Source organism: Lynx rufus, unplaced genomic scaffold, assembly GCF_022079265.1.
Source record: "Lynx rufus isolate CCGP_SWC_20201006 ecotype Redwood Valley unplaced genomic scaffold, mLynRuf1.p SCAF_10, whole genome shotgun sequence".
Classification (NCBI taxonomy): domain Eukaryota; kingdom Metazoa; phylum Chordata; class Mammalia; order Carnivora; family Felidae; genus Lynx; species Lynx rufus.
Window position 1 is genome coordinate 3,779,544 of NW_025814824.1, and position 125,076 is coordinate 3,904,619.

The 125,076-nt window shown below is 52.7% G+C and overlaps 1 protein-coding gene and 2 long non-coding RNA genes across 6 annotated transcripts; 1 reads left to right on the top strand and 2 right to left on the bottom strand.

Annotated features, from left to right (window-relative positions):
* Positions 1-16,067: 16,067 nt before the first annotated feature.
* Positions 16,068-17,898, bottom strand: LOC124524888 (uncharacterized). 2 transcript variants are annotated; one of them, XR_006965338.1, is made up of 5 exons: positions 17,686-17,898; positions 17,332-17,405; positions 17,036-17,218; positions 16,679-16,818; positions 16,068-16,237 (listed from the first exon to the last, which is right to left on the bottom strand). It is a non-coding gene; the product is annotated as an uncharacterized LOC124524888 (long non-coding RNA). The 2 variants fall into 2 exon arrangements; XR_006965336.1 differs by having other exon boundaries at positions 17,332-17,898.
* Positions 17,899-24,343: 6,445 nt separating this feature from the next.
* On the top strand, positions 24,344-112,017 carry SYK (spleen associated tyrosine kinase). Of its 3 annotated transcripts, XM_047100975.1 has the most exons (16): positions 24,344-24,449; positions 57,929-58,391; positions 60,445-60,605; positions 72,468-72,606; positions 76,277-76,358; positions 76,709-76,758; positions 78,367-78,435; positions 78,782-78,932; positions 79,643-79,917; positions 87,347-87,434; positions 88,714-88,891; positions 92,084-92,293; positions 93,428-93,617; positions 100,297-100,437; positions 101,356-101,468; positions 110,176-112,017. In XM_047100975.1, the coding sequence occupies exons 2-16, from the start codon at positions 57,975-57,977 to the stop codon at positions 110,246-110,248; spliced, it is 2,337 nt and encodes a 778-aa protein (XP_046956931.1). In that variant the 5' UTR covers positions 24,344-24,449; positions 57,929-57,974; the 3' UTR covers positions 110,249-112,017. The 3 variants fall into 3 exon arrangements, with proteins under 3 accessions (XP_046956931.1, XP_046956941.1, XP_046956950.1); XM_047100985.1 differs by lacking the exons at positions 78,782-78,932; positions 79,643-79,917 and having other exon boundaries at positions 24,347-24,449; XM_047100994.1 differs by lacking the exons at positions 78,367-78,435; positions 78,782-78,932; positions 79,643-79,917 and having other exon boundaries at positions 24,347-24,449.
* On the bottom strand, positions 102,855-104,000 carry LOC124527779 (uncharacterized). The gene is made up of 2 exons (XR_006965979.1): positions 103,770-104,000; positions 102,855-103,382 (listed from the first exon to the last, which is right to left on the bottom strand). It is a non-coding gene; the product is annotated as an uncharacterized LOC124527779 (long non-coding RNA).
* Positions 112,018-125,076: the final 13,059 nt, after the last annotated feature.

Sequence of the window (125,076 nt, forward strand, 5' to 3'; positions counted from 1 at the left end):
AAGTAAAATGCAAGTGTCCTGGGTCTTGATAAAGTGGAAGAAAGGAGTAGTTGGGAGGAAACGGCACGGGATTGAAGGAGCAGGGCTCGGTGCTGCGTGAGGGCAGGGGGGACGTGTGCGGGGCACCTGGGCTACATCTAAACGGACCAAACAAGACCTCTACTGGAACCAGTAGAGGAACTGAAGGATTTCTGTCAAAATGGGAAGGCAGTGAGAACAAGCAAATAACAGGTTAAAAAAAAGGGGGGTGGGGAGCTGAGCCACGATTAGGACTGGGCAGTCCGTGGGGTCTGAAGGAACAAAGTGGGAGATTCGAGAAAGAGGGCAAAACGTGTTCAAAGCTATGGAAATAACCACTCGCAGGTTTTTTTTTAACTATTTATTTATTTTGAGAGAGAGAGAGAAAACAAAACCATGAGTTGGGGAGGGGCAGACAGAGAGAGACAGAGAGAGAGAGGGAGAATCCCAAGCAGGCTCTACACTGTTAGTACTGAGCACGACGTGGGGGCTCAAACCCACAATACGTGAGATCATGCCCCGCACCGAAACCGAGAGCCGGATGCTCAACGGACTGAGGCACCCAGACGGCCCAACCACTGGCAGAATTAAAAATAACCCTCCTGTATCACAAATCCCTCCCGCCTCCCTTCCTCCCATCCTGTTTGCGTGTTGGCTTGCTCGCACTTTCCTTCTGCTGGAGGAAAACATCCAGAGACAGGAGGCATCTTTTCGGGCCACTGCTCCTTGGTTATTACTTTTCTTTGTCTCTCCCAGAGCCAGGCTGCATCTGTTGGAGACCAGAGAAGCTCCGCTGTGCGGATGACGCTGTCCCGGGGTCCCTGCCGAGCTGTTGGGGGTCCGCCCTTCCCGTCCCCGTCCCCGTCAGCAGGGTCTCTGCCCGGAGGGCATTAGGCACTCGTGCTCAGACACCTGCACTGAACCAGAGGTTCTGGGGGCGCCCCTGTGCACGCCTGCTCGGCTGTCCCGAAACCGAGGGCGTGAACTTTGCGACAGCAGCTGCTGCGGTCACCTCCACGCCCCATACTCTTGGGGAGCGCTCGAGGGCCAGCTCGAGGAAGCAGCCCCTGAGGCTACGCTTTTAAAAAAAATGGTCACCGTATGCATCGATTTGCTTTTCTAAAACTGTGAGGCACAGGTGTCTTAGTGGAGAAAAAACATGTAAAGGACACCGTCGGCGGTGTTACTGGAAAGGGGTCAAGCGTGAACAAGAAAAGAGGAAGTGGGAGTCTCTTCGGCCTTCTGTAATACTCCAGTCATCGGATGCTGTGACAGAGCAGGTGGCCTGGGAGCCGTCGCGCGCCCCGCGTCCGTGCGTGCGGCCCAGTGGGCACGACACGTGCGGTAATCAGCGGTGAGCAAAGCACTTAGGATGATGCCCAGCGTGGGGAAGACAGCCAGTGCCCCCTGGCAGAGGGACGGCGGCTCAGACTCGATGAAGGAACTGTCACCTAAACAGCTGTGCGGCCCCGGGGCAGAAAAGTCATCCTGAAGGGAACACGCTTTTCAGTTCTGAATCCAAGCGGGAGGGGTTCTTCCCCCCAAACTGTGGAACCGTCCCCACACGTCCCCACATCTGGGAAATGTGTCCGGGGTCGGGAAGAGGGGGCCACAGTGGTGAGAACGGGGACACGTGTGGGAGCAGGATGGCGACGCCACGGCCAGGGCAGACAAAAGTGGTTCCAGGATCCAGAATCAGGCGCTGACCTTGAAGGTGGGCAAGCCAGGCCGATGACCACAAGGTCCCTAGGGTCTGAGGGACAGGGTCCCGAGTGAAGTGACCCGGATCCCCACCCCTATCCACTGCAACAGGGGACGAAGCACCAGCTTCCCGCCAGCGGCTCCGGAGATGCTGTTTACCCTCTTGGGACTGTTATTTCTACTAGTGCGTATTTAACTGATGCTAGCTCTCCTTCCAGAAGGTGAATTAAGCATTCCCGACGAGTCCTCTGCCGTCTTCAGAAAGTCCCACGTTACCGTGAGATGTGGAGACGCTCTGTTTGCCGTCCTCCTTCCAAAGCACATCCAGAGACGAGACCCCGGGGGAGGGGGTCGTCACCAGGCCGTTGATTCCCGGGCGTTCAGACCTCATGGACGTGGACAGGGAGGCCCTCCCTCCTGAGGTTTACGACCTGATTCTCGGGCAACGAGGAAAATGCAGGTAGAATCAGGGCAGAGCCCAGAGGCCAGACGGCTGTGTTGGTGACTCTCCAACAGCTTCCGCCACGTTGACATTTCGGGAGCAGCTTCTGGAACCCACCAAAGGCAGGTCCAGGTACAGACCGTCCCTCCCGGTAGGCGGCCTCGACAAAGCAAGCCTCCGAGGGCTCGCTGTCGCTGACACCGCGGGCAGTGGGAGCAAGGACCTAGAGCCAGGCCCTGCCGGCAGACGGTCTGGGCCTGAGTCCCTGCTCTGCCGCCTACGAGCTCTGTGATCTCCAGCAAGTCACTTAGCATCGCTGGGCCTCACTTTTCCCCTCCGTAAAATGGGGATGACGCTAACACTTCCCTAGGAAAGCTGTTGTGAGTGTCTCACATGTTCACATAGAGAAAGCACTTAGCGAGCACGCAGACATCTCCTATTCTCACCTTTTGCGAGTTGCTTTGGTTTATAAAGGCTCTGACAGCGTGGGTGCTCAAAGGTGTTAACGATAACGTATTCACTATAACCAACCAACCGTGGACGGAGGTGTTAGGGTGGGAATGAAAACGGGGCACTCAGGAGCTTGTCTCCGGAGAACCAGGGATGCGCGTGCATGTGTGTGCGTGTACGTGTGTGGGGGGCCCATGAGCTGACCGTGCAAGCCACTGGTCGCCCAGAGAGCCCCCTCTGACTTTATTCTGATCTCTGACCTTCAGTTCTGAATCCTAGTAGCCTGTAGATACAAATGAAAATAATCTGCACACACACAAAAAAATAATAATAAGGTTTGAGAAAACAGCCCGTGACACGCATAAATTCTTTACATTGGATTCCGAGACATTTGGCCATGTCTAATGCCTGTGCTCTGTCACTGTGCTGTCCTCCGCTCCTGTGACAGCGACCCCGCTTGTATGGCCGGCATGTTAATAACCTCTGTAAACAGAGGTGAAGGGAAGAACAAAACCTTGGCCTTTTCTCATGCATGGAATAAAACAAGAACTCTGGGGTTTTGTTTTTGTGTGGTTTTTTTTTTTTTTTTTTTTATGTCTTTCTAACGCCTTCTAAGGAACAATGTTCAAATTGTGCCTCCCTCCTAACAAGATGGGATTTCATCTGAATCCACTGCCGGGCACACTTCCGTATCCTCTCCAGACTCAGCCCTTTGCAGCTGATGACTGGTTTTTTCTGGAAGCCGTTGGGTTGGATGCTCGCTGTTAAGCGCGGGCGTGAGCCTGCACTGCCCTCTGCTGGACGACAGAGGCCAGGTCAGGCAGGGAAATTCCTCATTCTCCGGGAGTCCGTGAAAAGTATCCAGGAGATTTGCGTGCAGAGCAAAGTGAGGCTGTTACGAAGTCTCATACTCTTAAAGGGCAAATGTAGGAGGGCACTGGTGCATTTGGAGCCGGAGGGGCCGGAGGGGCTGCAAAGACAGCAAGGTTCCAGCTAGACCAGTCCCAGCTGGGGCACATTGGTCAACCCTTCTAAGTCTCAGGTTCCTCATCTTGGGAAATGGGATAATCCATAAGGATGCCCCAGGATTGCAGAAGAAAATGCGTGCAGGGTCGTCCGTTACCAGAGTGTTTTTCACTAAACGTTGGTTATCACTCAACCTCCTCCGTAAACAGAAACTTGGAGGACTTGACTGAGGGTCCCAAGGCCCTTTGTCTGCTTAGGGACAGAGGAGGGCGTAATCCAGGCCAGAACCTCCACCTTCCCCCTGATCTCCAGGCCTGGGCTCCAGTGACCTCCTTTTGTTCCCCAGTTGCTGCCTCGGTGGACAGCTGGCCTCGACTCTCTGCCTGAGCAACCCCATCTCCCCAACAAGGAAATGTGGCCTCTCCTCGGCGGAGCAGTGTGCTCGTGGGTGCTACAGGCTACGCAGGGGCCAGTGTGAGGTTAGCACAGCTCTCAAGGGACGGACACAATCCCACGGCCGAGAGCCATCGGGTTGGGGCAGCGGGGTCCGAGAGCAGGGACTGAACTTACCGAACCGTACAGAAGTTCGTGTATTCACTGTATATTCATTTATTTGCCAGTATTTATATTAACACTCGCCGAGCAAATCTCGGCACTCACGTTGATGGGGCGCCAGATGGCCTCTGGCACGCCCTCGTGCACCTGGGGGGTGGACCGCTTCCCCTTTCGTGTGGTTTGTCACGCCCCCAGGACTGTGTCTGAAACCCCCGCCCCGACATGCTCAGAAGATCTGCAAAGGGAACAGCCCCTCTGTGAATGTGAGCAGGTGTGGGGGTCACGGTGACGTGACGGTAGGCCACCCGAGCTGCATATGTGCTGGCGGGGGCCATCCGTGCATCGTCCCAACCCCAGGGACATGCTTTCAGCAGATCTCACGGGCACAGCCCCCCATGCCCATCAGGACCCCACGACACCCGACGCTTAAACAAGGATGGCTCAAAATCACCACCACTCATGGTTTGGGTTGGAATTTCAGAAATAATCCCAACTGGGCCACCTTCGGTGGAGTTTAGTCTTCCTTGTCTCTGACTTCTCATTGGATCACAAGAACGATAATTTCTATCTTGCCAACTGGTTGAAAGATCTAGAGACAGTAAACTGCAAACTCTTGGCTCCTACCCAGAATGGGCACTAAGCCAAAGGTAGCCATTGTTTTATTTTCACACCTAAACAAAATACACGTAGGCACCGTGTGCACATAAGGTTACACGCACACACTGGCATGGATAAAAATATACGTGTTGATTTCTGATTTTTTTAATAAAATATTTTACTGACACCAGAGAAGAGGAAAGAGAATGCACTCCTGAAATTATAAGGGGTGGCTAAGTTGACTTAGCCAAATGAAAAAACTTAAAAGACCCTGCTTTGGGTCGTGAAGTCAGCCGCTTTCTCATCTCTGGAGGGAAGGGAAACATATTTTATGGAAAGAGCTAAGGAGAGAGCCACTAAATAAAAATGAGATTTAAACTCGTTCTAAGGAATGAAATCAGTGTTACTCCTCATTTGCCTTCTTTTTTTTTTTATTTATTTATTTTTTTTAATTTTTTTTTTCAACGTTTATTTATTTTTGGGACAGAGAGAGACAGAGCATGAACGGGGGAGGGGCAAAGAGAGAGGGAGACACAGAATCGGAAGCAGGCTCCAGGCTCTGGGCCATCATCAGCCCAGAGCCCGACGTGGGGCTCGAACTCACGGACCGCGAGATCGTGACCTGGTTGAAGTCGGACGCTTAACCGACTGCGCCACCCAGGCGCCCCTCCTCATTTGCCTTCTTAAGTATCTTGAAGAAATAAAAGAGAAATCTCACCTCTGGGTACGTATTCTAGGCTGACTTACTCACATTTTTGCAATGCAGGAAGTTATAATCGTGCTGTAGAAATGTACTGTTCCCGACGCACTTAGCAGTCCTTGCTCCCCTCCCCCCAAAGAAGGTTCTGTGCAGGCACATCAGCTATTTTCGGACCCACAAGTGAAGGGAGAGAGTCACAGTGAACCACAACTCCATGCATGAGGTCCCAGGGGCAGCCAGCCTATGGTCTCCAGAGCCAGACTGTATGGTTCTAGCATTTCCTAGCTGTCTGACCTTGGGAAAACTGCCCCCCAACCTGTTGCCTCAGTTTCATCTACTGTAAAATGGATGGAGACAATAACACCCCAACCGTATTTCTTCCTTTATTTATTTTTAAATATTTTTAAAAGTTCATTTATTTTGAGAGAGAGAGAGAGAGAGAGAGAGAGAGAATCCTAAGCAGGGTCCCCGCTGTCACCACAGAGCCTGATGTGGGGCTTGAACTCACAAACCGCAAGATCATGACCTGAGCAAAAATCAAAAGTTAGATGCTTAACCCACTGAGCCATCCAGGTTCCCCACACCAACCGTATTTCAAAATTAAATCTGTCAATACCTAGAGAATAGCACATCAATACTGCTGTTTGTGAAATAATGCTTTTGACTTTACTGGTATTTTAAAACCCCTTCAACTCAAAATAGTTGCCAGCGCCTCTTGGAGAAGTTACTCCTGGCAATAATAAGGAAACTATCTCCATCAAGAACATCTATGGAAAACGTAGCTAACATCATACTTCATGGTAACATAAGGAATGTTTTTCCCCTAACACTAGGAAGGAAACAGGAATGTTCACACTCACCAATTCTATTCACTGTTATATTAGAGGTCGTAAGCATTGCAATAAAGTAGAAAGAAAGGAATAAAATGTATTTTTAAAAAGCATAAAGAAAGAGAAAAATAAAATTGCCTCCGTTTGCACGTGATATAATTGTTTACATCAAAAATCTTAAGGACTCTACAATGAAACTACCATAGCACACAAGTGAATTCACTAAGGTTTCAGGACTCAAAGTAAATGTACAAATTTCAATCATATACCTATATACCATTAACAAAACCCGGGCAATAAAACTTAGAAAACTTATACCATTTTACAATACTATAAAATGCTTAGAAACATATAAAGTTGTGCAAGACCCGTTCATTGAAAACTACATACGCTGCTGAAAGAAATTAAAGAGGAGTAAATTAATAGAAAGATATACCATGTTAATGGATTGGGAGGTTCAATATTGTTAAGGTGTCATTTTTTCCCCATATTGTTCTACAGAGTCATTTCAATACCAATCAAAATCCATGGGGGAAAAACAAGGAAATTTTTTATATTTCTATGGAAATGAAAACAACCTAGAGTAAACCAAACAATCTCAAAAAAAGAAAAGAAAAGAAAATCCAAGTGAAGAAATCACAGTACATGCTTTTTCCTACTGTTATACAGTAAATGTGTAGCATGGTATTTATTTAAGGATAACTAGATCATTAAAACAAAATAGAAAGTCTAGATACATACAGTTAAGTAATTTTTGATGAAGGCATTAAAGCAACTCAAAGGGGAAGAAGAAAGTTCTTTCCAGAATGATACTGAAACAACTGAATATTTGCACAGGGGGAAAAAAACTACCTCAACTGCTATTTTATAGCATACACAAAAATTATTTCCAGATGGATCAGAGTTTCATTAAATCCAAAGCTATAAAGTTTCCATCAAAAAATCTAAGAGAATATCTCATGAGGTCACAGAGTTCTTATACCAAAGAAAGCACTAACCTTAAAATAAGAAAGTTGCCCAATTTGACTTAAAACTAACAGTCTGCTCTTTTAAAAGACAACAATAAGAAGATAAAAGGGGAGAATTTTTGCCACATGTATATACGACAGCAGACTTGAATCCAGAATATATTTAAAAAAACTCTCACAAGTCAATAATTTCAAGCTTTAAAAAAATTAAAAATAAAGATGAATATTCTAATGTTTTTAATGGGCAAAATATTGAACAAGCACCTTATAAAAAATAATGGAAGCATCAATAAGCACCTAAAAGTGTGTTCAACAACCATTGGTGGTCAAAGTGACTAAAATCACAGTGAGATACGCCCACGCCCCCACAGGAATAGTTAAAAGGTAGGCAGATAACATCAACTGTCGGCAAGGATAGGAGGCAAATGGAACGTTGCACAAATCTTGTGCATGAAATGGAACCATCTTGAACCTTTATTGGAAGTTTCCCTTAAATTTCAACAGATTCTGATCTGGCAATTTCACTCTAGATCCTAGAAATTTACCCATAATGAATAAAAATGTAAGTCCACAAAAAAGACTACAAGAATGCTCGTGGCAGCTTTATTCAGCACAACCCCAAACTGGAAACAACTCAAACATCCATCAGTAAAAAGTGGACAAACAAATATGTAGCTAATAAAGTAAATGGAAAAACAGCAGGGGCCCAATTTTAAGAATCTGACAGGCACTAGGGAAGCAAAGCCAGACGCACATGAATATATAAATGTACGATTTTATTTCAATAAAGATCAAAATCAGAATTTTAGTGGACTCTGGGAGAGCGGAGGCTTGCCACAATGGGGCAATTTCTTGGTGACGGAAATTCTCTATGTCCTTATTGTGGTGGCCATTTCCTAACTATACACATTTTCATATGTTTGTCAAAACCAATCAAACCATACACATCATGTCTGTGTATTTATTACATGTGAATTATGCCTTGATTTTTAAAAATTGTCATTATGGACATATAGCTGATAGAATATTATATTTATCTCAGGGGCACGGCATAGTGATTTACAACTCTACACATTATTCAAAGCTCACCATGGTAAGTGTGCTCACCATCTGTTGCCATATGACATTAAAACAATATTATGGGCTATATTCCCCACACTGTACTTTCCAGCTCTGTGACTTACTTATTTTATAACTAGAAGTTTATACCTCTTAATCCCCCTCACCTGTTTGGGGTCTTTTGTGACTCCATACAAATTTTAGCATGATTTTTTTCCAGTTCTGTGAAAAATGCTATTGGTATTTTGGTAGGGATCACATTGGATCTCTGGATGGGTTTAGACAGTAGCATCTTCTTTTCACAATACACCACGAGCATGGTAGGTCTTTCCATTTGCTTGTGTCCTCTTTAACTTCGTTCATCAATGTCTTAATGCTTTCCAAAGTATAGGTCTTCACCTACTCCGTTAAATTTTTTCCTAGGAACTTTATTCTCTCTTGGTGCAGTTGCGAATGGGATTTTTTTCCCCTTAATTTCTCATTCTGCTATTTAGTGTACAGAATGCAAAAAAATTCATATATTAATTTTGCATCTTATAACTTTATTAAATTCCTCTTTAGCTCTTATAGATTTTGGTGGAGTCTCTGGGGTTTTCTATATATAGTATCATGTCATCTGCAAACAGTGACAGTTTTATTTCTTCCTTCCCAATTTGGATGTCTTTTATTTTTTTCTTGTCTGATTGCTGTGGCTAAGACTTCCAGTTGAATTAACTATGTTAAATAAAAGTGGGGAGAGTAGACACGCTTGTTTCGTTCCTCATCTTAGAGAAGCTCTTAGTTTTTTACCTTTGAGTAGGATGTTGGCTGTGGGTTCATATGTGGGCTTTATCATGTTGAGGGGTATTCCCTCTAACCCAGATTTGTTGAGAGTTTTTAGCGTGAGCAGATGTTGTATCTGTCAAATGCTTTTTCTGCACCTATTGAGATAATCATATGATTTTATCCTTTCTCTGCTAATGTGATATATATCACATTGATTGATTTGTGAATATGAAACCACTGTCCTCACCATCCCTGTAATAAATCCCAGCTTGATTGTGGTGAAAGATCCTTTGAAAGTATTGTTCAATTCAGTTTGCTAACACCTTGTTGCGGGTTTTCGCGTCAATATTCATCATGGATATTGTGTGTTTGTTTGTTTTTATAGTATCTGTGTCTGGTGTTGATATCAGGGTAATGCTGGCCTTGTGGAATACATCGGAAAGACACTGGCCTAGGCTGGAGCTGCTTTGGAGAGGCAGAAGGGCCCCAAGTCAGGCAGATCAGACAGGGCGGGCCTGCTGGGGAACACAGGGTGGGCACAGGGCCCAAGTGGGTCAGCACTGGCTCCAGCCATCCAGGCTGGCGTCCAGCTATCCAGGCTGGCAGAGGGCAAGAAAAACGACGCCCGCCAGTGACTTTGCTCCTGGAGAAATCTCCCGCAGATACCCGCCCCTCCATCACACATGCTAAGATTAGTCAATAAATCTGCGTCGTGTTCCCCATGTGCTTCTCAAACTGCTGCTTCCGCGCTGCGGCTCAGGCCGAGGTATTTAGTGTGCCGGCCTGTTAAGGGCGGCGACTCAGCTCCTACCACCCTCTGGCTCTCCCCATGCTAAGCGCAGCTGGTTTTGAAAGCTCCCAGGGTTAAGTTTCCCGGGTTTGCAAAGGCAGACATTATGAGGATTCCTCTTCCCGGTGAGGGTCCCCAGGGTTGGGGCACCTGGTGTGGGGTCTGACCTCGCTGTTATTCTGTGCTCGTGACGTCCCCTCTGCTCGTGGTTAGTGGGACTGGAGGGTTGGTTCCTGACCACATCCCCGCCCTCCCACCTTGCCCAGGAGGCCTCCTCTCTACCAGCAGCTGTGAAAGGCCGGCTCTGCCAGGACGGCTGCAGAGTGTTGTGTCCGTGGGTCAGGTGAGGTCAGGATCCTCCTACTCTGCCCCCTTCGCTCTCCTCCAAAGATGTCAATTTTACAAGGGGATCAAGGCCAGCCCCGTTGAGATCAGAATTTTATAAGGCTTCCTGGGTCCGACGGTTTAAAAATTAACCAGACGAAGCCCCTCCCCTTATCTAAATCTTCCTATGCTTTCTCCTTGGCTTTACAGCAAAATCGTGTTCGCTGTGACTTACACGGTGGGCCCGATCTGGCGTCTGGCCCCTCTACACTCATCGCCTGCCCCTCACCCTCCCGCTCCCTCTCCATCCTGGACAGCCTGGCTTCGATGTCCCAGGTGCTTGCACGCACACACCCCCAACACACACTTGCCCCACACCGTCCCCCAGATCAGTACCTCACCAGTCTCTTCGGCCGTTCACACCGCAGACGTCTTTGCTTCCAAGATACCTCCCCTTTGCCGCGGTCTATCATTCCCAGAGCCCGAATCCTACCCGAAGTTCAACACTGTGTTTATCAGCTCACTGGCCGAGCGCCCACCTGCCCACGGAACCGTTAGCTTCCGGAGACAGAGACCTTGCTGTCTCGCGCCCCCAGAGCTTAGAACCCGGTAGACGTGGCCTAGACACACGGAACCGTAGATGCCGAGCGTCCGTTCATCTGGGTGGCTGGCGAGGTGCCCCGGAGGCCAGTCGGTGAGCTCATCAAGCGTGCATCAGTAGTAACGCCCCTTGTCGGCAACACCCAGGACGGTCCCAAGGCCGACATTCTCAGATTTCACAAAGAGCAGTGGTGCTTTCCAATCACAGTCCCAGTGCTTGGTAAGTGGATCCGAAAATGTAATTCCCAGGCGCGAGTCTGAACAGCTGTGTGAAAACAGCCGTGGACTTCCAAGTGTGAACATGAGCGTTATTCTAATCTGGGTGCGTCTTTGGTCCCACAAGAGGGAGGACAGTGGCCCCACTCGCCTAGACCACCCTGCGCCCCAGGGAGCACTTCTGGTTTGGGACCAGGGGGGTCACCAGCCCTGGACCGGGGCGGCCTTCCCCAGGTGAGAACGGCACCTGCCTGCGGGAGTGACCGCACGGGGGAGGAGCCATCACAGGGGACACTTACCTTTCCTCCCGTGTCTGGGGTTGCAATAGCATCCCTATCACTTGTGGAACTGACACGAAGGGATTCATCTGTGTTTTGAACCGTAAGGACACGTGACAGGTGTACCGGGATGATCGACCGCTCGCTCCGAACGCCGTCCTCCGGGTTGGCATGAGCACACTCGCGGGCCCCAGGACATTAAGTAACAAAATCGGGAGCAGGGGCTCTGGGTTCGGATCCCGGTCCTCCAACCTCCCGCCTGCGCGGCCTTGGGCACCCCACCCCGCCTCTCCTCCGCGGCGTCTTGACCTATAAAACGTTGATAATAACGGTGTCCGCCTCAGCAGGCAGTGTGGAAGGAAGGATCACATACCGTATGCCAAGATTTTACCGAAACGCCCAGACCTTTGAACAATATTTATTTGGTGTCTTTTGGAAGCAAAGGGCCATGGCCATGCTCCAAGTTCAGCGAGAAGGGGGATGTGCCCTGTCTTGAGTCAAAGAAGCTATAGATGTTGTTACGTACGCTAGAAAATAAGGAACTGGGGGGTATCGACAGAGTTAATATTCATGGATGTCAGGGGCTTACGCACACTATCTCCCTCAGCTTTCACAACAGTGCGACAACAGCATACGGCTCAGGACAGACACTGCCAGGCTACAAGGGATGTCAACCTAGCTCAAAAGGAAGAAAGGGCAGGGAGGGAGAAAGTGAGAGAGAGAGAGACGGAAAGGAGGAAGAGAGAGAGAGGGCGAGAGAGAGAGGGGGAGGGAGAGACAGAGGGAGAGAGGAAGAGGGAGAAAGGGAGGGGAGGTTTGGAATGAGGGGGGAAGGGGGGAGGAGGGAGGGAAAGAGAAGGAGGGGGAGAGGGAGAGGTGGAAGGAGGGGGAGGTTTGGAGGGAGAAGGAGGAAGGGAGGGAGAGACACGGCGGGGCAAGGGGCGGGGGGGGGGGGGATGAGGTGTTGGCTTCCACAACTGGAGCAGCTGCAATTCCCCCAACCTCAGCGCCTGTGAGGGGCCCCCCTCTTCCTCGTGCACCCCAGCTGTATTCTCCCCTCTCCCTCCTGTTTGCTGGCCTCCTTCCCTCCTTCTTCAGCCGGGCTTTCTCTGTGAGCCAGGGAACGGGGTTCTGGAAGCCCAGGGCCGAGTGCGCCCCAGCAGCCCCCGTGGGAGGCGGGGCCCCCGGGTCCGGTCTCCAGGAAGTGCACGGGGGGGGGGGAGGCCTGAGTTATATGCCCACCAGGGGCCCCGCCACCGCACAGGGTGCCCCCGACCAGCCCCAGACAAAGAACAAAAGAGACAAAACAAGTAAACGAAAGAAGAGGTATTCATTGCCACTGAAGCCAAAGGCACAGAGCCAGCAGTGGTGACGCCTCCAGGCCCCGTGTTGCGACAGGGGAGGGTTAGGTCTCAGCCCCAGCAGGGCCCCGGAGGAGAGAAGTCTTAGGAAGTGAAAGCGTTCATCAGTGGAAGAAAGAACTCTATACAAATTGGAGTTCCCCCAAACCGGAACAGGGTTCTAGAGCTTCTCAGATTCTGGAAAGTGCTGGATGCACTTCTGCCTGCGTGTGAACCGGCCCCACACAGACACAGGGGGGAGGGTGTCCCCAGAGAGCCCGGGCCCGCCCGGGGGAGCCCTTTGAAGGCAGAGCCGGGGCGGTGTGGGGCTCCCCCCAGGGGCACACTGGCATCTCCCCGGACCCTGCGGGGCTGGCTGCCCCCAAGGTCACGGACAGAGTGATGCTTTCCGGAAACTGCATGTGCTGTCTTCAAACCCAGCTTCCCCCCACTGATACGAAAAGGGAAACAATTTTAAATATAAAAGCACATGTTCAACGTGAAGGTTTAGCGGGCACAAGGAAGCTGATGTGTTCTCTGCGGTGTAACGGCCACTTTTTCTGAGAGGTCTTTTTTGGGGGATTTTTTGACAAGTTTTTAGGTTCTGGGATCCTGACTTCAATTTCCAGGCATCTGTGGCTAAACCAGGTCCAATGTTATCCACACTGCGTGAGGCTGATCTGAGCAGAGACGCCACCAGCCTCAGGCCTCCCTCCGACTCGCACAGCGAACAGAAGGGGTGTCCTGGAGAAGCCAGCCCCCCCACCACCCCAGACCTCACCGTCTCTCCTGCTACAGCTGGAGACCACCCGCCTGTGGTCCTCGCCCTCTCCCCCGATGGCCACCAAGCTCCCCGCCAGGTCCCTGACCCTCAGGACAGGTCAAGCCACACCCACGATTACATTTTTAATTTTTACCACGGCCACAGAAAGGACTTAATTTGGAATACAGGAAGAACTTTCCAGTTACAGGAATTTTGCGTCTCTAAGAAAGATAGCTAAGGGTTTCCTTCTGTCGGTACGGGCTGGACGTCCGGCGATCCCTGGTTACTTAAAAGCTCTTTAACATAAGCAGGGGGAATTTTCGTCTCTTTCTCTCATGTAGTCTTTCTGTATTAGAATCAAAGAAAATCAGATTGGAAAGGGAGCTTCAAACGCAGGAGGTCAGTCTTGCTGCTTCAAACCCCAAGCGTGCGGGGCGCCTGGGTGGCGCAGTCGGTTAAGCGTCCGACTTCAGCCAGGTCACGATCTCGCGGTCCGTGAGTTCGAGCCCCGCGTCGGGCTCTGGGCTGATGGCTCGGAGCCTGGAGCCTGTTTCCGATTCTGTGTCTCCCTCTCTCTCTCTGCCCCTCCCCCGTTCATGCTCTGTCTCTCTCTGTCCCAAAAATAAATAAACGTTGAAAAAAAATTAAAAAAAAAAAAAAAAAACCCAAGCGTGAAGATGCTATTGTCATTGGTGCAGTTGAATACGAAGGGGACTCTGAGTGACCATGGGGTCCTGCACTGGACGCTGGGACAGGAGAAGAGCATCTGTGGAGAAGCCGGGGACGTCTGAACAAAGGCCGTAGAGTAGTTCACAGAGCTGTGACCACGACAACGTTCGGGGATCGAGGCCCCGCGGTTATAAGGGGCTAATGTCAGGGAAAGCCGGGACAAGGAGGCACGGCCATGGTCCAAACCATCTTTGCAACTTTTCCATCAATAAAATTATTCCAAAAGGAAAAGTTTATTATTAATGAAGTACAGATGGGCACCTGGCTGGCTCAGCCGGTGGAGCATGTGACTCTTGATCTCTGGGTCGTGAGTTTGAGCCCCACGTTGGGTGCAGAGATTACTTAAAAATAAAATCTTGGGGCGCCTGGGTGGCTTAGTCGGTTAGGCATCCAACTCTTGGTTTTGGCTCACGTCATGATCTCACGATTTGTGAGTCTGAGCCCCACATCAGGCTTTGTGCTAACAGTGCAGAGCCTCCTTGGGATTCTCTCTCTCCCTCTCTCGCTCTCTGCCCCTCCCCTGCTCACACGCATTGGGCGCGTGCACGCTCTCTCTCGGAATAAATACGTAAACGTTTAAAATGAATAAATGCATAAATGAATAAAATCTTTAAAATAAATAAAGGACGGATTTCCATTTATTTCTGTATTTCTGAGTCAAATTTGTTTTGTGTACTGAGTAACAATGCATTTTTAATCCCTTCGTGTGTACTCAAATCCAGATCCCCATTCGAGATGCCCAAAGATGAAACAAATCAACAAACCTCCTTCTCATTGCCATCCGTGAGAGAAAATGGACAATTTCAAAACCATTAAAACCTTAATATAATTTTGAGAACTTAAAGTGAGCACCACACATTGAAACTAAGGGTTTGGATGTTTGAACCGAATACTGCTAGGTAAGCACGTAACGTTTTTGAATAGACTCATCCTTTTACAAAGTTCATGTAGTAGCATTCCTTCCAGTGAGAGAAAAATAGAACTGTTTGCCTTTTATGGTTGTCGTTTCCCTCCTCTCATTATTCTATAGAAAAGAGGAAGAGTGGGCAAGCTTATGACAAATAGCTCATATTTAACCTGAGATTTAATTTTTTTAACGTTTATTCACCTTTGAGAGACAGAGAGAGACAGAGCATGAGCGGGGAGGGGGCAGAGAGAGGGGGAGACACAGAATCCGAACCGGGGTCCAGGTTCTGAGCTGTCAGCACAGAGCCTGACGCGGGGCTCAAACTCACGAACTGCGAGATCATGACCTGAGCCGGAGTCGGACGCTCAACTGACTGAGCCACCCAGGTGTCCTGAACCTGAGATTTAATATAAGCCCAGACCTAATCGCTGGCTGCCCGGAGGAGGTGTGGATGGCAGAAGGTAGCAGGCGTCTGACCGCAGGCAGCCTCAGTGGGCTGAGGGTCTGGAGACCCGTATTTCTTTTCCCTAAGACCTGGGTAGCTCAGCTCCCCATAGCTGCTCAGTCCTATGACTCCACCATGCTTTCCAACTTCCGATTACATCGTTTCTATCATTTTCCTTAATGAGGAAGGCTGCACTCTCGTCCTGCTCTGACTTGGCAAGGAATTCAGGTAGAGGACGATGCACGATGCTGGCACTCTTACTTGGTAAGCTCCTTGAATAATGTAGACTTTCTACGACACAGACCGGCACACTTTTTCTGCATGGAAACAGATGTAAAACTGGGAGGTTTGGGGGGCCATGTCGAATTTCTGGAGCACGGCCTACTTTGTTCAGTGTGTGTGTGTGTGTGTGTGTGTGTGTGTGTGTTTAACAACCCTTTGAAAATGTAAAAACAGGGCACCTGGGTGGCTCAGTCAGTTGAGCGTCCGACTTCGGCTCAGGTCATGACCTCACGGTTCGTGGGTTCGAGCCCCGCATCCGGTTCTGTGCTGACAGCTCGGAGCCTGGAACCTGCTTCGGATTCTGTGTCTCCCTCTCTTTCTGCCCCTCCCCTGCTCGCGTTCTCTTTGTCTCTCTCTCAAAAATAAACTTCAAAAAATGTATAAACTGATAATAATAAAAATGTAAAAGCCATTCTTGCCACGAGAGGTTGGGTAAGGGAGGCCACCGGCCAGATCTGACCTGCACCTGTCCTTTGCCAATCCCGGATGCCGTTGACAGTGTCTTTAAATGTCTAAGAGGAAAAAATAAATAAGCAAAAGCTCCTGTTAAAAACCTTTCCCTGAGACGACAAAACATTTCTAGATGTGGGGGCCACCTCACGGGGCCGGGCTTGTTCTGACCCAGGCCTCTGAGTTCCGGGGCGGGGAGGCGGAGGGTTTGTGGGGTTGGTACAGACAGCCGGAGGCTCACGCAACCTCTGGTCAAGGCCCAGAGGGAGATGAGCGCCCTCCGGGCTTTGGGGCTGGAGGACCCACCACCTCCTATCTCAGCTGCTGCTATGAGTCTGCAGGTGCCCATCTGATGCCGGCTCCCCTGAGCCCAACAGCCGGCCGGCCGCCTCCTCGTCTCCCTGCCTTTCTCACCAACCCCCCTCTGACCCCCTCCACTCCCGCAGCTGCACACCCAGGAACGGCCTTGGAGCTCTCATTGCCGCTTGTCCGCTGAGACCCACCTGGAGAGCAGAGATGCCGAGGCCGGTGGACAGCAGGGGACCGTCCAGTCCGATGGAAACGTGGCTCTTCTCCTTGATCTCTGATGCTGAGGTATTCTCGTGCTCGGATGCTCAGGACATCTTCAGCCTTCCATGCAGCTCTGACAAGTAGGGAGAGTGCAGAATGAGGGACGCCTTTGGGATGTCCCAAACCACACCCTCCTGGTCACCAGGACTGATGCCCCGGGCAGCTCCCAGGAGCAGGGCGGGAACACAGGACACAGATGCACCCTCTGTGTCCTGCTGCCCCAAGCTGCCTGTCCTCTGGGTGCGATCCCGTCTAAATCCTCAAGGGTCCAAGCACGCTGCAAAACGTACCTTCTCTAATACAGAAGGTCAGAGCAGAGAACGTGTTTATACGTTGCCTCGCAAGCCGCGGTCCTCATAACAGCGGGCAACGTAAACAGAATCGGTTCCGTGTGGTCGGTGCATCTGTTTCGTTTCACAGAAACGTCGCTCCGATGTACAGTTCCTATCAAAGGGTCTCTAGAACGTCAAACACTGAAAGGAGGAAAGCGAGTGAAATCCGTTACTCAAACGACAACACCCACTGGCCACTGACATAAACACATCCTACGTCACAAATTACGGTTTAACACACTTCTAATACGTACGCGTGCCCAGCAAGGTCTATACAAAGACGCAGAGTGTAGAGCGGTCTGTCCTCGTTGTTCAGCCACACGCCCTCCTGTAGGTCACCAGAAACATCAGAAAAACACAACACTCGAAGCAGATCTCCATCAGAGAATGGCAGGGTGTCCACACTGGCCCCACTTCTCTGCTCGACAGCCGTGAACTGGAGGACAACGTCCCTCCCTCACCCTCCTTCGTGTCCTCCACGCCGAACCAGAGAATCTGAGACCTGAGAATCCACGAAGGAAACTGGACAGAAAGGCCAGAAATAGACCCCAGTGTTAATGCAGTGTGATGTTCGATCAACAAGGTATCTTTTTCTCTGTCTGACTTACTTCATTCAACATGACGCCCCCGAGGTCCATCCATGCCATTGCAAATGGCAAGGTTCCATTATTTTTTATGGCGGAGTAATATTCCTTTCTCTATACTATCTTGGCCATAGTAAAGCATGCTGCAATAAACAGGGGGTGCACCTATCTTTTCGAGATGGTGTTTTCATGTGCTTTGGATAGATACCCAGAAGCAGAATTGCAGGATCATAGGGTAGTTCTCTTTTTCATTTTTTGAGGAACCTCTCCAATGTTTTCCACAGTGGCTGCACCAGTTTGCATTCCCACCAACAGTGCACGAGGGTTCCCCTTTCTCCACCTCCTCGCCGACATCTGTTGTTTCCTGAGTTGTTAATTTTAGCCATTCTGACAGGTGTGAGGTGGTATCTCATCGTGGTTCAATTGACATTTCCCTGGTGACGAGTGATGTTGAGCATCTCTCTGTGTGTCTGTTGGCCATCTGCATAAATGAAAAGCACGAAAAGTTTTCATTCGTAACTGAGTTTCAGTGTAGCGACCTCAACCCCAGGTGAGATCTGAAAATACACATCTGTCAAGTTTTCAAACACTACCAATCAATAGGCTAGACGCACGAGCAAGCAGGGAATGCCCATTCGTGGAGCTGAAACATATTTTGAACTAGAAAATGTCATTTCTGTTGTTTGTTTCTAGGCATATTATTTTCTATTTTCATTAAAATAGATTATGATTCCCAGAGCAATAATATTTAATAGGATTACATGCCAACACACTTAATGCTTTGCATTGGAAGACTATCCTAAAATAATGTCATATTGCTTCAGTTAGTTGCTTTATACTTAACTAAATTGACTTGCAGTTGAGTTCCAATTAAGTAATTATATTTTTAAAGGGTAACCTTTTAGGCAAATACATTGTCACCTGTTGAGATATTTGATCTTTTTTATTTTTTTATTATTTTTAAAGGGTTTACTTAGTTTTGAGAGAGAGAGAGAGAGAGAGAGAAAGAGAGAGAGAAGGAGCAGGGAGGGGCAGAGAGAGAGGGAGACACAGAATCCGAAGCAGGCTCCAGGCTCTGAGCTGTCAGCACAGAGCCCGACGCGGGGCTCGAACTCGCAGACCTCGAGATCATGACCTGAGCCGAAGTCAGTGGCTTAACCGACTGAGCCACCCAGGAGCCCCAAGATATTGATCCTGTTTAATCTCCAGTGCTTAGCATCATGCCTGGCAAAAAGAGGCACACAGTAATTGTTTGTTGATTTGAATGTCACTAAAAATAAGAAGTCAGAGGTGCCCAGAGGAGCCACACATATGCCCGGGAAAGCCTCGGAACGATGCCTGTGCTTTCTCGCCCCCACCGGTGTTATCACCACTGTGTATAAACCCACGCAATCCAAGTTCAAGTGCTATCCTTAGTCCTTAAGTTACTTTTCTCTTTTTTTTAATTATCGTATTATTTATTTATTTATTTCATTATTATTTTGTTGTTGTTGTTCGAAACCTCACTGACAACAGAATAAAGGAGGAAGCCCGCCATTTGCAGGTCAAAGGTCACTTTCCCACCCTGGTTGAATCGGTGGAGGAAATCCGGCAGAAGGAGGCTTTTTCTCCATGTTCCCTGGTATTCTCGCTGATAGAGGTGACCAGTGGGGGGCATCCCTGAGATTCAGCAGCGCCGGCCTGTCAAAATTAGCTTGCTTCAAAGGACAAATAGGGTCGAGTTGTTCCCTTTGAAAAAGGTATCCCTACCCCTTAAAACAGTTAAAATGGTGAATTTCGCGTTTTGTGACTTCTATTCCAAGTCAAAATAGTTTGTATCAAAATGCACTAAATGCTGTCCTACCTCTGGAGTTTACTCCTTCCTGTGCCAATAAAATTTTACCATGTCAATAGGTGCAGTTGAATAGTCTTTTTGTTTGCAAAGCTAAAGCATCCTGATAGATGGATCACGTGTAACTTGTGTTTTTTAACTTGAAAGAGATGAAAAATGTGAAGCCTGCGTTCTAAATATTAAAACGTACGGTGTATATTCTACACATTCAATACATCTACCTGAAGTTGAAAAATGTGTGTCATTAGGGGCCCCCCGGGGGGGCTCAGTCAGTTAAGCGTCCGACTTCAGCTCAGGTCACGATCTCACGGTCCGTGAGTTCGAGCCCCGCGTCGGGCTCTGTGCTGACGGCTCAGAGCCTGGAGCCTGCTTCCGATTCTGTGTCTCCCTCTCTCTCTGCCCCTCCTTAGCTCACGCTCGCTCTCTGTGTCAAAAATAAATAAACTTAAAAAAAAAATGTGTGTCATTAAATTCCGGATAAAGGTGGTGAAATCTTCAGGGCCCCACTATCTAGAAAAAGGAAAAAGAAACTTCCCTCTCCCTCTCACGTCTCCCCCTCTCACGTCTCCCCAAGAAAAAGAGGGAGCGGCGGAAAACAAAAATGTAAAAGTTACTAACAGCAACCAAACAAGAAAAGGAGAACCACTCAACGAAATGAACTTGGAAAAGTGCTAGCTCATAAGAAAAACAGAAGTTGGAGAGGATCACGGTGAGGTCAGGCCTCCAGCTCCCAGAAACCGCATCTGGTGAGTCTACAAAATCCTGGCAGTTGTCGCTCAAATCTTGAGAGGATAAAAGGGAGTAATTGCGTGTTTCTTAGTGTTGACCGTGGGGCGGTGAAAAGGGCTGAGGTGGGGATGAGGGGTCACAGGGAACCGTCAGCATCTGGGCATGGCTTCGTGTCACCAGTGGGAAGCCTCGGGGCCCATGCTGATTGGGGAACGGAGCTGACACCCAATGGTGCTCCAAGGAGTGGGGAAGCCTTTCCCTTTCCCTCTGCCGGGGAGGAGCGGGGCCTCCTGCCTCCGACCCGGGGTCCTGCGGGACAGAGGAGCCCGGCCGGTGCCCCTGACCTTCAGCTAAGCCCACCCCCTGCACCGTGCTCAAAGACGATAGCAAATTAGGGATCAAAGGAATATGAGGCCGGGGAGAAAGGACCTGCGGTAGGAATCCAGGAGCTGTCACCCGCAGAAGAGCAGAGCGAAACAGAAGTTCCGGAGAAACGCTGCCAAATTAGCGCAAGGTGACGGCACTGAAGCAGTCACCCTGCTAAAGACCATAGAGAATCGGAATAAGAAGAGAAAGGGTGAAGGACAAAGGATCAGGATGGCTTGGATTTCTCGACATGAGACTGAAAGAAAGCAAGAAAGCGACAGAACGATGACTTCAAAATTGTAAACAGAGGTCATTTCCGAACCAGAATTCTTTACAGTTCAAACCATCAAACTTGACGGTAGAAACTTTGTGGCTACAGAAGTTCTTTATAACACCTACTTCCGGGGCGCCTGGGGGGCTCGGTCAGTTAAGCGTCCGACCTCGGCTCAGGTCATGATCTCGTAGTCTGTGAGTTCGAGCCACTTGTCTGGCTCTGTGCTGATGGCTTGGAGCCTGGAACCTGCCTCAGATTGTGTCCCCCTCTCTCTCTCTCTGCACCTCCCCCACTCTCCCTCCCTCCTTCTCAAAAGAAATAAATAAACACTTAAAAATCTTTCAGAAAAAAACACATACTTCCACATATCTAGGGAAACAAACGGACAGCTGGTTCCACCAAAGCGACGGAATAAACTCCTAAGGAAGGGAAAGCCACGAAATACTAGAAACACCGACTTCAGGATAGAAAAGAAACAAAAAGAAGCATGGAGCAGAAGGAGAAGATGTGAAGCCTCGAAAACCTGTAAGCAAACAGGGCCCAAATTTCCAGCCCAAATTCCTGTCGCCTAGGTGGTCCAGAAGAACCATAAGCTGAGAACTGACCCTAAGTTGTCCAGACCCTAGTTTTACCCTGGGCTTCTGACAGAAACAAAAGCAAATTGTCTCTGAAAGAAAATGTCTTCCTCAACGAATCTCCACAAATCATTTTTTTTTTTTAATTTTTTTTTTCAACGTTTATTCATTTTTGGGACAGAGAGAGACAGAGCATGAACGGGGGAGGGGCAGAGAGAGAGGGAGACACAGCATCGGAAACAGGCTCCAGGCTCCGAGCCATCAGCCCAGAGCCCGACGCGGGGCTCCAACTCACGGACCGCGAGATCGTGACCTGGCTGAAGTCGGACGCTTAACCGACTGCGCCACCCAGGCGCCCCACAAATCATTTTTTAAAGACAGTAAGTGGCTGGAGCACCTGGGTGGTTCAGTCAGTTAAGCATCTGGCTCAGGTCATGATCTCACGGTTCGTGGGTTCGAGCCCCGCGTCGGGCTCTGTGCTGATGGCTCAGAGCCTGGAGCCTGCTTCCGATTCTGTGTCTCCCTCTCTTTCTGCCCCTCCCCCACTCACGCTGTCTCTCCTCTCTCTCTCTCTCTCTCACTTTCTCAAAAATAAATAAACGTTACAAAAATTAAAAAAATAATAAAGATAGTAAGTGGTTCACAGAGATTGCAGCCAAGTGCACTAGGAAGCCTGGTCATGAGCAAGAACAGGTGGAAATATACAAGACGAACAGCTATGGAGACCTCAGATGTCCATTAACACAGCAACACCAGAAAAGGAACACATTTGCTATTCTTAAATTAAAAAAAGAAAGAAAGAAAGAATCTGCAGGGGACAGGAGCCTTTAAACAGTGACTGTGTGGGGAATCCCCGAGACCAACATGGTGAAAAGTTTCACTGGGAGGGCCTCCTGGACCCGGAATATAGTCACAGCTAAGATTTACTACCGTGAAGGGTTAACAGCCAAGCGAGCAAAGGGAGAAGACACTGGGGAAGAGAGAAGAAAGTTCTGGCAGAAATGTGTTGACTTTTATTTATTTAGTCATTTTTAAAGATTTTAAAGATTTTATACATATATGTGTGTGTGTGTGTGTGTATTTTTTAGTGTTTATTTTTGAGAGAGAGAGAGAGAGAGAGAGAGAGAGAGAGAGAGAACGCTAGCGGGGGAGGGACAGAGAGAGCGGGAGACACAGAATCCGAAGCAGGCTCCAGGCCCCGGGCTGTCAGCACAGAGCCTGACGTGGGGCTCGAACTTACCAACTGTGAGATTGGGCCCTGATCCGAAGTCTGAGGCTTAACCAAATGAGCAAGCCCCTAAAGATTCTATTTTTAAATTGTCTTTTAGATAGGTTTTTTTCCCTGGAGATTTGTGTGATGATTTTAACATTTTTTTCCAACATCCCTAGAAGCATGCTAATTAACTTTAAAATGACTCAAAGTTGCAGACGACCACAGCAGTGCCAAAGGGAGGCGTGTGGGGACAGACCTAGAAGCTCATCTCCACTAACGGCCCCTGAGGACACAGAATCTTAGGAAGCTCGGCGTTTGCTCTCACATACAGATTCAAAGCTGGTCCTCATTGTCCACGTCCAACAACAGCCTGTGCGCTCCGGAAACCTCCTGTCGGCAAGCTGTGCAGCCTGTGTTTGGAGAGTGCGACTATTTCATCTGCTGTTGGAAGCAAAACTAATGCGTGACAAATATAGCAAATACAGTAAAAATCCTTCACTTGAGTTACACGTTTAATGACAAAAATGTACGGAAGAGAACGTCCAAGTGGGAGAGACTGGGTTCCGGTGAGCGTCCGTGCTCCTATCACCTTGTGTTTTTCCATGGCAATTATAATCTAACGCACTGTACACTTTATTTTGATTTTATTTATTTTTTTTGGCTCGGGGCACAGCCTTTTAAAACACGTACTGCCAACTGTTCTTACCAAGAAGATGAGGACCTGGGAACTGTTTCACAGCAAGGTTTTCAAAGGGGCTGTGCAATAGAAAAAGTGGGGAGAGGGGATGGCGGAGGGAGCTTAGGCAGGTGTTTTTAAAACATGTATTTAAACTACAGCAGATGTTAGACTTAATTTCCTTGGGTCGAGGCCCGAGAGTCGGTCGTGGGTAGAAAGAAGCAAGTTAAACTCACGGTCAAGAACCTTCCAACAATGAGAGCCTTCAGAAAGCGGCCGCGTTGGACGCGCTGGGCCCGTCCAGAGGGGCGCGGTGAACTCGGCCTCTCATCTACAGACAGCACAAGGCCACCTGGCCGGATGGCGGAGGCCTTGTGCTCTCAGATCAGCAGGAGCGCCCTGGCTTGGTGACCAGGAATGCCTGGTCACTCTTTTTCCCACGCAACGACAAGGCGAACTGGGCGCGCCCCTGAGTGCGGCCGCTGCTTCAAACAGCCAGGTGGCAGGTCAGGCCGGCCAGGTGGCCTGCTGTTGGTAGCGCCCCTGGTCTGCTTAGGAAGGCCCCTAGCGCGGGCCCTTAGTGCCTGGAAGGCAGGCGCAGGGGCGCCGGGGGCACTTGGGGCGCGACCTGGGCCTGGGGGCTCTGGGGCGGGACCGGGCCTGGGGGCCCCAGGGCTCACGGGCGGCGGGGGCGCGGGGGGCGCTCGGGGCGGGACCCAGCCATGGGGGCACCGGGGCGCGCAGGCGGCCGGGGAAGGGCCGGGGGACGCAGGGGGCGCTCGGGGCGAGACCCGGGCACGGGGGCGCACAGGCGACGGGGAGGGGTCGGGGAAGGGTCGGGGAGCGCGGGGTCGGTCGGGGCGGACTCTCGGGGCGGGCCCCGGGCGCGAAGGCACAGGGCGCACGGGCTGCTGGGCGGGCCCGGGGCGCTGGGGCGCGGCGGCCGGGAGGAAGTGCGGGGCCTGCCCGGGCGCGTTAAGGAAGTTGCCGAAAATGAGGAAGCGCCTCGCGCTGGGCGGCTGAGGCGACTCCAGCGGCCGGAGGAGCGAGGAGGAGCGGGCGGCCCCGCGCTGCGCCCCGAGCCGCCCCGGCCCCGCGCCCCGCCCTCGGCTCACCTGGCACAGGTAGGCGTGCGGCGCGCTCTGGGCCCGGCAGCGTGGACGCGGCGCCCGCGGGCACCGGCGCGCCAGGGGGGATGCGCTCCTTGCCCCCCCCCCACCCCGGCCCGGGGTCTGCGCCCCGGCACCCGGCGGGGCAGGTGCGCGCGGGGGGCCCTCGGCCTTTGAAAATCGAGAGCAGTCCGAATGTTCGGAGTTAAAACGGGCGGGTGCTGAATCCCTACCTCCCCCCGCTCAACCGGGTGCGTCGGGGGCCGGGCGACCGGGGTGCGGAAGCCGCGGGCGCGGGGGACCTGGGCGGGACGCGCACGCTTTCGTTTGGCCGGCTCCGCAGTCACTGGAAAATTCCACCGTGTGTATGTATCCCAGTGCGGATGCTCATATGCCCGCGGGGGGCGGGGGGGGGGCTTAACGCATTCGCGGCTTTTCCTACGGAAAGAAAGGGCAGTTGCGTAAAAGCATGAAACTTTCTGAGCCACCGCTGAAATTCGGCGGGATCGCGCCTTTCGACACATTTTCATGGTGAAGTAGCTTCCTTAGCCAGTGACTCGGAGAAGGAAAGGAGGTTCTCTGTAGGACAGCGTAGGTTTGCGTTAAACAGGGTCTTGGCAACGTGGCTCCAAAGCCTTAAGCCCTCCGTGACTGCAAAGGGGATTCGGTTCTGGGTGTTTTCGAATGTTGGAGAACCGGGAAGACGGTCATCGGAGAAGGGGCAGTGGGAATCTTTTTCCGTTGCAGGCTGGTGCAAGTTGTGTTTCTGAGTTTGCCTGAATCACCAAAGGTTCCACTGATCCCCCGCAAAACTTCAGAAGTTAGCTGTTCGTTTCCTTGCGCCCTGAAAGCCTGCCCCTGAGTAGGAAGGAGTGGGAAATGTCCATTCCTGAATCTTCTAGGGAAAATGGAGCTCATCTTGTGAGGACTTGGAATTCCTGGAAGAAATGGAGATGGTTCTAGCCTCTGAAGTCTTTGTTTTAGTAAGAACAGATCCATTGCTGTTACACAGGCAGCTGTCAGTGAAATGCGATTAAATTCATTGATGTGCCGCCACCCCCACTCCCACCCCTCCCCCCCAAAAAAGTCCAGTGCGTGAATACATTTGTCCTAGAGCTAAAACGTTTAAAAACTTGTAGAGTTATGGGGTGCCCGGGTGGCACCGTTGGTTAAAGATGGGACTTCGGCTCAGGTCATGATCTCACGGTTCATGGGTTACAGCCCTGCGTCCGGCTCTGGGCTGACAGCTCAGAACCTGGAGCCTGCTTGGGATTCTGTGTCTCCCTCTCTCTCTCTCTGCCCCTCCTCTGTTCGTGCTCTGTCTCACTCTGTCTCTCAAAAATAAATAAACGTTCAAAAATTTTTTTTTTAACTTATAGAGTTATTAGGTGTTTTAAATGAGAAATCTTGGCTGTTAAAATTACTTTATCAAGTCATGTTCCATCTACATCATACCTTGGGTGTATTTAGAGAAATGTTGCAGCGAAATAGAAATTGATTTGTATTCTCTGTATGTGGTGTACTTCCATAGGGAGGATTTTATAAGCAGTCTTAATAAGTAGAAAGTTTTTCATGTTGGAAGCTAGGATAAACAATGAGGTGTATATTTTAGGTGTTTACCTTTCCTGAAACGGAATGACGGAAAGACAATTTTATTGCTAGATCTTTGTCTCAGAGACAACTCACGTTAGCCTTCTCCAGGCTCATATTGAAAAATCTAAGTGCAGGTCTGATTTCTCTGTTTTTTTATTTTATATTTTTTTAAAAAAAAATTTTTAACGTTTATTTATTTTTCAGACAGAGAGAGACAGAGCATGAACGGGGGAGGGGCAGAGAGAGAGGGAGACACAGAATCGGAAGCAGGCTCCAGGCTCTGAGCCATCAGCCCAGAGCCCGATGCGGGGCTCGAACTCACGGACCGCGAGATTGTGACCTGAGCTGAAGTCGGATGCTTAACCGACTGAGCCACCCAGGCGCCCCTATTTTATATGTTTTTAATGTTATTTTTTTTTGAGAGATAGAGACAGAGCATAAGCAGGGAGGGGCAGGCAGGGAGGGAGACACAGAATCCGAAACAGGGCTCCAGGCTCCAAGCTGTCGGCCCACAGCCCAACACAGGGCTGGAGACCCATGAGATCATGACCCGAGGTGAAGTCAGATGCTTAGCCGACTAGCTACCCAGGTGCCCCCGATTTCTCTGTTGTTGTTGTTGTTGTTGGTTTTTTTTTTTTTAATATGTATTTATTTATTTTGAGAGGGAGAGAGCACAAGCAGGGGAGGGGCAGAGACAGAGCCAGAGACAGAGAATGAGAATCTCAAGCAGGCCCCCTACTCAGTGTGAAGTCCAATGCGGGGCTCAAACTCACAAACTGCGAGATCATGACCTGAGCCGAAGTCAAGAGTCAGACACTTAAGCAACTGAGCCACCCAGGCACCTCTGATTTCCTCTGTTTTCACACCAAAGACTTCTTTGTAGGGTGTCACTCATGCAGCACACAGCATGTCCGTAATTATTCTCCAAAACCCTTGTGCTAAGGTATGTTTTGGAATCCTGGATTTTCCACAGTTTAGAATTCAACTTTGGAATCTCACGGTCAGCACTGAGCAAAAGGTTTCTCCGAATCCAGAAAGGTCTGTGTGCACGCTGCCGCCATGTTGGCGACTCGGCTGGACAGCACCTTGTGATCTTACCCGTTCGGCTGTCTGCACCAACAGACTGACTCGTCTGCCCCAGTGGAATACACAGGCTATAAATAGCCGTGTGTCCGTCTAGGGCAGATGTTGTCACTAAGCGAGCTTCCCTAAAACTTACCTCAAGACCGTGTTTTTCAGAGCGTTTTCGCGTTAGGACTCAGGGACCCTACGAGACTCCTTGGTGCTACTGTTTACTTTTGAAAATAAATTGCATTTCTACTGTCCAGTAACTCACACCTCCTGCAATTCAATGGGCCGTTTCCCCTTTTCGGGAAGTCTGAAACAGCAAGACCGAGCTGAAGTTTCAGCAATAGCACTCACGGTGTAGGTCCAAGGGACAAGAGGACGTTTCAGCCTTGCTGATAAACCGTTCTCCAACAGCAAGTGTTCCGGCAGCCGATGATGTTAGAGCGAGAATACACAGACCGTGTGGCCACCCTGTGTCGCTGAAGTGTGTTTCCTGTTCTCTTCACAGCTGGCTCTCTGTCCCTTATCTGCGCCTGAAGGATGGCAGGGCGCTTTTACAATCCAAGCTAATTTTTGCTTTCTCAACTGTCACTGTATAGATTTTTTTTTCCAACGGCCCCGGATCCTCACCTCCTTTCCCCTCACCTCCCTCCCCCGATCGCAAGTTTCGACATTTTATTCCATTTCTGTTTTGTTTTTTTTTTTTAATGTTTATTTTTGAGAGAGAGAGAGACAGAGCGTGAGCGGGGGAGGGGCAGGGAGAGAGGGAGACACAGAATCCGAAGCGGGCTCCAGGCTCTGAGCTGTCAGCACAGAGCCCGACTCGGGGCTTGAACCCACGGGCTGAGAGATCATGACCTGAGCTGAAGTCGGATGCTTAACCGACTGAGCCACCCAGGCGCCCTGAGAATTTTTTTTTTTTAATGGTCACATGCTGAACTTTTTTTTTTCGCCTTGGACTTGACATTGTCTCAAGTTGATCTTTGTCACTTGGAAAATAGATTTTTGTTTTGTCTTGCTTTTGACCGAGGCATTGTGGGAAGATTAATACAAAACTAGAGAGCGGATATTCAAGGAAAACTTCATTCACTTATTTCGATGACCTAATAGCAGGGACACGTTCTGTGAGCTTGAAGTTTTGCCTGACAAAGTGTTAGCTTGCTTCCATTGGAAAATCGCTGCCTTTGACCTTTAATTATGTAAGTTTTGTCCGATGAATCTTGAAAGGTGGTTGGATTGGAATCACAGTCACAATTAGCCAAGGCCAAAGATACCAGTAGGAAAAAGACTATTTGGGGTCATATTACAGTGGGTTTAACAAATCAACAATGACTCCATCTTGATTCTTCCATTTCTGGAAACCACCAGAAATGGTTTCTGGAGGCTACCAAGGGCTGCTGGTGGGAGGAAGAGGTAAGTAGTGAGGGGAGAGCAGTGACGCCCCAGTTACTAAGGAGGGTGGGCAACAGCTTCTGTGACAGATGGTATCTGGTGAGTAGCGTCCACTGGCCTGGGGTACCTGCTCTGACACTGGGGTCCTGGCTCCTGAAGCCAGAGAAGGCACCACTACTCCGTGCTGTGCTGGAGCCCTGGCGGGGGCCTGGGACAGAAGGGCCCGGAGCTCCCTGCTTGGCCCGCTGGATGAGAGAGGCTTCGTCTGGACTCAGGCTGAGCCAGCAACAGTGCCCCAAGGCTGGTGTCAGGGTAAGTGAGGCCCAGGCCCAGGCGTGGTCAGGACAGTCAGTGGGGAGAGTGGGGAGGGATGGCCGAGGGCCCAGAGCCTAGTTTTGGGAAGAGCCACCATTTAGATATTAGCTTGTTTGTCTATGCTGTGCGTGGGCTGCAAAAGGCATCCGAATGTCCAACGTGTGACCTTCACTGTCCCACTACAGCTGTTTGTCAGAACTGGGAAATCTTCATTCTGCTCTGGTCCGTCTGATAATTTGTTAACGCTGTTTCTGCCGACTTGTCACAGTTTAGGTGTGACTAGAGTTGAGTTTGGTTTTTATTAAATTCTCGTTTGTAGCAGTACGTTCCCATCCTCTAGTGCTGTTCCCCAAAGCAATCCTTTTCATCTTTTTGGCTATTTCTTCTAGAACTTTCCACCGCGTTTCCTGACAATAGGCTCATTTGTTCTTTGGTTTTGATGTATCAGTTCTAGACTGTGTCTGCCAACTTCCTGCTGTGAGAAGGGAGCCCTGGGCCTTCCCAGACCACCACCCATGACAGTCGTGCAGTCATTTGGGGTGAAGAAGCCTATTTGGTATTTATTGTGATGATACTTAACTGCTAAAGCAAGGTGTGCAATATAGTTCCAGTTTCTTGCCCTTGGTTGTTTTTCCTGGGCGAACTATTGCTTTTGTGTTCTCCCGGTTGGCTCTGTGCCTGTTACAATGGTCTCCCCAGCTCTCCGACACAAAACTCACCGCCCCCCCCTCGCTTTCTCACTGTGTCAGATATACCAAGCAATCGATCAGTTCCATTTTTCTTTTCTCCTGGAGCCTTTCTCGTTCTCGCCAGAGTCTGATGGTTTTTCTTCAGCCCCGCCACACGCGTATCAGAAGCCTGCAGTGGGAAGGTGGTTGACTAAATACATTTTCCGCAAAGTGTCAGACCTTTGCTCTACCGTTTGGGGTCTTAACACACCTCTTATCAGTTTACCCATTATAAATCCCTTGTCATAATTGTGGAAAACATTTCCTTGGAAATTTTATTTGTATTATGTATTTCATATGTATATATGATATGTGTTATATATTACATGTATGCATATATAATATATAATAAATATGTATATACGATGAGATAATATATGTCGTAACTCCAATGTGATAGTTGTCGTCTACATTTTAGGTCAGTCTCCACACCACCTCTGTATTTGCTCTGACACTGATGTTTTATTATCCAGTTGATGAGCATATATATATTTTCCTGGGAATGGGGAGCCCACGGCACTTTTTTCAGATGCCTCGTCTGGATCCCTTGGTCCCGAAGCAGGTGCCATGTGACCTTAAATGGTGTTCCCAAGGAAGCTTTCTTTGCCCAAGTCGTGCTGTGTCAGATGGGATATGGTCGAGCAGGCAGGTCGCTGTTATGGGTGCGGAGCCGTGGTACAGGGGGTGTGTGCGGGGAGGGCACCTGCCGGCACTCTCACACCTCCGTGGCCGTGGGATGCGTTGGTTCCTTGAGCATCCTGGGGGTCGGGGCTCCTGGGTCCCCTTTGTGAAATGACTGGCGGCCTCCTGCCGCCCCTTTACAAGATCTCAGGTTTTGCATGGGTGGAGGCAGAATGCTGTGGTTATTTTAACCTCAAGTGCTGAGAATGTTTGGATCACTTGATTGCTATGATGCCTCAGAGTCATGGCCACTGAGTATTTTTATCAGCAGCGGTTGAGGGTAGGTAGGGGTCCAAAGTTCCTCTCGGTTCAAGTCTCATTGTTTTTAAGCTTTTGTTTCGATCTCTGTGAATAGAACGACCACAAGGGGGTTCACTGAGATGTACCACGGAGCCACGTGGGTAGCCCCCATACCTGGCCCGCGGTTGGGACTGAGATGACCACCACGGCCACTCCCACGAGGCCGGCTCTAGGAATGTGTTCCTGCAGTCTGGGGCAAGGCTAATAATAGCACTCCCAAATGGGTCACGGGTGAATAAGCACGATTTCGTTAGTAATTTATTTTTTTATTTGAGAGAGAGAGAGCAAGAGAGCAGAGGAGCAGCAGAGGGAGAGAGAGAGAATCCTAAGCAGGCTCCACGCTCAGCATGGAACCCGGTGTGGGGCTGGATCCCGCCACCCCGGGATCATGACCTGAGCCGAAATCAAGAGTCAGACGCTTAACTGACCGAGTCACCCAGGTGCGCCTCCAAATACTATTTCTGAAGTTAGTTTCTCTGACCTCCAAGTTGGGAGAACCTTCTGGCATTTTTAAGTTTCTCTGACCTCCAAGTTGGGAGAACCTTCTAGCATTTTCTAAGGTGGTAAATGCAGAACGTGCACCGGTATGTGTCCATCAGGGAGAAATTCAGAAAAGACCGGGACCAGTAACCCCTGTGTGACCAGCACCCTCTGTGGGAGGGCAGCCTAGTGTGTTTGCCTCCAGCCTTCGGTCCTCTGCGCGTGTGTGTGCGCGTGCGCGTGCGCGTGCGTGTGTTTCTTAACACCAGTATCATTCTGCAACTTTCTTGTTTTAATCGACAACGTGCCGAGGAGTGAAGAGGTCTTCCTATCCGTGATTATTGTGTTTTATTCCACAGATTGGAAAATATGATCATTTACTGATAGACATTTAGGGATTCCCCCCCCCCCGCTAATTTTTGATATTTGATTATTAGCACATCGCCCCTAACCAACCGAGCTAGCCGGCCACCTAATTGTTGACATTATAAACAAAGCTGCAGTGACCGCACGTTTTCATTCGTGTTTCCCCCCTCTTTTGCCCTTTGAATTGTGTTTCACAGAACCATCGAGTGGCTCGAGAAAGATCTTCGCCCTGTCCATCCAGTTATCAAATCCATCTATCGAAGCTGTTATATTGCAGCAAGCCGGTGGTTAGTTTCCAAGGAATATAGTTAATCCTTTATTTTTTTAATGATACCTTCAGTGTTTGTGGTGTTTCTTACGGGTTCCAGTGTGGACATTCTCTTCTTGCTGTGTGGCCTCTGTCTTCCTTTGGCATGGGCTCATCTGTTGGCTCATTTTGGTGCCTCTCCTTTATGCAGGGCGAGCTTTCCTGCTGTGCTTGGTGATCCTAGGATGTGGTTGGTCTTTTTTTTTTTTTTTTTCCTCCAAGGTGGCCTAGGAGTTCGTCTTCTGAGTCTGCATTTGTTCTGTGGCTCTTTCCTAGCCTGTCCCCGTGAGATAGGAGGGGTGAGGTATGCACGGGGCAGGGGGAGGCAGGAACCAGCGTGTGGGGTGCAGGGGCGCTCTGTCCTTCTCGGATGTGGTCGTGCCCTGCCTCTCTGAACGCGTGTCTTTCCTGCAGAGACTGCTCAGCAGGGAAGAGGGGCTGGAGGGGGCTGGGCCGCCTGGTTGCTCCGCTCCCCCCCCCCCCACCCAAGGCTCTGGCATTCCCGGACACCACGCCCTTGGGCCTTCTCCCAGCTCCCAGCCTGCCCCTGCTCCCTGCCTGCACGTGGACTGTGGTTTCCGCCTTCGGGCTCGGCCCATCTTGCTCCGTCTCTTGGCCATGGCGGGGGCTTGCCTTTACTCCTATCACGGTCATGGACTCAGAGTCTGTGTGACAGTTTTAATGGTGTTTCTTTCCTTTCTCTGCCTTTGTAGCTGCTGCGTACGCTCAAAGAGGAACTCACCACTTCCTTTTTTTGTTGTTAGCCACCCCAATCAGCTGATGGTCATAGCTGTGTGAGGACGTGACAGCGAGGAGGAGGAAGGAGAGGAGGTCGCCAGGGCAGGGCTGGATGACAGGCCTGGGGCTCCTTCGGTGTGGCCTGTGGCCCTGGGAGCGGGGCCAGGCAGCCTGGAGCTCAGGCAGGGAGTGTGTCCCAGCAGAGGGCTGCGCTGTGGCATCCATGCTGATTACTGGAATGTGGCCAGCCCGGAAGCGTAACTTTCACAGACGCACGTTTAAGGATGCACGGGGTGTTAAAATGGAAGGGACCTGGGGGACCATCGGATTCACCTGCTGGGAAGCAGTCAGGCCCAGAGAGCTGACGTGACTTGTCCAGCTGCTCAGGGGTGTTCCTGCATTGCAAAGCCTCAAACGGGTGTGTTGGGAATCCAGAACTGCGACTGTCACCTGCTGCTCCGACAAGGGATCTGCTGCCGTGCATAGTGAGGGGACGTGGGGTCCTGTCCTGGACACGAGGGGACCCAAGAAGGCAGAGGGAGAGCATGAGCGCAGGGGGCCATGCTGTTTCTATCTTTATAGCTTTGTGTTGGGAAATTAAGCTCACTCAGTAGGAGTTGGACCAAAAAGTCCTGAATCAATGAGGGGTTAATATGCAAACATCTGATGATTTTACGTTTTGTCTCTTTTCGACACACGGTAAACTCACTTCCAAGTTCACCGTCAGCGTGAACTGGAGCCACGTGGAAGCGTGTCTGTAGGGGCCCGCCAAGCCGCGGTCTATGCCTCAGGCTGCCCCACAAGGGGAGGAATCGCCACGAGCGTGGGGAGGGAAAGTGCGAGGTGTCCTGACGGATGGAACAGAGCAGGCGAGAAAGGACGTTTTCCGGCTCCGTGTTGTCCGATGGTGGCCACATTTGTGACACAGTCGTCTGCCATGAGAGCGTGCACCCTAGAAAAGAGGCAGAACGTCAGGCAGGGTGCCCGCGAAGGAGCCGCCGGTCTCTGCAAAGACACCGCGGCCAGGTAGTCCTGGCTTATCTCTTCTAAGAAGACTCTGGAAATTGGGTCGGCATCCATCGAGAGAGGAGTGGCATTCCTTTGCTACAGTTGCCCAAACAGAGGAGGCGAAAAGTGGTGGTTTAAACAGTTCTGGAGGCCGGAGGTCTGAGACCAGAGTGCCTGCAGGGCGGGTTTGTCCCGGGCCTGGCTCTTTGGCTTGTGGATGGTGTCCTCTCCCTGTGTCCTCACACCTTCTTCCCTCTGGGTGTGTGTCTGTGTCTTAATTTCCCCTTTTTATGAGGAAACCAGTCACATTGGATAGGGCCCTCCATAATGGCTTCATGCAAACGTAATCTCCCCTGTACAGACTCTGTTTCCAAATAAAGTCTCATTCTGGGTGCTGGGGGTTTAGAACCCCAACATAGGAATCTGTGGGACATGTCGGGTCAGTCATCACAGGGGGTCAAGTGAAGTCTGGCCCCTCATCACGGTGGCCTTGTATGCTGGGGTCAAGAGCACGAGGGGACTCTCCGGGCCTGGCCTCGGAGAGGCGTGGGAGCCACCTGAGGTGCGCGTTGCAGACAGATGGTTCCAGAACATTGTGTCCACATGCACCAAACAAAGCTAAGCAAGTTGAAATGCCTAAGTTATCATTTTTCTTCCGCCTTGAGATTCGCAAAAAAAAAAAAAAGAAAGAAAGAAAGAAAGAAAAGAAAAAAGAAAAAAAGAAACTTAGGGACACAATGCAAAACAGGGGTGGAAAGGAGAGACAGGAGCCACAGGATGTAAGGGCACAGGTGCAGGGGATAGTGGAGAAACCAGCCCAAATTACATGTGGGATGGTCCTGGGAGGCATGAGGCACATCTCCCATCCAGGAAGGGGACATGGGGTATTAGTGTTCTTGGGAAAGCTTTACTTTTTATACCAAAATAAGTTCCAGGCTGAGCAAAGAATAAAAATAGAACAGCAGGAGGGGCGCCTCAGTGACTCAGTCGGTTAAGCATCTGACTTCAGCTCGGGTCATGATTCTCGAGGTTCGTGGGTTCGAGCCCCACGTTGGGCTCTGTGCTGACAACTTGGAGCCTAGAGCCTGCTTTGGATTCTGTCTCTCTCTGTCCTTCCTCTGCTCACTTTCTCTCTCTCTCAAAAAAAAATAATATATATATAAATATATTATATAAATATCTTCCTGCCATATATATATATCTTCCTGCCATATATATATGTATGTATATATATATGGCAGGAAGATCGTAGAAGGACTAAAAGAAAAACTCAGGTGCGTTTTTAAATAATTATGGTGTGAAGAAGGCCTTTCTAAATAGGATAGAAAATACAAAATCAAGAAAAAGGTGAATGAGTATGATTTCCTAAAATTTTAAGCAAGTCCCTATAGGTATGAAAAACTATATAAATAAGTGGCAAAAAAAAAAAACAACAACCCTGTGACATATATTTACATGCAATGCCTGAGGTGTAGGACTGATAGCCTTGATATGCAGTGAGTTCCTTCCAGTCAACGAGGAAAATGAACACAGTCCGGTAGAAACCTCAGTCAAGGAAACAAATAAGCAGTTAAAAAAAGCAAAGGAAAAGTGCATGGACATGCCCTGCGTGTCTGCAGTGAGTGTTGACTGAAGGGTTAGCTCTGTGACAGGTGTGGGGAGGACAGGACACTGGCACAGGTGAGCACTGGCAGGGCGGTCGGGCGTCGTCTCCTGAAACTTAAAGTGTGCATGTGCTTTAGCTCAATAGTTTCACTTTTAGGAACTTACTACACATATAAATTGACAGAAGTGAAGCAATGTATATGCATACAGTAATTCGTTGCAACGGTTCATTCTGTAATAGCAAAAGAAAAAAAAAACAGGAAAGGAAAAAAAGAAATACGTATCAGGAAGGGGAGCTGGTTGAATAAATGGTGGTCTGTCCCTGCATCGTCATCCCTTGTGGTGGTCTTTTAAAAAATGTGGAATCTTGTGCGAGCCCTGCTCGGACCCTGGAGTCTGTTTCGGATTCTGTGTCTCCCTCTCTATCTGCCCCTCCCCTGCTTGCACTCCGTGTCTCTCTCTCTCAAAAATAAACATTAAAAAAATTCTTTTTTAAATGTGGAATCTTCGTAAACCAAAATAGAAAGGTGTCCAAGGTACCGTCGGTGGAAAAGCAGCATGTAGTATATCACTCTATATTTTTCACAACACGTTCATGCATGGACGGACGTAGGCCACGTAATTTACTACATACACACACAAGTCTGCCTCTGCAAGTGTGTGTGTGTGTGTGTGTGTGTGTGTGTGTGCGCGCGCGCGCGCGCGCACACGTGAAAATATGCTGAGTGTTCTGGAAGCAAAGGCCCCAAACTGTGAGCAGCAGCTGACCTGGGGAGGGCAGTAACATTGGTTTGGAAACAGTGAAATGCACCTTTTCCCTCTGCAGACAGGAGGTTTTGGCATCTACGGCGATCATAATAAAATGAGCAGGTGTGCTTGGGAGAGAGAGCAGTGATAGGACGAGCCTGGAGGAGAGCTCATTCAGAGCAGAACTTCTGCAGGCCTGTCTGGACGCCCGTGTCCAAACGAAGAGGGGGACCTGCAGAGTTTGGCCGGACCCCCGCCCTGTGCCGCCGGCCGTGACCCAGGCTCGGCTCACCCGCAGGTGCCTGCACGGATTGGTTGGGACGCCGTCTGGCGGGTGACCGTGCCTCTGGACGTTCATGAAAGCTCCCGCCCCTTCCCCAGGCAAGTGCAGCAGCCGAGGTTGAGAACCAGTTCGTAGCACTTCATGGCCCACAGGCACGTCGTCAAAGCCTAGTGCACCTGCCATCAAATTCGAGTTTATTGGCGCACCGCGTATAACGGCAGCCCTGTGTGCCTTTGACGGCAGAGACTCTGGGCGCGTTAGAATGGTGTGCCCCTGCGTGTACACGCGTGTGAGAAAGGGAGGGAGGCAGAGGGCCGGAGAGCTCACTCGCTGTCACACCGCGGACACCCCCTCCGTTCCGAACTTGCGCCACGAGGTCCGCGCGTCTGGAGTTGGGGGAGAAGGGGTGTGAGCCAGAAAGCCCGTGTGCTCCCTGCACGACTGTCTGGCCTGTAGGAGGTAAACACACACGAAGTGATTCTCAGAGAAGGAACGGACGCCCCAGACTGATAGAAAAGCTGGCACTCTCCACGCGAGGGCCTTGCACGGTTTCCATTAAAACAGAGAGTGAGCGGGGGAGGGTCACAAAGAGAGACAGACACACAGAGACTCCAAAGCAAGCTCCAGGCTCCGAGCTGTCCGCACAGAGCCCGACGCGGGGCTCGAGCTCACGAACCATGAGATCGTGACCTGAGCCGAAGTCGGACGCTCAACCGACTGAGCCCCCCCAGGCCCCCTGCACGGTTTCCGTTTTCAAGACGACTGGTTAGCATGGTTCTAGAACCCTGTACTTAGTGGGGGTGGTTTTTTCTCATGAGAGCTGGGGCCATGGTTTCTGGGCGTCTGTGGCTTGGCTGTGAGGCCTCGCCGGCTGCAGCCAGACGGTGACGTGGGGGTTGCTCTGGCTGTGGGCCATCTGGGGACAGTCTGCGTCTGTGCCCTTCCGGGTGCTGATTCCGTCCATCCACGCTCACACGTGGGGCACCGTGCTATACTCACCTGGCGGGCCCCCAGGACTCCTCCCGTGCGCCCATGTTTATACTTTCTAATCCAACTTTTAGGACCACAGCGTTGACCCGTAAATGCCCAGTTCCCAGAAGCGCTCCTAGAGCCCCTCTCTGGGAGCGGCGTGGTTGGCACAAGCGTACCAGGCACGTGGGTCTGGATTCCATCGTTCATGGAAACTTCTTAGGCTCCCGTGAGCTCATCTCCAAAACGAGGCTGAAGTTGCCGTCTCCCGGGGCTCGCGGGGCTCAGAGATGCACCGAGCCAGCACCAGCAGCCTGGCTTGCAGAGAGGAGGCTGCCTGAGAAAGGGTGGTGGCTCGGGCCAGGGAAATCATGGAGCCCTCTGTTCGCCTGGGTTGTGGGAAAGGGGTTCTTTCAGGGGCAAAATGATTTTGGAAGACGGTGGGAGGGTCACAGAAACAAGAGGGGCTCTTACCCAACGGTGGCACTTGACTCTGAAGCAATCCAACGATCCCCTGGTGTCGCGCTTGGGAAGCCTGCTGGGTTTTACCAAGAAACACCCAGGGGGTGTGCTTGTTCTCCAGTGCCATCGTCGGACAAGGACACCCCCTCCGCACGGGGTCACGGCATCACGCCTACCCCGAAGTGCTAAAACACTCATGGTACCATTTTGGCCCCTGTCATACTCTTTTCAAGTGTCTGCCTGGAGCCACGTTGTGGACATGGTTGGGTGCGCGGTGTTTCCAGCGTGGACACTCTCTTCGTGTATGCCGGGAGGGCTCTGACTGTCCCTTACATTTCGACACGTCACATGGGATTTGGGTACAGTCCATTTTTGACGTTTGGTGTACGTGCTGGGAGTAAAATGTGTCCTGAGTAAGAAGGAACTGGGAGCCCACTTCCTGGAGGTGAATTGTTAAGATGATTCCCGACAGTCCTGTCACTTGCGTCTTGCTCCACCGCTGACACGTGACCCAGGGGAGGACAGAAGGCCTTCCTGCAGCTTCCCTGCCTCGGAGCTAGAGACGTGCGTTCCCTACACCGCCACCAGCCACGTGTGGCCACGTGTGCTTCAAGTACCGAGAGGGAAATAAAATGTGCAAATCGGTCCTCAGCCAGACTTTAAGGTCAGGAGCCACACGTGGCTTGTCACTCCGAGTGGGGGGCAGAGTCGAACAGCCCTTCCCTCATGGAAGCGAGGTCTAGAACTCCGAGCTGTTCCTTCCTGGAGTCAGGGGAACACAAGCTTCTACCCCCGCTGCCAGGGCCGCTGCCGTGGGGAGTGGGTTGGAACCCTTGCCGCTTTTCCACCTGTGAGCGCGGTGCCTCCCATTTCCTTAAATGGCTCTGACCCTGCGAAGTGACAGCGACCCCAAGATGCCCGCATCCTTCGGATGAGACCCCCAAGTCTTGTCCACAGGATCTGGCCTGGCCCTTTCCTCTGCAATAGTGACATCACCTGCTCAACACAATAGCATTCACCAAAACACTCATCACACGTGTGCATATAGCACACGCATCGCGCGTGTGCACGTAAGCATACGCACATATGCACGCACCACATGGGCATACACACATGCACACGCCACCCGCACAAGTGCATGCACACACACACACACACACACATACACACACACACACACACACGCACACACAAAACCCTGGAGAAGGTTACTGACTGACGTGTCCTTGGGTTAAGCACTCTTGGTTCGGTATGGTTTCTGGAAAAATAAACTAGTTTCTTGGTCAAGAGGATTTTCAGGTAACGGAGAAAACCTTTGTACTTGTTCATTTCCCTGCGGTTAAAAAAAAAAAAATGCAACATCATTTTCTCAAAATATTTGGAATGCGAGTTTGTGTCCATTTACAAAGAGACGTGTTCCTCCTAAGGCAGGAGGCAGAAAAGGCCGTGTGGATGTTCCGCACGTTGTAGTCTTTGCGGTGCCAGAGGTCTTAATTTCCGGGAGCGTGTGCAGTGGGCTCGGCGAGGCCAGCTGAGAGGCGGGCATCCTGGGGCGGCGGCTGCGGACCCAGGGACTGCTCAGGTGACCGTGCTGCCAGGTGGGACGTCCCCAGCGGGGCGCCCGCCCCGCCTCCCCCTCCGTCTGTGCAGTTTGTCCGTTTCTGGGGTTCCCGTGCTGCTGAACTTGGCCAGAGATAAGGCAGCCTGCGAGCAGTATTTCGGAAGGGTTTGGGAATTCTAGAACTTCCTTTCATGATTCAGCCTGTGGTCAGGAAGCCTGGCAACACACGCTTCCTAAATTTAGCTCACCGGCCTGGCCACACGCATGCGCCGCCCTCCCCCTCCCCCCCCCCCCCCGCCAGAGACAGCCAAGGGCAAGGTGCCTCACCTGAATCGCTGTGTTCGCGGGGCCCATGTGGGTGAGATGCTCCTCGCTGCATGCCTTTTCCCGGACGCCGCCTACACATCACCTCGTTAGATTTCGGAGCAAAACGGATTCTTTCCTCTACCTCCCCAGCCATGTTACTGCTCTCTCCCATGGCCGGCTCTGTCTGCGTCAGCGTGGGGCTCCAAAACTTCATCCAAAGCAGCGATGCCTCCCAACCCCTGCCTGGCCGCGCAGGGCACCGGGAAGAGCTTTCAAACAGTCCGGACGTCTGGGCCCCAGCCTTGGAGCTTCTGAGTCATCTGGGGCTAGAACTCCATCACCAGGCACTATTAAAAAAAAAAAAAAAAAAAAAATGAACCACCCAGGCTATGCTAAGCTGTAGTCAGGGTGGAGAATCTCAGTTCTGGTCTAGAACTTTCTTTGTTGTGCTAATCCAGCTTGCTCAGGAAGGCAGACCGCGTAGCCTCAGTGCATGAGGACACCCAGGCAGGGCAGGGCTGGTGTCAGGGGGTGGGGGGAGCAGGGCATCTGCACCGCTCGGAAACGCCCGGAGAGATCGCAAAGCAGGTGTCGAGAAGGTGGTGTAGACAGCCCTGCTCGGGCCTTCTGATTCTCGGGGGAGGCGTCCAAAGCTCCCTGCCCACAGCGCGCCAGCCCCCAGCCCGGCTGGCCCGCGTGTCCCTCGGGGTGGGCTCCCATCCTTGGGCCTGGAAGGCGGCCGGGGAGACGGCTGAGATCATTCACCCCTCCTCACTGATAGGCTCCCGGGTGAGAGAGTCCAGGCAGAAGGTCCTCTCGTTTCTGGAAATTTACTTTTGTTAAAGCTCTGAACATGCGTCCCACCCCTTCGGCCAGCATCTCCGCTCCAGGAAGGCTGATCTTGCGTCTTTGGGGTCTCTGTTGTCCTTCTTCCGTTCTCAGCTGTCTTCACAGCTGAGGGCCTGCTCTCTTTCCCGCTTCCCCTGCCTCTGCCGGCTTATTTCTGGCGGCTGTCCTTGCCTCCCCGTCTCCTCCACTAGCTTTCGTGTCTCCGGTTCAAGCCACTGCTTTAACTGCGGGATTATTCCATGAAGTCCTTTGATTCCACAGCCATACGTGCGGCCATGATGTCATCAGCCCTTTGGGACCTTCTGGGGAATGTTCTTTATACGCCTGCCCCCTGTCTCTCCTATTGCCGGTCACCTTTATTGTTTTAAAGTTTATGTATTGGTTTGAGAGAGAGAGATTGAGAGAGAGAGACAGAGAGGAGGAATTGGCTTAATTCAGAATTGGCCATTCAGAATCTCTCCACCCTAAGAAATGGTGGACTCCCCCACTGCTGTGGGGGCCCCAGCTCTCCGGGCTTCGTCTGAGATCTGTGGTGGGTCCCTTCCTTGACCACCTGCCCTGAGGGCCTTCATGCTCTGGGAATGAGCCTTCACTGCATTGGTCTCTGCTCCCCCCAAGTTGTCGTTTGGGGTTAGAGGGTGTCTGCTAATTCCGTGGCCTTTCTCTTCCTGTTCTTGTTTGGGGTTATTTCAGAGAGGAGGGGGTCATGACCTCTTCACTCTGTCAACACACAAACTACCTGATGTTTTGATACTTATCTTACGGAGCAACTTAGAGTGTTTGGCATTTTCGTTAAGTTTCTTCAGGAACAGGTAAGAATACACAGATGAGCTATTCTTCATGACCAAAAAAATTTGTGTGGCACTATTTACTCCTGCCAGCCTCTCCGATCTACATGGCCAAACAGGGCTGTTTGCTTGGCTGACTCTTTGATCCGGTCAGCACATTGATTTATTGGCCACTTGCCACCAGCCAGGAACAGTACTAGGTGCTGGGGCTGTAGCAGTAGCCAAGAGCCTTCCCTGCAGTCAGGTTGTTTCTGGTCAGAGTGGAGGAAAGAACGGGAGGGGTGCCTGTGTGGCTCAGTTGGTGAAGGGTCCAACTTTGGCCCAGGTCATGATCTCATGGTTCGTGGGTTAGAGCCCTGCGTTGGGCTCTGTGCTGACAGCTCAGGGCCTGGAGCCTGCTTCAGATTCTGTGTCTCCCTCTCTTTCTACCCCTCCCCTGCTCACACTCTGTCTCTCTCTCCCTAAAAGTAAATAAACATTAGAAAGAAGGAAGGAAGGAAGGAAGGAAGGAAGGAAGGAAGGAAGGAAAGAAAGAAAGAAAAGGAGAAAGGAAAGGAAAAGAAAGGAAAGGAAAGGAGAGGGGAGGGGAGGGGAGGGGAGGGGAGGGGAGAAAGAACAGGAGCCCCAGGTCTTGATCTGACATGACCTCATTTATTCTTCCTGACAGCCCTCTTTTGGGAAGGAAATTTACAAATACAGACAAGTGCCAACACATTCATAATTAACAAATGTTGCCATTTTTTGCCATTTTACCTATTTTTTTGCCCTTATTCTCCTAAAAGAACATTCCAAATAAGGTGAAAGCTATGTCCTTTTTGTGGACCGTAATTTGCTCAAGACCAGAGGGCTGGTGAAGGAGCAGCAGGACTGACAAATCAAGCTCGGGTCCCCTTTGGGGCAAAGGCCGTTCATTCTCTTGTTTCCTCTGCTGCACTGATTTATGCACATGATGCTGATCTTGCCGTGTTACCTGGTGGCTCGTCTACAGCAAATATGAACATCTATTCTAGCGGACCAGACAGACTTGTCGCAGGCCGTGGACTTCTTTTTGATACATGTATGTAAAACCTATGGTTTTGAAGATGCCAGGAAATTTTTTAGAGCCGACAAATACAGCAAGACGGGATTATCAGGAGCTAAGACTAATTGAGGTATAAATTTTGCACATATTAGTATCTATCTACCGCCGTACTGATTTTTACAATAACCTGTACTTTTCTGTCTCATTTGTGACCATGGATGCCCTTGTGAATATTCTGGAAGTCCCTCAACATGGATAAAGGATGAGGGGTGCCTGGGTGGCTCAGTCGGTTAAGCGTCGGACCCCTGATCTCAGCTCAGGTCTTGATCTCATGGTCATGAGTTCAAGCCTCGCAGTGGGTTCCTCTCTCGGTGGGAAGCCTACTTAAAAAAAAAAGAAAAAGAAACGAAAGGGAAAGGGAAAGGAAAGAAAAGAAAAAATGGATAAAGGGTGAATCTAAGACTTACATATAGCATCTTATAAAAGAACAAGACAGTGCATTGATTAGTTGATGGAAATGTGTGACCACAGACCCCCAGGAACCTAGTCTGTACTTCCCCTAGAAGCAGTGGTTCCTATTCACTAATTCAGTGTTCAGGGTCATTTTTTTAGGACATTACCACACACCATGAGAATTGCTGTATTTTGTTTCTTTCTCATATAAATAGGGAAATAATTTTTTTAATTTTCCTTAATATTTACTTCAGAGAGAGAGACAGACAGCACGAGTGGGGGAGGAGCAGAGAGAGGGAGACACAGAATCTGAAGCAGGCTCCAGGCTCTGAGCTATCAGCACAGAGCCCAACGCAGGGCTTGAACTCACAAATCATGAGTTCATGACCTGAGCTCAAGTTGGATGCTTAACTGACTGAGCCACCCAGGTACCCCTAGGGTAATAATTTTTTAAAACCAAGTTGGATTTGACTATTTTTGTAGACGACATGATTTTGAAACAAATGAACTATTTACAATATAGTGAAAAATTTATTTAAGTAAATAAAAAATTAAATGCACCCAGAGCCTTCTCTACAACAGGCTCTTGTCCAGGGAGAAGATCTTGTCACCACTGTGTCCCCATTGAAAAAGAGGGATTCCTCCTACTCCAGTGCCCTCCTGACGTCTTATGTCACCTGAAGGACAAAAAAAAAAAAAATCACACACCCATGGTTAACGGGGATTAGGCTTCAAGTAAATTACTGGAACATAGCAGGCAGGATAGAAAGTGTGGGGCTTGAGAAAAAAAGAAGCCACACCACTGGAGAAAACACTTGTGCAGATCACAGCCTTATGGCCCTGGCTCAGGGAGAGCCTGAGGGTTAGTGTGCTGTTATGGAATGCTCCCCTTCTTTTTTAAAAAAAAAATTAAATATTTATTTTTGAGAGAGAGAATAAGTGGGGAAGGGCAGAGAGAGGGGGAGACATGGAATCCAAAGCAAGCTCCAGGCTCTGAGCTGTCAGCACAGAGCCTGACGCTGGGCTCAAAGCCATGAACCAAGAGACCACGACCTGAGCTGAAGTCAGATGCTCAACTGACTGAGCCCCCCAGGTACCCCAGGAGTGCTCCCCTTCCTTCGTGCCTTGTCTCCAGTGGGGTGTGGTACAACTGTGGATGGCAGGCAGAGGAAAGAACTACAGGACATGCACTCTTCTGAGCAGGAGGGCTCAGGGGAAACCCAAAGGCAATGGGGGACACACAAACAGGGCACAGAAGAATGTGAAGTCTGGCACCTGCAGCTACAGAAATCCTAGGATGGTAATGTAAATCCTCACACTACGAGTCCATTCACCTCAGTTCATATTACCTGATTCAACACGTCTAAGTTTTCAACAACCAAAAAAACAGGTTGTCAAAAGAAAAAAAATCAAAACACTCCAGGTTTCAGCAAAAAAAATTACTAGGCATACAAAAAGGGAAGGGAACATGCAGTCACTACAACACAGATCCAGAAAACTCACAGAAAGAAAGAAACTAGAGACAGAAAATCTCAAAAAAAAGCCAGAGAGGGGTGGAGACCCTAAGCACAGAGGAACAGGGGGTAAGAGTTATTTATAGGAGATTTTCTATCATAAACCGTGCAAACCAGAACTGCCCTTTTGAAATATTTTAAATGTTAAAAAAGAAAAAAAAACACAAGTGCCAACCTAGAATTTTATATCCAGCTCAAGTATCCTTCAAATGCAAAAGAGAAATAAGGACTTTCTTGGACAAACAAAAGCTAAGAAAATTTGCCACTAGCTGATTGGCCTTACAAAAAAAATGTAAAAAAAATTTTTTCAGACAGAAGGCAAAAGGTATAGATCTGAAAGTTGGATCTGCCCGAAGAATGGAAGAGCATCAGCAAAGGAAAAAATGAAAGTAAAATAAAATATTTTACTTTTCTTATTCTTCATTGATCTAAAAGGCAGGTATTTATCTAAAGTAGTACAAGTAACTGTGTACGGAATGATTCTCACGTGTGAGTGAAATGAATGGTGGTATTGTCACAGATGTTCAGAGGGAAGAACAGGAATGCTGTTAGGAGGTAATTCTACTGTATGTGAAGTGGCATAGTGTCATTTGAAAGTTCGATTTAAAATTTAGGTTTTAAATGTATATTATAAACTCCCGGGCAACACTAAAAATTTTTAAAAGATATGCTGGGAGAATCTACAATGGAATCATGTAAGATGCTTGATTAAAACTGGAGAAAGCAGAAAAAGAGGAGAGTAAAGAGCAAATGCTATGAATAAAAAAGCTACGAACATGTTAGATATCAATCCAATTAAATCAGTAATCGCTTTTAATGCAGATGGTCTAAGTACCCTAGTTAAAGTACAAAGTTTATAAAAGTGGATCAAAAAACGTGACCCACCCGTTGCAAAAAAAAAAAAAAACTTAAATGTAGAGACATATGTGGATTAATACTAAAGGAATGGAGAAAGATAGTCCATGCTAGCACCACTGGAAATAAAGATGGAATAGCTATATTAATTTTCAATAAAACAGACTTCAGAAAATGGGACCATCAGGGATAAAGAGGAGTGTTACTTGACAATAAAGGAATCACTTATCCGAAGAGATGGAACAATTTTAAACATGTATGCACTTAACAAAGGACATCAAAATACACAAGGCAAACACTGATAGCACCGAAAAGAAAATAGGCAAATCCCTTGTTGTAGTTGGAGATCCATCACTTTCTGTCAGTCATTGATAGACTAAGTAGGTAGAGAATCAATAACGGTACACATGACCTGAGCAGCACCTTCCACCCTGTTTATCTACTCAACACTCACAAAATATTCAATCCAACAACAGAAAAATACACATTCTTCTCAAACTCATATGGAACATTCATCAAGATAGAGAGTGTTCTTGGAAAACGTATGGTAACATAAGTTCTTATGTAATGTGTATGAATCAAAAATAATGTGTAATTTATGTGAATATAAAATAATGTAAATTGTGTTCTCAGGATACAATGGAATTAACCTAGAAATCAGTAACAGACCTCTGTAAAATCCCCAAATATTTTTAAATTAAACAACAGACTTCTAAATACTTAGTGGGTCAAAGAAGAAGTGTAAAGGGAAATGTAAAAGTGTTCCCCACAGAATAAAAATAAAAATACCCCTTATCAAAATTTGTGGGATGCAGCCAAAATAGTGCTTAGAAGGAAATTTATAGAGGTAAATGCATCTATTAGATAAAAGGAAGATGTAAAATCAATAACCTGTGCTTCTACCTTGGAAAACTGCAAAATAAAAGAGAAAATAAAGCCTAAAGCAAGAAGAAGAAAGGAAATAATTAAAACAAGAGCAGAAATCCTTGCAATTGAAAACAGGAAAACAATAGAGAAGACACAAATTACCGGTATCAGAAATAAAAGAGACGTCATCACTGCTAATACTGTGCACAACAAAGAGACAATAACCAAATACTGTGGAAAATTCTGTCCTCACAAATGTGGCGGTGTATATGAAATAGGCTAATTCTTGAAAGTTGCAAACTCTTTTCAAGTTAAGTCAATAATTAATAGCCTCCTCCCTACCTGAAAAACAAAAAGCACCATGCTCCTGTGGTTTCATTGACGAAATATATCATACATTTAAGGAGGAAATTATATCAGTTTTCAACAATTTTCTCTTTCAGAAAGTAGAAGCAGAGGGATGGACATAACAGTAGGACCTGATGTTTAGGTTAACATAGATACAGATGGATATATAGAGAAATACTTGAGATGTGTGCACATATACAGGTTAGGTATACTTATATGTATACTTTCTCTGTCATCTGAGAGGGTCTAGAGACAGTGCCGTCCTAGTAGCAGTGAGCACACTTTGTGCCCAGATCTTGGTTTCGAATACCACTCTCAATCCCAAGGAAGAGAGAAGTGATAGGCTAGGAGTGGAGTAGGTAACATACTAGAGACACCTGTGGTATCTTTAGTGCCAGAAATAAGGAAATGTCCCCCAACAAAACACAAACCACAATGATAGAGCCATTTGAGAAGGACAAAGGCACCAGCTGGAAGGGTACCCAGTGGCCATGCCAGAACAGTGTGAGCAACAGAATAAAGTAGTTTTGGATACACGACTAAATAAATACAAGGTGGGGGAGGGCGGAAATAGACAAGTCTACCCTGCAGAAGAAGTCCAAACAACTTATGAAGATACTCTGCCCTCAAGGAGGTGGAACATACCTCCCCTCTCCCGAAGTGTGGGCTGCACAGAGTTTCTTCCTTCCAAAAGGAGTGGGATGGAAGGGATGGGGTCGGGGAACAATTTTACAGTGGAGAAACCCAACAGGCACCCCTCTTCCAGATGGTAAAGATTAACATTAACGGTGACAGGTGATGTTGAGAGCATGTACCCTCCATCTGATGGGTCAGATGGCACTTTCCCCTGTGGGGTCTCTCTCCCCAAAACACCCAACTGCGATCGAACCATGGGACAAACATCAGACAACTCAGGTGAGGAACGTTCTACAAACTACCTGAGCAGTATTCCTTGAAACTGTCAAGGTCACTTAAAACAAGGAAGGTCTGAGAACATGTCACAGTCCATAGGTGCCTGAGCAGGCATCAGGACTAAATACAGAGTGGTGTCTTGGGTGGGGTCCTGGCACATAAAAAAGAAGGCATTAGGTAAAAACGAAGGAAATCCAAAGAAAGGAATGAAGTATGAGCTTTAGTTAACAATAATGTGTCACTGTTGGTTCACTAGTGAGAGATGTACCGTAGGCATATAAGATGTTAACAGGTGAAAGGTGGGGTATATGGACACTCTGTACTATCTTTGCGATTTTTCTGTAAATCTAAACACATCCTAAAATTTAAAGTTTATTTAAAAAGTAAAAGAAGGAGCGTCTGGGTGGCTAAGGCAAATTAAGCATCCAGCTCTTGGTTTTGGCTCGGGTCATGATCGCGGGGTTTCGTGGGTTTGGGCCCTGAATCGGGCTCTGCGCTGGCAGCACGGAGCCTGCTTTGGGATTCTCTCTCTCTCTCTCTGCCTCTGTCTGCCCCTCCCCGCTCGTGCTGTCTGTCTCTCTCTAAGAAATGAACTTAAAACAATTTTTTTTTTTAATTTAAAAAACAAGTAAAAGAGAGACACGTATAGATACCATCTCTGCCCTCAGGGAGGCAGGCATTCATCCAATACTCATGCTCGGGTATGAAGTCAGGACTGTGGTCAGCGCTGTGAAAGAAAGGCATGGGGTTTACCTTGAGGGGGATTGGATGGTCTGGGAGCATCTGAGGGTTCTGCACTGAGAGAGCCCAGTGGGAGCGATGCGGGGGCCAGCTGGTCGGTCCTGAGATGAGAGGGTGGATGGCGGTGGACCAACAGCAGAGAAGTGGAGGGCTCAGGTTTTGTTGGAAGGGTGGGCGTGTTTGGAAGGGTGGCCGGTGAAATGGATAGACTGACTGATGTGTTGGTTCCAGCAACACAGAGAAGAGAGGGTACTGCCCGGACTTCGATTTTTGTCTTGTGCAGCTACGTGGATGGCGTTGTTGGGCTGGAGTTCTCAGACCTGAGCTTGTGGAATCACAGACTCGCTGGGCCCCAGCCCCCACAGCTGTGATTCGGCAAGTCCCAGTGGGGCCTTGACTTTTCCATTTGTATCTCTTTTTTGTGTTTTCCAAATTTTTTTTTTTTTAATTTATATCGTAGTTCGTTAACAGGGAGTGCAATATTGGTTTCAGGAGTAGAATTCAGGGATTCTTCACTTGTATACAACATCAGTGCTCATCACAAGTGCCCTCCTTAGTCCCCATCCCCCATCCAGCCCATCCCCCACCCACCTCCCTCCGTCAACCCTCAGTTTGGTCTCTGTCTTTCAGAGGGCCTCCAAGGGCTGCAGCGAAGGAAGGGCTGGCCTCCAGCCTGGCTCTACCATGACTACCTGTGTGTGCTTTGGGAGGGCATTGACCTCCGGAGCCCGATGCCAGGTCTGTGAGCTTGGACACCACTACCTTTCGTGATGCGGGCAGGTCAGCCGACGCCCCGCGAGCGAGTGCTTGCGAGCCTCCCCTTGCTATCCTGCCATCTGGGTCACTGTCCCTCTCACGCCACGAATGGCGCACACCCAGGCTCTTTGCGGCTCAATCGGGTCGATCCTCTGTGGCATGCCGATGCTTCTTGCGCAGAGCTGTCCCTCCTGTAGGTCTGGGGCGCAGTCGGCTTCGGTTAACTTTGCAGACACATCCCTGTGGGTCTCCTGGCCGCACCTAAGTAAACCGTCCACCGACTCCTTCCGGCTCCAGGTGTCGGGACAGGGTGTCTCTCCATGTTGGGTGTTCCGGGAGACAGCATAGCCTTGAGTGTGAAATCCAAAGTCGTGCTCACGACACAGAGGCGTGAGTACGCAGCAGATGCGTGTCGTAACCCGAGACAGGTGGAAAGTTATGTCTCCCGCCAGTGCGCGATGGCCGTCTGCCAGGAGACCTGGGACAGGGCCCAAGGAGAGCTGGCGCCCGCACCCTGACCCTGCACACCGGCCCTGCTGACCTGGAGACTGTATCTGCTCAGCCTTGTCAGCCCCCTGCCGGGAATTGCCATCCTGCTAAGATTCCTCTAGCGTTTCTCTCCTACGTGGTCCGGCCTTGTAGGGGAATTAGATACTTAAAATAGCTTAGGGTTGGGGGGCGCCTGGATGGCTCAGCTGGTGAAGCATCCGACTTCGGCTCAGGTCACGATCTCATGGCTTGTGAGTTCAAGCCCCGCATCAGGCTCTGTGCTGATGGCTCACAGCCTGGAGCCTGCTTCGGATTCTGAGTCTCCTTCCCTCTCTCTGCCCCTCCTCTGCTGGTTCTCTGTATCTTTCTCTCTTTCAAAAATAAGTAAACATTAAAAAAAGAAAACAGTGATAGTGATTTTGGGTGTGTACTGAGAAGCACTTGCCGTAGATGTCTTAGCCCACGTTAGCGCGTCCCGGTGGGTTGAAATCACGTGGTCCGGGTTCTCCAGCAGCTGCAGGGTCCCTGCAGTTTGTGTGAATGAGGTGCGGGGACAGGAACATAAGAAAGAGTGTCCAGAAGCTGAAAGCCTCAGCCAGGCCCCTGCGGATGGGACAGGAGAAGCCACGTGTCTGTGGGGTGACCAGGGTCTCCCTGCGCGTCACCTGGGGCAGGACCACGGAAAACCGTGGCTGTTTTCCGGCCGGTCCTGCTTCCCTGTGTGGTCTGCCCTGCGGAGAGGCCGGGGACAGCTGCCAGCCACATCCAGGGTGCCTTCGGGCCACGGTGGCTGGGCCGGGACGTCCCGGGACCTGCTGGCTGCAACCCCACCCTCTCCCTCCTCAGGAGAGCAGGGCGGGACGTGACCCGGTGACACCTTGGATGTCATCCTGTGTTGACGGATTCTTGGCTAAGCGCCAGCTCAGCTGTAAACAAGCAAGCATCCTCGTGCAGGAGCCCCACCCGTGAGGCGCACATCGGCGTGAGCCCGGAGCCCCCGCGGACAGGCCGCAGGGGTAGCCCTCGCTGCCCGGGGAAGGTGGAGCAGGTTTTCTGGGCCCGGGCATCGGCAGCCTCGGCACAGGGTTCTGACTGTCCTCTGCGGCTCCCTTTCTCCTTCTCCTTCTCAAAATAAATAAATACACCTTCAGTGATTTCTGTTTTGATGTTAAATCGCTTGAGGTGGGCTGGTCGCTTAGTTGCAACCACGAATGTTGAGAGTTAACCTGTATGTTGACATGAGGGCCTAATAGCTGCAATTTGTGCGGCCGCGTCAGAGGAGAAGCATCGGGCGGCCCAGAGCGAGGTTCTCTTGTGGGGCCCGAGAAGCCGGGTGCTGGCTGAGCCACGTCGGCCTCTCCCTGATGGGCCGTTAGTGGCTTCCAGCTCTGGACGCGTGGCCAGAGAACTCTGGTTTGAAGGTCTGGATTTTCCAGTGTTGACACTTCTCCTCGCCTGTAGACGTTAGCAAAAAGTCACTCTGTCCAGCCAGCCTTAGGCTTACGTTTTATTTCTGAAACGTGTGCCTCTATTCTAAGAAATGTGCTTTCCTGCAAACCCAGATCGGGGAATGCTTGGCAGAGATCGCTCTGTGTGGTTCTGTCTCGGACGAGCAGCGGGGTGGCCGGACGGCAGGCCCCGGGGAGGCTGGGGACAGCGCCGCGGGGCGGTCTCGCCGAGGGCGGGCTGGTGGACACAGGGCTGACTCGGGCCGGGAGCCACGGCGTCTGTGTCCACGCGTCGCCTTCCACGTGGCCAGATCCTGCACGCAGAAGGCACCGCCCACGGCTCCCTGCAGACCCGCCAAGGGTGGTCGTCTGTGGGGACTTCGGGGGCGGCCCCGCTGTGCCCGCCCCAGCCTGGCCGTCTCTTGTGACTAATCGGCCAGCCCCTGCCCAGCCCCCAGGAAGCCCTGTTGTCCCTGAAGGCTGGACTCTTTCCTCTTATGCAAATTCACCGAACTGTGAGGTTGTTCCTTTTACTCAAGCCCCACACTTAATTCTCTCAGCTTGAAGCCACAGAGGAAATTCCCAGGCAAATCTCTATCACGGCTGCTTTGCATCGAGGCGGCCGTGTGCCTCTGAGTGTGATACGCCAGGGTCTTTTGTTACTTTTCTGCATCTTTTTGATTTTGTTCCCCTCTGTGGCGGGGCTACGGCAGAAATTGTCCGCAAATGTCTCCCCAGAGTGCCGTTAATCTCTGCCGCTGTCGCCTCCGTCCATACGATATGGGGAGGCTCTGGGGCCCAGTGACGCGAAACCCACCCCCTCAGCATGCTAAGTGCTGTTGGAGATGTTCTCTGCAGGAAGTGGAAGGAGACGCACCCTGTGGTCGAGGGTTCAGCACCTGTAGGAGCCACGGCTCAGTGGGTCTTAAGAAAAGCAGACGTCCTGAAGCACTTGTCCGGCCTTCTGACACCCAGGACAGATGGGGCTTAAGAAAAACAGAGGTGCAAAGACACAGGCCACCTCTTCTGTTCCTACGCCAAGGTTCAAAGCACTGAAACGAACATGGGTTTAGGGAACAAGAATAACAAGTTTAAGAACATAGACTTTTGTTTGAGAGAGAGAGAGAGAGGGAGGGAGGGAGAATGAGCAGGGGAGGGACGGAGAGAGGAGGACAGAGGATCCAAAGCGGGCTCTGCACTGCCAGCACAGAGCCCGATGCGGGGCTCGAACTCGTGAGCCATGAGACCATGACCTGAGCCAAAGTTGGACACTCAACCACCTGAGCCACCCAGGCGCCCCTGAGAACATGGTCTCATCCCAAGGCAACACTGTGCATCTCTGGCCACAAGGATGGGCCTTTGCAGTGGAGGTGAGGAGTGAGAGATCCCGTAGTCAGTCCTCATTTTTCACAGATTCCACGTTGATAATTCGCCTCCTCGCTGGAACCTAGTTGCAGCCCCCAGCCTACGCTCTCCGTGTCTGTGTGGTCATTTGTGGGCGCGCGCAGGGCGGTGAAAGACGTGAGCGTCCTGACACCCCGTTCCCAGCTGAGGCTTGATAAGGCGACGCCTTGCCTCCTTGTCTGGCCTCACGCTCCACACGAGGGTCCTTCTTGTGGTCCGTGTAGGGCCATGTTTTTGCGTTTCTTTGCGCCTCTGGTTGGTGATTGTGCCGGGAACGGCCCAAGCTTAGCGCCGCGGTGCTGAGTCATGTGCCGAAGTGCTGGCAAGCTAGGTCCCTGGGCTCCTTTACGTTCACGGACTCCACTCTCTTCCGGCCTGCCCTGCCCTGCCCTTTGCTCACGGTGATGGTGCTAGGGAACCACACAAGGGGAGGTGTGAACATCGGACGTACGGGCGAGGATGCTCATGGAACGGAAGGAACAGGTCACGTTTGTGAGCAGGCCAAAACCGCGAACACGGTGGTCTCCCGTCGGGGGACCCGGGGAACATTGCCCCCGGGGAACATTCGGAAACGCCTAGAGACGGTTGGGGTTGTCGCACTTGGGGAACTGGGGTGTACTACTGTCAGCGACTGGAGACCAGCCTGTCATGGACAGGACAGCCCCCGGAACAGAAGGGTCCAGCCCAAACGTTGGGAAACCCTGAGCTGCCGGGTGACAGATGGACGGGAGGAACCAACAGGAGTGTGAGGAGTAAAGGGCAGTGTTGGTGTGTGCGTCGAGGGTGGAGACGCGTGAACGGGGCCGCTGTTGTTAGCCAGAAGCCCAACGTGAATACCGGCGTGCTGAGGCCGGCCGCATCACACCGGGATACCGAGGGCAGACCCAGGAGTGGCCCGTGCCCCCGCGTGGGTCGATCCCCGCACTGGCAGCCTCCGAGCTGGCCACACTTTGAAGAGGGTCTTGGGGGAAGTGGAATCGCGTGGGCAAAGTGACCAGCAGGGCGGACGCCCTGGAAGTAACGTCAAGGGCGCGAGGACGGTGAACCGGGAGCGGAGCCGCGAGCGAGCACTAGACCGGCGTCTGGGGGAGCAGGACCGGAAGTATTCTGGGTGTCCTGCGGGCAGACGGGGGGTCCGGGCTGCAGGAGGAGAGGGAGGGGGTCCGCTGAGAGACCCTGTTCTAGCAGACTCGTCCAGAGAGCAAAGCGGCAGCTGCACGTGGGGAGTCTGTGTTGTGCACGGCGTGCGTTCCCCGCGGAAACTCCAAACAGGAGACTCGAGCACGTTTCCATTTAACAGGCATTTTGGGAGCCCCCGGGAAGGCACAGGGTGTTAGGGGTGCAGGTCAACACTTCCAGACCTTGGAGCTCCCGTGTGAGGGCAGGAAGAGCTGGTTGGTGGTGCATGCGATGAAAGAAACCAACCCTTCATGGGATAAAGATGAATGGGGGCGTGTCATCAGCACAGACCTCTCGGAGGAGGTGACGTGGGCCGAGAAGACCAGCCAGGGGGACGTGCAGCAGCCGGGGACAGGAAAGGCCCCGGCACATCAGGACAGGGCGGCGTGGCCCGACGTGGCGAGCACGGGTGCAAGGGGGCAAGATGAGAAGAGGCTCGGGCCAAACCAGGGAAGAGTTTGGGATGTGACGGGGGACAGGGAGATGGCTTGCCGACATCAGAGCAGACCAGGAGCGGGGCAGGTGGGGGGAGACCCATCGATGTGCGTGGGAGGCGGTGGCTGCCACCAGGGTGGTCTGGGGAGATGGTGAGAAGTCGTGGCTTTGGGATGTATGGAAAGGAAAGCTGACGGGAGCTCCCTGGAGACCCGGCCCCGCCTCGCGCACGGAGCTCACTGCTTCCTTACGGGACGGACGCACCCGAGAGCGAGCACGCCATCTTGTAGGTCAGTGCGCCATGACAGGGAGGGGTCTGGACACTCTAGGGTCTCGTCCTCAGCAGCTGCTTAGGGTCGGCGTCATTTCCCCAGGAGGACGGGACGCACCCCAAGTCCCCTCGGGGGCACGTGAAGGTGGGTCGCCTGTCGGACACTCGGGAGGACACGTCAGGTGAGCAGTTCAGGTCAGGAGCTCGGGGGACACAGGTGGCCATGCCAGCGGTGAGGGGTGGGGAGGAGGCCGTGCAGGGAGAGATGCGGTTGGAGACCCAGCCCCGGCCCTGGGTTGCAGATTAATAAGCAGATAAGGAGCCACGGCATCAGGGGTCAGCGAAGAATATAGAGGCCGACCCCCTGAAGTCGAGGCACTGGGCCCGGTCCAGTGCTGCCTGAAGCTCAAACCAGAGAGGGCCGGGGGGGGGGGGGTGGTGACCTTGGGTTTGGCCACGTGGCGACGTTAGCAAGGGCGTGGGAGTACAGGCCAGGCCGAGGACGTCGGCGGGAGAGCAGAGGACGGCGCGGGGGTTTGGACCGAGAAGAGAGGGGCACAGCCACCCACCGACCTCCCAGCCACTCCTGGCGCGTACATGTCACCCGTGTGTGTGCCCATGAGCTTTCGAAGACAAAACGAGATCGCTCTGCACTCACTGTCTTGAAATCTGCTCATATTAATCAACCAGTATTTCTGGCCACCTGCCATGTGCCCGGAACTGTTCCAGACACACAGATGGGGCCGTGAACACCGGTCTCCACCTCGGTCCCAAAGCCAGCACACTGGTGTGGGGACGAAACAGGGATCACCCTCAGCGGGAAGTCATGGTGTGTTGACTGAGCCTCGCCTGTGCAGATGAGCCATGGGTGGGAGGGAGAGGGATTGTCATCTATGCAGATGAGCCATGGGGGGGGGGTGGGATTGTCACCTGTGCAGATGAGCCATGGGGGGGGGGAGGGATTGTCACCTGTGCAGATGAGCCATGGGGCGGGGGAGGGATTGTCACCTGTGCAGATGAGCCATTGTGGGGGGGGAGGGATTGTCACCCGTGCAGATGAGCCATGGGGTGGGGGAGGGATTGTCCCCTGTGCAGATGAACCATAGGGGGCAGGAATTAATCAGCAAAGGGGGAGGTGCTGCCCCAGGCATCACAAAATAGGATTTCGTGTCATGAAACATTATTCTATTATGAAATGCACGTTGAACCCGTGTCACAAATTGGCCCCGGAGGAGCAAGTGATGCTGTTGTGTTTTGAGAAGCTGGCCACACAACACCCTGAAGCCTCACCTCCCTGGAAGGTACCTGCGCAGGTGCTCAGGCCGAGGTCAGGGGGGCTTAGGGGGTCCGGTGTGGGCCGCCCAAAGGCCCTCTTTGTTTCTCAGTTTTGAGCTTTTGAATAAAGTGGTTTTGCACGTGTAGAGAAAGAACTGGGAACATTGAACTAGCAACCATTAGGTAGCGTTTCTTTTTTTTTTTTCTTTTTTTTAATGTTTATTTATTTTTGAGACAGAGAGAGACAGAGCATGAACGGGGGAGGGGCAGAGAGAGAGGGAGACATAGAATCGGAAGCAGGCTCCAGGCTCCGAGCCATCAGCCCAGAGCCCGACGCGGGGCTCGAACTCCCGGACCGCGAGATCGTGACCTGGCTGAAGTCGGACGCTTAACCGACTGCGCCCCCCAGGCGCCCCATTAGGTAGCGTTTCTAGGCACTGTTGAGAAAACTATCCTGATGGGCGTTAAACACAGTTTGAGCTACAGACTTTCCCTGGGGTCAGAAGAAAAGGCAGATTTAGCCTGGAAGCAGGTGCTGGGTGGTGGGGAGGGGGGCTGCGTCGATGGGCACACGGAGGAAGGTGCACGGCGGGAAGTCACCGCGGGTACCTGGTTCGGCGGCGGGAGCAGCCCGGACGAGGGCCGAGAGACGCACAGCCTTTGGGGTTTGCCAAGTGAGCCAGAGCTGGTGTCCGAAAAGCAGGGCCGAGAACAGCCGTGTGGCCGTGAGCTCATGGGGACGATGGCTGGAGCCAGGCAGCCTGTGTTGTGCAGAGGAGGTTGGAGATCAGGAGAAGGCCCTGGGTGGGTGGCGGGGGCGCAGGAACAGGGCATCACAGACACTGTTCATTCCGCAAATTAAATAGTCCGAGAATGTGCCCTAAGCTGTCCTTGCACGAGCCATCTCTGCTGTCAGAACCCCGCACCACCACCACCGGCCAAATGCGTCGACCCTGAGGTCCCCAGGCAGGGTCCCCTGTGGCAAATCACACCCCCAGAAAAAGGCTGCTCAGCCCAGGGGGCGGGAGACAGGGACTGCTAACGCTGAGCACAGCCAGGCCTCCAGGCCACCCCCTCTGCCTCTGAAAGCTGCAAGGAGCCACCTGCTGGGAGATGAATGTGTAGGACCCTCCCCTGGGGGACGGGCCAGCAGGTGCCTTGCCCCGTCCTGTCTTGTTCTGATTCCTTCCAAGGGCCCTACAGGCAGAGAGCCAGCACCCACGTCCACAGCAACAAATGACGAATTTTGAAAATGGTTGTTATGTTGTTGGGATTTAGGTAAATTACAAAGTGTTTGTTCACATTTAAAGTATGGTGCTTGAGGGGCACCCGGGGGCTCAGTCGGTTGGGCGTCCGACTCCAGCTCAGGTCATGATCTCACGGTTTGTGAGTTCGAGCCCCGCGTCGGGCTCTGTGCGGACAGCTCGGAGCCTGGAGCCTGCTTCGGATTCTGTGTCTCCCTCTCTCTCTGTCCCTCCCCAACTTGTGCTCTCTCTCTCTCTCTGTCAAAAATAAATAAACTTTAAAAAAAAATAGGAAAAGAAATAATTGCTTCCAAAAGACATCTTCCCAGAGGTGTTTTTTGTTCATGGCATCCTTAGACCACGTGCAACTGTAGGCTGTACGTAACAAAGCAAACTGTGGACGAAGAAAAACTGATCATTAACAGTCCAGTGCTGACGAGGAAGCCAGAAGACTATTTAACCCTTAAATTATAATAAAACTGATGTCTTTTGCGGGGCTCACTCAGGAGATTGGGCAACATCGCCTGGAGAAAATCGTTCCCTCCGTCAGGCGTGTATTCTTTTTTTTTTTTTTTAAGTTTATTTATTTTGTGGGGAGGGGCAGCGAGAGTGAGAGAGAGGATCCCACGCAGGCTCTGCGCTGTCAGCACAGAGCCTGATGAGGGGCTTGAACCCACAAACCGTGAGGTCACGACCCGAGCCGAAACCAAGAGTCAGGGGCTCTGCCCAACCGACTGAGCCCCCCAGGCACCCCAGGCAGTTATTCTGATGCTTTATCGCGACGTGTAGGAAAACCCATGGTGGAGAAGCTGTCTCCCATCATTGTGTGTGTGTGTGAGTGTGTGTGTGTGTGTGTGTGTGTGACTGTCTACACCTGAGTGCAACGTGCAGGGGCACGCGCTTTCCTCCCTGGATGTACGGATGGGGTCGCCTAGATAATTCTCCATGCGTGACAGGCCCTTTCGGTTAAAATACACACTGCTTTGGGTATCTGGGGATTGGCAACGCGTAGACCCTTCTTTTCTCGAGCATCCACTCCATTCCTGAAGTGCGTGTGTCTGTTCAGTGCCGCCTTGGTGACGGATGTCCTCGTCGAATGTGGAACCCGCACTGTTTCTTTAGTATCCTGGATTCTTTAGTGCCTGGATGTGGTCTGGAGAAGGACAGGGAGGGGACAGCGTGGCGTCCGAGGCCAGGGGCCCTGACAGGTTGTCTATCTTCATGCCCCAGGGCAGCGGCCGGCCCTCCCCCTGCCCAGGCCGAAGTCCCGTGAGCCGAGGTGCCTGCGGCCTTGGTGCTACGTGTGTGAATGTGGCTGCTCCTTGAGCCGAATGGTGTCCGTCTACCAGACGAGACGCAGTAGACCCAGCGCCCAGGTCTGCGTTGCACCGCGTGACTGTCATGACTGTCCCCGTCTGGAGAGGGTGCCGGGCCGGGCACCTGCGGGCCGTTGGGCCAGCGCCTGAGCCGTCTTGCAACGAGACTTCCCGTTGTAGCGTGTCCTTAGACTTCTCTGTCCCGACCGGAAGAGGAAGTTAGTGGGGTCACCTTTGTCCCGTGCTGTGTTTTGGGGCTCGGCGCCGAGAGGGCGCCTTTGGAAGGAGGACCCCCAGGCCCCTGGAGGGAAGAGCTCTTGGCCCCATCGGGAGGGCCTGGCCCGGGCTCCAGAGGGCCCGTGGTTCTGCAACCGTCCTTGCCGCTCGCGTCCTGACCGATGTCCCGTCTTCTCTTGCCAGGAGGACCCCCGCGTGCGCCCGCGGCCCGTGGAGGGGAGGCGCCGGCATGGCGGGGGGCGTGGCGGCCGACAACGCCAACCACCTGCCCTTCTTCTTTGGCAACATCACCCGGGAGGAGGCGGAGGACTACCTGGTACAGGGGGGCATGAGCGACGGGCTGTACCTGCTGCGCCAGAGCCGCAATTACCTGGGCGGCTTCGCGCTGTCCGTGGCACATGGGAGGAAGGCGCACCACTACACCATCGAGCGCGAGCTCAACGGCACGTACGCCATCGCGGGCGGCAGGGCTCACGGCAGCCCCGCCGAGCTGTGCCACTACCACTCCCAGGAGTGCGACGGCCTCGTCTGCCTCCTCAAGAAGCCCTTCCACCGGCCGCCCGGCGTGCAGCCCAAGACCGGCCCGTTCGAGGACCTGAAGGAGAGCCTCATCCGGGAGTACGTGAGGCAGACCTGGAACCTGCAGGTGAGCGCCCGCGCCCGGCCGCTGGGGGACAGCGCCCCTCGTCGGGGGGCACCCCGCCTGCCGGCGATGCCGGTCGCCGGTCACCGGCTCCCTCGGGGCCCCTCCAGACGGTCGCCGCGGCGTCAGCCGTGTGCGCGGACCTGACGGGGTCGCTCTGCGCCCACGGATGGGCTCCTGATTTTACGGCTCCGGGGGCTCCGTCGCAGAACGTTCCGGACGAGCAGAGCCGGAGCTCCAGCAGCCCGGGCTTGGCCCCTGTCGCCGGCTCCCACGCCCCGCAATTTACGTCCCCGGTGCCCTGGGGACGGGCACGTAATCCGCCAGTGACGTGCCCCTGCCCATCTCTCTCAGCCTCTAGGCGGGTGACCCTGAGCTCGTTGGTGTGGCCGCAGGGAAGGGTGCATGTGTGCAATTCACACGTAGCGACAGATTGTCATCCGGAAAGGCCCCAGGGGCTGGGACCGCCAGGTCCCAGCCTCACTGTCAACAGCACCCGATGTCAGGAGCCACCGGGCTGGTTGACGGTCTCCTGCTCGGCCCCGTGCGTTCGGCCCTTTCTCTCTCGTTCCCCGGATGTGCGCGTCCTGCATTGGGGGTCCCGTCCCCTGCACACGGACGTGTGCGGCACGGCCTTTCTGAGGGTCGTGTGCAGTGACTGCTTTCTGCCCTTGAATACAACCTGCGCCAAAGTCACCTTGCACGCAGGGAGCAGTACTCTGTGTGCGGTCGTTGTCATGAGCGTGGAGTGGACGTGCCCCAGGCCATCTGATTTCCTTTTTTTTTTTGCAAAGTCAGATGCAGCAGATCTGTGGACTGGTCATTCAGGCACAGTAACACGAACCTTGTCAGACGTACATTTCTAGGGTTTTGACCAACACCCCGCACCGTGTGGGTCCCACCCCAGTCAGGGTCTGCTGCCCCCCCCCGGCCGGCCCCCAGCAGCCCCCCACCAGCCATCTGTCCCACAGTGTAGCCTTTTCCAGAATATCACGTGTGAGGGGACTCACGCAGCCGGCACCCTTTCGGGCCGCCTTCTTCCTGCGCCCAGACCTCGACTGGCGGTGTTTGGGACGCCGCTGCGGGATGCACCCTCTCACGCAGAGCTGCTGGTTCTCAGGCCGTCTGTGCAGTCTGACCCACTTTGCATCTCAGCTCCCGCCTATCTTCCCGCCTCCCTTCCACCCCCTAGTTTGGGTTCATTGTATATATTTTTTTAATTTTTTTAATGTTTATTTTTGAGAGAGAGAGAGAGAGAGAGAGAGAGCGCGCGCAGGGGAGGGGCAAAGAGAGAGAGAGAGGGAGACACAGAATCGGAAGTAGGCTCTAGGCTCCGAGCTATCAGCACAGAGCCCCACTTGGGGCTCGAACTCACGGACTGCGAGATCCTGACCTGAGCCCAAGGCAGACGCTTAACCGACTGAGCCACCCAGGCGCCCCTGGGTTCATTATACTGTTATTTTTACTTTTTCTGGTCTTCTTTCTAACTTCCAATAATCCACGCTGGGGTCTTCGTTTACGGCTGCGGAGAATACCTCTCCCCCGCCCACTGGGCACGGTGGGGAAGGGAACCCACCCAGCCGTCGGCCCCCTCCCGTTTTTGTTTTCCGCTGTTGTCATGGTCCCACGCCCTGTGGGTCCTCCACGCCCTGTGGCCACATGTCCTGCAGGTACAGACAGAGAGTGAGAGCTCAGAGGAGACAGGAAAACCACGTCCCAGGGCTTCTGAGGTGTCGGGCAGGGCCGGGCTGTGACGCAGAACCACGGGGTCAGCGCTGGGCTGCGATCCATGGAGGGCAGGAGGCCTGTCCTCTGCACCTCACGGATGATGCCGGACGGTTTCTGAAGCCCCATCCGGCTTTAAAAGGCCACCCTCTAAAATCTGCGTTGTCACTTACATACTTGAAGGTATTTAATTCCTATACAAGGATCTTACTGGTTTTATGTGGTGAATGAACGAATGACCACGTCAGAACTTAAGACGGATCGGAGATGATCTCTGACACTCTTACATGTTTTTACTCAGTACCTCTCTGCCCCCTTTTCCTCGCGGCAGGGCCAGGCTCTGGAGCAGGCCATTATCAGCCAGAAACCACAGCTGGAGAAGCTGATCGCCACCACGGCCCACGAGAAAATGCCCTGGTTCCACGGCAAAATCTCACGGGTCGAATCGGAGCAGATTGTCCTGATCGGATCCAAGACAAATGGAAAATTTTTGTAAGTACGGTCTTCTTTCCCGTCACCTCCTACCGACGGGCCCGCTTGGGCTGTTGGGGTAACTTGGCTTCCCCCTTCCTGGAGCCCACGTGGCTCCGGGGAGGGCTCACACACCGTCACAGGGCACCACCCACGCGGCCCGCCGTGAAGACGTTCCCAGACAGAGATGCCGCTCGTAACCCAGCATTTGTCACCCAGTCCGAGCCCAAAGTGAACACTCTTCTCGGGCACAGGGGTACGTGAGTTAGAGAAATGGTATCAGCCACAGAGCTTGCTTTAGGTGCCAGGATAGGGCGCGTGACGATCGTGGGCGTCCATCTGAAATAAAAACACCGTGTTCGTTCACTCAGTGCCCCAAGGTCTCAGACTTGACGTCTCTCTTTCCTTGGAACTACATGACGCCACTGAGGCAGATAATCGAAGAGAATTTGCCGGGAGTTTGAACGGTTTCCTTGTTAACCTTAGCGACCGATGGGCCTCAATACTCGGGATCCTGGAGACTCAGGCCACCTTGGGGCGGGGTCAGGGGTCAAGGACAGCACCGCGCTGTCTTGGGCAGGTGTCGGCCTTATTCCCAGAGGAGCTGTGGCCGGGGACGTGCCCACCGGTTTGTCACTGCTCAGGTGCTAAGCGGGTGCCTCAGGGGACAGTCATTCGGTCTCACCTTGGACCCTTAGAGATGGCACTTGGCCCCGTGGTCAGGCACGTGCACTCACTCACACCCAGGTGGCTTTTAACTGTTCCTAGAACTAGGAGTGTTTTTGCTGAGTATACATCTATTAAGAATTTTTTATTCAGATTTTACCATAATAGCTCTTATTTGAAAAACGATCTTAAACGCAAAACTCTTCTTTGAAAAGTGATTCTGAAAACAAGAGCGGGGTAGCCCAGGTCGGCACGCAGCGGGTGCTGGAATGCTGATTTAGCAGCCTCCGTAGCAGCGTCCAGCAGAAATCGTGTGCGGGAGATATTTGTTCCTCGGGTGGCCCCTGTCAGCTCATTTCCCCCTGAGGTTTGGACTTTTACCGTCTTCTTCGGAATCATTTCCAGCACAAATGTCTGGGCCCGCATGAAGTCAGCCCCGAGTGATGTAATCCAAAGAATCCAAAGAGTGAACGAGGCCTCTCTCCTCGCGGGTCCAGCACCTGATCCCAGGCTCGCTGGAAAACAGCTGTGGTCAGAGACGGTGGCCTGCTCCCCGCTCAGACGAGGGGCCCTGCCCTGGGACAGCCGAGGGCCCAGCCAGCTGCCGGTCCCTTCCACAGGGGTCTTCTCCTGCCTCGTCCAGGTTTTCCTATAGAATGTCTTTCCTGCTGCCTTCCAGTCATTTCAGTTGACTTACCTCCCGCGAACCAGCATTCACTAGAATCCGTAGCTGTGGAGGCACTGAATGCCGACGCCACTCGGCACGTTAGAGAGGAGGTGTGAGCACCCCACCGTCTGCCTCCTGGGCCACACATCTCAGTGGGAGAAACAGGCACCGAACCGTAGAACAGGAGCCGTGGGACAGGTGGCTGTGCAGAAGGAAAGGGACAGAGCACGGGTGTGGGTGCCCTGGGCGGGTGGACGTGTGCCGCAGGGCCGGGCCTGGGAGGACTGGCGGGCGCTAGAAGGGGGGCGCTGTCCACCTTCAGGAGGGTGTCAGGGCGGGTTCAGCTCAGGTTCGGTGGGACCCGTCTGGCTGGGTGTAGAAAAGAGACCATGCAGAGATACAGGAGTACGGACACTCAGAGGCCACACTGTGTGGTTCGTGTGTGCTTGAACCCAAGTGCGGTGTTCGTTATTCTCCAGACGTCAGGGCTTTTGCGTTCTGGTGCCTGAACGCAGGAACCCTGTGGATGCTTGTTGGACACAGGGACGTGGGTGCTGGTGCGTGGCCCTGCCCCGTGGCTCTGTGCTGTGCTCTGTGCACCCTGGTCAGGGCCGGGGCTCTGTGTCTCTTCTGGGCACACGTGCCCTTCTCGTGAGCACGGTTCCTCTGTGTCCGCTGGGGACCATGGCACGTGTTTCCGTGAGGCGGAAGGCGGGATTTCAGGATGGACACTGCCGCGTCTGTCACCCTTCTGTTCCCCCGATGTTTACGGTTCCTTGTCCGGCCTCGTCTCGCTGCCGGACTTGCCCCACGCGGGGCTGGCCTTCTGGCTCTGCGTTGCTGCTGTCCTACACGGGTCTGTTCCCAGCCCTTCTAGGACACGGTCTGGCTCCAGTCAGCAGCCTGCCGGGTGCTCCCCACACCCCCACCCCCTCCGCACGGCCTCGCTCGGGGCACTTGCTTCCTTCATGACCCCGTCTTTGACCCCAAGGGCAGCCTACCCTCCCTGGGACCTCCCGGCAGCACCTGGTGGAATTGACAAGAGTCTAAGAGGCTCTCAGATCCAGAAACAGAACGTAATTTTTGTGGCTCTTAATAATGGGCATCATGAACTTGATTTAAGATAAGTTGGAGCATGTCAGTGTGCTGTGTAATGCCTAGCGCTTGGTAGGAGGGTAATAAATACAGATCTCCTCTACTTATGATGAGGTTATGTCCCGATAAACCCTTCATAGGTGGAAAATACAGTAAGTCGAAAATGCATTTAATATACCTATGCTACTGAACAGACACCATAGCTGGGCCTCGCCCGCCGTGGGTGCACTCAGAACACATAACGTAAACATACCGTTGGGCTAAGTCATCGACCGAAGCCGATCTGATAGTCAAGTGTTGGCAGTCTGGTGTGGTCTCTGGAGCACTGGGCCGAAGGGGACACACAGAACCTATCAACGTTGTCAGTGCTGAACGCGTCGTTCGCCATCTCGACGGCGTGGATGCCTGGGGGCCGTGGCGCCCTCCCCAGCATCACAGAGAGAACCCTGCCTCACATCCCCAGCCCGGGAAGAGATGCACCTTCAAACTCTGAAGTATGGTTTCTACCGGATTACTGTCACTCTGTGTCCATCGTAAAGCTGAAAACTCACAAGTGGAACCATCGCGCCTTGGGGACTGCGCGTACAAGCTGATTTTGAGTCTTGAACGGCCACAGGCAGCAGGGGCCAAGGGGCACCTGTGGGAAATCCCGAATGCTTGCAGTTTCCGCTTAAGTAATAACATGGAGAGTCAAATGGGGAAGTGAGAGAGTTCATTCTAGAACCTCCGATTTACATGACGGTTCAACGTGGCCAGACCCCTCTCCTGGGAAAACACATGCCCTGTGCCACCCCTAGAAAACACGGAGGAAGAGGCAGAAGTGTTTCGAAAAGGCCTACATGAGGTCGTGAATCTTTGCCATGACGGTTTAAGATGCAGAAGTTAAATCCCGGGAACTGCTAACCACCAAGAGAGGCCGCATCTGGGGGACACTGGCCAACTCAGATCCAGTTTTCTCTCCTCACGAATGACAGTGGGAAGTCCATTTGTGGGGGCGGAATACTTGAGCCAGAAGGGACCTCACTCCCATGAGTGTAGGTCCTTGGTTTTCAAAGGGGGACTGAGGCACGAGGGAGCCTACCCCAGGTGGTCAGGTGAGTGGGAGTTGAGAGCGAGGCTCCAGGGTCCTGATGGCTCTGGGCTGAGAGTCCAGGGTCCCCACCACCAGCAGCTGCGTCCTAACCCCACGCTCTCCGTGCAAGGCATGGCTCCAGGGCGCGTCCGCGGGAAATGTCAGCCTTTCCCCTGTCCTGTGTCCTGTCCACACAGCCTTCCCGGGACCACGCGGGTCTCGAGGGTGGACCATGACGGGATTGGTGCCCTTTTAGGAAAAGGAGACTGGAGTTCTCTGTGCATGCACACATAAGGGCAAGGCCATGTGAGCACCCAGCCACGGTCCTGCGATTTGGGGGTCAGGGCTCTGCCTTCTGGGGACACCAGAGACCAAGGGCTTCGCGAGGGTGTTGTCCATCAGCTCTCTGAAACCTCACGTGATGACAAGGTTTGCCGTTTTGAGAAATTAGTCACAGCCCAGGTCTCCCTGAAAAATGAATTTGTTCGAAAAGGTAAACAAAACTTCTTCTGCAAAATTTGTGTCCCCCCTTCCCCCAAAGGAAGGACCCAGGATTGGTGGGGTCCAAAGCATATTCGGTTCGAAGATCTTCTTTTTATTTTTTTTTTGAGTTTTTTTTTTTTTTAATGTTTATTTATTGGTGAGAGACAGAGAGAGACAGAGCATGAGTCGGGGAGGGGCAGAGACAGAGGGAGACACAGAATCCAAAGCAGGCTCCAGGCTCCGAGCTGTCAGCGCAGGGCCCGACGCGGGACTCGAACTCACGAACGCGAGATCATGACCCGAGCCGAAGTCAGACACTTAACCAACTGAGCCACCCGGGCGCCCCTGGAGATCCTTGTTTAAAAAAAAAATACAAAATCTATTTTTAGAATAAGAAAAAAATTGCAATAAATTACACTTTTCAAAGAGGGAAATACAGTAAACATACAAAAGTTAGAAAACCGTAACGTAACTTTTTACTCAACTGCCTGACACATCTCAATAGTGCCTTTTATTTTCTACATTTTTTCAACTGTGCAATGCTTGATCGCCTCCTCCGTGGACAATAGTTTAGTAATATTATTTCCCACGTGTGGAAAAAAGAAAAAACGCAGTCCTTCCTCTGGGTTTACAACTCATTATTAGTAAGGCACGCACATTTTCGGGATCATTGCCCACTTTGGAAAAAGGACGTTGGAATGGAGGAAGCGTGCTCTTCTCTGGTCATGGTTAAGTGTCGTTTATACATCGTACAAAACCCTGAAGCTGTGCGGTCACATTGCTGGGCCCTGCTTGGGCTGGATGGGCCCCAGCTCGTGGTCCAGGCAGCACGGAGCCCGGGCACCCGCACGCGTCCCCCAAGTACACATCACAGGGGCCCAGATGTAACGTGCGACGCCCTTCGTTTCATCACGTAAAGCATCTTAGAAAGAAAACACTCCAAAAGTTCCATTTCCCGCAAAAGGAGAAAAGTAGAATTCTCGCTTTCCTTGTGTTTAGTAGGCGGGTAAATATTTGATCATTTGTGGCTTAAAGTCCTTTTAGTTCTTACAGAGCCGAGAGCAACTTGAAGGCGACCTTTAAAATACACAGATGAGGGGCGCCGGGGTGGCTCAGTCGGTTGGGCATCCGGCTTCAGCTCAGGTCATGATCTCACAGTTCATGGGTTTGACCCCCCTGTGGGGCTCTGTGCCGCCAGCTCGGAGCCTGGAACCTGCTTCGGATTCTGTGTCTCTCTCTCTCTGTCTCAAAAATAAACACTGACAAAAATCTTTAAATAAATAAAATGCACAGATGGTGGCTCCCTAAATAGTTGAATTAATGTTACAAAGAACAAGTAATATTTCAGATTTGTCAGGGGACTCAGCAAGCCAGGAAATCACCACTGCATTTAGAAGCATGCTGTTCAGAAAGAAGCTACGGAAATCGTCATCCTTGCACCAGAATGTTCCTGCATTCCGCCAGGTACGTGCCAGGCACTGTGACAGGGGCCATGGAGACTGACCAACAAGACTGATTCCGGCCCCGCCCTCGCCACGACATCCGAAGATGTCACACTGAGAAAGACGGACATGCCGCAAAGGGTGTGGGGCTCCATCGGTCACGGTCGCCCCGTGTAACCGAATGGCGCTGCTGACACCCAGTATGTTCTTTATTTTATTTCTGTGCACCTGTCCATTGCGCCTCAGTCGCACCTGTTCTGAACGCCGTTAGTGCAGGGATGGCCCGCCCCCATCGTCACGGGTGCAGCGCTCACAGCAGGGTCTCAGCAAGCCCCGTCCTCCTGGGGAAAGGGACATTGAAAAGTGCCCTGAACAGTGAGGAGAAGGGAGTTAGGGCAGAAAGGGAAAAAACTGCAGAGTCTCAACACTGTGACCTGGGCGTGGCCTGGCCCAGAGCAGAGACTGGAGTGACAGCCAGTCAGACAAGGAGCCCCTCCTGATCCAAAGGGGGGCCTCTGAGCAGGTGCAGAGTAGAGGTGCGGCTTGCCCTGTCCAGCCCCCTCAGAACCACTGATCCCCCTAAGTGCGTCACATCTGAAATTCAGGTGGCCCCTGACAGTCCTCCCCTGTCCCCTCCAAGGAGAAACACACACTTTACTCAGAATCATCCTCATGTTACCAGCTACTTCCAGGTAGAGTGTGATGCTTCCGTTATTTTCTCCCTTCCCTTCCCTCCCCCCCATATCCTCCCATCACACCCTTCCCATCCTGCTTGTCCCTCCCTTAGGCACACACGCATGCCCCCTCGTGCCTCTCACGTTCACGGCTCTGTGGGAGTCCCTGCAGAGAAAGCAGTCAGCAACGTGCATAGAGGGTCCAGCGAAGGCTCACCGCATTCTGTGCACAACTGGGAACGAGGAGGTTCAGTGACAGTGGCCGTCTGAAGAAGAGACTTGCGTCCAGCCAGAATCGGGTGTGCAGCTCAGAGCTGAGTGGCCTTTGTCTAGTACGGACCCAAGCTTGGGGATACCAGATGGCGGGCCTGTCGCCCTTGAATATTAGATGATACCTTGACCAGTGCTGTGCAGTCTCCCAGCGAGGTGGAGGCCTCGCTTTGGAAATAGGAATCAGTGATGCTTTTATTGTTTTTTTTACATTTTTTTAATGTTTATTTATTTTTGAGAGAGAGAGAGAGACAGAGCACGAGGAGGCCAGGGGCAGGAAGGGAGGGAGGACACAGGATCCCAAGCAGGATCCAGGCTCTGAGCTGTCAGCTCGAACCCATGAACCGCGAGATCATGACCTGAGCCAAAGCTGGACGTTTAACCGACTGAGCCACCCGGATGCCCCATTAGTGATGCTTTTCAATGCAATTACGACTCATTGACATTCAAGAAATATACAGTCACAATATGGCACGTTCGTCAGAGACACTGAGATGGCTTATAAGGGTGCACGCTTGTATTCCCTGTGAACAAGGAACAAATGTGATTTAATTCGCCTCTCTGGCCTCAGATTGCTCAATGACACAACGGGGAAGGAAACTGATGTTTTGTCTGAGTTGTTACGGAGACGAACAAGGTACCGTGCACGGAGTTAAGCCTAGGTGGTCGCCATGTGTCTGCTCCCTACAACCATGGAGTCTTTTCTTCCATCAGTTCTGGAAAATATTCAGCCAGTTTTTCCTCAACTGCTACCCTCTTTCTTTCTTACCATTCATTCCTTCAGAGGCTCCTGTTAAACATCTCATAGACCTTCTGAATTCATCCTGTGTATCGTTTCTCACGTTCTATCGTCTTTTCTCCATGTGTTGGCCTGTGTAATGTCTTTGTGTCCATCCTTCCAGTTCACTAAATGGCACTTCATGTGTCTAATCTGCTTTTAAACTGGACCACTGTTTTTCCCCCCCACCAATGACATTTTTTTTTTTTTTTTAATTTCTAGCAGTTCTCTTTGTTGCGGTGGTGGTTTCTCTAACATTCCTGGGCATGTGTAGAGTATTTGATTGCTTGGTCATATTTGCAATTCCATATTTTTTATTCTTTATTTTTAGAGAGAGAAAGAGAGCGAGAGTGGGGAGGGGCAAGAGGGAGAGAGAGAGAGAATCTCAAGCAGGCTCCACCGTGAGTGCCGAGCCTGATGCGGGACTCAAGTCTCACAACCCTGAGATCATTACCTGAGCTGAAATCAAGAATGGGACGCGCAACGGACCGAGCCCCCCGGGCGCCCCACGATTGCCCCTCTTGTTTCCTTGAACACTTCGTACACAGGGAGCTCAACCTTCCAGTGATCGGTGACTCCAATATGAAAGTCCTTAAGAGTTCAAACCTCTGTGTCCTCCGCTCTCCTTCCCTCCCTGCCCTCGATCTCCTAACTCATGTTTCCTTATGTCTTCATGATCTTTTCGAGCTCAGTTTGATCGCCGTGCACCTGTGGGAATCCTGAGCCTTCTGTGTTGGGACTGCTGTCTCCTAGAGCCTGGGAGGATCTCTTCTTCGGGTCCGGTGGCCCCGCTGCCCTGTCCGCGGCAGGGCCATACTCCTATTCGCCCTTACACCAAACCCACATTTTTGTTGTCGCTCTTAGTATTTACTGCCCCCTTTCCCCAGCTCAAGCTGCACCTCCCTTCTTGTTGTATACTTAAGTTTGAAAAGCAGGGTGTGGGTTTAGGAAAGCCCTTGCCCTTGTCCGCTGATGAGTGAGATCGGGTGTGGCTGGCCCCCAGCCCCACATGCTGCAGTGACCGTCCGGTGCCCCCATCAGCGGTCAAGGGACACCACGTTGTTTGACACGTGTGGCTCTGTGGGTCCGGGTCAGCGTCGCGGCACAGCCTGTCTAAAGTAAATGTTCAAGGGGCTGTGGGCTGATGGCAGTAGCAGCCCGTTGATCCGACCAAGGCGCCCGTGAAGCTGAAAGGAGGGGCATGACCCGGTTCCACGGGCCGGGGGAGAGACGGAGGCGTCAGATGCGGACCCGCGTTCCGTGCCGGTCCTGCTTTGCAGGGAGCGTACATGTGCCTCCTTTCGCTATGATGCAAGGCGACGGTGCCCGGAAGGTGCATTTCCGTGCGTCTCTCTCGGACCGGGAGAGAGCCCTCCAGCTCTCCTCTTCCGTGGACGGTTGGCCTGAGGTCCCGCCCAGCACATCACTACCCTGGATGGGAGGGGCGAGCCCTCCCGGTCCGTCCGGACAGCCCGCCCCAGCCACGGCCATCGTCGGGCACACACGGCCACCCCGGCCCTCCTCCCCTCCAGCCAGCCACGCTCTGTGGCTCTGTGGCCACGCAGGAGGCTGTGCCCTGCTGTCCTGTCTGCCGCAGACATGGCACAACGTGTCAGGACCTGGGTGGCAGAGAGGGGGGTGGTCCTCCCCTCCCTGCCACTGCCTGGGCATTACCAGCACGCATCCTCTCCGATCTAGGAGGCGTCGGAGGGTGGACGAGGGGGCAGCTGCTCCAGGCCTCCCCCCCCCCCCCCCGCCACCCCTCCTGGGCCAAGGGCTTCGGCATCTGGGAGGGGCAAGGCCAGCCCAGCCCAGAGCCTGAGACACGCAGCCTGGGAGGCAGGGGGCTCTCCTGCCCTCTGCTGCCCTCCGACCATGGAGAGTTGCCGTGCGACAGCTTTGCGGCCCGGCTACAGTTCCCAGCACCGTGATAGCAAAACACAAACGTGTCGTCGGCTTGCTTCTTCCAAGAGACCCACAGGGGAAGAGACATTCTGGGGCTTCCGTGAACGTGCCTGAGGCTGGCTGGCCCCTAGCGCAGGAGAGGAGCTGGGAGCTGAGCCTTTGCTCCCCTTCTTTGCGGGGGAGGGGTCAGTGCCACGAACCTGGTGGGGGTGCTGGGGCAGAGCGAGCTTTCTGGGGGAGCAGGAGGGGCCGCTCCGGCTTCCAAACCAGTTTTCCGCGTGTGTTAGATTAAAAATAGCCCAGCCCAGGATCTGCCTGAAGCCAGCAGATGCCTCACAGCTGCCGGCCGTTAGCGTCACCGGGCCTCTGGTCCTCGCCACCTACAGAAGTTGGGCCTGTGGGTTTCCTTCTCTGCCCTCGTTTCCTGCCAGCTGCCATGGGGGGGCCTGTCAAGCAGCTTGTCTGCTGCCCGGCTGGCTGTCGCTGCCGGGATCCCCGTGAGCTGGCCACAGGCCGCCTGGCTGGAGCTCCGGGACAGAGGGGCTCTGCTTCAGGACCTGTGCCCTGGGGCTGGGGGTGGGGGGGCTTGCCGATAGGGGGTGGGAGGGGGCCGAAGGAGGTGTGTGCTTTTGCAGAAATCCCTTGTCCAAAAGCAAGACCCGCCGTATCTCCTCCTTGCGCCGGATCTCTCTTTATACTGTTTTTCTCACGAAACAGAAAACGCACGAATGAGTGCATCGCCGTGTTGAGGTGCAGATCCGTGAATACTCACAAAGCAAACACCGCCAGGGGAGAGAAGGAAAACCAATGTGGCGGGGGGCCCGCCCCGCTCACAGCTCGAGGACACCACTTCCTGGATTCTGGTGTCCGACGTACCCTCAATTTTTTTTCTTTTCTTCTTCGGTTTTATCACCTAGGATCTAGGTGTGCACCTCTAAACAAACCATTTGCTCTTGCTGTTTGGGAACCCGTGCACAAGGAATCGTGGCGTGTGTTTTATGCTCCTGGGAGTCCCCTGTGGTCTGTGTCATTGCCATTCGGCCGTCGGATTGTTCTGCGATGTCGCGTTGTGCGAATACCCCAGAGTTTACGTGCTCGTTCTGTCTGCTGTCAGTGGACCTGTATTTAGGTTGTTTACGGTTTGAGACAATCACAGGTAAAGCTGCTGTAAACACACCCGCATACTTTCCGGGCACAGGGGGCGTCAGTTTTTTTTACCTAGGAGTGTGGATCTCTGCTTCCCAAGGACTGAACAGGTTTGAGATCCATAGAGAGTTCCAAGCTGTCTCCCAAAAGTAGATGATCAGAATCATACTCTGCCCAGCAGCATGGAGGGGCACCTGCTACCCTGTTCTTAGGCAGCACTTGGTATTATCAGCCTTTCTCATTTTGGCCAGTCTGAAGGGTGCCCAGGGGTGTTTCCACCGTGGTCTTACTCTGCGTTTCCCGGATTATTCTGGTCCCACCATCCCCCCTGGGCAATCTGCCATCCCCCGTCTCAATTTTAACAAGAAAATTTCAATCCGGGCATCGGGCAAGATGGAGTGCTGGAATTTAGGCACGAATTCAGAAAACCAGAGTTTGGATCCCTTTTCTTGCTTCCAGGACCCTGAGGTCAAAGATCTAAAAGGCTGTAAGTCAAGGAGAGTGCTCTTTTGGAACAGCCCATGGACGTTGTCCTCCCGCGGTCCCCTTTGGTCTGCGCGTGTGTCAATTTCTCACGCTCAGGGTTCATTTCACCGAGTTCTTCATCCCTCCAAACCACCCTTTTTGCTGGCCGCGGGTGCTTATGGAGTAAAATATGAGCAGTCCCGCATTCCACATTATAAAAGAGCTTCTTATAAAGAAGACTCCGTTCTCCTCCCGTATGAAAATAGGTCTTACCCCTCCTGTGTGGTTGTTTTTTGTTTTGACAATGACGAACAGGCCTTAGCCGGCCGCGGGGCTGTGAAGACAGGTTCACGCCTGGGGTGCTGGTGGCGTGGTTGGGTTGGGAGGAAGGAGCTGTTCTGAAGGTGCAGAAGGTTTCAGAAGGGGGGTCTGGGTGTGTCCCCGAACCCGCACCAGCTGCCCGGAGCAGCGGGGTGTGGAGGCCGCCCGGCCAACATGCACAACCAACTGTGACTCGGTGAGAAATGTATTCTTAGAGCAAACGTCCAGCCCCACCCGGCACACAGCTCGGCCGTCTGTGTCCACTTACCTTTGGGGATGAGTCCACAGGCGGGAGAGGGCGACCACACGTGTTTCCAACGCCCGTCTCGGGGGCGTGACCTCTTGCAACCGGAAGGAGGTGTCCGAAATTTTCCCAAAGCACGGAAATCCCACGCAGCGTGGCACAGTCACTCGAGCTCTTCCCAAAATACGGTGCCCTGGGGCACGCTGCAAAACGTTTTGGGGGCTTAGTTTCCTCATTGTGGAAAATGCCAGGGCCCCAAAGGCCCTGGGAAGAGGGGGCCCTCGCCCCCTCCATCTGTGGTCGGGAAGTTTCCGACGTGAGATGCTTCCCAGGCACGTCCACGCTGCACCCGGGGCTGGGCAGGCCGGCGGTGCTGCGGCTTCTGGGGCTGTGCCCCAGACGCAGACCTCGGGGAAGAGAGGCCAGCGCAGAGACTCTCCCTGTGCCGTGGGTGCCCTGTGCTGGTGGCCTGCCTGGGCAGCTCCCCCAGGTGGACGGAGACTCGCCCACAGAACCCGGGCTCCCCCTGCTGCCCACCCAAGGGTCCGGCCGGGCCTCTCTATGCACGGGGGGCCAAGCCCCGGAGCCCAGGTCGGGCACTGCGGGCGGCACATGGGGCAGGTGTGGGTTTGACGCGCCGCCTCCTGTCTTGCAGGATCCGGGACAGGAACGACAACGGGTCTTACGCCCTGTGCCTGCTGCACGAGGGGAAGGTACTGCACTACCGCATCGATAAGGACAAAACGGGGAAGCTCTCCATCCCCGACGGGAAGAAGTTCGACACGCTCTGGCAGGTACGGGCCGTCCTCACGAGGGAGAAAGCCCACCTGGGTCCCCGTAGGGGCTCCTTTCAACCCTCAGGTGCCCGGAAGCCCGGGCCACGGGTGGGGATGTCAGGTGCATGAGGCTCTGGAATCCAGAAGTTCTGGGCACCATGGAGGGCCCCCCTGCCCCCGCCGGCCACCCCGGAGAGCTGTGCTCAGAGGTGAACAGGAGGCCATGCCTTGGGGACTGGGAGCACTTCTCGCTCTATATAAAGCATCGGGTGCTTGCTCGCTGCAGAAGGAAGCTCTGGAAACGAAGGAGACTCAGAAAGGGCAGCGCTCCCTGGGTGATTCAGGATTTTTCAGCTCTGGTCTGAAAAGGGATTCTTTTTCACCCAACCTCTAGTAAACCCCAATATGGCTCATAATTCGGGAGACACACAGGGACCAAGGAGCAGGGAATCGATGCCATCACACTTTCCGGCGGGCGGAGGTGGGAACACACTGCTTGTTTTCATTTCCATCACAGCGACACGTGGCCATGGCCATGGCCGTGGCCGTGCTGCACACATCACTTCATCCAGGCACCTATAATCTCTTGGGTCCAGCAGCAGAGAAACCCCAGGGACTCTGCTGGCCCGAGTGGCCACCACACGGAGCTTTCGTGGGTGAGGAACGCAATGAGGGTTGTGTCCACGCGCCCACACCCCAAACCTCACCGGTGCCGATAGCAGGAAAGGGCTCCACTCAAAATCCATCTGTTTGAAAACCGGCAGAAAGGATTCTCATCCCTTGAAAGCACAGTAACCACCACCTGATGTATTCTGGTTCCTAATGCTGTGGCTGGAAAAGAAATACCTCTTTTCTGAATGCCGGGTGTTTGGGTATTTATTCACATCGGTCGTAACACTGGCATCGTCCGCCGTGTGGCTCGTTAGTGACCACGGGGTCTGCTTTAACTCACCAGCACCAGTTTGAGAGAGCGTTCAGCCTACCAGATACGAGTGCCCAATGCAGCTCAGAGATGAGTAGGGGACGTTGCTGGTGGGTATTAATTCCCACCAGCGTTTCTCACCTCCTACAAGAATTGTGGATGGTGTGCACATAAGGGCCCCGGGTCTGTCCTCCAGGACAACTGCTCGGGGGCCCCGGTGTCATGACAAGGACACGGCCACAGAGCCGTTGGACTTCTCCGGGATGACCATTTCCTTTGTGTGAGTTCACGCACAGTGCCAAGGTCAGCACACTGGCTCATCCCAGCATTAACCGTCTCTAATTGTTGGAGTTTCTTCCCAAGATTCTACCCGTATTCGTGGATTCCTCCAGCATGTCAGTGTCCAGCCCTAGCTAATATCTTTCCCCGTGTGTGTTTTCTAGCCCTTGGGCTTAAGAAAGAGCCTCATCCATTTTGACAGGTGTGATTTCAGTGGTTTTTTTTCTTGAGAGCCACGTGAGGGGCCGCTGTTCATGGCCCCCCCCCCAGGAGCCCCGAGCTGTTTCCCTGGGAGTTGGGAATTGCTACACTTGGCTGGACTGGCTTACTTTGGGGACGGAGTCAACAAACCAGGACCTAATCTGGCCCTTGGCCTGTTTTTGTACAGTTATGGAAGAAGTGGTTTTTATACTTCAAAGTGCTTTTGTGTGTTTTTTTTTTTTTTAAGAAAGGACTGTGTGACAGGGAAAGTGGCCTGAAAAAAGCCTAAACTATCTCTGTCCAGCCCCTTGTAGAGGAAGTTTGCTGACCCCTGCCCGGGAGGGAAACGCTCATGTGCAAGCCCACCGTCCAGGCACCCTTGTCGGTACAGTGTCAGAAAACACAAGATACTTGAATGACACTGGAAAGATGGACAGGCACCTCACTGCTGGAGGGACCTCGATACTGTCAGCCCGAGGACACGCTGTTACATTCAATGGAGCGGACAGAGCCTCTGTGTCTATTTCAGAAGCGTGTCAGGGCTGGTCTCGTTGAAACGCCTGCTTAGAGGTAGAGCTTACCACAATAAAAGACGACATAAAAAGAGAGTGCTTCCTGGAAGGGTAAAATATATTCATTCAGGGGCGCCTGACTGGCTCCTTCGGTAGAGCATACCACTCTTGATCTCGTAGTCGTGAGTTCAGGCCCCACCTTGGGCATGGAGCCTACTTAAAAAAAATTACAGATACAAACATTCACCCAAGCAAGTAAGTTTTGAGAGGAGATTCAAGAGCAGGGTCCTTAGCTGGAAAAGGTACCAATAAACAGAGAAGGAACAGATACCAGATATGAAGATTCTAGGTTGTCTGAAGAGATGTCTGAGAGAAGAAAATATGAAATATCAAGGCTGTCTTCTTATTGTGTAATTTTGATGAGATACAAATAAATCTACTTGCCATTAATTAATTTTTTAATGGGCCAATTGGACATCATGAGTCATGGTTTTCTGGGAGCTGTTAGCCAAGGATGGCCACATTCTGTCAACATAAGGTCATTCTCTAGAAGACCTTGTCCTGATGACCCAGCTCTGACATCTTCTCCCTGAAACTTTTGGGCTGAATGACTTGGTACCTCCAAAGCCTTTGCCCACAGCCCTTGTGCAGCATTAACCGATGACTAATAGTATATTGTGATTCCTTTACCTGTCTCTCCATCAAGAGAGGAAGCACTTCAGGAAAAGGAAATATGCCTCATTCATCTTAGTTTGCCTTTGGTCCTGCCTTGAGGCTTAGCATGAATGACTGAATAAAGGAAGAAATGTTAGCATGCTGAATTTGTTTTTATAACATCATATGGATGTAGGAGAAATAAACAAATAAATGGAGCTTGCTATTGAAAAAGGAAGGGAAGGAGGGCTGATGGAATGGATGGTTGGATGGATGGGTGAATGAATAGATGGATGGGTGGGTAGATGGGTGGATGGGTGAGTGGATGGATGGGTGGGAGGATGAGTAGGTGGGTGGATGGATGGGTGGGTGGGTGGATGAGTGGATGGATGGGTGGGTGGATGGATGGATGGATGGATGGATGAGTGGCTGGCTGGCTGGCTGGCTGGGTGGGTGGATGGGTGGATGGATGAGTGGATGAATGGGTGGATGGATGGATGGATAGATGGATGGATGGATGAGTGGCTGGCTGGCTGGATGTGTGGATGGATGGGTGGATGGGTGGGTGGGTGGATGGATGGATGGATGGATGGACGGATGAGTCTCTGGCTGGCTGGGTGGGTGGGTGGATGGGTGGATGGATGAGTGGCTGGCTGGATGGGTGGGTGGATGGATGAGTGGGTGGATGGATGGATGGATGGATGGATGGATGGATGAGTGGCTGGCTGGCTGGATGGGTGGGTGGATGGGTGGGTGGATGGGTGGGTGGGTGGGTGGGTGGATGGGTGGATAGATGGATGAGTGGCTGGCTGGCTGGCTGGCTTGGTGGGTAGATGGATGGATGGATGAGTGGATGGATGGATGGGTGGGTGGATGGGTGGATGCAAGGGTGTGGGGAGAGTGAGGTCAAGTCCAGATGGGAGGTGGCATGTGGACTTCAGTCCAGAATCTGAGGCTGGGGGGAAGGGCCATGGGAAGGGAGCAGGATGAGCTCCCAAGGAAGCACGTTTTATTGTCCTCGAGCCACATTTAAGGTCTGAAAGGGGAGTCGGCTGCCCCAGGTGGGATTTCTCCATTTCCTTCCTCCGTTATGCATGGCTCTTACTTTCTTCTTTTTCAGCTAGTGGAGCATTATTCTTATAAAGCAGATGGGCTGTTAAGAGTTCTTACGGTTCCGTGTCAGAAAATTGGCGGGCAGACAGGTGAGTCCCTGATGTTGGAACCTCCGTGTCTCAGATGTTGACAACAATCAGCCTCGTGTTCCTTTTGGCCTGTCCCAGGTTCAGGTGGGATGAGGACTTACTTTTACAGATCAATAAAAAATGTCGGATCAGTCCCATTAATCAAAATGTAGCCAATGACTTTAACCTTAGAAAACGGACTGATTCTAACTGCGTGGGTAAGAAAGGCGAGTGAAGAGAAGACATCGAAAAAAAATGGCGCCCCAGGCAGGACAGCTGGACAGTCAGGCTGAGTGATCTGTGGGGGGCAGGTAGGCGTGTTGCGGGTTTCCCGGGACTTAGCCCTAACCGACCGTGCTCTTTCCACCCAGGAAATATCAACTTCGGAGCCCGGGCGCCCCTCCCAGGTCCACATCCTGCAGTAAGTGTTACCAGAACTGCCCCTTGGGTGAAGAGGCCATATGTTAGTGCAAGGTTTAGCACTCAAGGGTAGAGGTGACTGTTGCTTTTGTCACCTTGGTAAACTGCGACCGGGGGGGGGGGGGGTGTCAGCTAAAATCAGCCTACTTTTAGTTCCAGGCCGGCGGAGGCTATTTGTAGGTTAGGCTGGGACACCCAGTGTTAAGTCAGATGTACGCCCCCTAGTGGATTCGGGAGTGGTAGCCTCCAGCTCTGGCCCAGCCCCGAGCCATCTGTGTGGGATCGTGTGCGTGGTCGCTGTAGTGAGTCTGGGGTGCAAGATGTCTCACTGAGCCCGCCCCCCCCCCCGCCAGCTCTCTTGGTTAAATCATGGTTCTCAGAAGACTCGACCTTTCGGGAGAGCTGGTCTGGCAGTAGCTTAGCGGAGGAGGTTTGGGGAGGGGCTGGTATGCTCAGCTGAGTCAGACGAGGAGAAGCCCCTAGAGAAGGCAGGTACTGGCCTCTCCCTCCATGTCAGTAGGAGGTGAGAATGTCACCTGTCCCCATGTCTCCACGTGGGCTTGCCCAGCACACGCCCCTAAAGAGAGAATCCTGCCAGTCTCCTACCTCCCGACTGTTCCAAGCTGACACACAGGTTTATACTCAAGACAGGACTCGGTCCTGCTCCTTTTGGGGGACCTCGGTGTGCACCTTAGGTGTCCTTTAAAGTATAAAATTCCCCCATCCTGAGTTGTGTGCTCCACGTCTCCCGATTTGCCTGTTAACCCTTAAAAAACAAAATCCACAGAGAAGAAACGTTCTGCCCCGGGTAAGGCCCGTTGACGGCTCAGAGGCTGTGTCTGTGTTGAAGCAGCGAGGCTCTCTGGGGCCAGTAGCCGCCACTGGATGGGGGCGATTAGGAATTTGCTAAAGTACCAGTGAACTTTGGCCCCAGCGTCTAAAATATAGCACCTCTGTGGAGTGATCATTTTATTTTACGCTTTACGCGGCTCCTGGGCCTGGAGAGTCTACTGGAACATGTGTGTTCCATGAAACAGTTTTCTCTGCCTCTGAGATGGGTGAGGGCTCAGGGCTGAGAGCTCATAAAAGAACATCAAGCCTGTATGTAGCCACGCATCACCCAATAGCTTCAGGACGTTAGCTGTTCTGGAAAACCTTTTTATTAACTGGTGAGACACATACAGGGAAAAAAAGTAAATACGTGCCCTACGTGTCCTAATCTGGAATTTCCACAAACACCTTAGAACCAACACCCCAAAGATGTAACAGAATTGGGCACCATCTGATTTATTCTTTAGAATGATTTGCCTCGAGTTTGTGATTCAGTAATCTATATGATACAGGAGCTATTTAACGTAACAGCCCTGATCTTATAGCTCTCCGTGGAAACTGTTACCAAAATATTTTTCCCGATCCTTCTGCTCACGTGGTGGGCTTCTCCTGAAGCCTCCCCAGTGACCCAGTGTTGCTGGTGCTGAATCTCCTAGCGGAACGTGGAGGGGGCTGGCGGTGATCATTGTAAAGCAAGTCGAAATAGTATGTCATGTAAGGTAGCCCGTGTTTGTTTTCTGAAACATTTACTATTCCTCTTTGCCGTTATGGTTTCTAGACATGGTCAGCGGGTGGAATTATCTCAAGAATCAAATCATACTCCTTCCCAAAGCCTGGCCACAGAAAGGTGCTAAAGCGTCCCCTGCTTGCGGTCCTTGACTGAGTGGTAGGACTGTCCCGTACGCGGCGCCCCCGCTCCGGTGCCCGCTGGCCTCCGCGTGTGCTGCCCTGACCCCCCCCCCCCCCCCGCCCCGCTGCTCTGCTGTCCTGTCTGCCGTGTGCAGCCCCGGTCGGCAGCCCCCTCCCGGGCCTCCTGTGCTTTCCTTGTGAGTCCGGTCACTGCCACCAAGTCCACGCCGCGAGCGTGCCCTCTCTGCTGAATGTGCGCTTGAAAGTCATTTGGGTCGACGGGGAAAGTGGGAGCCTCGCGTCGGAAAATCGTTTCAAAGCGAGCCACGTGACTTTGTTGCCAGAATCCCGTGTTGCAGGAATGGGAGCCGGTCGCACAAATCACACGCTGCCGGGAGGAATGCCAGGGTTTAGCGCCTAAGACGGTTTATTTTGTGGACGCCAAGTGTGACAGTACCTGCGTTACGGCTGTCGGCTTCCAGCACGGAACTGGAGGTAGAACGTGCATGAAGACAGACGTGGACATTTGAGGATTAGAAATACCTGGTTTCTTTATGGGGCAGTAAGGTTGACATAGGAAGGGGTTTTATATTTGGCTGTGTGGTTGGATTAGGAGGAAAGAAGCCGAATTATTTTAATGATTTTTATTTATAAGGAATCGTCTCCATATATGTGTGCGCGTGTGTGTGTGCGTGTGTGTGTGTATAGATACACAGACATATATTATGTATGGATTGTTTTTTGTGCTTTTATCATTGGTGGTAGAAAATTCTTTCATTACTAATTCTTTCCACGTTCACATCAATTGGCATTTTCCCAGACATACAGTTGGGCATCAACACAGGATACAAGTTGGCTACAGTACTTGCTAGAAACTACAGAAACGAAAAAGCATAAAAGTCCTGAGATTTCATTTAGGAGGAATGTTCCAAGCGAGCCGTCCTACTGAAGTCGTTCTCAGTCGCGCTGACGGCAGGCCAGAGAGGGGAGTTGAGCGTGACGTTTGATGAGCTGAATGAAACGGAATGGCTGTCTGAATGTCAAGGGCCCAGGAAGCGTGGGTCAGCCCGCAGGAAGACTCAGCTAGGAGGGGGCAGTGCTTTGGGGGGGTGGGGGGGGTGCTACATTCGAGGATGCCTTTGCTAAGGGTGGCATTTTAGGAGTCGGGGACCAGGTTGTCAAGGTGACACATTCTCTGTGCCCAGTGCCCACTTTGCCACACCGCTTGGCGTTTGCTAGAAGGTCCCAGGACCGGCATGTGATTGAGGCTGTGGCCCTGAAGAGGTCAGCGTCCCCCATGCTCCCCAGAACAGCTCTCCCACTGCCGCCTGCTGGCCCGCGTGGCCTCGGCATTCGCCCCTTCCCTCGGGAGAGGGCTCCTCCTGGGGGCTCACAGGCCCGGGGTCCAGCAGTGTTTCCTGCTGAAGGGGCCAGATGGCACCCATCAACCGAGGTGATGCAAAACGGATTCTGCTTCAAGGTGCGTGTTCATAATCACAAGCTGTAAGCTTTTCAAGGCTGTAATTACAATGTAGTTCAACTTTGCGACCTTGCTACAAGGGTTTGGTGGTCAAACACAAGATTCAGGAGTTGGTAATCGGACGCCGCCCCCCGACAGAGCTGCGTAGAAGAGCTCGGGGCAGGATGCGTGGCATGCATGGTGCCCAGACCCCTTGCTCGCTGCCTTCCGTGGCCCCTCCACGCACAGGGCCTGCCTGTTTGCCATGGGGGATCCCCTGTAGACGTGGGCCACACCGCCGGTTGCCATGATTCCTTTATTCCTGATCCCCTGTATGGTGGCCCAACCCTATGTGCCAACACACAGCCCCCCAACCCCTGTGCAGCCCCGGGGATGGCCGGTTTCACTGTAGACAGAGAGCGTTCCATGCGTATCTTTGTTACGTGGTTCCTAAGTGCACCACGCAGGGTTCAGCCAAGGGAGCGTGACCAGCTGGAGATTTGTGTACAAAACACACACACACACGCGTACATACATATTTACATACACACACATCTCTACACGCGTGCACTCACATACGAGTATAGGTTTGTCGCAAGGACTCGCCTTATGCTATTATGGGGGCTGTATATGCGGGTCCTGTGTCTGTAGGGCAGACCGTCAAGAAGGGAACTTCAGGAGCAGGATGGAACTCTTCGGAGATGCTTAAAGTTGTCGTCCGCAGCCGGGGGTCAGTCCGCCCTCCACCTTTCTCTTTTTCTCTCTTGGCAAAGCCTCAACTCTCCCCAAAGGACTCTCAGCTGATTAAGCCAGGCCCACCCATGATAATCTTAAATTAACGAATTAGGGATTTCAATTACATCTGCAGAATCCCTCCATAGCAGTACCAAGATGATAATTTGATTCAGTAATGAAGATTACAGCTCAGAGTAGCCACACTGACACATCAATAAGCCATCACCCCAGGAAACAGCAGCCCAGCCCTGGGAGGAGACAACTCACCCCCACCCCATCCCTGTCCCAAGCAGGCTGAAGCCAGCTTAGTCACTCACGGTGAATAAGGAGAGATCTAGAAAAGACGTAGTAGACCTTTACACTAAAGGAATGTGTCTCCTCTTTTTTTTTTAAGTTTTTATTAATTTATTTTGAGAGAGAGAGAGAGAGAGAGAGAGAGCAGAAGGGAAGAGACAGAGAGAGAGAGAATGCCAAGCAGTTTCTGGTATCTGGTGCAGAGCCCGACGGTCAGTGCAGAACCCGACTCAGGACTCGAACTCACGAAATCGGAGACTATGACCTGAACTGAAACCAAGAGTTGGACGCTTAACCAAAAATTGGAGCCACCCAGGCACCCCAAACATGTCTCCTCTTCTTAAACTATTAATATATATCACTAAGACTACCTAAAATATCTGTAAGGCTACCTAAAAATAAACACATGCATGGATAAGGAACATAATATCATCAAAGGAAATAAACTGGGAATAAGTATTGGTAATGACACACGTGTAAGGCTAAGATCCTTAATATATAGAAATTCTGTAAGTCAGTAAGAGTTTTAACTAACAGGCTAACGGCAGAGGATGTCAGCAGGTAGTTGTTAGTAAAGCAAATGTATTTGTATTTCTCTTATAGGGAAAACATAGGAAAATGTAAACATAGGGGAAGCTGCTCCATTTCATAACGAGAGATACGCAAGTTGAACCTCTGGTGCCCCGTTATGTCCATCTGTGAAATGGACCCAAGTAAAAAGCTTGATGGCATGGTGTGGGAGGAGGCTAATAAGCCCTTCTACACTTTGCTGGAAGCGATACAGCCTCGAAAAAAAAGGTCGTTTCATAACATCCACCAGAAATAAAAGCACACGTGACTTCTTACCTGCAATGTTATCTCTAGGTGTGTAATATTGTTACATGTATGCACAACCACGTATATGTGAAGGTGTTTACTCCAGCACCGTATAACTGACAAAGTCTGAAAACAATTTTAAAGTCTATCATTGGGAAAGAAACCAGTTACAATAAAACTCACACTGTGGGAGACAGCTGAGATCTAGAATTGTTTCCAAAATACAGCGTTAGTTGCAAGTGACGAATCTGTGCTGATAGAATATAGAATGTTCTGGAAGAAATACAGTAATAACGACACCGGTAAAAGCAGTTGCTGTGGGAGTACGAGACAGGGCTGTCAAGGAGAGTCCTGTTTCGTTGTAAACCCTGCCGTGCCTTCTAAAATTTGTACCTCTTGAATTTATTTAATAATAGTTTTAAAAAGGGAAATTAGAAAGAATTTCTAATTAGAATTAGGATTAGGAGCTAATTAATCTGGGGCGCCCGGTGGCTCAGATGGTTGAGCGTCCTACTTCAGCTCAGGTCATGATCTCACAGTTTGTGAGTTCGAGCCCAAGTCGGGCTCTGTGCTGACAACTCAGAGCCTGGAGCCTCTTCAGATTCTGTGTCTCCCTCTCTCTGACCCTCCCCTGCCCACCCTCTCTTTCTCAAAAATAAATAAGCATTTTTAAAAAAGAAACTAATTAATCTGATTAATACTATGAAGATACGTCTCTGGCAAAAAAAAAGGCTATTGCCTATTTAAATTTATAACATTTTTGAAATATGCATTGATTTTCCCTAGATGCCAAAGATATCAATAAAGAAGCATTGTGTGATTTAAGTTATGGATTAATTGTATTTTAATCGCTATTCAGAAATATGTTAGGAGAGCTGGCATTTATGTTTTTGTAAATAGAAGAGGAATTTTCTATTCGTGAAGCAGTCAGGAGGAAGCATTTAGGGGAATTATGTCAGATACCCCGTCTGGTTAGCTAAGGTGCAAATGACGCTCTTGAGTTTGTTAATTTGACCAACATACATAGTTGTTTTTAATGATTCAGGCACAAAAAGTACATGTCAGAACTTGAATTAATTCTAGCATGTGGGTGGTTAATGAAAAGTGTGTTTTGACTTGAAAAAGCTTGTTAATCAGATATTAGAGATGTCCTAATAAAAACTTAGGAGCAGGGATATTTTAAAATTTTCCTTAGAGGTTAGGAACATCTTCACACCTAAACACGGAAACAAAGTCAAATTACGAATGCAAGTATGATTCACCCTCTCCCCACCCCTCCACACACTTGCTTTGAAGACTGGAAATCCTTAAATGAACGAAGCCCCTCCCACTACCAGATACCAGAATGTTCGTCGTGCTTCGCTAAGCATACAAACATTTTAAAAGACATTTTAAAACATGCATTTTAAAAGACAGCACCCCAGCCTCGTGTCACCAAGGCGCGTGCCCTCAAAGCGCCACACAGCATGGACGTTTACCTCGGTGGAAACGTGTTCCACAATTTCACATTGAAACCCGTGTTTCATGCCAACCTCTGCACTGGTGACTGGGGTATTTTGAAGGCTCGTATTTAAATACACAGTTCACCGGGGCTGAGTTGCAAGAGGGAAGGAAAGGAAAGAGGGGTTGTGGAGTCATACCCACTTACACGGTAACGCCGAAGCGGTGACCCAGACCCTTGAGAAAACGTGTTTCCACGTCACTGTCAAGGGCCACGTTGTGGACCTCTGCTCCGAAGGTGAGAGAGGATCAATCGTGAGGTTCAGGTGTCGGTTGGCGTGAATTTGAAGCAGACTCAGTATCGTTCCGTGCCCTGGCCGAGGAAGTGTGCCTTCGACCGCGGGTCCCTGCTCCCCACTGGGACCACGGTCACGCCACCAGAGACCAGAGCCCCATCCGCGATGGCTCTGAGGCCTACAGCCCCTTCTTAGTCCCTGCAACGGTGACACATATGGGGCCACCTTCATTACTGCTGTGCCTGACTGCAAAATGTCTGTCAAGGAGTCTAAAAATTAAGGTCTGGAAATGGATGTTAGGACACAGCTCCAGACACACGGGTCAGGAAGCTGGGTTACCTGTCGGCGCTGTGAGGACAATGTATTTTTTACTCGTCTGTTCACTTCTGAATCCCCAGCTTCACATCGGCTCCCAGATAATGTTACGCTTGCGGTCAAGCCCGGCCAGTGAGAGATGGGGGATTCGAATTTCAGACCTAATCTGGTCTTATTTTTATTGTTGTGGAGTGACCTGTTTTCACCTCCGTGCGTTAAAACTTGAAGAAAAGGCGCAAGTTGGTCTTTGGGACGCAGAACACGCAGGGACCTAGCGCCATCTAGTGGTGGCCGGCGGGCCTGAGCTCTGTTTGGAACGTCCGCAAACACGGGGAAAACGCACCTGCCAACATTTCGTTTACACCTTGTTCTCTATGCAGACAGGGCGATGATGTTGATTAGAGCGGAATAAACCACCGACACAAATCAGAAAGAATAATTATAAATGATATAATAGGCCCGCAGTATGTTTTTCACTAAATTAAAATGTCGTTAAGTTGTAATACTCATCAATACTCTTATAACTTAGCATCCTGCCTCAGAGCCCATTCTGTACAAAGTCTTTGAATTCTTTTCAGCTGTGAACCCTCGATCCCAGAGGGTGTTGGGCGTTGTCCTACTAAGTGGCGCATCCATCGAACACTTCAGGAGACAGGAAACCCGTTTCACGTCTTTACTTTCGTCACAGTGTCACTGCCGCCCTGGTAACTGACACGACAGAAAATCTCCCATTTCTTCCAAAGAACATTCTCCAGAGTGTCGTCCCCTGCCCCCCCAATGAGGATGAGGAGGACCTGGGGGCGCAGCCAGGGAGCAGATGTGGTTAGTGAGCGTCCTGTGGGGCTCGGTGAGGCCATGAAGGCTCGTAACAGAGCGGTGGTCCACACGGCCTCCTCGGCTGAAAACGGGGGCCTGCCTGACCTTCCGAGGGAGACCCCAACCCGGGTCCTTACTCCGAGGCAGACCGGGGGTGAGCACCACCCTGCCGATGTCACTCTGGCCGTCACTGGTGGTTCCCACCTGCTCTTGGTGCCCTGGCGTCCCTGTCACTTACACACCCCCACCTCTGCTGTCCAATCCTTCCCCATGGGATTCACTTGTCGGGTCACTGCCTTCTGCCTTTAACTTGTGAAGTCCACTGGTCTGAAGAACATTCGCTCAGGGTGAAGCAGTTATAGCCCCAGGATACTGCTCTAAGGGTCACAGGGCAGGTCTCAAGGTCAGGAGAAGGGGTGCTGGTGCCCTCCCCTTGCCCAGGACGGCGGGTCCTCGTGTCAAAGTTTTGTCTTTGGATCTCAGTTTCCCACCTGCAGCCAAGATCAGAGACGTTGAAAGGAGAGTAAATGTAAACCTAAAAGAAGCTTTTTTTTTTTAATTTTTTAATGTTTGTTTTGTTTTTTTTTTTTTTTCAATGTTTATTTATTTTTGGGACAGAGAGAGACAGAGCATGAACGGGGGAGGGGCAGAGAGAGAGAGGGAGACACAGAATGGGAAACAGGCTCCAGGCTCTGAGCCATCAGCCCAGAGCCCGACGCGGGGCTCGAACTCACGGACCGCGAGATCGTGACCTGGCTGAAGTCGGACGCTTAACCGACTGCGCCACCCAGGCGCCCCTAATGTTTGTTTTTAAGAGAGAGAGAGAGAGTACAAGCAGGGGAGGGGCAGAGAGAGAGGGAGACACAGAATCTGAAGCAGGCTCCAGGCCCCGAGCCATCAGCACAGAGCCCAATGCAGGGCTCGAACTCACAGACCGTGAGATCATGACCTGAGCCGAAGTCGGACGCTCAACCGACAGAGCCACCCAGGCACCCCTAAATCGTTTTTAAATCACACTGACTCATTCTTCACATCTCCCAGCTTTGAGACATTATCTTCGTTCACTCATTCATTCACTCACTCACTCACTCATTCACTCACTCATTCATTCATTCGTTGGTACGTGTTTGGCACATTTTTATGGAGCACCAGTGGTGGGCAAGACGAAGCTCGGGTGTAGCGAATGCACGACTGTGCCTTACACCGTTTGCACCCTCGACACGTGGTGCCTCTCCTGTGAGCGCGGCGGGAACGCTGAGGTAGTCGGAGGAGAACGTGGAGCCAGGACCACCGGTTGACATGGGAGAGCGGGCGTCCGTAGCCTGGTCACCTGGGCCTTTGCCACTGCGAGCAGTGGGCCCATGGCGCTCGGTAGTCGGCCTGAACAAGGAGGTCAAGGTTTTGGAGACAAGTGGCCGAGGCGTGGCCGCGGTGCCTTGTGACTCTATTATCGTACTTGTGGTTCCGGGTCCTGTGATGTGAGGAGGGCGGGTGAGGACGCATTGTGTGACGCAAAACAAGCGGCAATGTAAAATTAAGCTTGATGTCTCCGTTTCTTTAAATTTCTCCAAAATCTGGCAGTATTTCACTTCTTCGTGGCCGGTGTTTGGGCGCCGATGAGGTTCATGGGTATGTAAACCCCTATTCAAGTCACACCAAAACAAACCAAAAAAAGAGTTTGAATTGTGATTTTTTTTTTCCACGAACCAAATTGACCAATTGACCCTTGTTTTCAGTTGAGAGGGTGGAGGTGGCCAGGAAGACTCAAGATGGAGACTTTCAGGAGGGAAAGTTTATAGGGACGTAAGGAGTAGATCGTCCCCACACCCTCTTATTTCATAATGCAAATCAACGCACATCAAATAAATAATAAGAGTCGTTGCCATTAATAACGGCCAGCAAACCGTTTTCCGTTACCTGCTCGGGGTACTGGGCAGATTTCCTTTCCCTCGGGTTCGGAAAACAGGTTCCCCCCCCTGCACGGGGTCTGTGATTATTGTCATTATTAGCAGCACTGGGCTCTGGCCAGCGGCAGCCGCGTCCCCATGGGACCAATAGCTCACTGGCCGGTGCCCCCCCTCTGGCATCTCCCCCACACGTAGCTAGATCTCTGTGGAGGGTAAGATACAGGCAGAAACTAGGATTGTGTAGACGCTTTGGAGTCAGGGAGGGCTTGGAAGCAGCTAGTAGATATTCACAGTTTCTTCTTTTTTAATGTTTATTTATTTTTGAGTTGGGGAGGGGCAGAGAGAGAGGGAGACACAGAATCCGAAGCAGGTCCAGGCCCTGAGCTGTCAGCACAGAGCCCGACACGGGGCTCGAACCCACGAACCGTGAGATCGTGACCTGAGCTCAAGTCGAACACTTAACTGACTGAGCCACCCAGGCACCCCTCAGTGTTTCTTCTTAAATAACTTTAATAGGACATAAAAGTGAAAAGAAAGAGTTGAGCCAGGAAGACGAATCCAAGGGATCTTTTGAGAGGCGGAAACGGGATTGAAGAGGGTCTGTGAACGGGGACCCCCTGCGCGAGCTCTGTTTAGCCTTCGCGGGGTCCAAACAGCTGCCCGAAGAATGAGATAAGCCACGTGGTTTTTTTTGTCTCTCTTCCTGATTCTTTCGTTTGTCTTCTCTGTATAAGTTCAAATGTGATTCTTTGAAACTACAAGTAACTGTGCAGATCAGTCCGACAGAGCACCCGTGAAGGAAAGTGACCTGCTGTCGTCTGTGTGCTTCAGGCCTCCACATCCCAAGGGAGCCGGCCAGAGAGCGCCGTGACCTTCAATCCGTACGAGCCGGACCGCGGGCCCTGGCCCACGGACAGAGGTGAGAAACGCACTCGTGGGTCGCCGGCCATTCACCGCACCGCAGTCGCGCCGGCCCGACTTAGCGGTGGCTCAGTGTGGGTGACGCTGCTGGCCGGTGGCCGGTGGCGGGTGTCACCTGCCTGGGGCCAATGGTGTTCTGGGGCATGAAGAGGTCTCCGAGGCCTCTCTGTCGGGGACACGGCCTCACGGAAAGCGTTCTTCCATGCTGCTGCTCCAGAAGGGCTCGTCCGGTAACACCACCAGTTCACGGCTCTAGGACCGCGTCCTTGGAAGGGTGTGTGTGTCCGTCTACCGCCAACACACTTCAGCAGAAGGGGCGGTGATGCGGGGCTGCTCCGGACGGAAGGGATGTCTGGGTGGCTGGAATTCTAGCCACACTGAGGGAAGTGCAGGGGCCCTGAGGCCACAGGAGGGCCCAGTTCACGAGGGCACACCACACCTCCGTGAAGCCCGTAGCCCTCGGCCAGACTGGTCGTCACAAGTGGGAACCCTTTCCGGGTTCTCTGTGTGACTCCGGGTTACATTTTTATCGGTGAGCTTGGTCAGTCCGTGCATTGCTGCAGAAACGAGCCCCAAACTTAGCAGCTTAAAATGGCCGCGGTTGTCGAAGGGTCTCCTGCGGGTCAGGGGTTTGGGCACGCCGGGCCGGGGGGAGGCCGGGGCGAGGCTGGAGCACGGGGGCCGGCCGGCATCTCGCCCCTGCTTCGTCCAGGGGCCTCCGCGGCTGTCTCCTGGCGGGGGCTGGCGTGGGCTTGCTCACAGCATGGAAAGCGTCCGGACGGCCCGACGCCTGGCGTGGTGTCTGAAGCTCGAGAGCCATGTTTCCAGCCAACAGTGCAGATGGTTCCTGGTCCTTTACAACCTCACCCGAGTGTATACAGACGTCCCTTCCCATACATTCTGCTGGTTGACGTTGACAGTTACAAAAGCCACTGGGGGCCGAGGGGGCGTGACATAGACCTCACCCCTCAGTAGAAGGCGTGTCCGAATTTTTACATGCGGCAGGAAGGCCTCCCTCCGTCTTTGCCCCTGGCATTGAAAGACCCTTTCTCTATGCACATTCGTGCAAGAATGGGGTCGGGCCCGGTGGGGAAGAGGGGCTTTTCACTGCTCCCCCAACAAACTGGGAGAGACTGTGCTCACTGGCGCTGTAACCGCACGAGGTGACCAAGGTCTGGAAAGGGGAGGTGGGGGGGGCAGAAGGCCGGGGGCGGGAGATGATGGGAGTTTCACCGGGGGTCCAGCCCCAAGCTTGTGTCTTCCGGACCGCCCTGCAGACGCCCAGAGAGAGGCCTTGCCCATGGACACCGAGGTGTATGAAAGCCCGTATGCGGACCCCGAGGAGATCAGGCCCAAGGAAGTCTACCTGGACCGCAAGCTGCTGACCCTGGAGGACAACGAACTGGGCTCTGGTAACTTCGGGACCGTGAAGAAGGGCTACTACCAGATGAAAAAGTAAGTCGTGGCTGCAACACCACCCCGCACATCCTCCCGCGAGCGGACCTTCTGGGCACCACCTGTAAATGCACATCCCAAACACAAATACAACCCGGCACAGCTGAATCTGTCTTTGTTAGCAAGTCCATTCGTGTTCATTTCTGGTAGAGTGACAATGCGAGCATCCATTGCGTATGGGAACTACGTAAATACTAATTACCTGTGTCAGTTAGGGTGGCGTGAGCGTGCCTTTTAGAGAATTAGAAGGTAGAAACAAGCAAAATGTGATAAAAGTAGAACATCATATTTATGCCCCCCAGATACCAGTACTGTTAACTAACAATAGTGTGTGTGTGTGTGTGTGTTCAGTTATTTTATCTTATTTGTTAAATTGTGTCCTATTTCTCTTACCCATAAAATTCCTGATTACAAATATCATGAGTGAAATGATATTTGCTTTTTCCTACATTTTCAAATAACAGCACATGTCATATGATAAATAGAATTGCTGGGTCACTGAGATCGCCGTACGTGACTTGCTCTTTAGAAGGCGTCCCACAGAGACGGTGCAGGAAAGATACTGGTCTGTATGGTCTTTCCAGACACACCATATCTCTGAACGTGCGTGTTGGCATTAGTGTGTTAACTGATAATCGGGTTTAGCTGTTAGATATTATTTTAAATTGAAGACATTTTATCAATGTTTTTTCTTACGTAAGTAGATCTACATTATTCAAGCGTCAAGAATCTTCAAGTGAGAAAGCACGCACAGAAACTCTTGCTTTCAATATCGTTTTGTTGGGTGTGTGTAATCGACTGATATGCTCATTTGAAGATACATGTACGCATATCACAGTTATTTGTGAAATGAATATAAATTACCCTGTGTTAAGGCATAAATTTTCTTCACTAGTTTGTGACATTTACATTCCTTGCTTAATCAAATACACAAATTAACATAGGCATAACTATAGGGACGTAATTTCAGCTAGAGGAGTTGGGGAGAGGAGAGGCCATGTAGGTCAATTTAGGGCAAAATGATGTCTTCACAATAGTGAGTCTTCCAATCAATAAACATAACCCATTTTTCCACTTACGTGGCTCTTGACTTCTCAGGTTTCTCTCAAGGAGGGTTGTTTCATTTTCTATATAGAGTGTCATTTTCTGTGTAGGGTGTTGTTTCCTGTGTAGGGTGTTGTTTCCTGTGTTGGGTGTAGTTTCTGTGTTGGGTGTAGTTTCCTCTATAGGGTGTTGTTTCCTGTGTAGAGTATAGCTTCTTGTATAGAGTGTAGCTTCCTGTGTGGGTTGTAGTTTTCTGTGTAGGGTGTAGTTTCCTTTGTAGCAGTCTTGGATTTCTTCTTGGATTCATTTGGAGGTATTTAGTATTTTAGATGTTAATATATATGCTATAGTTTTTGAAATTTCATTTGCTAATCTCCAGTGTTGCTTGGATATGGAAATAGAACCAGTTTCACCTCTTGACTTGATCATCAGCATCCTTGACTGCATTCATCCGTTACCCCTCAAATCATTTCTAGTCATTTATCGGTGTATTCTTTGACCCGAAATGTGTCATCTGTGAATAAAGACAGCTTTATTTCATCCTGTCTGATCCTTATGCTTTGACATTTCTTTCTTGCCTTGTTGTATTAGCCCAGAATTGTGGCTCAATGTTGAATAAAACTGGAAGTAACCTCATTTCTCATTCTTGATTTTGTGAAGGGGGATACTTTAAATATCTCACTATTAGGTTTGTAGCTGCTCTTTATCAGATTAGGAAAGTTTCCATCGGTTCTTACTCTCTGAGAGATTTATTTTTAATCATGAGTGTATATTACAGTTTACTGAGTACTTCTTTGCCTCTGCTGAGATGACCTTATGGTTTTTCTCCTTTATTGTGTTTACATGGTGAAGTACACCGATTGATTTTCAAATGTTAAAGCCACCTCTCATTCAGATGTTAAAACCAACAAGATGTGGAACACACACATCTTGTTTGTGAATTACATACTCATTCTACCTTTTTCATAACTCACTGAATTTAATTTACTAATACTTCTCTTAGAATATTTGCATTTATGTTCATGAGAGATTTCAGTAGCTTATTTTCTTGGAATTTCTTTGCCTGGTTTTGGCATCAGGTTAATGCTGGCCTCATAAGATGAGTTGGGGGGCTTCCTTCCTCTTTTCTTTGAGGGGACTGTGGGTGTTTTTTCTTCCTTAAGAAAGGACGGGTTGGGAAGAATCAAGAGATTTTTGCTCTTCATTTTGATCCCTACCTCACGTCGTATGCAAACCCAGTTCCACATGGATGGTAGACTGAAATGTGGAAAGGTACAATGATAAAACTATCTAGAAATCACATAGGGAAATATGTCCATGATTGCAGAAGGGCGAAGGATGCTCTTGGGGTGCTGGGGGTGTGTTTGTGTAGGAACTACAGTGTGTGTTCAGTGTAGAAACACTTGTTAAGATCTGCACAGAAGGTGTCTGTGTCTTTATGAATGTATGTTAGACTTACTCTATTATTCTCTTATTTTACCTGTTTTGTGGGACAGACCTATTTTTATTCTCCCACTTGGGGGTTCAACCAACGAGGTGTAATTCCTGTGTGGGAATTGTATCATAGAGAAATGCAGTTTTCTAAATCCTCCACAGTTAAGTTCCACCTATTTATTTCAGTCCCATTATATCAGGATATTTTCAGGAGGTCAAATGTGACCTATGTGATGTTGTTATGAGAAAATGAAAAACAGTTAATTTTTTACAAACTTGTTGAAGCTTGCTTAAAAGCATCGGTGCCCAGTTTTAAAAAGTGTTTTGTAAACAATGAGCTTGAACAGTGTGTGCTTTTCAATTCTGCATCCAGAAACTCATTTTAAACATATATCAAAGGAACATTGTATTCACATACATCACAGATCACCTGTAGATGGTATAGGAACTCACGCATGTCATGGTTTGTAAGGTTTATTTGAAAGCTACTCATACTCTATAATATTTAGGTTCTGCTTGCTCGGACTGTTCTTCAGCTCCCCCCTTTAACTAATGAAGGGCGACTCTCTTTGTCTGTAAAGCAGAGAGAATGTGGTTGCAGCTGTTTCCAGAACCCCGTTTCTAGCAGAGCAGTTACGCCCCGCGGAAGGCAATTACCTAAACCCCGGCCACTTTGAAAACTTTCTTTCTTATGTGTTACGATTTCTTTCGCAGAGTCGTGAAAACGGTGGCTGTGAAGATTCTGAAGAACGAGGCTAACGACCCCGCTCTTAAAGATGAGTTATTAGCGGAAGCCAACGTCATGCAGCAGCTCGATAACCCTTACATCGTGCGCATGATCGGCATCTGTGAAGCCGAGTCCTGGATGCTGGTGATGGAGATGGCGGAACTGGGTCCGCTCAACAAGTATTTACAGCAGAACAGGTAACTTCGCGTAGGCCGGAAGCTTACACTGTGCTGGGGCAAAACCCACCAGCCCAGTGTACGTCATAGCCCGATTTCTCTGGGAAGCTTTGTCTCCTCCCATGCCTTCCCAGTGTTGGCCCACCCTTACGGGGCCTTGAGGGAGGAGGGAAAAGAGCTGTAGTCTTCCGATCAAGTGTTCTTTTTGCACTTGTTGTGCTAGGAAAACCTCCAGTCCAACAATTTCGTCTTCTTCATGGTCCTTTGCTCACTCCCAATTGCCCAGTGATAGAATCCGCCATAGAAGAAGGCTCCCCTCACTGGCAGAACATGCCCTGCCTAGTGAGAGAAATATTGAACATTCATTTTTATTTTTTTAAGTGTATTTATTTTAAGTGATCGGGGGGGGGGGGGGAGAGAGAATCCCAGGGAAGCTCCGTGCTGTCAGTGCAGAGCCCAACGCGGGGCTCGAACCCACAAACTGTGAGATCACGACCTGAGCCAAAGTTGGACGCTTAACTGACGGAGCCACCCAGGCGCCCCCAAAATCAACATTTTTAAAGGGGAGATAGTGATGTCTTATGTGTCTGGCTGACCTCTACATTCTACAAGTAATTCTGAAAATACCTGTTGCTATCAATGGGTTACAACTGTTGGTGGGGTATTCCTGCTGGGCTCATCTACAGCCATTGTTGAGAGGGAGGAACTCACATGGAATAAGTCATACGAACAGCCACCGACTTCTCTGTCCCATTGGCTACATTGCGTTTGTACTCTACTCAGATTGTGTCTTTAATCTGCAGAGAAGGGAGGCGCCGTTAACCTCACTCCACAGGTAAGAAACGGAGACTCAGTTGGTTTTGTTACCTGTCCCATTTTGGAACAAGGGTTCCAACCAAAGCCTGGCCCTCCATGAGTGGGGGCTGCCCATGCCATTGTGCTATTTCTCATGCAGTTCAAAGCACACCTTGAAAAGCGTACCGGTTCGAGACCAGGACAATGGCACTCGGCTTTGGGCAGCCATAGATTAACAAGGTTTTTGTCACCAGTTGTTACTCTGACGGACAATAGGCAATGCATGGACCCCTCTGCTTACCTGAGGAACATACTTGAACTACGGTCTGCTATCACTCATGACACATCTGTAACTTTCAGGCACGTCAAGGATAAGAACATCATAGAGCTGGTTCATCAGGTTTCTATGGGAATGAAGTATCTGGAGGAGAACAATTTTGTGCACAGAGATCTGGCGGCAAGAAACGTCTTGCTGGTTACTCAACACTATGCCAAGATCAGTGATTTTGGACTTTCCAAAGCGCTCCGTGCTGATGAAAACTACTACAAGGTAGGAATAACTTAGCCAGTACTCAAAGCAGCAGGTACTGAGAATCTGAAATGCAAATGTCTGTGTTCCGGGGGTACGCGGGCAGCTCAGTCCGTTGAGCGTCCCACTCTTGATTTCAGCTCAGGTCGTGATTCCCCAGGTCGTGGGATCGAGCCCTGCATCTTAAGCCCTGCTTAAGATTCTCTCTCTGTCTCTGTCTCTCTTTCTCCCTCTCTTTTCCCTTCCCTCACTCACACTCTCTCTCTCACCCTCTCCCTCTGCCCTTCCCTCACTCATGCCGTCTCTCTCTCTGTCATCCTCCCTCTCAAAAAAAAATAGCTATAGCTACAACAATTTGTTAGTGGATGCACAATATTAAAAGATATAACTTATGACACCAAAAAACATAAAATATGATGGGGAGGGACGAAAGGGCAGAATTGTTTTACATTTATAAGATGTTTTGTGTAAGCCTCAATATAATGACAAAGAGCTGAGTTGTGCACATAAGACAGAAGAGAATCTAAGCATACCGCGACGAGAAACCATCCAATCACAAAGGAAGACAACAAGAGAGGAAGAAAAGAACTACAAAACAGCTGGAAAACAATAAGATGGCATTCGTAAGTTCCTAACCTGTCAATAATTATTTTAATGTAAATGGATTAAATTCTCCAATCAAAAATATAGAGTCGCAGAATAAATTTAAAAAACCTACAAGACTCAACTGCATGCTGCCTACAAGAGAGTCCCTTCAGCTTTAAGGACACACATAAACTCAAGGTGAAGGGATGGGAAAGATACCCCATGAAAATGGAGACCAAAAAGTAGCAGAAGTAGCTATATCAGACAGAACGGACTTTAGGCCAAACACCATACCAAGAAACAAAGAAGGTCATCACGTGATAATGGTGAAGTTGACTCTTTACGAGGATACAACAATTTTAAATATGTACGCATGCGACATTGGAGAATCATCTGAATATAACCTGAATAAACAAATACTAACAGACCTGGAGGGACAAATAGACAACAGCACAATAATAGTAGGGGGTTTTAATACCCCACTTTTAATGATGGATAGGTCATCCACGCAGAAAATCAATAAGGAAACATTGGACTTGAACTATACTTTAGGCCAAATGGACCCAACAGTAGTCACAGGTGAATTCTACCAAACATTTAAAGGAGAATTATTAATACCAGTCCTTCTCAAACTCATTTTACAAGGCCAACATTACCCTGATCCCAAGGTACCACAAACAAAACTATAGGCCAAAGTCCCTGATGAACACGCATGCAGAAATTATCTGTAAAATACTCGCAAACTGAGTTCAACAACCCATTGAAAGAATCCTACACCATGGGCAAGTGGTAATTATCCTTGGATGCAAGAATGGTTTAACATCTGCAAAACACTAAATGTGATATACTGCATTAACAGAATGAGGGCTAAAAATCCTATGGTCATCTCAATAGATGCAGGAAAAGCATTTGACAAAATTCAGTGTCCTTTCATGATACTTTCAACGAAGTGGATATGGAAGGAATATGCCTCAACACAGTGAAGGCCACATATCACAGGCACGCAGCTAACATCAGTCTCAATGGAAAAAGGTTGAGAGCTTTCCCTCTAAGATCAGGAACAAGACAAGAGTGTCTGCTCACAGCACTCCTATTCAACACAGTACTGGAAGTCCTAGCCAGAGCGATCAGGCAAGGAAAATAAATAAAAGCCATCTATACCTAAAAGGTAGGATAGAATTGTCTTTATTTGCAGTTGATGTGATCTTACATAGAGAAAACACTAAAGATTCTACCAAGAAACCATTACAACCCATCAATCAATCCGGTAAAGTACAAGATACAAAACCAACTTGCAGAAATCGGTTGCATCTCGGTGCACCAACAATACACTGTCTGACAAAGAAATAAAAGCTCATTTACCATTGTATCAAAGTGATAAAATACTTAGGAATGAATTTAAATAAGGAAGTAAAAGATCTAAACACTGAAAACTGTAAAATACTGGAAAGAAATTGAAGAAGACAAATAAAATGAAAAGATATCCTCCACTCATGGATTGAGAGTTAATTAATATTGTCCATACTACTCAAAGCCATCTGTATGTTTAATGCAAATCCCTATCAGGATTCCAATGGCATTTTTTTTCAGAGAGAAAAAAAATTCTGAAATTCATATGGAACCCAAAAGGCCCCAAGTAGCCAAAGCAATCTTGAGAAAGAACAAAGCTGCAGTCATCATGCTCCCTGGTTTCAAACCACACTACAAAACTATAGTGATCAAAGCAGTATGGTACTGATGTAAATAAAGACACATGGGCCAGTGAGACAGAACCAAGAGCCCAGAAATAACCCTAAAATAATAGCCAACTAATAATACTTGACAAGGGAGCCAAGAATGCTCAGGAAAGGACAGTCTCTTCAGTACTAAATGGTGCTGGTGAAACTGGATGTTCGCATGCAAAAGGAGGAAATTGGACCCCTATATCATACCACTCACAAAAATTAACTCAAAATGGATGAAGGACTCAAACAGAAGACCTGAAACCACAAAAGTCCTAGAAGAAAACATGTGAAAAATGCTTCTTGACATTGGTCTTGGCAATGAATTTTTTGGATATGACAGCAGAAGTCCAAGCAACGAAAACAGAAATCAACTTATGAGATTATGTCAATTTAAAAAGTTGTACAGGGGCGCCTGGGCAGCTCCATTGGTTAAGCGTCCGACTTCAGCTCAGGTCATGATCTCAAGGTCCATGAGTTTGAGCCCCGCGTCGGGCTCTGTGCTGAGCTCGAAGCCTGGAGCCTGCTTCAGATTCTGTGTCTCCCTCTCTCTCTGACCCTCCCCCGTTCATGCTCTGTCTCTCTCTGTCTCAAAAGTAAATAAACATTAAAAATTTTTTTTAAAAAGTTGCTGTACAACAAAAGAAACAACAGAGTGAAAGTCAACCAATGGAATGAGAGAAAATATTTGCAAACCAAGGCATAGATATTGAAAATCTATAAGGAATTCATACAATCAATAGCAAAAAAGTACAATAAAATAAAAATCATATTTTAAAATGCACAAAGGACCTGAATAAACATTTTCTATTCTTTTTCTGTTTTTCTGTAACCAAAGAGGACATACAAATGGCCAACAGGTACATCTAAAGGATCACAAATCATCAGGGAAATGCAAATCAGAACCACATTGAGATACCACCTTACACCTGTCAGAATGAATATTATCAAAAAAATAAAAAATAACAGGTGTTGGTAAGGATGTGGAGAAAAGGGAACCCTCTTGCACTGTTGGTAGGAATGTCAGTTGGTGCAGCCAGTATGGAAAACAGCATGGGGAGCCCTTAAAAAATTAAGAATAGGACTCCCATGTGATCCAACAATCTCACTTCTGTGCATTTATCTGTAAGAAATGAAATCACCATCTAGCAGAGATATCTACACACTCTCATATTTATTGCAGTCATTACATACAATAGGCAAGATAAAGAAACAACCCAAATATCAAACAATGGATGAATGGATCAAGAAGACGTGATGCGGTGTGTGTGTGTGTGTGTGTGTGTGTGTGTGTGTGTGTGTGTGTTGGTTTAAAATACAGACAACCACATGGGATACGTCAACCATAACAAAAGGAGGAAATCTGCTATTTGCAACAACATGGATGGTCCTCGAGGGCATTATGCTGAGTGATAAGCCAAACAGAGAAAGAGAAATACTGCATGCTTTCACTTATATGTGGAATTTAAAAGCCAAACTCACAGAAACAGTAGATTCTGGTTGTCTGGGACTGAGGGGCAGAGGAGATGAGAAGATGGTAATCTCAGAACGTAAACTTTTAGTTATCAGAGGAATAAATTCTGGGGGTCTGTGTTGGGTATGGTGCCTGTAGCCTATAGGACCGTGCTATATATATACGTGGAAGTTGCTACGAGAATAGATCTCGCATGTTCTCCCCACAACAACGAGCAATGGTAATTTTGTCAGATGAAGGATGTGCTAAGTAACCTTACTCTGGTAAACATCTTGCAATACCTGTGTGGCTCAGTCACCGTAGCGTGCATGTTAGAAGCGGCACGGAGATCACGCACTCCTGAAAAGACGGAGACATGGACCATTTCTTTGAGAAGACAGGGTGAAATGGAACAGAATCGAGAGCTAAACAGCGTTACAGGGAAATGATACTAATGGAAGCACATCTGTGCGTGACAACGTGACCTTGCGCCGAACACAAATGCCCTTTGATCCTGCAGCTCTGCCCTGCACGGGGCACAGATACACACGGCCAGTAATGTTCGTTCTAGAATGACGTGTAATAGCAAACATCAGGAAACTGCCTCATGGTCTCTTGGTAGGAGGCTGGCTACATCAGTCATACTAGGTTTATAGGAGGCATGCAATTAACTCTTCTAAAAGTGACTATTTGCGCGTGCTGACGTGGAAATATATCCACAACACGTGCTTGAGCAGCACCATTAAAAAATGAAGTGCAAAGCGTACGCTCCTAGCCTTTCCACCTCCAAAAACGTATATATTCCCTCTCTGTACTCGTATGTAGACTTTTCTGGAAAGATTCAGGACAAACTACCAAACACGGCCGTCTCCGTGGATGAGGATTTGGAATTGGTGGAGAGAGATTTACCTTTTTGATGTATATAGGATTTGTCAAAGGGTTTCCTTTGTATCACCTCAAAATTAAAATTAAAACCAAAATGACACACGAGTATATTGTTCACAACGTTTGAAGTCAGAATCTAAAAATAATGCATAACATGATTGAGATGGAAGTGTAATCAGTGTGTCGTTTAGAGACGGGCCATGGTATCTGTGCTCTCAGGCCGATGTTCCCGGGCTGTCCCCTCTCAACCCACCACCTCCCTCCCCACGAGGGTGCTTGTGACGGTTCCGTCCACAGGACGTAGCAGAACTTATGTGCGCCAGACTCCAAGCCCTAGAGTAAATAAAGGGTTTCGCGGGGCATGATTCTGATCTCTTTACTACCGCTTGCTTTTTTATTTTTTTATTGTTTATTTTTGAGAGAGAGAGAGAGAGTGTGTGTAAGCAGGGGAGGGACAGAGAGGGAGGGAGACACAGAATCCGAAGGAGACTCCAGGCTCCAAGCAGTCGGCACAGAGCCCGATGTGTGGCTCGAACTCACGAGCCGTGAGATCATGACCTGAGTCGAAGTCGGACGCTTAACCGACTGAGCCACCCAAGTGCCCCTACCACTTGCTTTTTGAAATTAGAAAGTTTAAAGCATTTTGGGGGCGCCTGGCTGGCTTAGTCAGTGGACCAGGCAACTCTTGATCCCAGGCTTATGAGTTCGAGCCCCACGTTGGGTGTAGAGATTACTTAAAAATAAAATCTTTTTTTTAAAAAAAGTTTAAAACAGATTTTAAGCAATACTTGCAATCTGTAACAAAATAATTAACGTCGGCCTAAAATCGTGGACAAAAACACAATGATAGTTAAAGATGCTACAGCCCAGTATTTCTTGGAGCATGACCATGGGATTTTGATGCTTGACTCTTTGCATGTTGCAACAAGCTCCATGAAATATGAGTCACCCAGGAAGAGGTGAGAGAAAAAAAGACAAAAAGGTACAAGAAATACGGTCTGAATCTTAAAAATATGTACTTAAATCTAGGGGCGCTTCGGTGGTTCAGTCAGTTAAGTGTCTGACTTTGGCTCAGGTCATGATCTCACTGTTCGTGGGTTCGAGCCCCGCGTCGGGCTCTTTGCAGACAGCTCAGAGCCTGGAGCCTGCCTCGGGTTCTGTGTCTCCCCCTCTCTCTGCCCCTCCCCTGCTCGTGCTCTCTCTGTCTCTCTCTGTCACAAAAATAAACATTAAAAAAATTAATATTTATTTAAATCTTAAAAATTTAAGATTTAGTCATAGTTTTAAGATTCAGACCAAATACATACATGCAAACATGCACACGGCATTTGGGGAGTCATTTTCTTCTTTTCTCCTTTCTTTTTATTTCTTTCCTTCCTTCCTTCCTTTGTTCTTTCCTTCCTTCCTTTCTGAGAGAGACAGAGCATGAGCAGAGGAGGGGCAGAGAGAAAGAGAGAGAGACAGACAGAATCTGAAGCAGGTTCCAGGCTCTGAGCTGTCAGCACAGACCCTGACGGGGAGCTTGAACTCACGAACCACGAGACCATGACCTGAGCTTAACTGACTGAGCCACCCAGGCGCCCTATTCTTGTTTTTCTTAACGGTGGTAAATACACATAACCTAAATTTGACCATCGTAACCGTTTTTAAGTGTAATGTTAAGCACATTCCCTGCGGTTACAACCTCTGTCCAGAATTCTCATCTTCCCAGACTGAAACTCGGTCCTCATTAGGCCCTGGCCACAGTTACTGCACTTTCTGTCTGTGCCCTCTAGGGGCCTCAGGGGGGTGCTTTCACGCAGTATTTGCACCTTAGTGACTTAACTGGGCTTGTTTTACTGAGGATAATGTCCTCGGGGTCCATCCCTGTTGTAACATGTGCTAGAATTCCCTTCCTTTTTAAGGTCCAGTGACTTTCCACCATCTGAATATCGACATGTTGTTTATCCGTTCCTCCGGCGGTGGACCCCAGGCGGGCTCCCGCCTTTTGCTGCCATGAACCGGGGCGCCCGCGATCCTGTCATTAACGGAGTGCCCCCGTCTGCTTTGCCCGCAGGCCCAGACCCACGGGAAGTGGCCGGTCAAGTGGTACGCCCCCGAGTGCATCAACTACTACAAGTTCTCCAGCAAGAGTGACGTCTGGAGCTTCGGCGTGTTGATGTGGGAGGCGTTCTCCTACGGGCAGAAGCCGTACCGGGTGAGCCGCCGCGGCTGCACTGAGCCATCACAACAGATCAGACAGACCAGCCACGCGCTGTTGCCACGGGACCCATTGGGAAAATCATAAAATCCGGGCGCCCTTTCTGAGTCTTGCACGGCCTTTTTGCCAGTGAGCCATTAACAGGACCTCAGCTTTGTTCTAAGTTGAAGAGGCAGTATTTGATGATAACTGAACGGTGTATGTGTTTTTCATGACGCGTTACGCCTGGCGGTGTGCATAAAACAGACCCAAATCAACATTCATTAGAGTTGAAATAGAAATGATGGCAATTTCCATGACTACGTTTGCAGTCCAGTTAAATATTTTAGTTGTTGTTGTTGTTGTTTTTTTTTTTTTTTTCAACGTTTATTCATTTTTGGGACAGAGAGACAGAGCATGAACGGGGGAGGGGCAGAGAGAGAGGGAGACACAGAATTGGAAACAGGCTCCAGGCTCTGAGCCATCAGCCCAGAGCCCGACGCGGGGCTCGAACTCGTGGACCGCGAGATCGTGACCTGGCTGAAGTCGGACGCCTAACCGACTGCGCCACCCAGGCGCCCCTGTTGTTTTTTTTTTTTAATCCAAATGGATACATCCAAAAAGGGCCCATGTGCTGGAACACAGCTTGATGAATTTTCACAAATGGGATGTGCTCATGAAACCAGAGCCCAGGCGATGAAACAGAACAGAACCCCCCACCCCCTGGTTCCCCTTGCACATACAAGCTGTCCCCCAAGGGTCACCCCGTCTGATGTCTAGATCCCGGGTTAGGAGCTCCTGTTTTTTGTACTTTTTCCAAGTGAAATCGCGCAGTGTGTACTTCTGTTTCTCTGGGGCGGGGGGTAGGACCTACCTGCTGTTTTGTTGTACTCAACGCCACGTTCACCAAGCTCGGGTATGTTCTGCGTGTTTCAGGGCATGAAGGGAAGCGAGGTTTCGGCCATGCTGGAGAAAGGAGAGAGAATGGGGTGCCCCACGGGGTGTCCGAGGGAGATGTACGAGCTGATGAAGCTGTGCTGGACGTATGAGTGAGTACTCGCACGCCCTGTGGTTTGTGCAAATGCCCTGGGGCAAATGGGAGGCACCGAAAAGAAGCACCGCCTCCCAACTAGGGACTTGCTCCCTTGTGAACAGAGCACGGTGGGGGTGGCTTGCTTCCTGGACCGTGCACTTGTATTCTTCGTTCTAAAGAGGAAGTTTAGGCAGTTACTGTCATCCAGGGGGTCAGAATTTAAACGTAGATAATACCAGCTGGGGGTGGGGGTGGTCACCGCAGAAGGATGTCGGTGGGAGTCTGGGCTGGTGCTGCGTGCCACAGTGGGTGGCAGAGGGGCTCAGTGGGGACAATGTTGTACTCGCCTGGTTCCTGACCACCTTCATAGTGCGGCAAGACCATGGGTGTTGTCCAGGTCACGGGTGGATGGGCCGAGGGAGCCCTTCCCCGGAAGCGACTCAGACCTTGCAAAGTGGCCTCTGAGTCTGCCGAGTGTGTCCTGCGTCCTGCCTGGGGGACCACAGGTGACGTTGTAGGCAGCTCAGCAGGGAGAGAAGCGCACCACGCCCGAGAATCAGGAAGTGGCCCTTGACCTTGCCCACAGGGGCGGCCTGTGAGTGGGTCGTGGGGAAACCGCGAGCCGTGGCCCCCGTGTCTCTGGCCCTGGCATGTGCCTGGGAGCCCTCGCAGCCCAGACACGATGCGGGTCCACGATGCAGGGGAGCTCACGTACCTGCCACGGGCTTTACCGCCTCAGGGTCAGACCTGCTCCCAGATACCCGGCTGATGTCGAGGGATGTTCCAAGTGCTTTCAGATGCCACCTGGGGTTCTCTACCTCCCGGGAGCATCGTCCGCCACAGCCACATTGGGAGTGGAAGGAATGCCGTCGTTCTCTGGAAGTGACCCAGGGGCGGCCCCGAAGGGAGAGGGCGGAGGTCTCCCAGCCTGCCGCTGCGGACACCGTGCAGGGGAAGGGCCTCTGGCGGAGGCCCGATGAGGCCGCTGGGAACGGTGCAGGCTTGTCCTGGCTTCTGACGCACCCCGCTGGGCCGTGGGGACCCCACAGGCTGAGAGGATCCGCTGGGAGCTGACGCCCAGGTCGGAAACGAGCTCACTGCGGCCTTCCTCCATGCACTCGTCCCAGCCTCTGGCCTAAGCGACCTCTCCATCCCGGGGACGCTGGGTCAGGTGAGCCCCCGGCCACAGTCCGAGGCCTCGGGTCAGGTGCAGCCCTGGGGAGGGCACTTAGTAGAAGGGGGCATTTCCCGGATGTGCTCTCCCTCCTGCCTGGGCCTTCCTGTGGAAGCGTTCACTTCCTCGGGGAAGAACACCCTTTAAGTGATTCTGAGACAAACGGAAAAGCCTCAAATTCAGATAAACTCGCAGGGCGATGGTTGAAGTGAGCATTGTGGCATTTGCTAATGCTGACACCTTTATTTCTGTCGGTTGTCCTGTGTGTTGCCAGTAAGGAGTGCGGGGCTGGGCGGGAGGGATCAGGACGGGTGCGGGCTTGGGGGATGTGCCCAGCGGGGTGAGCGAGGCAGGCGGACGTCCAGCTTGGCTCCGGGGTCCCCTCAGCACTGGGCGAGTGGCTCCTGTGACCCGGGCATCAGGGGCAGGCGACACTCTGTCCCCGCTGGACACCTGCACACGTACAGCCGCTCGCACGGTCTGTGCCGGCTTGGTCCACGGAGGGAGGACGTGCAGGGAGACAGTTGTCCTGGGAACTCACCGAAGCCGTGACAAAGGGAGTCCTGTTCTCTCGGAGGGCTCGACCCCCCAGTGTCCGTGCTCACCTAGAGGTTTCAGGAGGGTCTGAGCGAGGCCGACGCGCAGGGGTGTCTCGTCCCCATCACTCCAATCCCCGCGTGCTCTCTGGTGAGACCCACGTCACCCGGAACCAGCCCCAGTATCAGCCAAGTGACGGGAGTGATGACCGCCCACAGCCTGAAATTAGAAATGACTCCTCATCGGTCTTTGGTTGCTTTTCCAACAAAGCTGTGTTTCTGAAGGTTGGAGTGTTTCTAGCAGTGACTTGAAACAGGGCAGGGGGTGGGGGTGGGGGCAGGCGATGATCAGAGGCTCGGTCTGAATGGCAGCAGTCCCACGATGCACCACTGAACGGAAAGGCACCGTTTCCTTGGGCGTGGCTCCAGGAGCGGGTCTGGCTACCCCTGGGGAGACGCCTGCCCCCGGCCGCCAGCATCTCTGTTCACCTGGCTGTCCCCTGGGCTCCATGGTGTGTCTGGGGTGGGAAACTGAACCCTGAGTAGGTGGACATCCCCCCCCAGCCCTCCTGCTTTGCAGAGGGGAGTGGGGTGCTCAGAGAGGTACCTGCAGAGGTCACGCTGGGGGCCTCGGTGCACTGTGGAACCCAGGGAAGACACACGGGGAGCGGGGCTGGGGGCTTCAGCTAGAAGGGTTTCACAGACTCCTTGCAGGTCCTGTACGTAGAGATGCCAGGGGGAAAAGGCCTGGTGAATCGGGAGAAGTTGGGGCTCTTCACACTGAAAAACAGGGCGGCGGCCTAAGGGAGAAAAGCCTGGGACATTTAGGATGTCTGAGGTCCGGAATGATCTAGATGGAGCCCCAAGTGCTGCTTAAAGATCAGCAAACACGAGCAACAGGGCGACATTGCCCGGACCATCCTTGTCCCTGGTCCCGGCTCTGCTCAGGGCCAAGTCCATTCCCTCTGAGCGCCCCCTCCCCTGAAAGCCCCCCTCCCCTGAGAGCCCCCTCCCCTGAGAGCTCCCTCCAGAGCCTCCCTCCCCTAAGAGCCCCCTCCCTTGAGCGCCCCCTCCCCTGAGAGTCCCCTCCCCTGAGAGCCCCCTCCCCTGAGAGTCTCCTCCCCTGACAGCCCCCTCCTCTGAGCGCCCCCTCCCCTGAGAGCCCCCCTCCCCTGAGAGCCCCCTCCTCTGAGCGCCCCCTCCAGAGACCCTCTCCCCTGAGATTCCTCTCCCCTGAGAGCCCCCTCCCCTGAGGGTCTCCTCCCCTGACAGCCCCCTCCTCTGAGCGCCCCCTCCCCTGAGAGCCCCCCTCCCCTGAGAGCCCCCTCCTCTGAGCGCCCCCTCCAGAGACCCTCTCCCCTGAGATTCCTCTCCCCTGAGAGCCCCCTCCCCTGAGGGTCTCCTCCCCTGACAGCCCCCTCCTCTGAGCGCCCACTCCCCTGAGAGCCCCCCTCCCCTGAGATTCCTCTCCCCTGAGAGCCCCCTCCCCTGAGAGCTCCCTCCAGAGCCTCCCTCCCCTAAGAGCCCCCTCCCTTGAGCGCCCCCTCCCCTGAGAGTCCCCTCCCCTGAGAGCCCCCTCCTCTGAGCGCCCCCTCCAGAGCCCCTCTCCCCTGAAATTCCTCTCCCCTGAGAGCCCCCTCCCCTGAGGGTCTCCTCCCCTGACAGCCCCCTCCTCTGAGCGCCCACTCCCCTGAGAGCCCCCCCTCCCCTGAGATTCCTCTCCCGAGAGCCCCCTCCCCTAAGAGCCCCCTCCCTTGAGCGCCCCCTCCCCTGAGAGTCCCCTCCCCTGAGAGCCCCCTCCTCTGAGCGCCCCCTCCAGAGACCCTCTCCCCTGAGATTCCTCTCCCCTGAGAGCCCCCTCCCCTGAGGGTCTCCTCCCCTGACAGCCCCCTCCTCTGAGCGCCCACTCCCCTGAGAGCCCCCCTCCCCTGAGATTCCTCTCCCCTGAGAGCCCCCTCCCCTGAGAGCTCCCTCCAGAGCCTCCCTCCCCTAAGAGCCCCCTCCCTTGAGCGCCCCCTCCCCTGAGAGTCCCCTCCCCTGAGAGCCCCCTCCTCTGAGCGCCCCCTCCAGAGACCCTCTCCCCTGAGATTCCTCTCCCCTGAGAGCCCCCTCCCCTGAGGGTCTCCTCCCCTGACAGCCCCCTCCTCTGAGCGCCCACTCCCCTGAGAGCCCCCCTCCCCTGAGATTCCTCTCCCCTGAGAGCCCCCTCCCCTGAGAGCTCCCTCCAGAGCCTCCCTCCCCTAAGAGCCCCCTCCCTTGAGCGCCCCCTCCCCTGAGAGTCCCCTCCCCTGAGAGCCCCCTCCTCTGAGCGCCCCCTCCAGAGCCCCTCTCCCCTGAAATTCCTCTCCCCTGAGAGCCCCCTCCCCTGAGGGTCTCCTCCCCTGACAGCCCCCTCCTCTGAGCGCCCACTCCCCTGAGAGCCCCCCTCCCCTGAGATTCCTCTCCCGAGAGCCCCCTCCCCTAAGAGCCCCCTCCCTTGAGCGCCCCCTCCCCTGAGAGTCCCCTCCCCTGAGAGTCCCCTCCCCTGAGAAACCCCTCCTCTGAGCGCCCCCTCCAGAGACCCTCTCCCCTGAAATTCCTCTCCCCTGAGAGCCCCCTCCCCTGAGGGTCTCCTCCCCTGACAGCCCCCTCCTCTGAGCGCCCACTCCCCTGAGAGCCCCCCTCCCCTGAGATTCCTCTCCCCTGAGAGCCCCCTCCCCTGAGAGCTCCCTCCAGAGCCTCCCTCCCCTAAGAGCCCCCTCCCTTGAGCGCCCCCTCCCCTGAGAGTCCCCTCCCCTGAGAGCCCCCTCCTCTGAGCGCCCCCTCCAGAGCCCCTCTCCCCTGAGATTCCTCTCCCCTGAGAGTCCCCTCCCCTGAGGGTCTCCTCCCCTGACAGCCCCCTCCTCTGAGCGCCCCCTCCCCTGAGAGCCCCCTCCCCTGAGAGCTCCCTCCCCTGAGAGCTCCCTCCAGAGCCTCCCTCCCCTAAGAGCCCCCTCCCTTGAGCGCCCCCTCCCCTGAGAGTCCCCTCCCCTGACAGCCCCCTCCTCTGAGCGCCCCCTCCCCTGAGAGCCCCCCTCCCCTGAGAGCCCCCTCCTCTGAGCGCCCCCTCCAGAGACCCTCTCCCCTGAGATTCCTCTCCCCTGAGAGCCCCCTCCCCTGAGGGTCTCCTCCCCTGACAGCCCCCTCCTCTGAGCGCCCACTCCCCTGAGAGCCCCCCTCCCCTGAGATTCCTCTCCCCTGAGAGCCCCCTCCCCTGAGAGCTCCCTCCAGAGCCTCCCTCCCCTAAGAGCCCCCTCCCTTGAGCGCCCCCTCCCCTGAGAGTCCCCTCCCCTGAGAGCCCCCTCCTCTGAGCGCCCCCTCCAGAGCCCCTCTCCCCTGAGATTCCTCTCCCCTGAGAGTCCCCTCCCCTGAGGGTCTCCTCCCCTGACAGCCCCCTCCTCTGAGCGCCCCCTCCCCTGAGAGCCCCCTCCCCTGAGAGCTCCCTCCAGAGCCTCCCTCCCCTAAGAGCCCCCTCCCTTGAGCGCCCCCTCCCCTGAGAGTCCCCTCCCCTGAGAGCCCCCTCCTCTGAGCGCCCCCTCCAGAGCCCCTCTCCCCTGAGATTCCTCTCCCCTGAGAGTCCCCTCCCCTGAGGGTCTCCTCCCCTGACAGCCCCCTCCTCTGAGCGCCCCCTCCCCTGAGAGCCCCCTCCCCTGAGAGCCCCCTCCCCTGAGAGCTCCCTCCAGAGCCTCCCTCCCCTAAGAGCCCCCTCCCTTGAGCGCCCCCTCCCCTGAGAGTCCCCTCCCCTGAGAGCCCCCTCCTCTGAGCGCCCCCTCCAGAGCCCCTCTCCCCTGAGATTCCTCTCCCCTGAGAGTCCCCTCCCCTGAGGGTCTCCTCCCCTGACAGCCCCCTCCTCTGAGCGCCCCCTCCCCTGAGAGCCCCCTCCCCTGAGAGCTCCCTCCAGAGCCTCCCTCCCCTAAGAGCCCCCTCCCTTGAGCGCCCCCTCCCCTGAGAGTCCCCTCCCCTGAGAGCCCCCTCCTCTGAGCGCCCCCTCCAGAGACCCTCTCCCCTGAGATTCCTCTCCCCTGAGAGCCCCCTCCCCTGAGGGTCTCCTCCCCTGACAGCCCCCTCCTCTGAGCGCCCACTCCCCTGAGAGCCCCCCTCCCCTGAGATTCCTCTCCCGAGAGCCCCCTCCCCTAAGAGCCCCCTCCCTTGAGCGCCCCCTCCCCTGAGAGTCCCCTCCCCTGAGAGTCCCCTCCCCTGAGAAACCCCTCCTCTGAGCGCCCCCTCCTCTGAGTGCCCCCTCCAGAGCCCCTCTCCCCTGAGATTCCTCTCCCCTGAGAGCTCCCTCCCCTGAGAGTCTCCTCCCCTGACAGCCCCCTCCTCTGAGCACCCCCTCCCCTGAGAGCCCCCCTCCCCTGAGAGCCCCCTCCTCTGAGCGCCCCCTCCAGAGCCCCTCTCCCCTGAGATTCCTCTCCCCTGAGAGTCCCCTCCCCTGACAGCCCCCTCCTCTGAGCGGCCCCTCCCCTGAGAGCCCCCCTCCCCTGAGCACCCTGGTGTTCACATGGCCACTCTCCCCAGTGGAGGTGCCGTGTGCAAGCCTCCATCCCAGCACCAGGCAGGGGGTCAGCAGGCTTCAGGGAAAGCCCAGCCCCTGCTGGAGCCTGCAGTTGAAGAGAGGGGGAACAGGCCGCAGGTAAGGCACGAAATTAGTGCATTCTGTTGTGTGTTCGCAGAAGGGGAGGAGTCCGATGGCCTTTCAGGGCTGAGGGCACGGCCCAGGGGGACCACACAGGGGACACATGCGTGCGGGTGCTTACTCATCGAAGGAGCAGGTGCTTGGAGGCACAGAGGCTCATGGAGCTTCCAGAACTTGGTGGAGTCGGTGAAGTGAATCCAAACGAGCCCTGTACATTCTCCAGGCTTTTTGAGGCTTTTTTGTTTCCATTCTTTCCTCTGTTCTAAACAGTCAGCTACCTTCACCAGTGTGGCTGATAGACTTGTAGATAGATAGATAGATAGATAGATAGATAGATAGATAATAGATAGATACATAGATGATATATGGATAGATACATACATATATACATACATACATGATAGAAAGATCTAGATGGATGGATATTGGAGGGATGGACAGATTGATTGATGATGGACAAGGATGGCTGATAGAAAATGAGTCAATCAGTACATGATGGATGGATAGAGATGGGTAGGTAGAGAGGACACTTGTATATATTTGTACACGCTTGGAGACTTATCACTGACACACCTATGACCCCCCTCCACATACACACCGGCTGACACTTTCCGGGGTGGTTACTACTCTGGGCCGGGGGGAGCACGGGCTGTCGCGAGGCAGACAAGCCACAAATCCACCCCACGTAAGCATGTGGTTGCGTATTTGACAGGTGCCGTGTGGCCCCCGTGGGAGGTTGTGGGACCATCTTTCTGCTAGAGATCCACCGTGGCCTCTGTTAGGGAGTGGAGTTCTGGACGGCAGGATGAGGGGCAGGGGCGCAGGCCACGAGGAAAGAGGGGCCCCTGGCACGAGGGCCCGAGTACAGAAAGCACCCCGAGGCCTGGGGAAGGAGATGCGGGCAGGTGGGGACAGACGGGAAGCTGGCACACGTACAGACGCTTGGCCACACTCGCTGAAGCCCCACATCATCCTTACTCCTTGGGGCGGCCTCTCCCACAGTGTAGAGGAGACATCTACAGCCTGAGCAGGTGTCTGCGGAGGGCCAGCCTGTAGCCCTGCATCGCTTCCTTCGCTTGGTGCCCGGCTGCTGGGTGGATGAAACCCCCAGAGAAAGATTCAAAGGGGGCTCTGTGCATCTGGGCCCCCATACTTGCAGCGGAATGTTCTGTTTTGCAACGGTGATGAGGTTGTGCTCTTAGACCGTAGAAGGAGGGAGGCTGTCTGTCTGTCCGTCTAGACACAGGTCTCACACATGCTCCTGCACCCGGGCTTGGCCACCACCCCATCTTGAACACAGCCTGGTGGCCAGAGGCATGACCCGCCCCCCCAATGAAGCCCGAGATGGCCTGTGTCCCCAGCCATGACCACAGACTGCTGATAAGTCCCAGCAGGTCATTATGGTTTTTCCTGGCTCTTAAAAGCTGCAAGCGAAACCATTTATGTTGATGCTGTTTGACAAAACCCATTTCGGTTCTGTAGAAACCACTCTCCCTACAGTGGAGAGTGATTCTGGGTCCCCGTGAGCCTGCCCCCCAGCCCCTGTCGGACCTGGAGCAAGTGACAGTTTCAGTGTGGACACTTCACCCAGTTTAACCTCAAGCTCTGTTTCCCTTACCGGGCAAACTTACCTGCTGGCATTATAGCCAAAAATCTTGCGATACAAGCAAAATCAGTTCCACAGCGGGATAGATTCTCAAGAGTTTTGAGAACTACTTGCTTCCGGCTGACCCTGCCATATTGGAGAAAGCGGAGGCGTCTCTACACGTTTGTCATATCGGAGAAAGCAGAGGAGAAGTTACAAATGGTTAGCTCGTCGTTTACTGAGGTCATTTCCCACCCTCAGCAGTGACAGAGAAGGTCGCCTTGTGGGTTTGTGACCGTCAGTGCCCGCGTCTTTGGCTTTGAGTTTAATATGAACCCATATCATCCCACGGTCCCAGAAAGCCCAGAGCCATCCGACGGGGGCAGGGGGGGGAGCTTAAATTGTGTCCATTTTTAGCAAGATTATGAGTCCAACTTGAAATATAGGTCTTCAGCCCATTGACCCACTAAGTATTTTTAGGCACGTCCTATTTTGCTGGATCACAGGTCTCTGAACTGGGGGCGAAAGATCTCGGCTCCCCGTGCGAAACGTCTCCAACTTGAAGGTGGACACGGGTCACCTGGGGATCGGGTCCTGCAGGCCACGTGGGCCTGACTGTATTCCGCCAGGGGCTCCTGGTCCCCGGGCGCGGGGAGCAGGGACGCGCAGGCTCTGGAGGAACCAGCAGGGGGCGCAGCCACCTCCGCTCCACCTGCCGGAGGGGCTTTTGCCACAGCGCGTGGACGGACAATAACGTGCGTCTTCCTTTTCCAGGGTGGAGAGCAGGCCCGGATTCGCAGCCGTGGAACTGCGTCTGCGCAATTATTACTACGACGTGGTCAACTAACGGCCCCACGCCCTCCGTGGCCGCCTTGGGAGCAGACGAGGGGTCACAGCAAAGCCAGCCCAGTGCGTGGATTTCGAGAGTTTCCACCTGCGTCTGCTGCCAGGGGAGCCGGCCTCGTGTGGAGCACGCCTGTGACCGTTGTCCCCAAAGCCCGTCCCAGAACACACCCTCCACAAAGCAGCCCCTCCCGGGAGAGCCCGGGCAGAAGGACAGCAGGGTCAGAGGGCCCGGGGAAGGATCCCGTTGTGTTTCTTGTCTGCGCGGTGTGATTCCGTGGCAGGTCACGTTCAGGATCTGTTTCTGCATCGGAAGATCTGGCCGCCTGGAGGCGTCCCGTGTGCCGTTCTCCGCGGCCAGGGGTGCGGCTGGCCTTGCCGTCTGCGGGGAGGGAAGGGGAGCAGAGGGGAGCTGGCTGCCTCCAGAACTTGGCTCCGACCGGTCGGAAGATGGAAGGAGCCCTGCCACCGAAAAGCTGCCCTGGTGACACAAGTCCTTTGCGGCTGAAAAAACAAAATCCAAGCACGTAGCCAGTTAAAGGGGATAAAAAGTTTGGAGACGGCATTCGCTCCGTGTGATCTCAGACGGAAGACGCACACGTGCGTGGACGAGGGGGCTCTCGGCACGGACCGGCTTGGCCTCCTTTCCCCTGAAACAGCCTCTCTCCCGCAAACTCTCCCAAGACCGTGCTTTCAGGGGACTAGTAAATACAAGTCGTGCAGGCGGTGGAGGGCCGTGATGTCTGTCACCGCGGGCCTGAGCGAGGACAGACAGCAGGACGCCACGGGTCCTCATCTCCTGAGTGAGGTCCGAGCTCCCCTCCGCCAGAGGGAGGGCATCGCCAGAGTTCCCCAGCCCTTTCTGTGTTCACTGCAGGGGGGACAAGCTGGTGGCCAAGGCCCTCTAAACGCGAGCCTCCTAAGAGTGTGTTAATTCCTAATAAAGCCGCAGACCCTGACCCTCGCCACAAGTATGCCTGAGTGTGACTTTGGGTTGAAGGTGCGAGACGAGGAATTCTCTGCTGGTTCCCTAGGCGTAGTGAACCCCCGAGCAGGGTTTGGGCTTACACGAGTCACTGGCCCACATATACCAGTAAAGTTAGGACTAGCTGTCATGGGCTGGATGACGCGCGGTGACATCTGGACCAGAGGCTCCGGCGCTGAGCCGCGGGTACCCTTCAGGTGCCGGAGCGTGTCTGTCGCGGGGCCGCACGTGGAAGGCTCGGTGACGTGAGCTAAGTCTGGAGGGGAAGGACTACTCACCGCGCATCTGCCCTGCCACAGGGTCACGCGCACTCCCTGTGCCTTTACCTGGGGGCCCTTGTTTAGCGGGAACAGAGGGGCCTCACGGACGGAGGACAGACAGCCTGTTCTGGCCAGAACCATTTGTCTGCTGACGCCGTGGACACCGCGTTCTCCCACGACGGGACTGAGGTTTCCGGAAACGATTACTCGTTTCTCCTCTGAGCGTGTCCCCACACGGGCTGTCACCAGCCTTGGTGGCGACTTCACTGCGTCCCCTGCCCGGCGGCCGCCGCTCCGTCCGGATCTGCACGTGTGGAGGTGCCTGCTGGGCTCTCGGGCCCCGTCGCCCCGCAGAGCACACTCGACCGGATCATCAGTATTCTTCCTCCATCTCAAGAACTGCTTTTTGTCACTGGACTTTTTAACTGTGATTTTTTTTTTAAATAAAAGTTTTAAATTGATGATTCTTTTCGTGGATGTTACTGGAATGTGGTAGGATGCACTCTCAAATAAACTGCTAAACAGCAACTGTGTGTGTGTGTGTGCGTTTTCTTGTGAAGTTCCCAGTTGCGTCCCGGAAGGACGGACACACACAGAACCCTCGGACGGGTCCGTGAGCTTGAGCTGCAGATGCCTGCCAAGGGGGCCCTGGCCAGCCGTGACCGTGCTCGTGGGTTCCACACACGGAGGGCCTGACCCTGACGGAAGAGGGCCTGACCCTGACCCAGAAGTCCCGGTGGGTGCCAAAGCAGCGCTCCGGGGTCGCGAGCTCTGTCTTTGTGAAGATTGCTTAGGGAGCACCGGGGGAGCTGAGGAGGGGATTGCGGAGCCCTCATCTCCCCCTGTTTTCTCCAGGGTGCCACACGCTCACACACTCCCGTACACAAGCATGCACACCACATACACGCCTACACGCTGCTCACTTTACACGTGCGCACACTCATACGTGCACGTGCACACCATGTACACACCTACACACAGCTCACGTTACACGTGCATGTGCCTCATACGTGCACGTGCACACCACGTACGTGTCCACACACCACTCACATGTACACAGCACGCGCCTCCTATGTGCACATGCACGCCTCGTACACACCTACACACCGCTCAAGTGTACACACGCACATGCACACCACGCACACACCTAGACACCGCTCACACCGCTCACCACATATACACACTCGTGCACCACGTACACGCCTACACACCGCTCGCGTGTACATGTGCACACACCTTGCACACACACACCACATACACACCTACACGCCGCTCACATGTCCACGGGCACATGTGTGCCCACCATATACACGCCTGCACACCGCTCACGTGTACACGTGCACACCCCTTGCACACGCACGCCACGTACACACCTGCACACCTCTCATGTGTACACGTGCACACACCTTGCACACACACACCACATACACGCCTACACACCGCTCACATGTCCACGGGCACACGTGTGCCCACCATATACATGCCTGCACACCGCTCACGTGTACACATGCACACCCCTTGCGCACGCATGCATGCCACGTACACACCTGCACACCACTCACATTGTACACGTGCACACACCTTGCACACACACCACATACACGCCTACACGCCGCTCACATGTCCACGGGCACACGTGTGCCCACCATATACACGCCCACACACCTCTCACGTGTACACGTGCACACCCCTTGCACGTGCATGCATGCCACGTACACACCTGCACACCTCTCATGTGTACACATGCACACACCATGCACACACCACATACACGCCTACACGCCGCTCACATGTCCACGGGCACACTGGTGCCCACCATATACACGCCTGCACACCGCTCGCGTGTACACGCACACACACCGCACACTGAACCGCACCCCACGTGACTCCTTCACCGCCACCGTGGGGCAGTTGTCCCGCCTCGGGATGCGCCGGCGGCTGTTTTCGTCTAGGCCTCTCCTGGCCACCAGCCTTCCCCCCGGTCCCACTGACGGTCCCGTGCTCCGGCAGGCAGAGGGTCGGGGGCCTGGGTGGGCTGGCCTCACACTCCCTTGGTGGCCCTGGGAGCGGGACGGCCACGAGAGCGGAAGGACGGACTGCCAAACGGCCCGGGGCCCGCTGCTCCGGAAGCAGTACGTGCCCAAGACGTGGCAACAGAGAACAAAACAGAGAGCTGGTCCCCGGCACCAACCACGGTGGGGCCCGAAACTCAGATGAGCCTCGCCCGCCCTCCCACGCCGACACCCGCGAGCGCGTAGACGCAGGCCCGTCGGCAGTTGCGGAATCCGTCGCTGCTTCGGGGGCAGTGGGTCCCCGAGTCACCGTGCTTCCTCAGGCGACGTGAGCCAGGCGGAGGTGAGGCCCCAGCCCTGCCCCCTCCTGCCCCCCTGCGCGCCCCCAGAGAGGCCGAGGAAGCACCCCCATGGGGCTTCCTGCACCTGTGAGTCTGTGCTGTGCAACCAGCACTTTCCCTGATGGAACAGCTGGGACGCCCGGCTCAGCCCACCCCGCGTAACGGGCCCGGGGCCCGGGGCCCGGTGGCCCACTCAGACTTCAAGGACTTTGCCACAAAGACCTTTTCACACGTTCTGGCCGGCTCAGCATTTTCCCGACTCCTTTGACCACAGACCCACTGTTGTGCTCAGTGTCTGTTAGCAAGACGGGGCCGGTGTTTCGCACACGCTGGGAGACTGCACAACGGAGGCATCGCACGGGGACCCTCAGCGCGTGTCCTTGAGCTCAGTTATCCGAGTTATTAGCTGAAGAACCAGCCCCGTCCTGATCTCTAATGTTGGTTGTTTACACACCATGTTGTCTCTCTCTCTCTCTCCACACACACACACACACACACACGCAGCCCAGAACACACATAATCAATCACCCCTTCCCAGAAAAGAAAATCTTGATCACCTGGAGGGCCCAGGCCACATAACGTGGTGTTTCATTACATAGAGCTCTTATTATTTTGGAGTTTTGCAAAACTCGCCCAGAGGGAAAAGCACACTTTTCCGGAGACGCCACCACCCAATCCAGTAAGATCGCCCGGACTCCCAGCACACCCTGCGCCGAGCCCACCCGTCTGTGCTGGTCTCAAGTCCGTCTCACTGGCCAGGGGCTGCTGGTCATCGCCCCCTGGCGGGGCGTCAGCTGAGCAGGTGACGCTCTCTGCCCACACGCCACTCGGCCGGGAAGGTTCCGGGAGCTATTTTTTTAGCTAGGCGTTATTTTACCAAAGCCATGAGTCATAAGACATGATGCCTCTGTAGCCTTTGAGGTCTGGAGATGACTCAGTTTTCCACGACTATCGTTAAACGGTGGGACAGTGAGGGAAAAACACAAATTGTCCGTAAACGACTCTTCCTCGTTCACCACGATAAAGAGCCGGCCGGTGTCTGTATCAGAGGACATCGTGAATTTCCAGAGGCCGTTGAGGATGCCAGAATGTGCCGGAATGCAGTGCTGTAAACACTCCCTGCTTGGGACTAGCTGCTGGGAGTCCTTCCCCTCCTGACGTGGGGCCGAGGGGAGGTGGAAGGGAGGCCACAGCCTCACCACCAGTGGACACCTGCCCCGGGATGGGCAGGATCACGCCGGGGAGATTCCCCCCGAAGAAAAGCAGTGCCCAGTGAAAGCCCGGGGGGAACACGTAGCCTTTTTAATTGACTTTATTTCTGCCACCAAAACACCTAGACCCGTGTTCGCGCTGGGACTCTCCTCCCTTAAAAGCGAGTAAGATACCCCCCCGCCCCATTCCGTAACAGTCTGCCTCCAGGTCTTTCCTGGGTGCTCTTGCGCACGAGCGGTGGTCTCCCACGGCTGCTTTCTGATGTAGGGTGGGGGAGTCAGTCCATCTGGAGCCCCCACTTCTCTCTATCTCTGTCTGCAAATACGGGGCCCAGAGTCGGCCAGTGGGGCCCGCGTCGTTTTGCAACGTCCCCCCCAGGACCGTGCGGGTGCGACTGTGATAAACTGGTATCTTTTTGTTCCTGAGCTTCTTGGGCTCCGAATGCTCCTTTTAGCACGAAAATCGCTTTCTGTTATTAACCCACTCGGTCACTGGTCCCAGGTATGCAGAAGGGGTCTCCCCTCCCGCCCCCCAAGTGAGCCCCCATCCCGCACAACCCCCAACGTCTGGATCGTCCCTTTTCAGTCTGCGATGAAAGGCCTGCTTCTCCTGCCCCCACTCTGGCTCCCGGGACGCTGGCCGGGTGCCCAGCACAGAGGCCCGAGAACAGGGGCCCGTTCTCTGCAGACCTGCCGGCATTTTCTCCGTGGAATTGGACGTTTGCAACGACTATCAGTCCTCCCGCCCCTGAGAAACCAGACCAACCGGCAGAGCGGACTTCACGACAGATATGTTTTCCCTCACGTGGGCCCCTGGGGCCACAGTGGGTCTTAGAAGCAACGCCCCGCACTGCTGGTGGACAGGGAGGGATGCCTCCCCGGCCTGGGCACACAGCGTAGGCCACTGGGTGGCTCTCGGAAGCATCGCCGGGAGAGAAAGCAGGTAGACACCGCGTCCGTCCATGGCACTCGAGAGTGGCGTTGGACTCCGTGGGTGTTCTCGTCTCCCCTCTCCCCGCTTCTGGCTTTGGGAAAACATCAAGGTCAGCCCTCAAGGGTCAGAAGGGTGAACACCTAAGCGATGATGCCCTACGGCACCTCTGGGCACTGACAGACCAGCGCACAGAGGGCTTCGTGGTAAGAACGCCGAATGAGGCGTGAGCGCCTGAGCGTCGTCCGCGCGGGCAAACGTGCGAGCTGGCCTGGGACACTAGTTTGGGACGCAGGGCTCTGTCATAGATACTCCATCGGTACTTTTCACAGGTGGCAAATGCTTTCAGGCGTACCTTCTAGTTTAAGTCTAAAAGCAACCAACTTCTGAGACAGCTGTCATCATTAATCTCTCATTTCACAAATGAAAGGCCATGACTCGGAAAAGAGGCTGACTCAGCTTTCTTGATCTAACACCCCTGTTCCTTAGGCCTGACTAGACCATAGAGTCTTTTTTTTTAGATGTATATTTATTTATTTTGACAGAGAGCACGAGTCGGGTGGGGGGGGGTGGGCAGATAGAGAGGGAGAGAGAGAATCCCAAGCAGACTCCGCAACGTCAGCGCAGAGCCCGACGGAGGGGCTCGATCCCACGAATCGTGAGATCACGACCTAGGCTGACATCGAGAGTCAGACGCTTAACCGATGGAGCCACCCTGGCACCTCTGCCCTGTAGAGTCTTCAATGGAGCCTTAAAACTGCAGGTGCCCTGCCTCTGTTCCCAGAGCTCAGCTCCGTGGGTCTGGAAGGGGCCCAGGGCCGCGGGCACTGACAGTGTCTCTGGGTGCACCGGGAGGTAGGTCTGTGACTCACCACCCTGTGTGACCCGGGAAACACGGAACCACTGGGGACCTGGGACAGGAAGATGAGGATCAGAGCCAGACCTGAGTTCCAGAAGGTTGGGTTCCTCTGTTCGAGGCCAAGTGGTGTCGACCCAGTGTTCTCAGGATGGCTCATGGGGTGGTCGCCAGCAGAATGCCGTAAGGGGCCCCAGCGCGTCCACAGTGGCTCAGCGATCGGCCCAGGATGACGCAGAGGAACACGTGGGATCCAGGCCTTGCTCGGGAGGAGAATCCAGGAGAGCCCAGCCTCGAATGCCACAACCAGAACCTGTGTCCCCAGCTGGCGTGGGGGGTGCCCAGCAGTGAACAGAGCCCAGGGTAGTTTGCGCCCGAAGCCATTCCCTTACACAGATACCAGGGACGTCCTGGAAACCTCGGATGACTGACTCCCTTGAGTGGGGAACTAAATATCTTCGGAGGCTTTCCCACGGGCCGGGCCAGATTCAGCCCGCGGGTCTGCAGCTCACACACGCGATGTGCCCAGCCGGCTCCGAGAAAGCACACTTCATCAGGGCCACCGTTGCCGCCTCCGGCCGAGGCGCGCACGGAGCCAAAGCGGGGCCCGGCGTGTCGCGAGACGCAAAACGTGCGACGCCACCGGCAGACGGTCCTGACTGTGGGATGGCTACAGGTTTGGCTCAAGAAAACGGCGATTCTGGCAAATTCCATTCTGTGGGATTTCCGTCGACAAGGAAAAGCCACAGCAGCGCGCACCTCTGATTGCGTAACTTTGCTGTGCAGGCGCGTGGCCGCCAGGGGGACCCTCCTCCAGACGGGTGGTCTCCCCGCTCCCCCGCGACGCGGCTTCCATGGGCCCGCGCCCGCTCTGTTCCTCCTGCACATCCGCATCCCCAGAGCTGGCACAAGGGGACACTCCACCTTCTGTCTATCATCAGTCATCTGTCCATCATTTCTATCCATCTATCCATCATCTATTATCTGTCTCATGTATCACCAGTCATCTATTCATCTAGCCATCTATCATCTACTATCTATATATCTATCATCTATTTATTATTATCTATGTATCCATCATCTATCTATCTATCTATCTATCTATCTATCTATCTATCATCTCCCGCCACCTTCCCATCTCAAGCCGGACGCTCAGTAAAGTGGGTGGTGGTCCAGCTGGAGGGAGCTGAAGAATGCTCTGTAGACACAGGAGGCCAGGTAGACGCATCCCCGGGGCTGTCCACACCCCCAGCACATCTTTCCTTCCCAGAATCTTAGCAGTCCTCCCCGGGGAACGCGGAGGGAAGGAGACAGCTGTCTTGAGAGACCGCAGATACGGTCTCTTCCTCTGGGACATTTTATGTAAACAACGTGACTGTGTTGTTAGATCCTCTTCCAGGATCTTGGGGGAGCCCATTCGAGCCCTGGGCACTGAGGACTATACTTGCTAGCTTTCTGGTGAATCGTCTCTGCCAACGGCCAATAGGGTAGCAAGAACCTGAGTAGAGAGAAAGAGAGAGGGAGAGAGAGAGGGGCCAGGAGGAGCCAGGAGGGGGAAGGCGGAGGAGAAGGGTGGACTTGGGTGGAGGTCGTGTGGGCAAAGGCGAACAGGAAGTGCCCAAAAAGAGGAGCTTCGTGGCCTAAGCTGGGCCTCCTGCGAGAGGCCGGGATGGTCCCGATGGACACAGGGTTGTGCCTGTCTGGCCATTGCCGCCCTGCTGGGCCCTGCTGGGCCCTGCCGGCCCCAGAGCCCCTGCGGGGACACTGCTGGGCACCTTCCTTCTGTCCAGTCCCGACACACACGCTCCCTCGGTGACAGACGCCTGCTCCTAGACTCCCCCTCTGGGTCAGCGTCCCGGAAAACCACCTGCCTGGAGGTCCTTTCCAAAGAACCCGGTGCACAGGGAGCCTTCACTCAGGTGTGTCCCATGTCGTGGTGAGTGTGCACAGCAGCAGGGCAGAAGCCACTTGCATTTGGATCCTGAGAGCTGTTGCCCGGTTGTACCCAGGACACCACCATTGGCCACTGAGGGGGTCTGATCTGTCCCCTCCTGCTCTTTCCCACGCTTGGGGGCTTCCAGAAGCCTGAGCAAACAGAAGAAAGGACACTGTCCCTACAGAGCCCCCGAGTCTGGAAGGGTCAGGGTCAGGGTCAAGTGTGGGGGGGCAGCACCCCACCCACACCACAAAGGATGCCGCCCACCCCTGTGTCCCAGTGCCCCGCTCAGGGCCGGCTCAGGCACAGTGCTGTGGATGGGACATTTGCCGGCCCAGGACCCCCCCCCCCCCCCGCAGCAAGTATAGTCCCCCCTCTGCCACTCTGTCCCACCCAAGTCTTTCTGGATTACCCACGTGTGCCTCGGGGCTGGCACAGGCCGGGGTTGCCGGCCACTGCACGTGCCCCCCGGGGGTGTGCGGGGCCCTGGCAGGTCACAGCATGGGCAGCACGTGCCTGTATGTTCTGCCCCTCTGCGCCCTTCACCCCTCCACGGTGGCCTCTCGGCTCAGAAATGCTTGTCTTTGACGAATATTCGAACTCAGAAAATCTCCGATTCAGCGTGTGTGTAAACAGATCACTTTTACCAGGAGCTGTTGCTCAAAGAGTCTGGCGGGGCACGTCGGTCCTGCCCCCCAGGACGCCCCAGGCCCCGTGCTTCCAGGACTGAGTACTGCGGGCCCTCTAAGGCGCTGACCTTCTGGCGTCTGGGTTTAACAACCTAGGCACCCCTCTCACAGTCTGCGGCCCTCCCTCGGGGACCCGGGGACAGCAGGCGCCGCTGAGAGTGGAGGCCGGTGCCACCCGGACAAGGAGGGGGCTCTGCTAGAATCCAGGGTGCTTCCCCTGCTTCTCCAGGTCTGCCCCACACCACGGGCTTTTAGCGGCAGGACCAGCTGTCCACGTGGAGACACGGAGCCACCACCGGGCAGAGGGGAGGCCCGCGTGGGAGCCAGGCCCCGGGTGCGAACGTGCCCAGGCGGTGATGCCTAACCTTGCTGCGCTTACCTGGGGGTGGTCGGCACGGGCCGTCAAGGTGGGAGCGGACAGGAGAAGGCCCTGGAAGGTGTTTCCTGAGGTCCCCGCCCACCTGGAAGAAGGAACAATGACAGGTCAGTCAGCTCCTCCCACGGCCATGTCCCCACACGCCGCGGCTCCCTGGCTGTCGTCGCCACCTCTCCGCAGGGTCTGTCCAGCCAGGTCTGTGGGGCAATCGTGTCCCACGCGAGTGGCATGTTCTGGCTTTGCTCTCTGGCCCTGCAAGGCCCCCCGAAACCCGAGGTCATTGTTCTAACCCCAACATGCAGGCCCCTGCTATCAGCCGGCCCCTCCCAGGGGATATGGCCCAAAGGCGCTGGAGGTCAAAGGCCAGTGTGACCCTACCCTGGGAGGGCTGACAGGTAGGTTTAATGTGGGGATTTTCCGTCCTGGGATTCAGTCCTCTGTGTGTGGGAGACAGAGAGAGGCAGAGACAGAGACAGAGACAGAGAGGTAGAGAACTACAGAAGAGAGAAGAAAAAACCAGCAGGAAGTTTCTGGAGCCCAGAGAGGGCCCAGAAGCATCTCTGCAGGAGCGTCGCAGGTGGTGCTTGGCTGGAGTGAGGGCGAGTCCCACCCCGGAGGGAGGGCCGGACGTGGAAACGGGAGCCCACGGCCTGCCCGTAGCTTGTGGAGCGGGTTCCCACGCCCCCCCCCCACCCAGGGCGCTCATTTCTTGGGGGGAGCCCTTTCAGACCTGGCCTGACCACGGGCTCGCTGTGTCCCTCCCCGAGCGCCCACCAGGGGGCAGTCTGCGCCCAGGCAGGAGCTCACCAGGCCCGGCCACGCATCTAGGTTCTGCCTATTTTCACAGGCGCATGAGAGCCGCCAACTGGATGCGCTACTGGAAATCACATCTCGACAGGTGTAAAAAGATGTAGTCAGTGATTTATTTTCAAAGGAAGTGGCTGGCAGCTGGCCACTCTATTCGGGGAAGCGATTTCTAATCCGCGCCATGAGGTGCTGGCCGGTCAAGGGAATGGGAAAGGTTTCTTTATGTCCTCCTGTTACAGTCTGCCTGGCACGCGTTCGCTCCCACCAGCCTGACCTTGAAGCGTGCTCACTTGTCGTGGGGAGCCGCGTGTTTGAGCTGGAAGGGCCCCTCAGGAATCATACTACAAGGCCCGCTCCTGCCTTCTCTGGATTCCCGGACAAGAAGCGAAGTCAAGGTTGATCCAGCCCCGACACACCCAAGGGAAACACGCGAGAAAGGTCAAGGTTGCTGAAATCTATGTTGTTGTTTTTTTTTTTTTTTTCCCCTCCAGCTAACTGACAAGTCACGGACGCACCGCTCGGAGGGAGGCACGCAGACCCCAAATGTGTTTTGTCGGCACCTCTGCCTGCTGCCGGGCACACCGCCGGGGTGTGTTCCAAGCCACCCACTCAAGAGCCGAGTTCCAACCCTCATGCTTCCCAGCAAAGTCCCCGTCCATGCACGGGGAGGTTCGGTGCAGGACTTTAGCTCGTGTCCTGGATAATGCCTCCCACCTCAGCATAGTTTCTGCAGCGTGAGGGATAGCAGTTAGAGCTCCTATGTCCGGCCGAGGCAGGTGGAGAGGAAGGGCAGGCCTTGTTCTTTTAATGTTTATTATTTATTTTTGAGAGAGAGAGAGAGAGAGAGCACAAGTAGGGGAGGGGCAGAGAGAGAGAGAGAGGAGGGCACAAAATCCGAAGCAGGCTCCAGGCTCTGAGCCGTCAGCACACAGCCCGACGCGGGGCTCGAACCCACGAACAGTGAGATCGTGACATGAGCCGAAGTCGGACGCTGAACCGACTGAGCCCCCCCAGGCGCCCCAGGAAGGGCAGACTTTTAAGGCAGACCTGGTTCACCTGCTCCCACAAGGGCAGAACAGCCTTCACGGAGTGGGTGATGAATGCACATTAGTTTCTGCTTCTAAATGACCAGACTTGGAGACTTCATTGTGCACGTCGAGCCTCTGGTCCAAGAACAAGTCCGCCCACCCACGAGACATGAGCAAAACTCGCTCCACCAGAGCGAGTCGTCCTTTGCGACCTCCTTCACCACGTGGGTGGTTCCAGGCATTTGACAGTTAGAATCGAAGACCACCATGTGGCTTTCCGTTTTGCACGCAGACATCGACCCTTCAGAGTCAATGTGTTCGACTCGGTGTTGGAGTCAGCAAGGCTCGTGTTAGGAAGGATTGCTTTCCCCTTACGAGGTCACTTTTCCTTTCCTCCTGACCGTAGGTCTAGGGGCGCTGCCTACACTTGGGTTTCTCCGGGAGTCCAACCGAGAGCTGTGAGCAGGCGGGTGGGGGGCTCACCTCTGCCAGCGGTGGTTTCCCGCTCCGCCGCCATTGACCTGGCAGGGGGGGGTCAGCTCTGTGTGCCTTAGCAGCGGGACACTCCCATCCTGTCTCCCAGCTGTCACCTGCACCTGCCAGAACATCCCTGCCTCGGCCGCTTGCTCACGTCGGTATTTCCGGACCGGTTCTGCTCAGCGGACAAGCCAATGTCCCGTGGCTGCGTACTCACGGAGACCTCTGTAGATCATAGTCCCCTACTGAAAATCCAGAAAGCATACTCAAATTGCACAGAATTCCTGCGGTGTAGAAAGCCGTTCGTGGTCCCGTCGCCCCACGTGTCCCTGGGGTCTTTGGCGTGGAGCCATCCTGCATGCCCGCCCAGTGAAGACGCCCCATCTGCCCGCCCTGGCTCCCTCCCTGGCTGTGCTCCCCCAGCCCGAGAAGCCAGCCCACCGGAGCCTCCCCGCCTTCCACTGCTGCCGTCCAGTCCTTGACATTCCCTCGGCTCCGCAGGTCCTGGACGGTGACGTGCCATCCAAGCTGAGGTGCACGTGTGGTGGACGTCAGGCTGTACATCCTACGAGGGTGGGAGTCGTGTTCTGTCCCCTCCCTGGACACATGCAGGGAGCAGGTGCCGCACGGGCACCGTGCGCGGGCACCTAGCAGCCGGCCAGCTCTCCCCTGCCCGCTGGGTGCCCCGGCTCCGTGACCGGATGCCCCGACTCCGTTGCCGTGTGCCCCTCCTTCTGGATGGCAAGGCCGGCTTTGCTCCTCAGCGTCTGCGCGAGGGCATCCAGGGGAGAAGCCGACAGCAGCGTCCGGACTCCCTGGGTCCTTCACCAACTCCTCATGTTGGCCAAAGCAAGTTGCGTACTTCTGTAGTTGACGAGCCCGAGGAAAGTTCCCATTGCTGTGTGTGTCTGCCTGTCTGTGTGTTTGTGTCTGTCTGTGCCTGTGTATCTACAGATGTGTGTCTGGATACGTGTGTGTGCGTAGGTGCTGTCCCCCCGCGTGCGAATCCGGGGCACCCAGAGCTGTCCTGGCCTTCCTCTAACACGGGGAAACCTGGTGTCCCAGGGCAGCCCGAGTGTCCTCCAGTCCCGGGTGCGTCTGTCACAGCCCGCCACCCTGTACCCCTCCATCCTCCCGGTTCCTGCTGAGCCGTGGCATCCAGGCACTGGAGCAGTGGGATGCTATGTCCCAGCGTGTCCCCAGGCTGGGCACACGACCAGCAGCCCTACCGGATGGACGGTCCTGCACGCACGTCCCAGGAGCCTGGCCCGGCTCCAGACCCGGCCCTGCCCCGCCGGTTCTGTAAGGAGACGCCCTGGGGGCGGGGGGAGGATTTCACAACCAGCCGCCCACACCCAAGCCCTGCAGCCCCCCCCCCCCCCCCGCACCCACACCCAAAGCGCTCAGCGCTCCTGACCACGGTCAGTGACAGGATGCCTACCCCGCTCGGCCAACACGTCCATTTCTTGTCAACGGACTCTTGTCTCTCTCTCTCTGGAAACCTCAGCAAGCCCTCTTTACCTTTGAAATTCCAAAGCAAGGATGTTAAAATGCCTGCTGCTAGGAATTTGCCAGGCGTTCCTCGCCTGCAGGACCCCGTGCAACGTGAAATGTGCGACCCTTGTCAGACAGCCGGGCGACAGCGTGCTCAACGCTTCCAAAGTCGAACACGTGCCTTCACAGTCCTTCCTGACCTGTCGTGGCGTGCTTGTGATTTCATGCCATTCCCGGCAAAGAAAAACTAAAATTTTGGGTTACTGGCGTGAGTTTTCGCCTTCTCCTCTATGGCTGCGAGGCCAGCCCTGCAGAGAACGGAGAACATTCTCACAATGCTCTTCTCTTCCCTAATTGGCTATATCCCCCGAGACTCGTTCTTGTCTCCAGGAATCTCGGCAAATATGAGCCGAGATGGGAGCTCTCCCCCGGGGGGCCACTTTTGTCTTCGATTTTCGTTTCTTTGTCCTTGTGAGCGCCTGATCCGTTCGCGAATTCACTCTCTTGTCGCGTCTGTTTTCGTATGGAGCCTCTTGACTGCTAATGGTTGTTTGACAAAGTTCAAAGCCCTCTGGTTATTTTTCTATTTTCTATTATTAAAGCCTTTCCTGCTTTATGGATAGTTTATATCCTCCAACCCCCTTGAGAACATTCGTGATAACCCACCCGAAGACTTTACTCTGCCGTATGGGCTTTTTTTCCACGGGGTTGAATTCGATTACCACTTATTCAAAGCGTTTGGCTCCGATGTTTGACTGCTATGGACGCTCCGCTCACCTGTCTGTTTGGGACCCCCTGATTGGCATGTTCCCCCGTTTTCTCAGTTGTAAAAGAAAGACCTCCCGGAGGTCAGTGGTTCTCAACTCTCTTTAGCTTTGGTAAATGTTGCCAGGTGCAAACACGTTTGTGGAAACGCAGCGTGCGAATGTGGGGGGCGGTAACAATCAGAGCAGTTGTCAACCCTGGTGCAAAGCCCTGGGACTCCCCCCACCGGCGACCTCACTCCTAGAGGGGTCTTGCCCCGTGGCTCCAGGTACGTGTACCTGGTCCCCGTACAGCTGATGGACCAGATGATCCAGACGGTCAGTTCAACCTCCAAAACTGCAATGACTTCTCGTGCGGAATCCCCGGATTTGAATGCCTGTGAAATCCCACGGTTCTCGGAGGGGACTCACACACCATCACACTCTGGATGGGAACGGAACTCCCGTCCGCGGCTTCCAACGAAGTCTCGGCAAAGAAAGCCATACAGAGCAGTGGTGATTCATATCACTAGGGAACACGTAAAACATTTATTTTCCTTAAGTGGACCTCCTGATTTCAAAGGAATCGTTTCCAGAAAAGACCGGGCTAAGCTCCAACCTTGGCCTCTGTGGATAATATCAACATAGATGCTATAAATTAGTCAATTCTTGGCATTTCATCACAA

Bases quoted from the DNA above. Each gene is read 5' to 3' on its own strand.
- SYK (XM_047100975.1), top strand. From the start codon at position 57,975: ATGGCGGGGGGCGTGGCGGCCGACAACGCCAACCACCTGCCCTTCTTC. The intron at 60,606-72,467 runs GTAAGTACGGTC...CCTGTCTTGCAG, and splicing joins AAGACAAATGGAAAATTTTT to GATCCGGGACAGGAACGACA. The intron at 79,918-87,346 runs GTGCGTGTTCAT...TGTGTGCTTCAG, and splicing joins AAAACGGATTCTGCTTCAAG to GCCTCCACATCCCAAGGGAG.